This window comes from Rhinolophus hipposideros (assembly GCF_964194185.1).
Source record: "Rhinolophus hipposideros genome assembly, chromosome: 6".
In the NCBI taxonomy this organism is placed as follows: domain Eukaryota; kingdom Metazoa; phylum Chordata; class Mammalia; order Chiroptera; family Rhinolophidae; genus Rhinolophus; species Rhinolophus hipposideros.
The window spans coordinates 57,250,402-57,361,415 of record NC_138052.1 but is presented as its reverse complement, the minus strand read 5'-3'; the positions used below and the strand labels follow the sequence as shown (position 1 = coordinate 57,361,415).

Below are 111,014 nucleotides of genomic sequence, written 5' to 3'. Positions count from 1 at the left end.
TGTTGGTCACAAACTATTATTATTTAGAATCAGGTTTTGCTGTGAGTAATACAAAGAAAAACAAATAGAAGAAGAAGCTTAAGTAAAAGTTTCTCTTCCATACAAAATCCAGATCTAGACAGGCCAGGTTTAGGCATTTTTGCTCCAAGAAGCCCACACACCTTTCGTTTATGTGTTCTGCCTTTCTTAGTAATTGGCTACTGTCTGCATGGTCCAAGATAGTGGTCATTGCATTCTTGTTTCATGTAGCAGAATAGACTAAGTGGGGAAGAATTGACCAAAGGAAAGCAGCAGCAGTCTTTAAGGTTCTTGAAAGCTTACATCCTATCCTATTAGCCAGAACATTCGTCTATGGCTACACTAGGCTGCACGGGAGGCTGGGAGATGTAGTCTTTTTCTATTTCTAGGGGAAAAAGAAACAATAGATATAGAAGGATAATCCGTACTGTAATCCTTGTCACAGTCAGGAACTATTTCAAATTACCTTTATTATCCTCAAGTCCACCAAAGTCACACTTTGTTCTTCCCCCCCTTTTTTCCTAAAATCTCCATGGATCCCCCCCCCCCCCGTTTTAGTATTTATAAGCCTACATATTTTCTGTTCCACTTCTCTTTCTGGCTTTATTTCCCATTGTTTCTTTCACGTATGTAATAAACATTCCTATTATTTTCTTGCACTTTCCTACTATTTTGCAATTATTTAAGTTTACCTTCTGCCTAGAATGTCATTTTCTACAAGTTTGTAAGTCCAAGACTTCTCATTCAAAGCCCAAATGTAAGTTATTCCAAAAGGGCTCTTAGATATTTCAGGTTGATATTCCTTTTTAGGTCTTGTCTGACAGCCCTGTATCTCAGGCGGACTTACATAAGACTTCCTTGTTTCTATTCCCACCAGGACGTGAGTTCAAGGAGATCAAAACCTATGTCTTAAATAGCCTCATATCTCCTAGAACAACAGTACTTGGTGCATTTTAAGTATTTGATAGTTTAATGTATTATATAGAATTGAAAAATACTGTTTAAATCCCTCCAATATTGTTACTATAAATGGTTGAATGTTTTATAATACATATATCAAAAGCTGCATGAGTAGAATTTTATAACTGAATCACTGTAAACTATATTTGGTGGACACAATATGTATTCTACTATAAATTCTTCTATAAAGCCAACCACACTCCTCCTTTAGTTTAAGTATTTTCCAATTTGGATTTTCAAATGCTTACTTTCTTTACAGAGGTACCACCATAATTGTCTCAATAAAAAAATAATTATTCAGAAACAGATATGTAAATTTTGCTATATGTAAATTGTATCTCAATAAATCTGATTTTTAAAAAGTTATATATCTATGTTCACAATTATTTAGGCATACTAGTCTATTACTAGTTAATTTTCTAAGATTACTACAAATGTGAAGCTATTATCTACTTTCTACATCTCTCGGAAGTCTTATAATAATTTTAATAATCTCTGAATGTGTTCTGGAGACAAACTACTTAATGGAAGTGAAACTGTTTGAAAATCTTTAGTACCAAAGGAACTGTGAAGATTATGCTTTATATGATGAGGAAACTAAAATCTTCAATCATGCATTTTAAAATTTAGTTTCCTAATCATTTAAAAAATGTTATACTTTTCCAGAAAACTACAGCAGGTAAAAAAAATCCACAGTAGCAATTTTTAATAATAGCTTTGTAGGATGATTCACATGGTATGACATATTCAAAGACTGAAAAACTTTAAGGAAATATAAAATGACATATTAATTACAATTGTCACAAAATCATACATCCATGGCAAAGTATATGCTTATTACATATTATAAGGCACTCACACTATATACTACTCATACAGGAAAACTATGAAAAGGTTGTATCTTAGTAACAAAATGCTTTTGATGCAAAATGTAGAGAACTGCAAAAATTGTGACTACTTTATCTAGAGCTAGTCTCTTTTACTCAAATAGACAAATTCCATTCAGTCTAGGGCCAACATATCTAAAAATTAGTTATACTGAAAATTGAATAATGAGATCAGTATCTACAAAGTTCTCCCTCTATTGGGTACTCTCTGAGTGAGTGATAAGCAGCTAGAAGTGCTCAAGTTCATATGGAAACATGATGGTGGCTTTTCTTGAGGAGGAATAGCTGCGTTTAAATTATAATATGGTGCCATCTTCGTTCCTCTATATAGCACTTTTGAAAAACTAGAAAATGATATAACCTTTCATTGATGGGACTCTGTCATTTTGTCTCCAGTTAAACTTCTTTGCAGTCTCCTGAAAGAGCACATCTTTCTTCCAACATTCAACACTTCTCAGTTTTCTTGTCTGGTTGCCCCAAACCCTTATGCAGCCTGGCTTTTCCCAGGTCTGCTCTTATTACCTCAAGCTCCAAATGCTTGCTTCCTCTAAATTAAAAATTTAACTATCAGGTTGGAAAGTAACCAGATAAATTAAAACCACAATGTGCTATTGACTAATGATAGCTCAATAGGTGATCTCTTTGAAGTGTTTGCATTAAAAAAAGAGAACTCTTTAGGTACAAAGTAATGAAGTTCTACGTATAGAATTTCAAGCACAAGCACAAGGTCAGGTATGACTGACTTCCTGGTGGATGCAGGACCCTCATGCCTCTTAAATCAAATCCATTCAGTCCACTCCATTTCTCTTATTGGGATATTAAAATGAATATTTCTGTAGGAATAACACATACACCAGCTTTAAAAAAAGTTTAAAAAGCTATTTGTCACAATTTCCTTTTCATATTTTGATTAATCCGATGATAGCTTATTTTCTCTTAGAATGTCTTTTATTGAAGGTGGCCGAACATTTTGTCATTCACTTAAAAATTAATGAGTATAATAGGAAAGGTTAACACGCCGAAGGAAATTAAGCCAAAAATATCGAAGAGGCTTGAATCCTCTTGGCTGGAATTCCTAACCCCAGTCGATTACTTAAGTCCTTGATTTGTTCATTTTTGGAACGCTTTCTAATAGATTTGACCACAGGGAATAATAGCTTTGGCGTCTAACAGGAAAGAAACTCATGAGCTTGAAAAGTAGCAGAATGTTCCCAAGGAGGGGTGGGATTTAAGGTGGAGTCCAGGAAAAAAAAAAAAAAAGGGAGAGCTCCTTCGTTCATTGAACGAACATTTATTTTTTGCCTCGCCGATACTAGGCGCTCTATGTTCGCGTCTTCTCCGGATGGGTGCTGCCCGTCGACAAACTCCGGATTCTGATTATCTCAGAACTTGTGTTGCCCTCACTTCCGACCGCCTCCCTCACCAACCGCCCTGCTGCGGCGGAGTTAGGACGGGATGGGAGGCTGGGAGACGCGGAGCCCGCCCCGCAGAGCGCAACTGCCGCGTGCAGCGGGGAGCGTCTGTCAAGCAGAGGGAGGAAATAGAGCTCGGAGCCGCCAGCCCACTCTCCGGCGGAGCTCTCCTGAAACCCGCACCTCCTCCCTCCCGCCCCCTAGGCTTCTGCTGCTTTCTTTAGGGAGGTGGTGCGGAAAGGCAACTTTTGGAAACTTGAAGGAAAGGGGTGTGGGGCGAACTGGGACGAGCGTAGAAACGTGACCCTGCTCGATCCCGGCTTAGCACTCCCAGGTCCCGCGCAGCGGACGGCCCCGGCCGCTCGCAGACCCGCGCGCGGTCCCGAGCAGCGGCGCAGCGCAGCCAGGCGGGCGGGGCGGACGAGGGCCCCTCAGGATCAGTTCCCGGTCCGGCCTCGCGGGGGCGCCGGCGCGGCGATCAGGTGACCGAGCGCTCGTCCCGGGCTGCGGGAAGCGGCCTCGTTCTCAGCCGCCCGAGACGCAGCCGCCGCCGCCGCCGCCGCCGCCACACCTAGTGGAGGAGACAGGGAAGGCGGCTCGGTGGGGGCTGGGGCGGAGAGCGCCGGGGGTGGGGACGGAAGGGCGGCGGGCGGAAGGCAGGAGGCTGCCGGGGCGCGGGCTGCTGCGGGGAAGGGACCCCTAGGCGTCCGCCGCGGCTCGCTCTGTCACTGGAGCGGAATTGGGGCGCAAGGGCCATGGGCGCGCTCCCCTGAGGCTTAGGTCGCGGGTGGGAGGGGAGGAGGCCCGAGAGAGGTTGCGGCGGCCGCGGGCCGGTGACTGGGCGCGAGGAGGCCGGCGGCGGCGGCGGCACCACCAGCACCATCATGTCGCGCTCGGTGCTGCAGCCCAGTCAGCAGAAGCTGGCGGAGAAGCTCACCATCCTCAACGACCGGGGCATCGGCATGCTCACCCGCCTCTACAACATCAAGAAGGTGCGCACCGGCTGGCGAGGCCGCGGCGGGGGCGGCGGGGGCGGCGGGGGCGGCGGGCGGGGGCGGGGGCGGGAGGGACAGCGAGGGAGGCTCGGGGGTGGGGGCGGCGGGCGGCGCCCGGGGCCGAAATCTCGGCGTCGCGGCCTCGGGCCCGGCCCGGAGTCGGCGGGATGCGCCGCGGCCTACTGCGGGGCCCCGGGCGCCTCCCCGGTGGTTCGCGGGCCGGCCGGAGGCAGGGAGAAGCCATTTCCCGGCTCCCGGCGTCGGGATCCGGCCGCGCTTCGCACGGGGTGAGGGGCGCCGCTGCCCTCCCCCCGGAATGGGGTCATCAGGAAAGGGAGGCTGGTGGGTGGGCGAGGTTGGAGGGGGGCGCTGGGTGTTACCTGACTGAGGTAGAAAGGTGGCGATCTGGCGGAGACGGTGGCATTTCCCTCCCTCCCCCCCAATTTTTGGATGTCTAAGTGTGGGAATGTGGGAAGGGAATGGCTCATCGGGGTGAACTCCGTCCGCCTCGTCTTCCCTTCGCCGCTGTGTTGTAGGTGGCTAAGTAAAAGCCATGTGAGAGCGTGGTGAGGATTTGCTTGTTTCATTTTGAAGGTGGTTCATTTTGAAGGTGGAAAGCAGTGGGAAGTGAGGGTGGAACCAGTTTTCTTCCGAAATACTTGTGGGCTGTGAGTCACTAGAACAGGAATAACAACCTTCTCTCCCTTCCCTCTGTTCTTCTGCTCATCTTAATTTTCTCAACCCTGTCTCATCGTACCAAAACAGCACGTCTCCAAGTTCGGGGTCCGTACAAATGAAAACCTGTAACTATGTTGCCATTACCGCTGATTCATAGTATATTCTGAGAATTTGAATGGTTATAATGGACTAACAGGCCTATTGAAAGTCTTTCCATGGATTCAGCAGATTAAGGAATGGAAGGTTGAATTGGAGTTAAGAAAAACAGATGTAAAGATAGAACAACATATTAATTTATATTAGGAGGAAACAACCAAAACCTTTTTTCCTTTTTGTGTAGATAGTTTTAAAGAATTTGATAAAGTGAAAATTAAGGAGGTTTTTGGGTACAATAGACATCCTTAGTTTCCAGTATGTATTTGATGTCGTAGCTTCACAATTATTTTTGTTGGCTTTTTAATCTAGCATGACTATTTTCTTTTAGTTTAACCATAGCTGTAGAATTACTGTGTTTGTAAATTAGGGCTGCTGAAGTAAGAATATGTTTTTGAAATTTATATCATGGAGTTTAAGTATAAAACTGATTTATTTTAACAATTTGATGCAGACGTGGTAATTCTAAAGGAGAATACTGTCTTGGTTTAAGAGTAATAAATCCTATATAAGGATAGGTATGTTCAGGTGGCTCACCTGAATGCCAGATTTGAACCTAAATCCAGTGAATTCTGGAGAGTAACTGCAACGTGCCCCTTCAGTTTGTTACATTTTATGTGGCAGGAGCTCAGTGTCATTACAAAGAAGCCTTCTGCTTTTACCAAAGAGCCTTAGTTATAAATTTATGTTGGTTGGGAATAATTTCGTTTTGGATAGTGTTACTTATAGGTTGCATTGACCTGAACTTTTTTTGTGAGATTACCCTCTAACATTCGTGGAAATTCAAACATTACTAAAAGTTACTAGACCTGTGGTATTGTGGTTAAAGGAAATGGTTATGATGGTTTCTAGAAGAGGAAGTGAGAGTAACATCAAAAGTGATTTGAGTATTTGGGCAAGATATCTTTTTAAGCATTCATTAAACATTTTTATGGTATAAATACAATCAAACTTTACATATTCCACCTTCATAAATAAATAATACTAAACTAAATTGTAAGCATTTGAATTCTTATAATTCCAGTTCACTGCTTTTCTCAAAAGCGTATATATGTTCACTTCCTGTTTTGAGAAACTTCAAGCTCTTATATTGTTGAACTAGTAAAATTAAAATGAATATAACCATTATATCCAAGAGTCAAATATTTTGAGTTATTGAAATGTTATGTTTCAGCATTTAACACATATTTATAGTTTGTTGAGAAATATTTTGTCTATCTTGCCTGATTTTGAATGCCCTCTGGGCAGGGACAGTCATATGTTTTTGAATTTATAGTACTTTGGACCTTACCTGGTTCTCATGGCCTTCAGTTAGGCCTTGTTGAAACAGATACTATAGATGTGTGTGTGTGTGTGTGTATAGTTATAGTTATATATATAGTTATATACAATATATATTTAAACATATATAGCATAATATATATATTTACATATGTAGTTTTGTTTTGTTTTGTTTTAGTGTGTTTTTCCAGGACCCATCAGCTCCAAGTCAAGTAGTTTCAATCTAGTTGTGGAGGGCGCAGCTCACAGTAGCCCATGTGGGGATCAAACCGGCAACCTTGTTCAAAGCATCGCGCGCACGTGCTCTAACCAACTGGCCGCCCCAATATATACTATGTACTTTTAATAATAATAGTTTTTGGTTTGCTCTTTCTTGTGTAATTTTGCATACAAATACACCAGATTTGACTCTTTCAGCCTCTGTAGAGGTGTCTATAATACTGGCATATCTTCCCGACTGGCTAGGAATTGAAACATTTGTTCAAAAATCTTGCCCGAAAAAATGAGTAAGATCTGTTCACCATGTGTTTGTAAGGTTCATGCTGTCTGCATTTTTATGACAGTATAAACCACATAATCTTTTCAATCTTAGTCTCTTATAGTTAAAAAAACAAAGACCCTTCCACCATATAATACGTGTCTGCCAATCAGTTAACCACATTTTTATTAATGCATGTATATATTAGATTGTCTATCAGATCTGAATGCTCTATTTCAACTGGAAGTCGGTAATGGAAATATTTCAGTGAGCATACACAATGAAAAATATTTTACTGACCTCAGTTAATACTTGCATATTTTTCCTCTTGTTAAATTACTGCTTCAACAGAAGAGACCCACCCAAACTTTTTTTTAATGGAATATTTTTGCAGATTTCAATACACTTTTACCTTTTACTCTTTTTTTAAATTAGAGGAATATTTTCTCCTCTGCAGCCCCTTTTCCTATGATTTTGGATAAATTTACTTCATGAGGAAAACAATAGAATAGCATTGTAAAATTAAGTCTTCAGCTACTATCTGCTTATGGAATGGAGGGAAAATAAGATATATGTGAAGAGTGCAGTGCCAAGTGAAGGAAGAGGGGAGCCAACTTCAGTCCTCCCTTTCACTGTTCTGTGTCTCTTCATTGTGGATGTTAATTTCTCTATTGGTCAATCAGGAACAGAAGCATGTTCTAAAGATCGTATTGTGGCATGTTCTAGACTAATAAATTATTACATAAGGTTTTTTTTCTCCCACTGAGGTTTCATTATCGAGAGACTTAAACATGTTAAGAATAAAACATTACATCTCCATAAATCTGAATTTAAATAATACATAGTATTTTTTAAACAACAAACCTGTTTCTAACTATTTTTCAAGGAAGCTGCTTGTAAAAAGGATTTGGTAATTCTTGATTTGCTAGATGGTAGGCTAAGGAGATAAAGACCACTGAACAATACTTAGGAAAAAATTATGTTTTTTGAAGTGACAGTGGTGTATTATCCTATCCTTCTTGTATTTCCTTTGTGGAATTGTTAAATAACAAATACTAAAAATTTTTAATAATTACAAAAGGAATACATGTTTTCAAAAACTCAAACATAACAAAAAGTGTGTATGGCTTGCAAATTTCTCTGCCTGCTCATCTCTCACTTAAAAAAATAAGCTGTATATACTTATATCCATTTCTATACAAATGGTAACATACTCATATGTGCACGCATAGTTTCTATTATGATTAAATTAGTTTCTTTACAAAAATAAAATTGAAGCAGCATAGTACAGTTTACATATAAATGAAACTGGGGTCCTAATATTGCTTGTACACTTACATTTTAAGAAAATTAAAGGAATGGACATACTTAGCTAGCTGTATCCAATATGTTAAAAATGAGGCCCAAATGAAAAAGTTTGTCAGTGTTAAAAGTTGTCCTTGTCCTTATTGGGTAGTATGATTGACAATCTAATTCATATTCTTGTTTGATAATTTACCAGCAGTGTTAGTATTAAGTAAGATTACTACAATAATTTTGGGTCAGGTTTAGTAGAATGTACGTTTTATGTTACTAGAATTAAATAGTTTCATCTCACCTGAAACTAATATAAAATAATATTGAATGGCAACTATAATTAAAAAAAATAGAAAATAGTCACGAGATGTACAGCATAGGGAATAATAGTCGCTGGTATTGTAACAGCTATATCTGGAGTAAGATGCACAGTAGACTTATTGGGGTTATCACTTTGTGAGTTGTGTAAATGTCTAATCACTATGTTTTGTACACCTGAAACTAGTAATAAAAAAGAAAAAAAGTAGTTTCATCTCTTTATTGTCCAATAAAAATAACGTATAATAAAAGTAATGCCAGCTGCCATTTGAGACCTTAGTATATACTGTTTGGTATTTTTTTCATTTAATTGTCCTTAAATCTGATGTAGGTACCTATTTTATAGATGAAGAGGTTAAGTAATTTGCCCAATTCTTACTCTAGAAAAATAAGAATTTGGATTGGCACCTCTTTGTGGACCACTGAGTCTGGGCTCTTAATTTTCATTATTTTTGCCATTAGATTAATAGTCATTAGTGTAATATTTGTGGTAGATATAATTAGATTTTGAATACAATAACCTAAAGAAATATAATTATATTACAGATATAACTTTCCTCTTTACTGTAGACTATTTTTGTATGGATTTGTATAAAAGGACCATTAAGATCATACTATCAATATACCAGAGTAATTTTTAATGGAGAGTTCTATTAAGTCTCGTAATGTATTAAAATGAGAAATAGTTTAGAATTAGGAATTTTAAAATGTAATTAAAAAAAATTGGGGGAAATATATTTTGTATTTACTTTTCATGTTTATACATTTTTCCTGTTTTGATTATTCCTAAAATTTAGTCCCTGACATATTAAAATATACAAACTGAAAGGACTAACCATACAAGAAATACTAAAAATGATAAACAGGAAATTTTGCTCAAACTGGGGGAAGAGTACAGATGAAGCATAAAGGAAGGTGCATTCTAAAAGAAATAATGAAATAGCATTTATCTTCCTTAATTTTAAGGACACATGCAATCATTTCTTCACTTAAAGATACTTTGTTTTCAATTTTGAAATTTCAGATATACTTTTTCATTTTACATTTTGATTTCTAAAATCAAATGGTAACATTTTCACATTGAAAAACCCTGTAACATGAAATATAAGAAATACAATTAAGAAACATGCCCAGTAAGTTTGTTTCTTTCTGCCTTGGACCTTGCAAAATTAGTATACTCCTTTCTAGTCTTAGGATGTGTTTTTTTTTTTTTGTTGACTGTTTTTAATATTGCCTTTATTAGTAAATGCAGTAAGATGTTAATTTTGATCCTATTAGGAATCTGCAGTGGTATATTTAGATTTTGGTAAATTGTTTACTTAATTTGACAGTGGTGAGAAAATAATCATTTCTTCAAATAATAATTGTACTGAAATGTTTTAAATAAGTTAGCAAATTTCATAAGCTCTTGAATGTTAGTTTGTAAATAAGGTGTACATGTGCCAATTTCAAAGGAAGCTCTTGTATTAAGTAAAAGAGCCGTACCGGAAAATACTTTCTTATTGCATGGTTGATTATTGTAAATATTTAAGAGTAATAATTGTGTATCTTTAAATCTATTTTATAAGTTATATGAGCTGTTCTTGTAGTTAGTTCCAAAAATTGAGGGTTTCCTTTTCATTCATTCATTTATTCGTCATTTATTGAATGTCTTCCTGGAGATTGAGGAAACATAAATTAAGATGCAGTCTCCATTGCCAAGAAATCCGTATCTTGGTAGGTGAGAATGATGTATAGATATTTAACTAAAATACAATGAGTAAGTGTGATTGTGGTAGGCTTGAGAAGGGAGTTAAAGATTACAGTGTCAGGGAGATGAGAGGAAAAGATAATTGTGTTTGTGTTGGTTTTGAAATCTGAATAGAAAATTCAGCCAGGCAACAACAAGGAGTATTTAGGATTACTTGGGATTCTAAAACTTTTGTTCAGTAGCATGTATAAAGCTATGAAATACGTAAGGTTATCAGTTACCCAAGTAGTGTCTAATGTCCTCTTTGCTGGCATAAATCCTCTAAACTTATCATTTTCCATATATTCTTGGGTTGAGAAAGCTTAGATTCTAGATAAAGCTCTGTGGTTTTTTTGTTTGTTTTTTTGGAAAGTTATTTAATCTTTCTGGGTTATAGTTTCTTTATAAATTGAGACCAATCGTTTCTAGCCAGGGAAACAATGTAATTTTGGAAAGTTTTTAGAAATACATACATCTGGATCTTGACCCAAGCTTACTGAATAAGAAAAAGCCCCAGACGTAGTTCTGATGTTACGAATCATTAAGTAAAGTTCTTAATACTTCTGATTTCTTTCTCTGATAGTTGTTTACTGTAGTGATTTATTTTCTGTGGTGTAACTAAATTTCTGGAATGCTAGGCTGCACATAGGCTCTCTATTAGCAAAACCATCGTACAAGGTACTTGCTCTCCGCTTCTGTTGCTCCAAGTTGCATATATTTTTTTGGTTTTCTAAGCCATGTTACTAATTCTGCACTCTTAAATAGGTATTCCACATTTGTGGAATACTCTTGAATTAACCATGTGAGGTTGAGAATTAAATGAGTTAATTTATATGAAGTGCTAGTTCAGTGCCTGGCACAAGAGTAAGAAGTGAAGAAATATTAGCTAATGTTCCTAGGGCTTAAAACAGGACACTTTTTTTTTTTTAAAGATTTTATTGGGGAAGGGGAACAGGACTCTATTGGGGAACAGTGTGTGCTTCGAGGACTTTTTCCAAGTCAAGTTGTTGTCCTTTCAATCCCAGTTGTGGAAGGTGCCGTTCAGCTCCAGGTCCAGTTTCCTTTGTTAGTTGCAGGGGGCGCTGCCCACATCCCTTGCAGGAGTGGAGGTGTCCAACTGGCAACCTTGTGGTTGAAAGCCCACTAGCCCATGTGGGAATTTAACCGGCAGCCTTAGGCTTTAGCAGCACGGAGCTCCAACCGCCTGAGCCACCGGGCCGGCCTGAAACGGGACACTTTTAAGAAGTTCATTTTTTTCCTAGTAAATCTAGCTCCAGACCATCTGTAGGAAACATTTCTTAACTATTCCTTTTTATTACTTGATATCATAGTTTGATATCTACTTACTGCTAATGCAAAATAACTTTGTATTTCAGAAGTATATTCTTCAGTAGTTCTTCAAAGAGCAGCTTTTTTAGAACAGTAAAAATAGGACCCCATGTAACACTTTTTAGAAACTATTAACAGAACATTTGTTTTATAAACAGGTATTTCTGTATATCAGAAGCTGAAAGATGTTTGAGGGTGACAGGGACATTTTCTTGTGAATTGAATACTAATTAGTAACTCATTTGAATCATTAAAATTTTTAATGTATTTTGAAATATATAATGGGTTAGAATATTTCTTAAGTTCATGATTTTTCCCACAACTTGTGTTTAAAATACAATAACCTCAATTTATATATTTTTAAATCTGTTATTGGCTCTAATTAAGAGGTACATATTGATAAAATTACATACATTTTACTATACTTTCCGATCTAAACTGTAACCATGGATTACTGCTTTTCTTGTTTCTTTTTTATCACCTACCCAAGCTTGAGGGGGAAGAAGGGAAGTTCGAAGCAGATTGGTTGGCCAAAACGTAGGTAATACACATGAGAAAAAGAATTGGAAAATTAATCACTAATACCGGAATTCGAGGCTTGTTTTGCTCTTGATAGACTTTCCAATATTTATTGAAAATATTCACACTGTGTTTTCATTATTTTTAAAATTAGAAAATAAAAGAATGATAGGTAAGTTGCCTTTACAGTCCATGATCTTAAGTGATGTCCATTCTTACTCTAGGCATTAATTTCAGTTTGTTGAAGAGTCAGAATCTTAGTTCCTTTATGCCTTCAATTTTGCAAAGCCTGCTTAAAAATCTATGCTGTTTATTTATTGAGTAAAAATGAAATCCCTTTTTCTAGCCTAAATTAGTCACCGTTTGTATTTTTCTCCTCTTCCCTGATATGATTCAGATGAGGCTGTTTCTTTTCTGTACTCTTACAGACAGCATTCTCACTCTGATCCCTGGGATTTTGTTTTATGTTTTTTTCAATTAAGTTTTTGTTTTTAAAAATACCATTTTGTTCTACATAAAAATGTTTTCTACAAAATATCTGTTTTGGTAAAAGAATACGTATTACCGCTGAGTTAGAGTAGGACTTAAAAAATAAAACTGAATGAACTTATATTTTTCTCTTGATAGCAATTACCCTAAAGTTTCGAACAGCTGAGATACTGAAAGAATGGAGCATATTTTCATGCTTTTTTTTTTTTTTTTGAGCATATAATTTTAGTGCTTTGGAATCTTTGGGTACTCACCAATAGTAGTTGAAAAACCTTGAGCAAGTTGCTTAACTTCTCAAGCTCCTTTCCTTTGTTTAGTGAAGGTTTAGATAATTTCTAAAGCCTAGATGTTTTGCACACAGCAGATGCCCAGTAAATGCTCTTTTTATTCCCAATTCTTAGTCTCTATTACTTTTTTTCTTGATTGTAGCTTAATTTCTTAACAAGTGGATAGAGGACTATATATTTGATTTTTTAAAAAACATAATGGTAAGTTATTGAAAAAATATGTAACATTAACTGTGTAAACTCTGTTGTGACAGCCTGGGGAGAGGACTTAGGAAGGGGTTTTGGTAATAGGTTGGCAGATTTGTTTTAAAATCACATACAGACCGGTCTTGAGGTTTTTAGTCAAAGGCATTTATTTTGTGGCCTGAATAAAATATTATGTGGTTTTCTGAAATATCTTTGTTCATTATTTTTAGTAATAACATTATATTTGTATTTTGTGAAAAAATGGAGATGTTGCATTTACAATACTGGCCTAGAATTGGTTAGATGGAAATCTTATTTTTATAATTGGGAACTCGCTGTAGATATCCATGTGTTTTGAAAAGTTTTATTTTAAAAAATAGAAGATAATTATTTATAACTTATTTATTAAGAACTTACGTGCCAGGTACTGGAATAAGCACTTTATGTGCATTTTGTCTTTTAAAAATTGAACCAATCTACCTGATTAAGTAGGTAGTAGTAGTATCCTCGTTATGGATCAGAGAACTGAGGCTCATGCCTAAGGGCATACAGGTTGTCATCTACTTGAATCAGAGTCAGAGTTCTTATTACATTTAAGTATTTCCCTTAATACTAGTATAATTTTATCTGTCACATTAAATAGTCGTAACTATTGAATTTAAAGATGATTGGAATATTTTTTGAAAATAAAGTTTTTCCAATTCTGAGAACTGGAAATTTAAGTATATTTAAATTTGTTGTAGATCTTCTAGAATTTTAAATTACCCTATTTTATGTATTATGAAGTCATGCTGAGTCAAGATAAACTATATACAAGATTTTGGGGTAGAGGTATTTTTTTTTTTAATTTTGTGGTTTAGATGTAATTTCCTTTTTGTCTGGTGAAGTAGCCCTTTTAGCCAATTATGTGAAAAAAAATTTTTTAGTAGGGCTGTAAGATTCAAGTATTTAGGTGCAATTTCGTCCTGTACTCACCTTTTCTATTTTGGAGGAGGTGGGATAGGGAGGGTAGAAGTACTCAAGTTTTATTTATTAATAATTGGTAATTTGTTAAACCTTTTGATTCAGTCTTTGGAAAGCCTTTCTGAACCATACTGTCTTACTCTAAAATGCATTGACAGCTCAATATGGTAGTACATATCATTTTCTTAAATGTGGTACTTCACAGGGTGATATTTTTAAGAGTGAAAGATTAATTTTGTATAATATAGCTGTAACAGGATGAGGTAGGCTTTCAGGTGTACTAACTACAGGCTGTATTCTTAAATACAGGTTTATCTTAACGATTTCATTGTCCTCAGTGTCCTCAGAGTGAAATTTCTTGAGTTAAGGTGGGGAAGAAGAATAATCTGTATTAATCTATTTAGTGGGAATTTTGCTATATACTGGTTTCGTATAGTAGGAAATCCTTAACTGAATTTTTAAGTATGGCTCTTTGACAAGATATATTTACCTAGATGTTAGCTTTTAGTCAGGTCATTTTTTTCTTGTACTTTTTCTTTTTTGCCTCAGTATTCTGCACACAAGTGTCTCTTTTGTAATAAATCAAGTAGGTTGATTTCAGAAAACAAAAAATGGGGCTTACTACTTCTGTATAGTGTCTATGATCTGTGTATTTTTATTAGTATTTTTTGAGTGCTCATGGTATGCCAAAACTCCGTGTAAATTCTGCACACATGTGCGCACACACTCTTATGTAATGGGCCTAGAAACTTTTTAGGGTAGATTGTAATTATCAACTATTTAACAGATGAAGAAACTGAGGCACGGAGAAGTACAATCACTTGCTTATGGTTACACAGATAAGAAGTGATTGAGCCAGGATGTGAAAATGGACAACCTGTCTTAGAACTCATGTTCTCAACTACTAGGTACAACAAATTTGGAGTGTTTAAACTTAGGGTAAATGAAGGAAATATGTGATTGGGAGAGGGAATTGTTTGTTCTGTATACTATGATAAAGACTTCTGTGATTATTCTTCATATGAGACTTTTATTTGGGTAGTTATTGCTGTTATTAACAGCTACATTTTAAGGCACTTATGTGCCAGTCCTTTTGCCAAATCCTGTACGTTATTTATCTCTTTTCTAATCCTCATAATGATCCTATGAGGTAAGTACAAATTTCTCCATTTCCACATGAAGAAACTGAGACTAGATGTTATGTAATATATTTAAGATCCCATGGCTAATAGGTGGTGAAAATTGAAACCCAGTCTATCTTATTCCAGAGTCTGTTCCTAACCTTTATGGCATACTGCCTCCCAATGTAGTATATTTAGATATGGCTCACTGAGCAGTGTGGGAAAAGGTAAATCAATTACAAAGAGATTATACAGCCATTTATTTTTCCATTGAAATGAAATTCCATTTTTTGTTTTCAATATAAGAAGGAAGAGCTGCCCATATTTTATATATATGTATATAGTTACTCGATTAAATTCTTACACAGTAAAATTTGTGATCATGGGTATGATAGCCTAGCATATTTTTATTATTTGATAATCACTAATATTGTTAGACTGGATAGCTGAACTTTTTAATAATTATAATGTGAAAGATAATACATGTTAAAAAACTGAACATAATTTGGAATCACTTTAGGATTCTGCACTACCTCAGGTGTGTTTATGAAACTTGATTTTCATTATATTATTGATACAAAGAAATGCTAATGTGTAGCTATTTTTATTGGAACAAGTTCTTAGTTATGTGGTTGTTATTCTTAGTTTATAGTGTAATATTTTGGGGGAAGTAGATTAACTGGCAGATTAATTTATAAGAAATGATATATTAAACAATAATAGTCTATTCTGAGGAAAAGTCATAAATTTTAACATTTATGGTGTTGAAATGCAATTTACATAATAGCCTTGTATCAGTGTGATTAAAGATTCCGAAATTCTACATTTCTTAAAGTTAATTTTATTGTATCTACTTATGTGTGCGAATTAACAATAGTCTCATTGCATTCCTGTATCCATTTGGAAAATACAGGAATGTTTGCATTGATTTTTATACTTTGGCTTGGAAGGAAGTTAGGTGATACTTAAAAAATAGTTGCAATTTGAGCTGAAGTGCAAGTCTTCCAATAACGATTTATTCTTATTCTTGGCTACCGTTTCTTTTTAAGGTATGTAAAATTTCACTGATGGTTTTGCTCCTATTTTTATAGTTGCATGTAGTCTTTATTTTTCTTTCTAGTATTATTTTAAGTTTATTTAGAAAGAGCACCAAGAAACTGACATGGTTGTACACTTACACAATAGTATTTAAATATGAACAGTATAAACTCTATAATATTGTATACTACAACTCGCTACTTAGAATACCTTTACAATTGTAGCACCATGTAGTTCTAATCTTGTTTTGTTATTCATAGTCTGCAGTGCATAATTTCTCTACTGAAACGTATGTCATAGTTTGACAATCATTGTTGACACGTAATTTTCTCTCTTTTTATTACAATGCTTCCCCAGCAAGGACAAGTTTGGAAGGTTTGCAAAGCTTTTCACCTTCCCTCTGCCCGCTTGCCCGCTTTCAGATCAGTTTCATGTTTCATAACTTCTCTTTCTGCAATTCACAACATAGCCATAGTAAATAATGAAAAAACATTAAATTGCAGTACTGTATTTCCTCATACATAGTAGAGAAATAAAAATTTTCAGAGGATACAATCTTTTTAAATGCAATAAAAAGTTAAATAGGAATGTTACAATTTTAGTAATTCCCTAGCAAGCAGTTAATTAAATGTCACATAATGAAAGTGAGGAGTATTGAAGATTATATTCTGTATTGCTGATAGTTCAGATAAAAAGTTCTTTCTAATAATAATACCTTACATTTATGTAATGCTCTACAGTTTACTACAGGGAATGCTGTACTGCTGATATGGTCAAAATGGAAACATTTCCATTTGTTCTGCGCTAATGAGATATAGAACAGATGTAGATTCATTGTTTGAAGTGCTGCTGGTATGATGGAAGACACTGTTGTAACTCAGAGGTGCAAGAGGAACAGGCAACACACTTTAGTACCATAAAGACAATTTTAGCAGCTTCTGGTTCTTTTGAACTCTTGTATTAAAATGCTTAAGGTGAATGAGGAAAACATTTTGGAAAAGACATGTAAACATAAGCTTTTATTTTATAACACTAGAAAGAAACATTTCCAGTACTTTACTGAGAATTTAGTTTTGTAATGTTAGCTTCAGATGAATACAATCCTACCTCAAACCAAGAATTTTTTTTCTTTTCCTTTTTTTTTTCTTTTAGGTTTGAGCTTTTTCCTTCACTGCTGTTCTGCGCTAACTGCTTTGAAACTTTCCATGCATTTTTTTCAGTAGAAGAACATCTCTGTACTGTCTCCCATTGCATATTTCAGCTGTGACAACCCCTGCACTTTGCCTATTCATTTTATCACCTGCTCACCAAAAACAATAAATACCTCTCTAAATTCTGATTACAGATTTGCTGTTATTTCTGGTTTTAGAAGAAGGATGCATTTCACTTTTTTTTTATCACTATTGTTTTATAGGCATGTGGAGACCCCAAGGCAAAACCATCCTACCTTATTGACAAAAACCTGGAATCTGCTGTGAAATTCATAGTCAGAAAGTTCCCTGCTGTAGAAACCCGCAACAACAATGTAAGTCATCTAAATTTTTGTATTACTTGATTTTAGTCATCTGTAGGTAAAGTAATAGTATAATGCTTAAAAGTAGCTCTTATTTATCTAATTCTTTGTTTTTGATATGTAAGTTACATACATTGATTAAGGGCTTTCAAAGACGCTGTTCTTAACCTTTGACACTGGAAAAAATGACACTGAACTACATTGCCATTTTATTATATACAAAATAAGATCTTAATTTCTTATACACTTCTTTCCTTTCAAGTTGCAACAGAGAGTAAGGTACTAGATATGTAAATGTTCCAAATGTTTGTATGACTAGTTAGGGAATTTTTTTCATATAGTCATAAACTTAATTAACTATTTTGAAGTTAGTGTCTTCAGAGCTTCTATTGTTTTTAGTAATTAGGTTTAGTTTTAAAATATATTTGTTTCTTTAGTATTTTTATAATTGTGAAAAACATTTTTGAAAATTAAATGATAAAGGAAGGTGATGCTTTTAAGGTCTTTATTATCCCGTATTTTCTCAGATGGGAAAGTTTTTCTTAGTATGTTGAAATATAGTCATATTCAAAGTCTTCCTGATATGTTTACATCTTTCAATAGTTCTTTATTATAACTTCTATGAATAACTAATTTTAGAAAATTAGAGTTATTTTTCACCTACCATAGCTTTTTCACATAGATTTTATTGACTTGAAATTGTCCTGCATGTCTTTTTACTTTATTTTTTGATAGCTCATATTGTAATTCTTGCTATCTTTTTTTCTTTACGTAAAAAACTTAGTCTAGAAATTTCCTCTTATGTATGATTTCCCTACTTTTAAGAAGCTCTGTTTAAAAAATATTTTGTCATCTTTTGGTTTCCTCAGATCATGTATGTTCATTGAAGATTTATAGTTATACTGTTGATATCACTTTTACTTTAAAATATTTTAATACAGAGGGAAAATACCAGTCTGAATTAATAAAAGAAGTCTGGTAAAGTGCTTTTTACATTTTTTTGAGTATTGTATTTTTTTGTTTCAGTAAAGGTTAATAAAGGTGTCTCTTTGCTTCATAGAGCATTGTTTTATAATTAATATATTAAGGTATCTTAATTATTCCTGATTACAAATGGATGATTCAGAGCATATGCTTTTTAAGAACACCGTTATTTGTGTGGAGAACTCTTTTAGTTATTGACATTGATATAGCTAATTTATCTGAGAGATTATATTCTTAGTCTGAATGAGAGACTTTATAATGAAAATCTGTAGCACGCTTAATTACATATAGTACACCTTTTTTTCTCACAGCTCATAAAATGTCTGATATAAGCTCTTTGGAGAACCTTTTAAGATTAATTTATATATATGTATGTGTGTTAGTTTCCACGAGAGAATAATTCCTGAATACGAGGTCTTTTGTTAGAAAATTAACAAGATCTGATTAAATGTATAATCACTTTCATAACAGTAAAACTTTGTTTAAAGAGTAAATTAGGAATTTTTACTGTTCCTGAATTGCTGAGCAAATTGTTAATAATGCTGGTTGGTTTGTTTGCTTTTCAATAGTCTTACTTCTCCATTTTTGCTCTACAGAATTGATTTTTTTAAAATAACAGCTTTAGTGAGATACATATCATAACAGTTTACCCATTTAAAGTGTACATTTTAGTGGTTTTTAGTACAGCCTTAGAATTGTGCATGCAGTACCACACTCAATCAGTTTTAGAACATTTTCATCATCCCTGAAAGAAACCTTGGAATCATTAGCAGTCACTCCTGCCAACCCCCCAGTCCTAGGCATTTAAATACAAATCTACTTTCTGTCTGAAAGCCTATTCTGGAGCTTCATGTAAATAGAATCATAGTATAACATGGTAGTCTTTTGTGACTGTCTTCTTTCACTTAGCATGAAGTTTTCAGGGTTTATCCAAGTTGTAACATGTATCAGTACTTTATTTCTTTTTCGCCAAAAATATTCCATTGTGGGTATGTCACATTTTATTTATCCATTCATCGGTTGATGGATGTTTGAGTAGTTTCTACTTTTTTGTCAATTATGAATAATGCTGCTGTGAACATTTTTGTAAAAATTATGTGAACATGTTTTTGTTTGTCTTGGGTACACATACCTAGGAGTGGAACTGTTGGGTCATGTGGTGATTCTGTGTTTAACCTATAAAATCAATTGTACAATGTTGAATGTTATGACAACTTGTAGAATTTACTCTGGTTGTTTTGTTTGCAAAGTCTAAGTTACGTCCTTTGGCCTTTACAGTTATTCTGTATAATAAATGCCATTCTGTTGTTTTTTTATCTGCTGAAGTACTATGTACTAGGTGTTTGTGAAGTTTTGTGATTTCAGTTTTGATCTGGGCCTAACAAAATTCTTTTAGCCAGGTTGGATTAGGAAATGAGAAATAAGGAGTTCAGTTTTATTATTTTTTTAACTCCACAGAAGTAGTTAATGGAGATTTAAGGACTAGGACTGACAGTAGCATCTGAAATTGATAGCTTGCAGACTTCTGGCTAATATAATAGTACGCTGAAGAAATGCTACTGTTAACCACAGTAGGCTTTTTTTCCTTTTATTCCTAGTCTTGGGTTATTGTATAAATATCTGCCACAGAGCAAGCTTACTTTTACCTCAGGGATCAGGGAGAATAACTGGTTAGCACTGTTGATTCATGTCATACAAGCACCACTTGTCCCCAATTTCTGAAAAGGTATTCATAAAAAGATTGTTTCAGTGAAAATTTCAGCAAAAATTTTTTCTGAAGTTTCTAAAAATAGATCCTTAGAAAAAGGCTAATCTTACTTTGTAGCCAAAAAATTGTTAGTTCTTTATTGTTTCTTTGGTTACTGCTCCCACTCCCATACTTTTAAATCCCCTTAGAAGCTTGTGTGCACATAGGTATCTGGTATACAACAAAGGAGAGCATTACTGACAGTTAGTTAGCAAGCAGGATTGGTCCCTAACATGGCTTCAGTAGTGATGATTTTAGTCTTTGCTGAGTCACTTGTACTGTCTGTCTTAAATCTTTGTGACCAGTTATAAACTTTTGTATCCCTCAATTCTGGATTTAGGGAAAGTCTGGGCCATGGAATGGGTTTGTTTTTTGGGTCTTGATGTTGATCTCAATGCCCCGCATGCTTCAAAGCAGGCTAATTAAGTAAAATTCATATGAATTTATAGCTGACACTTATTGAATGTCTGTCTAGTCTGTGACAGGTGATGTATTTTAATAGACATTAGATTTTCTCATTTAATTTCAGGTTAAGGAAATCATTTCTGAGCTGAGAGATTGTCTAATTTATCTACGAGGTCTGACAATTAAGTTTGCGATCTTGTGGCAACAATGTTGCTAACCTTTTTTGATATCAGAGGGATTATTCATTATGAATTTGTACCAACTGGACAAATGTTAACCAAGTTTGCTACTTGGAAGTGCTGAAAAGGCTGTATGAAAAGTCAGACGACTTGAACTTTTCACCAACAATTCATGGCTCTTGCATCATGACAATGCTTAGCCAGTAAACAAATAACAGTATTGGAACACCCTCCCTACTCCCTGATCTAGTCCCCAATGACTTCTTTCTTAACCCAAAGATAAAGGGATTGTTGAAAGGAAAACATTTTGATGACATTCAGGACATCAAGAGTAATATGACGACAGCTCTGATGGCCATTCCAGAAAGAGTCCAAAATTGCTTTGAAGGGTAGACTAGACTCTGGTGTCAGTGCATAGCTTCCCCAGGGGAGTACTTCGAAGGTGACCGCAGTGATATTCAGCAAGGAGACATGTAGCGCTTTTTCACAAACTTAATTGTACTGCCTCATATAACATATATTCAATTTTTTTGAAAATGTAACTCAAATGATTTATAATTTGTTTCCCATAGGTTTCTTATGAGCATATATAGGAAATCTCTTATTTCACTGGACAGAGACAATAGTAGAAACTCATTATTTTATTAACAGTTAAAAATTGTTTTACCCAAGAAATCTGAAAAGGCATTTTAAGGAAATGTTTAGGTGTATGTTAAAACCTCTTTTATGAAACTTTTCCCCACATTTTAAAAAACTTTTCTCCCCTTTCTTCCTATGTTGTATTTACATCTAAATGCTAGTTTGTGTTTTTTAAAACAGTAAAAATATCTGACACAAAAGTATTTTTATTTAATTTGCATATTACATATTTTAGTATAAAATTTTGAATTTGAGTCCCAAATTAATAGGAAAATGATATAAATTACTGTCCTATATATGTTGAGTCAGATCTCAGCTTCCTAAGAATGAAGATGTTGTTAGTGAGTAGAGTGCCATTACAGTAATACAAGAATTCTGGATTGAGATACAGGCCATTATTGAATTAAGTTTTCAAATTTAGAGGAATATTCTGTGTTATAGATGTTATCTCCTTTCTCAAGGAGACCAGTGTTATAAGATACTATGTAATAAATTGTATTTTTTATTTAAATAGTTTACAGGGTCACTCAAGGAAAGAACATAAAGCAACTCTGAAAGTGTTATAATTGGCAGTAAAGTTGGCTTAAACACCATTTTATCACTAGTTCTTGGCACATAAAAGGCACTAAATAAATGTTTGATGAGTAAGTGAACTTAGCTAGCTTTCATTTATTGAGACTTTGCCTTAAATCTGTGTCAGGACCCAAGCTTATCAACACTTTATTTAAACTTTATTATGTTATTAGGTAAAAATAACTGTACTTTTAGTACGGCTACACAAACACATCTCTATCTTTACTAAAGTAATCTGGAAAAAGAATGAGTCCTAGCTCGTTAAAAACATAAATGGGTTTTGGGGATAGGGTGTTGATATTAGGGATGGCCCTGGACACATGCACTGTGGTTCAGTTAGGAGTTGGAAGAAAGGGATAAGGAAACAAACTCGTTCTAAGTTAGTGTCTAAGACGGCATTCTTTGTCTTGTCATGACTTCCATTATAATGGTAGTATGTTGGTTAAGAAGATGATCTTTGGAATCAATAAACCAGAATGTGATGATTCCACTTACTAGCTAAATGATTTGGGGCAAATCATTTAACATCTTAAGACCTCTTTGCTCTTATCTAAAATGGTGATAATACCAATCTCAAGAAGCAGTTTAGTATCTCCTAAAGCACTTAGCAGATTTGTGTGATAAATTACTTTTGAGAAATGGAAGCCGTTATTTATATCTCTGACTTTTTTGGTCTATCTCACTGGCTTTTCTTCTAGTTGCCCTTTAAATATGGGTGTTTTTAAGGAATCTTTCCCACTTCCCACAGTTTATATGTATGAAAATGTTTACTTCCATAGCTTCAACTAAGTAATATACTGTCTTCTGTCTTCTATGTTCTAGATCTGAATTCCAGCTACCCTTTTGACAGCTCCACAAATTGAATAGCAAACTCTGTATCCAATATTGGACATATGATTAGCCTTTTTTTGTTTCTCTTTGTGTTCTCTGCCTTGAGATACGTAAATTAGAACCTTCAGAAACCCCTTTGATTCTTTATCAAACATCAAGATGGTCATTTTGGGCTTGTCAGTTTTAATATTATAATGTTTCTTGAATTTAGCCCCTTCAGGTATGTATCTCCCGATGGGACAAACTGCTTTTCATGCCTCCCAATCTTTCCTTCTGTTCTCCATTACCCCAGCCTTCACTAGGGGAAGCAGAACAAAACCAAACTAATATCTTTCTCACTATTACCTCACTTCTCTTTTCCTGGACCATGCACTCATCTCTGATTCCTTATTGGTTTGGATGTAGTTGGTTAGCAGATAATACTTTGATTTTAAAAGGAAGAGTAAAATAATGTATCAGTTTTGGTGACGTACTTTGCCGTGGGTAAATATGTCGATAGAGAGAGAGACTAATGGAATCATGAAGTATTTGGTCTTGATCAATTAAATGTTGCCAAAATTCAAAGAATTTTAATACAACAAGAACTAACTTGTCAATATTATTTTAAAAAGGTGGTATCAACATTCAGTTAATATTTTTCACATGTAATAGTCTTTAATTCAAGCTTGAATAAACAGAATAAATAGAAGGATGAATCCCTCATTAGAAGATAGAAGTAAGCCTTATTCTGATATGTTTAAAAAGTATTTGAAATAGGTCAAGTGCTGGCAGAGATTGCATCAGCATTAATGACTTACCTAAACTGGTTTAAATTTTCCTTTATTTTTAATTTTTACCAGAATAACATGAATACATGGTAGTGAATCAAATAGTCCAAAAGAATTTAGGATGAAAAACGAGTATCTCCTACTTACTCTTTCCCACTCCAGTCATATCCTCAGAGGGAACTTCTGTTTTCAGTACTTCTAAAGGTTACCTCCAGAACTATAAGGAATATGCTTTTTAAAAAAATATATTGATTTACCAACTTTAGACAATGTCTATTCTTTACTAGAAAAGATGAGTAAGAGAAAAGTAAAGAGAAAAGATGAACTAGAAAAGATAGTTTCCTGCCCTTCTCATCCTCTAATGTTTGATAGTTTTTTTGTAAATACTTTTGGATCATTGGTTACTTCCTTTTGAAACTTTAAATAATATAGTTCTCTATTTTTATACCTTCATCCTTGGCCATTTATACTTTTATGTTATCAACCTTGTTAATGCTTTCTTTTGGTTCTATAATCATAAAGTGTTCTGAGATTGAATTATATGCTGATTCTGAAAATTAAAAACTAGTAAAGAACTGAGTACTCACTTTGCATTGGTTCACTCCATTGTCATACTTCTTATAAGTCCAAATATTATCTACTTAAATATATCGATAAATATTTATTTACATATTTATATTTATATATCATGTGCAAGGTGTGATCAAACAATATGGTGAATGTTTAAATTTAAAAAAATTTATTACAGTAAAAGACACATTATTATTAATCCCCTTCAAAATACAGCCCCTTGCTTCGAACACACTTTTCTGAAGCAGTTCTGGGAGTCCTGTTTCATGAGTGTCTTTAGTTGTGCTGTCGTATCTGCCTTGAAGTCTTGAATCATTTTGATTTTGGAGAAGAGCCACAAGTCACATGGTGCCAGATCTGGTGAATAAGGTGGGTAATGTTTTTATCTGATAGAAATTGCCGTATACCAGAAGCGGTATGTGACACGAAGCATTGTCATGATGGAGGATGATTTACAGCACACTTTAAAACATACCTGCTCTCAGCTGTAGCTCACACCTGACTGACTTCACCGAACAAGTTGAAACTTGTCACACACTGTTCCTAAGGTGCGACATGCCACTTCCTGTACTGAAGATCCCTCCCTTTCTGTTGGATGGCACTCAGCAGCAGCATTCACTGTATTTTTTTTTTTATCACAACGGTAAAGCCTTCGTGTGACACATTGTTTCTGGTACAGGGCAATTTCTGTCAAATAAAAACATTACGGTGTGTCCTCAGGCACCTCTTTCACTGAATCTGGCACCGTGCGACTTCTGGCTCTTCCCCAAAGTCAAAAGGATTCAGAATATTGAGGCAGCCATGACAGCGCAACTAAAGACACAAAAGAGGACTTCCAGAACTGCTTAAGAAAGTGGCTAGAATGATGGGGATAGTGTGTTTGAAGTGAGGGGAAGTATTTTGAGGGGGATTAATGGCAGTGTGTCTTAACTGTAATAAAATTTTTAAAATTTAAACATTCACCATGTCGTTTGATCACACCTCATTTAACATTAAAGTCAAATGGATTAAAACCAAATGGATTCTTTCTTCTAGAATTATTTCCCAGTTAAATTTGTTTCATAGGTATATCATGACTTTCTGGAATTACAGCAGGTCCTTTTATAACATCATTTCCTTTAATGTCATTTTATTAGAAGACTGATGAGATGCTGTAGGAACTTATAACTCTTGTTTATATCAATTAGCTTACGGTAAAATTGGTTTTGTTATGCGTTGTTTCACTTAAAGTCATAGAACCTATCGATGACATGGAGGACTTACTGTGCAGTTTTGTGCCTTTATAGAATTCTTAAATTTATCCAATTCTAATTATACCACCTTTGTATAAGATTTCCCTTTTTTCTGGAACCCATTCTCCTATAATCCTCTGTCTTCTAACCCCCCTATGGACAATTTGCGTAACACTGCTTCTTAGCTTTCATCCTGGGACATAGTTCTCAGGTTTTCACTTGAGTTTTCACACTGAGTTTGGAGTTTGAGAATCCACTGAAATTGTGCACATAGTTTATGTATGAACGTATTTTTCAGCTTTCATCATATTTTCAAGGGTGGTTTTGTGATCCTAAGACACATCTGTTTTAAAATCACATTATTTTGTGAATCTTGTGCACTACATACGTATTCTAATTATATTTAACTATCATCGTAACCTGTTTAGCTTAAGGATGCTTCCAGTTTTCCTGCAAACAATACTGTCAGTGATCATTATATGTACTGGAGTTCCGTAGCATATCCCTCAAGGAGATGCATTCCTGGCATTTACAATCATCTTTCCACTTTCTTCAAATTTGATGAAGTTGCATCTTGCCTCTAGTGCTAGTTTTTCAGAGATCTTTCAAACAGTTTGTTAACAAATGCCTTAGGCTGCAGTGGTGATTGTGGTGCCTTTTACAATAGCAACAGATTACCAATACATAATGACCTGTTGATACTTAGTTTTTATTTTCTTGGTCATTTCTTTGAAAAGTGACTTTAGCCTCTTTTAACCTGGTATCTTTGAGTACCTTTAGCATGGTATCTTAATCATTTTTCATGGGAGATGTGGTCTTACATTTTGTCATATCAAAGTCATTTGCCAAGATCCAAAATAAAAGCAAAATAATCTACAATGGAGTAAATAACAGGTGTTGCAGAAACATTTATTTTTCTTTATTCTTCTTCCTAGCACTCATTTTGACGAAAAATGTTTTAAATATGTACACCAGTGGTCTTTTGACAAGAATATATAGGATAGTATACTGTCCTATAATATACATATATGTGTATACTATGTATAGTATACACATATATAATATACATATATATGTGTGTGGAGAGAGAGAGAGAGAGAGAGAGAGAGAGAGAGAGAGTTGTTGTTTTTACTATCTGGAACAATCTTTAACTCCCATATTCTTTCACTAGGATAACTTCTACTTGTCTTTCAGGTCTATCCTTAGATGTCACGGTTTCAGCGAAGCTTTCTCTAATGCACAAGTTAGGTTAAGTGCTGCATGTATATGTTTCCATAGTCTCCTCAGCTTATCATTCATTTATTTATTTAAAATATTTATTGAGTGCCTTCTGTGAGTCCAGTCCTGTTCTGGGAGAGGGGAGCCAACAGTGAATAAACAAATCAAGTCACTACTCTTGTAGAGCTTGCCTTCTGCTGGACAGAGGTACACAAAAAAAGAATAGGAACATAATGACAGGTAGAGATGAGTTCTAAGAACAAAGCAGAGTAAATGAGTAAGAGTGGTAGTAGGGAGATGCTAATTTACTTAAAATGCCCAGGGAAGGCCTTACTGAAGAGGAGGCATTAGGGCAGAGATTTGGAGATAGAGGGAGTGAGGTGAGCTGGGGGAGAAGCATTCTGTTCTGAGGAAGCAGCAAAGGCTTCCCCAGGAAGCTATAAAGGCTCAGAGAGAAGCATGGCTCGTATGCTCAGGGAACAGGAGGTAGGCCGTTATGAGTGGAACAGAGTGATTTGTGGAGAGGGAGAGAGAGTGATAGAAGAGGACAGAGTGATTATAAGAAGTAGGCAGATCAATTGGGCTTTCTAGGCCATGGTAAGGAATTCGACTAATTACTCAGAGAGTTGAGATATCATTGGAGAGATAAAGCAGAGGAATGAAGTGATATACCTGTGATCACTGCTGAGTTGAAGACAGTCTACAGAGGAATACAACAGTGATCAAAATGGAAGCTAGTTACGAAATTGTAGTCATTGAGATGAGCTGATAGTGGCTTGGACTAGGGTGGTAGAGGTAAGAAATATTCAGATTCTGGATTATTTTCAAAACTTAGCCATGAAATATTCAGATTCTAGACGTATTTTGAAGGCAGAGCTTACAGTATTTGCTGATGCACTGGGTATGGGGTGTATGAGACAAGGAGAAATAAGACTCCAAGATTTTTGGCTTGAACAAATATTAAGATTTACTAGGGTGAGGAAGCGAAAAGAACAGGTTGAGTAGCTGATTGTATACAGATGGTCCCTGACCTACAATGGTTTGACTTAGGATTTTTCTACTTTACAGTGGTGCAAAAGCAATGTGCATTCAGTAGACACTATACTTCTAATTTTGAGTATTGATCGTTTACCTGGCTAGTGATAGGTGATAAGCCTTGTGCTGGACAGAAGCAGTGAGCCGCAGCTCCCAGTCAGGCTCATGACGGTAAATAACTGATACTCTACAGTGTACTTTGTTGCCAGCGTTTCTTTTGGATATTGTGTTTTGTGTTTTCACATCCCATCATGTCTAAAAAACACCCATCTGTGTCTCCTGTTTATGGTGAGAAGAAGAGAAAGATAATTGCTTTTGAGATGAAACTCAAGATAATTGCCCAACTGTAGGCTAATATAAGTGTTCTGAGCACAGTTAAGGTAGGCTAGGCTAAGCTGTGATGTGCAGTAGCTTAGCTATATATTATATGTGTTTTCGACTTAAGGTATTTTTAACTTGGTGTAGGTTTTTTAGGATTTAACCTCATCATACGTCAAGGAGCATGTATATGTCTAGAGCTCAGGCTAGCATTTTATGGTATGTAAAGTGTGCCTTCATAAAGCTGTAAAAAACAAATAATTTTGAGCAATTAGAAGTGGTATTTTAGAAAAAATTTATTCAAAAATCAAGTATTTGGTTCTCATTATGCCCAAGTTTATTGAGTTTACTTAGGCAGAATTGTAACAGGTATATTTTCTATCACATTGTACATTAAAAGGAACTCTAAACAAGAGCAAATGATAATTGACAGTAAGATAAAGACTTAAAAAATTAAAAAGTCAGGTGGTAAGGACTGTTTAATGTTGGCAGATTACCGTGCATGTATCAATAGCGCTCAAGTCCATCTTGACATAAATAGCTCAGTATGATTATCAATTATAATTATGACATCCAATCAGTAAGAAAAGCTTGATTTATTTCTATGAACCCAGGTTATGAAAGCAAAGTAATCACATATTCTAAAGATTTTTTTTTCTGAGTATCAAAATCTAGTGTAAAAGGACTAATGTAATTTCCATTTCCATTTGTAATGGAAATGGTGCCATTATATTAGTTTAATTGTATTTTCATTAAAGTGTGATACCTTTTATATAAAGATGTTATACCTGACCAATCACACCACACTAGGACATGTAATTAGTGATTTTCTAGTATTAATGATAAAATTAATTTCATCTGTTAGTGCTGATTTGCCTATCTTTTGACCAGAAATCTTAAACTTCCGAAATTTTTCCTGGTTCAAGTTACTGTGCTCAGGTGATGAAATGGAGGTTATTTTAATTTGTATTACTGAATTTTAGATTAATCTTTGTTTCAGTTACCTAGTGCTGCATAACAGACTGCCCCCAAATTTAGTGGGCTTAAAACAACTTATTTATTATTCTGTGGATTGACTGGGCAGTTCTTCTGCTGGTCTTACTAGCCTTAGGTCACAGCTGCATTTATTTAGCTGGTGAGTTGGCTGGTGATGGGCCCAGCTGGGCTAGCCAGATGCTGAGCTGCTCTGTCCCTGTGATATGATAATCTCAGGTTTCTTCACTCTTGGCACTTTAGGGCAGTGTCTCCAAAAAAGCATAACCTGAAGCTTAAGATCTCTTAAATTGGGTGTCACTTCTGCTGCTTTCTATTGGGCAAAGCAAGTCACAAGGCCAGCTGACATTGTAAGGATGGGAACCTACTTAACTCTTTTTTTAAAAATTAAATTTATTGGGGTGACAATGGATAGTAAAATTACGTAGGTTTCAAGTGTACAATTCTATAATACATCATGTGTGTATCACAGTGTATGCTCAGCACCCAGTCAGTTCTTAACTCTCGATGCGAGGAGCAGTACAGTCCTATTACAAAGAAGCATGGTACAACCTTTAATTTTTTTTGCCTTTCTGTTCTAAAAATTTTAAACTTTTCTGTTCTTTGCTTTTCAGAATTAATTTAAATGGAACTAGCAATATAAACTTAAAAAAACACTTTAATATATAAAACGAAGAGGTCGAATTAGAGGAGTACTTAAGAGCTTGAGTCTGTGAGATTGAGGAAGCTACAATTAAATACGAGTACTTTCTGAAAACAAAAGAGCTTTAGCTTTGCTTGTTCCTGTACTTCTTTTGTGTCGTTGTATGGCAACTTGAATGAAGTGTATTGAAGAGGTGTTTTGAGCTTTGAAATCTGATTGACCTGGATTGGCATTTTACTCTCTTCTAGTCTTTCTGTATCTGGAAAATGAGCATAAAAATATATCTTGATTGGGAAGATGAAAAAAGTTCTGGAGATAGATAGGGGTGATGCGCAACAATTTGAATGCATTTTTAAATGTTAACAATTGTTAAAATGGTAGGTTTTATGTTATGTATATTTTACCACAATAAAAAATGTACATTGAAATGTAGTTATGAGGATTAAATTTAGTAACAAATCTTAAACATTCAGTAATGCTTACTTGCTAGGGAAGTGTTAGGATAACTTTTCCTAAAATATATTATCCTTTGCTCAGAAAAATACTTTTCTGAAATATTGACTGCAAATAGAACCATTTGTATGGGATAAAAGGTAAGTCCTACAGAGTCCTTTGAACCTTTTTTAAAATGACTAATCTTTGTGTTATTTGGATTTTCAGGTAATCCTTGGTGATTTGCTTTTATCTGATATGAATATGTCATTTTCATTTTTTAAAAATTTTATTATTTAATTGGGGAATAGTGTGTTTCTCCAGGGCCCATCAGCCCCAAACCATTGTCCTTCAATCTAGTTGTGAAGGGCAAAGCTCAGCTCCAAGTCCAGTTGCCATTTTCAGTCTTTAGTTGCAGGGGCGCAGCCCACCACCATCCCCTGCGGAAATTGAACTGGCAACCTTATTGTTGAGAGCTCGTGCTCTAACCAACTGAGCCATCTGGCCGTCCCTCTGGAAGCTCAGAGGCAGCTTGTTGTCTTTAGTCTGTGGAGGGCGCAGCTCACTGGCCCATGTGGGAATCGAACTGGCAACCCTGTTGTTCAGAGCCCGCGTTCTAACCAACTGAGTCATCCGGCCACCCCTGTCCCTCTTTTTAGATGTTTCCCATTTTCTTCTTTCATGTTTTTCTTTCCTGGAAGGACATAATGAAATATTTTGCCCAACTTTGTAGATTTATTCAAGGGATTAAATCACTGCTTTATGTTAGGATATATAAATTCATTTTAAACATGAATTGATAACTGATACTGCATTCATTTATAATCAGCAGTGCAATTAAAAAATTGACTCCGTGAGTTATATGTTGAGAATCTTGAGGACCATTTGTTTATTTATTCATTTATATTGTGTCACTATGTGCCAGTATTCTAGATGCTGGAGGCACAGCAGGAAATAATACAAATAAAGAACTAACGTCACATTCTTTTGTGTTAAAAACCAGTGAGGTGGCTCTCTTGGGCATTTGTTCCTTGTTGTAATTTGCCAGTACTTTTTTTGAAAGAATGGAAATTAATAAATACTAAATTTCAATCAATTTTTTAGATACTTTGATATAGAAAATATTTTTTAATTGTACAACGATTAATTACCAAAATTTTCAGATCTTATTTTGTGATCTTCATGGCTAATGTTTATCTTATTTATTTTCAGTTTTTACACATTTTACTTAAATATTAAGAATAATGATTCATAGTTAGAAATTTTAATGAAAGCACTATACATATATTTTGCTAACAGTTAATGTATGTATTCATATGCTTTTAAAATGTTAGTGAATAGAATCAATTTTTCACAAAATTGTGTTTTCTAAAGTTCTGTAACATCAAACAATTTATTAGTAATCTTTGTTCTTAAACTATTTCCTGTGTTTTATTCACTATAAAACAATGAGATGATGAATTAAGAAAACCTTGTTACAGATGTTGAACCTAAAGTTAAGTACTTTTTCGTAGTTTTTACTCTCATTCACTAATATTGTAGAATATTTAGAACAGTGCCTGGTGAAGAGTGCATGCTCAGTTAATGTTAGCTTTTATTAGAAGTATTATAAGTAGTATTGGGATTGCTTAAAATAACTTTATTTTTGTTTATTTTGAAGAAGTGGTCTTTTTTGAGGAAGTGGTCTTTAAGCCCCAGTTGTTATTCACTTGATATTTTAATGAGCAGCTTCTGATATTTAAATATCTGCTTCACCTGATATTTCATGAACAGGAACTGTTAGATGTTTTCATGAACATTATCTTGACTGACTATACCTATCAGCTCCCATTTTGATGATGAGCGTATTAGGCTCTGAGAGGTTAAGTCATTTAGCTGTGGTAGCACAATAACAGGTAGGTTTTGTAGTATCAGCGACCAAAACATGTCATCTGACACTGACATATAAAGGTCTTTTAAATTTGTCATGATCACTCATCTGATTGATGTTTATATTGGATACGTCTTTATATAACAGAACTGTATGATGTAGGCTGTGGAGATTAAAAAATCGAGTTTTTTACACTGTCTTACAGTGTTGGAGATAGTTATGATACAACGTAGAAAGTGATACTATTATAAATTATACACATTTAGAGGAGGGAAATTTTCCTTACATTTGGGGAAGAAGTTCAATCAGGGTTGTTTTCTTGAAAATGGGGTTAACGGTTAAACTAAGTGGCTTAGGAGTAGTGGGGTGTGTGTGTGTGTGTATGTGTGTGTGTAGTGGAATTAGGACAAAAACATGAGATGTGTATAGAAAATAGTGAATAGTTTCGGCGGCTGTGTATAGTGTGTGAATAGGTGTAGAGGAAATTAGATTGAAGAGGTAAATTAGGGCCAAATTGTGAAGGGTCTTGAAAATTTGACTAATTATTTTGAATTCATACATAATTTATTCAGTAAAGCTTTTAGCCACTGTAGAGGCTAATTACATATGGTTTGGGGGGAAATAAAGTTGAATGAGAAATTTAGACCATAGTGAAATTTTGTTATTAAATAAAGGGAGATGGTGGGCATGTAGAAAGAGCACTTTGTGTTTTTTTTTTTTTTTGTTTGTTTGTTTTTAAAGTTGGCTTCAATGCAATTAGCACTTTGTGTTAGGAGTTAATGAGGTGAGATTTCCAGTCCTGGCCCTATAATTAAGTAGTTCTATAACTTTGGGAAGGTTTTTTGAAGTTCTGTGGGCATTGAATTCTTAACATGTAAAATGAAGGTTTGTATAAAATATCATTAAGGTCCGTAATAGGTAAGATGGTGACTCATGTTTTTTTTTTTTGGTCCAAAGTAGGACACTGAAATTAAAAGGAGGCACCATTAACAATTAAGCCCCGTAGCAACCGAATTCTACTCTTGCTTCTGATACTATTATTATGAGTCTACTTTCACCTATTATATTTCAAAACTCAAATTTAAAGTGCTAAAAAAAGGTGGAAAAAGGACTAAGACATCAACAGTAAATGTTTAATGTTGAACAAGGTAAAGGTAGTATAATCTGATGAAATTAATCATTTTTAAATAAGTATCTTTTTTGATGTGAGTGGTAATGATTCAAAATGTACTCATAAAAATAGAACTGTTTTGAAACATTCAAAATAAAGTCAACTACTCTCATAGATAAAGCTAAAAACAGTTACACATCACTATAAGTACATATCTTAATTTGTTTGACATTTAGAGGAAGAAAGATAAACTTCATTTACTCATGTTTTCCAGACATAATTCCTCTTTGTCTTCAGGGACTGCAGTATTTAGGGTGCTTTAACCTATAATAAATAGTTCGGTCTACCAGACTGTTGTGCTTGCCGTTTTAAGTAGTATTTTTATAGTTTGTTTGTTTGTTTGTTTGGTGTTGCTGTTATTTATGCTCACTGCTGTAAATTTCCTGGCTTATATAATGGTTTAATGCAGTTATGTAGAGGGAGGCATCTCTCCCGCAACCCCCATGGGTAGGTATAAGTAAGAACTTATGAAGGCCTCAAAATTGTGTGGGCTTTAATAGCAAGTTTGATATTTTGAACTACTTTCTCATATTTTCTCGTTTTTTCATGTTCCAGATAAGTGATTCTCAGACATTTAATGTGCTTTCAGATTACCTGGGTATCTTGTTAAAAAGGTAGATTCTTGTTCAGGTTGTCTCAGGTGGACCTGAGATTTTTTCTTTTTCAGCAAGCTCCCAAATGATGTGGAAATTGATATTCTGTAGATTATATTCAGCATCAAGTTTCTAAATGTTTTATTGGAATTCTGGCATCTTTATGAGTTAGAGCATTAAATATGGTTGGATTATTTCAGAAATTATATTAATAGTTTTAAAAAGAAAGAAAACTTAGGACTTACAAATTTAATAATGCAATTGCTTGAAATATTTGTCTTTTGTATTCACATTTCCCTCTTTCATATGTTTACCAGTGTCTTAACTCTAGTTTTGCTTCTTTCTCATTTCTTTTTTGTTGTTGTGGTTTTTACTTTTGTTTAATGTATTATTGTGTTTTGTGGATCTGGTCAGGGAACCGTTACTGTATTTTATGTTTGTATCTACATTTTATTTTGCATGCGTAACGTGGCTTTGCCTGGATGTTCTTTTTGGTAAGTTACAAATTTATGAAAAGCATATTGCTTTTTTGTAGTATAAATTATAATGTTTTTCATTTTCTTTTCTCCCACTTCTAGTAGTGTGATCATGCTCATGAGTTGTTTTTTAATTTTTTTAAAGAGCTCATTTGATGATTTTTTTCCTAACATGTTCCAGTTTTCCTTAATAGTAGTAGTTTGGTACTAATCTGCTTTGATTCGTTTTATAGCCTCACACTGTCAGTTGCTGATCACTATTAGCAGTTGCTGTGTTAAGTATTTGGTTTTTAAAAAAGCCTTAATCATCTAGAAATATTGTTCTAAAAGCTTGTGCTTTCATATAGCAATCATAAAAGAAGATAGTTTGTAGTAAAATTAAATGTTTTTGTTCTCAGTGAATAGTACATTCTAATTTTGTTTTTACAGCAACAGCTTGCACAACTACAGAAAGAAAAATCAGAGATTTTGAAAAATCTGGCATTGTATTACTTCACATTTGTAGATGTTATGGAATTTAAGGTATGTATTTTAATATGTAAAATTTAAGATTTCAGAGGTAGATTTGCTATTGTACAAATTGCTTTCTTACTTGTAGATAATAAAATTAGAATTATTTTAGAACGAAAGTTTAAGATAACATTTTATTTGTGTGTGTTTTCTGAATTCAATATTATTTGTATAGGTAAACCATTAAAGTAAACTTTTATTTTCAGGACCATGTTTGTGAATTGCTGAATACTATTGATGTTTGCCAAGTCTTCTTTGATATTGTAAGTATTACTTTCAGAAAAATTTTCAGTTCTCCTGTTTCTAGTAGAATGCTTTTCTTTAGAGAAAATTTATATGACTAGTATATAAAGTTTTAGCATTGTTAATTTGGTTTGTTTTGTAGTTATTTTTTTAAGGTAAAATATATTCTCAATTTTTACTTTGTTTATTTGACTGTTAATATAAATTTTGTACACATTGGAAAATAGTGTTAATTTTAGTATTATAGTAGGCCCAATTAAGAAAAGTTAAGTGGATAATATCTTTCTCTGTGAAAGGCATACTTGATAGAGTCTTTCTAAGACCATTTGTACATATAGGAAGTCAAAGTGAAAAAATGTCTCCATTGACTTAGTGGTGAAGCTTTTTATTTACTTATTTAACATTTCTTTTTCTTGCTTAGTGAGATTGGCTCCAGTGATTCTTGTTATTCTGGGTTTGGGTGTTCTTTTAAACTGTTAATGACTTTGTATAGGGCAGTCACAAACTCTTTTTCACCCAGAAAAATTGTGTCATAAACACAAAACTGTGTTTGTAACTCCCAAACTTTAGACATGTTTTTAGTGAAAGGAATTAGAGTTTCGGAAATGAGGATAAAATAAATAACTATAGAAAATTATTAGCTTTCAGTAGTAGCTGCCTTGAAGATGTGTGTGTGTGTGTGTGTGTGTGTGTGTGTGTGTGTGTGTTTAAAAGTTTGTGAATTAAGAAGGAATTAAGCTTGATTTTTTTTTCTAGACTGTAAACTTTGATTTAACAAAGAACTACTTAGATTTGATCATAACCTATACAACTCTAATGATACTGCTGTCTCGAATTGAAGAGAGGAAGGCAATTATTGGATTGTACAACTACGCTCATGAGATGACCCATGGAGCAAGGTAGACCTGTGTTATAAAAATCTTTCTGAAATGCGCAATTTGATGGCATACAACTCAGTGAAATTTGGTATGTCTTTTTAAGTGACCGGGAATATCCACGCCTTGGTCAGATGATTGTGGATTATGAAAACCCTTTAAAGAAGATGATGGAAGAATTTGTACCCCATAGCAAGGTAAGAGCTGGTTTTTACATGTGCTATAAAAGTCATGTGAGCTAGCTTAAGTGTGGATAGTTAGAGTGATAAACTTCTTTTAGGAAAAAAATTACAGGATATGAATAATAGGTATTTATGGTTTTATCTAATTGTGAACCAGAGAACTAATTAGTTATTTCTAAATAATGTATAGAGACTCAGGAATATGTTGATTCATGATCATTTTTAGATTCAATATAGAGTGTAGAGGTAGTGAAATTAGGTATCTGAGAATGTCTCCTATTGTACCAGACTACCTGGGTGCCAATCCCAACTCTCCAGTTATTAACAGTGTAATACTGGGCAAGTTATTTAACCAACTTCACTATACCAGGAATGATCAAAAAGTACGCTGAATGTTTAAAAAAAATTTTACAGTAAAAGACACATTGCCATTAATAACCCTCAGGATACTCCCCTTTGTTTCGAACACACTTAACCCCATTGTTCTTGCCACTTTCTGAAGCAGTTCTGGAAGTCCTCTTTTGTGAATGTCTTTAGTTGCGCTGTCGTGGCTGCCTCGATGTCCTGAATCGATTCCAAACATTTACCTTTCATGGTCATTTTGACTTTGGGGAAGAGCCAGAAGTCACACGGTGCCAGATCCAGTGAATAAGGTAGATGAGGACACACCGTAATGTTTTTATTTGACAGAAATTGCCATACCAGAAGTGATGTGTGACATGGAGCCTTTACCGTTGTGATAAAAAAAATATGGTGAATGCTGTTGCCGAGTGCCATCCAACAGAAAGTCAGGGATCTTCAATATGGGAAATGGCGCATTGAACCTTAGTAACAGTGTATGTGACAAGCTTCACCTTGTTTGGTGCAGTCAGTTGGGTGTGAGCTACAATTGAGAGAAGGTGTGTTTTAAAGTGTGCTATAAATCATACTTCATCGTGACAACACTCCATGTTGTCACATGGAGTGACAACATTACTTCTGGTATATGGCAATTTCTGTCAAATAAAACATTACAGTGTGTTCTCATCCACCTTATTCACTGGATCTGGCACTGCAACTTCTGGCTCTTCCCCAAAGTCAGAATGATTCTGGACATCGAGGCAGCCACGACAGTGCAATTAAAGGCACTCACAAAAGAAGACTCCCATTCTTGCTTCAGAAAGTGGCAAGAATGATGGGATGAGTCTGTTTGAAGCGAGAGGGAGTATTTTAAGGGGGACTAATGGCAATGTGTCTTTTACTGTAATAAATTTTTAAAAATTTAAACCATATTGTTTGATCACACCTCGTACATCAGTTATCTATAAAAATGGAGTAATGATAGTACCTACCTCATACGATATTATGAGGATTAAATGAGTTACTTCATTAATGTATTTAGGTACATAGTATTTGATACATTTTAGTTATATTATTATAATACAGCCTGTTAATGAGAAAGAAAATTACAGAAGTTTTGTGGAAATAATTTGGAATGTCTTTTATGATACATTAAAAAAGTAGTTCTTAATGAAATAATTTTGGTTCTAAGGAGTCTTGCCATTATGGCTTCTCTGCAGTAAGGCTAATTCAAAGAACCATAGTTCTTAAGCACATCGAGGAAATTTATAGGTATCTTAATATGTCCTTATTATTTATAGATAAGGAAATTGAGGGCTGGAGAAGTGACATGACATACCATTTGGTAGCCTTAGTGGCAAAACCAGAACTGAAGCCCAGAATATTAGTGTCTTGGTCCATTGTTCTCTTTGAATGATGACAATTTTTAATAATATGGTAATTTATATGAATCTATGCTGTTTGATATACAATTAACACCAAGAATTTTCCTTCAATCTTCTTACTCCCGTGAAGATTCTGAAGATGCTTTTCCAGTGTATTTTCTTTGCGTCGCTGTATTACACCCATAAATTTATATAGGCTTAATGTCTTGAAATTAGTCGAACCGTTAGTTTAAAAGAGGCTAGTGGATGACATCAGTTTTGAAGTAAATATCAGCACCATAGATGGAAGTGTCAGTATTTCATAAACGACTGAGTATATATCTTAGTCACGTGTCTGATGTGGGTTGTGCTTTTTCTTCACCTAAAACTGTCTCCCATACTTCTCTCTGAATTAGTTTTTGACTTTTTGCCAATTATATATGGCCTTGTTTTTGTTTAGCCACTTCAGATTTGGTTCTTTTCCCCCTTAGGTGTTGGAAATTTCCTTTAAGTCTGTTGGATCTCTCTCTCTCTTTTTTTTTTTTTTCAGTTCTCCATAGTCGTTAACATATACTAGACAATCAATAATTACTTGAGAAGAATTGACAATTTGGATTAGACCAATTGTTTCCTAATCTTGATTTTTCTAATGCTTCATGATATCTCAGCGTTATCATGTATTTGCTAGGATTTGTTAAAAATACATTAATTTCAATTTGATTAATTTTAAAAACATATTGAACCATTTGGTAGAATATAGTAAAAATACAGATTTCTAAGTTTCCTCCCAGAGGTTCTGGTTCACTAAATTTCAGGTAGAGCCCTATGTTTTGTATTCTGAACAAACTCCCCTGGCAATTTTTTTGTGGCCAGATTGAAAATTTGGTGTAGAATTTTTTGGAAGCAGAACTGAATAGCAAAGGACGGTTAAAAGCAAGGAAGAAGCAGATGAGATGAAACATTAAATACCTCAATGATAAATCTATAATTAACAGACCAAATGGCAAATGGAAGTTAAGTAATTTATTAAGATAGACTACAGTGGATTATTTTTATAAGGCATTCTTGGAGTAATATGAAACATTGAGCTCATTAACACTTAGTCATATAACCATAATGTTTTTTTCTTTCAGTGAGAACTGTCAGAGTAGAAAATGATGCATAAAAGAATTGAATTAGGCTCTCTACTCCTTTTGAAATAAAGATCCTGGGATTGCCAAACATTTTAACCTTTAAGAAAGTAACATGAAATACAAATTTCATGTAATGCCATATTTTCATGTCAATAAATATATTCCCATACAATTTTAATGATGGCATAGTATTCTATTATGTGGATATGTTCTAATTTATTTAACCCATCCACCGGTTAAACATTTAGGTTGGTACCCACATATACTATGAAAACAGTATAGTAATAAGCATTTTTTATTGGTAAATATTTTCCCTTAACTGATTATCTCTACAACAGTCTTAGAGAAGTGGGTCAGTAAGCTGTGAATTTTAGGACTTTTCTTAAAGACTTTCTAACTTATTTTTTAGAAAAGTATATCAATTTGTACTCCCGTATTCACTAAGTAAGCGAGTATTTATCCACAGTCTAGGAAAATAGGATATTTTCATTTTTGCTAGTGTTAAGCCATTTTAAATTGCATTTTCTGACTTACTAAAGAGACTCAACAACAACAACAAAGAAAATAACATGATTTCCTGAGCTAAGTTCTTGCCCAGGAATGTAGAATCTATGTAGCTTTCATGAAATTAAAAAAAAAAAAAATCTAGAGGAGGATTCCTGGGACCCACCTCAGACATTATATGGAGTATAGTTGTAATTAGTCTCTATTTCAGGGTGGTACAGTTAAAAATGCATAGTAGTTGTAACTGGAATTTAAATGGAAGAGGAGAGGCTGAACCTTAAGGGAGCCAGCAACCAGCAGCAGGTGGCAGGAGGCCCTGGTGTAGCCTGGTTTTTTGCGGAGCTACCCCAGGTCTGGTACTGGCAGCCGTCCTCAGTTCCCATTGTGGTCTCTTCCCACACCTCTCCAGGTCTAACACAGGCAGCGAACAGTTGTGGATTACTTTGTGGCTCCTACCAGGTAGTTCCCAGCTGGTCACAGGCAGTGGCTGACTTGGGCATGCACTAGAACCCCTCCCAAGAAGCCCCAGAACCAATATACTTGGAGTTTGGCTTCAGACCACAGCAGAGCACCACCCAATTAGCCCCATAAGTGACACACACAAAGGGCAGTCTCAACAGGCAACAGAGCCCACTGGGGGGCGAATCCTGCTTTCTTGGTTAAACCCCTCAGCACAGCAGCCTGTAAGCTGTGGACATGGCCAAATCCCACAGCCAATCAGCCTGGGGTCAGTCACACCCACTGACATGCTAATAGCAATCAAGTCTCAAATGTAACAGGAGGGCACACACAACGGACACTCCTCGAGCACCCAGAGCAGGTGAACAGGGAGACTGTGCCAGGGCCCCACAGGGCACATACTACATAAGGTCACCTGGCAAGTGATCCACCTAATGCATAGAAACAAAGAGGCAGCCAAAATGAGGAAATTTGTCCCAAATGAAGAAACAGGAAAAAACTCCAGAAAAATAACTAAACGAAATGGAGGCAAGCAGCCTACCAGAGACAGAGTTCAAAACAATGGTTATAAGGATGATCAAGTAACTTAGTGAGAACTTCAGCAAAGAGATAGCAAGCATTAAAAGACTTAGAAACCATAACAAAGAACCAGTCAGAAGTGAAGAATACAATAACTGAAGTGTTAAATTCACTAGAAGGAATCACCAGCAGACTAGATGAAGGAGAGGATTGAATCGACGATTTGGAAGACAAGGTAGCAGAAACCACCCAATTAGAACAGCAAAAGGAACAAAGAATTAAAAAATAATAATGAAGATAATGGTATAACGGGCCTCTGGGACAACACCAAGTATAACAACATTCGCATCATAGGAGTACCAGAAGGAAAAGAGAAAGCAAAGGATTGAAAACCTATTTGAAAGAATAATGACTGAAAACTTTCCTAACCTGACAAAGAAAATAGACATACAAGCCCAGGAAGTGCAGTCCCAAACAAGAAGAACCCAAACAAGCTAACAGCAAGACATCATAATTAAAATGGCAAAGGTTATAGACAGAGAGAATCCTAAAAGCAGCAAGAGAAAGGCAACTACGTAGTAACATATTAGGGTGGTCCCATAAGATTGTCAGCTTTGCAAGCCAGGAAGTATTGGCAGGAAATATTCAAAGTGATGAGAAGCAAAGATCTACAGCCAGGATAACTACCCAACAGGGCTATCAATTAAAATTGGAGGACAGATAAAGAGCTCCCCAGACAACAAAGAGCTAAAGGAATTCACCACCAAACCAGTATTACAAGGAATGTTAAAGGGCCTTCTTTAAGATGAAAAAAAAAAATCAAAAATACAAATAATACAATGGCAATAACTACATATCTATCAACAATTACTTTCAGTGTGAATGGATTAAATACTTTGATCGAAAGCATAGGTTAGCTGAATAGGTAAGAAAACAAAACCCATACATACGCTGCTTATATGAGACTTACTTCAGATTGAAAGACACACACAGACTGAAAGCAAAGGGATGGAAAAAGATATTTCGTGAAAATGGAAATTAAAAAAAAACACAATAAAGCTGGGGTAGCAATACTTATACCAGACAAAATAGACTTTAAAACAAAGGCTATAACAAGAGACAAAGAAGAACCTAGTAATCCTACTTCTGGGTATTTATCTGAAGAAACCCAAAACACTACTTTGAAGGGACATGTGCATCTGTATGTTCACTGCAGCATTATTTACAATGGCCAAAATGTGGAGGCAGCCTGGGTGTCCATCGGTGAAAGAATGGATAAAGAGGAGGTGGTGCATATATACAATGGAATATTGCTTGACCAGGGAAGGGGATGGGCTCTTGCCATCTGTGGCAGCATGGATGGACCTGGAGGGTATTGTGCTGAGTGGAGTATGTAATATAAAGACAGATGCAATGTGATTTCACTTGTGTGGAATTTAAAGAACAAAATAAACAAAACAAACATACTCATAGATACAAAGAACATCTTGATGGTTGCCAGATGGGAGGGATATTGAGGGGGTTGGGTGAAAAACTGGAAGGGATTAAGAAGTACAAATTGGTAGTTAGAAAATAGTCATGGGGATGTATAGTACAGCATAGGAAATATAGTCAATATGGTAATAACTATGTATGGTGTCAGGGGGTCCTAGACTAGTCAGGGGGATCACTTCTTAAATCATACAAATGTCTAACCACTATGCTGTACATCTGAAATTAATACAAAATGGTATCAAATGTTAACTGTAATTGAAAAATTAAAAAGGGCAGTGGGGAGGTGAAGAAGACTAAGAGGTTTAGATTTCCAGGTATAAGATGAATAAACCATAGTGATACAAGGTACAGCATGGGGAATAACAGAAAAAAAAGGTGGGGAAGGTAAAAAGTGTTTTTATTCCTCAATTTTCTTTTTTCCTATTTTAATTAGTCTCTTTCAGATGCACTAATTTCTCTTCAGATGGTATATCCTCGAAGGAATCTTTCAGCTGACCAGTGGAGAAACGCCCAATTGTTGAGTCTCATCAGTGCACCCAGTACAATGCTTAATCCTGCACAGTCTGACACCGTATGATTCTCTTTTTCCCTTTTTGAATGAAAATAGTAAAATTGTTTTTTTTTAAAAGTATAAGTTAAGCAGTACTGTTGCAGTACTTCTTCTACTTAGTAGTAGCCTATCAGTGTAGTTTATTGTAAAATGCTCAGTAGAAGAAAACAAAAATCACCCCAAATATTACCGAGAGAAAATCATTATTATATGCTGTTATATTTTCTCTGTGTTTATGAACACAGATGTTATGCATATGGAGAATACACACACACATAATTACTGATTTGGATGAGACAGCGAGTATCCATGTATAGAAATCTTTTTTAACTTGACTGAAATTTTATCTGTTGGAATACTGCAAACTCTGAAATAGACAGGAAATTTGGAAGTTGTTATTTATCAGATTGACATGCTTTAGCAACAGTATTTTTTAAAGAGAGGTTTTAAAGTGCGTAAATATGAAAGGAACATGGTTCTCATTGTCCTTTATGGACTACAAGTTTATAGGTTATAAAACTTTTATCCAGCTTTCTAAATTTGTTGTGGTGGATTTCAGCAATGAATTGAGTAGTAAGAATTCTCAGGAGTCAGAGGAGAGTAAAAGAATTTCTTTTAACCACAAATTTATATTTTCTTTTTTTAAGATGCCTTGTGAATATCTCTCTTTGGATGCAATGGAAAAATGGATTATCTGTAAGTAAAATTGGTTAGTTTTGTCATTAACCCTCATTTTAAGTTTTAGAGAAAAATAACAGGTAACATGTATTAGTTCTGTGCCAAGCACAGCCTTCTGTGTGCTTTACTTCATTCATTATTTTTTCTAATTAGTATTAGCCTATCAGTGAAGTTTATTGTAAAATGCTCAGTAGAAGAAAAGGAAAATCACCTTAAATCTTACCAACTGTCCTCATACTTAACTTGTCAGGGTAGATGGTCTGTTTCCAGATGAGGAATCTAAAGCTTAGTCTATACATCTAGTAAGTAACAAAGACAAAGTAAGAACGCAGGCTAACTCCAAGGCTCATGGTCTCTATTATGTTGCCTCTCGACATGGCTGTCAAAACTAAATTTTTGTTTTGTTTTTAATGATTTTGTAAAATACTACATTTATTCAGTTAAGGTTTTAGGTGTTAATTTACTTGAATGTGTATAATAAATGACTCATATTTGGCAGTTTGTTAGATGCAGGGGGATGAAATTACTATTGGTTTCTGTCATTAAGAAGTTCACAAACTGGGGGGAAAATAGACACAGAGACACACAAATATAATATAAAATGATTCCTTCTACCACCCCCCACGTCTATGGCAGAGGGGAATAATTTTGAACAATTTGTTTTTTAGTACTTAACAGTTCTATTTCTTGATTGGTTATCCTTAAGATTCTCTATGTTGACTTTTTATTAGGGTTTCTCAAACTATAGTGAAAGACCAGTTTTGGTTTTTCATGTTTTTTGGATACTTTTATAAAATACAATGAGAATGAATTACTAGAATTATCAGAAATAAGTTAATAAGCAAAAGCAAAAAAAACCCACATTTTTAATTATTAGATTTAATTTGATCTAACAATTAGATTATTATTAGGTTTCTATTTATAAATCACTGTCAAATTTTTACAAAAGTTTCTAAATATTCTCAATTTCTCTTCTTAATCTTATGCACTGGCACTTTGAGAGGCACTGTTAATGGTATTAACAAGGTGGAATTTAGCACATGCTCCCTTAGCCATTTTTATTATAATTTTTTACTTTGATCAGGTTTGTGATATTAATATTTTCTTCTATAATGATAGTTAAGATTTTCATGCTTTGTCTTTTAGTTGATTCAGAAAGACAGCCTTTGAAATATTGACTTTGTTTAAATGTGTAATAATCCTTGGTGGTTTTATGTTTATGGATGTAGGTCTGAAGAACTGAGTGATTGGTAGTTAGGTGGCATGGGTGACCTCTAGAGTTAAAGAGCACTATTTACCCCCAGTCTTTGCCTTAAATGGAAATGCCTGTTTATGGCTTCATATAATGAGCAGGGACGTGGGTCAGAAGTCAGGCTACCCTAATAGAGGGTATGTGGTCATGGAGAAGGCAGACAAATTTGGGATAGCCATAGTTGCCATGGTGAGGAGGTTTACTGTAAGTTTTGCTGATTTCATGTATTTGAAGCTTGTGTAGAGTTAATATAAGGGTAAAAGTTACCTCAAAGTCTGTACCTTTTTTGACCCCAATTCCCACACTAGGACTTCTCTATAGAAGATGGTCTACTGTCTTAGAGCTTTGCTCTAGATTAGTTCAAAGTGTGGTGCCTGGACCATAGGAACTTCTTAGATATACAGAATCTTGAGCAGCACCTTAGACTACTGAATCAGGAACTCGGGTTACATCCCAACCATCTGATTAAATAAACCTTCCTGGTGATTTTGATGCAAGCTAAAGTTCAAGTATCACTGGTCTAGATTACAGCTTGGGGCCAAGAGTTATTGAGGGTCTGGAATGTTGAGGACCCAGATATTTAGAATGCAATTATAAGACAACTATCCTGATGTTCTTTTCAGGGTTTATTCTTGCGCTACTGGTTGGAAGAGGACTCACTGAGAAAGAGCTCTTTTTGTCTCTGGAGTTTTAGATTACTAATTCCTGTCTCTCTTTAAAATGATAGTCAAGTTTTATCTATTTTCTATATTGAAAGATTTTCTCTTAACTTTCTAATCTAGTATTGGTTTTCTATCTTGTTCTCCAACATTTTTATGGTTAAAAATTTTTTTTTAAAATGAAAGGTATCCTTTCATTGGTACCTTGGTAGGGAAAGGAAGTTAATTTGTGATTTAATTAATAAACCATTCTCCTAATCTTGGGGAGTCTATTTTAAATTACTTTGTCTTTTTTTATTCTACCACAAACAAATGAATATGCTTTTCATAATGTAACCTGTATCTTAAAATACACGGTAATGCGTAACATAACTGATAATGTTTTCAGAGAAATCTTTTATCAACAGCAGTTTTGTTAACCTAAGTACACAACAAGGTATATATGAGACAATAAGTGAAACCTTATTTTACTAGCGATTAAACTAAGAAATCAGTACATAATGGCAACAATCTTTTATAAAAAAAATTTCTCCTGAGGATTCTTTAAATTTTCATACCCGTATTCTATTTCTTTTGTTGAGTACCAGATTAAATAATTGGCTTACATTTAGGAGCCGTGTTGTATGAAAAATATTTTTATATATTTCAGGAAGTTAAATATACCTACGTATGTATGACTCCACAATGTATGCCTACTTAAAGAGTTAGCTTACTTCCTTTTTTAAAGGAAGGTTGAGCTAAGAATAAAAAGATAAATGGCAAGTTATATGTTAATGATTCAGGAGTTTAGAGATGGCAGTGACTATTGAGAATCACAGGGAAATCTCACTGGAAATAGGATTGGTTTGTAACTGGCCCAGCATTACTTTGAATACTTGTATAGTAAGCATTGAGTAAGATTTGACTGAATGAAAGTGAGGTTTCATGGCCTCGTATAGAAAACTAGAGAAGACATCAACGAACGTGTATAAGATTATACATTTGTGTAGGATTTCCAAAGTAGATAACAAAAGGTAAAAGAGATATTTGAATTCATAAAATGGATAGCAGCATAATATATTGAAAAATATTGGACTGCAAGGGTAAATACTTGAAGCTAAGTCTAGCTCTAATACTTCATAATATTGTAACTTTAGGCAAGTCATTGAACCTTCAGTTTTTTCAGCTATAAAAGAAGGATACCACCCTCTTCAACCTATTCCACAGGATCATGTGAGATAATACGTGAAAAGACTTAGTAAACTCTAAATTGCTATGAAATTTCAAGATGCTCTTTTATTTCTTGTCATTTAGATTAGCTTTATTTTTCACTTGCAACAACTATAATAATTATTATGCATCAATTAGTAACTTCTGATCTCTGGCTTAAAATATTTTGTAGATGTTTCTGAAAAATACCTTTTACTCGTCTGTTAAAATGACTTGCTTCACAATCCAGAAATGAGTTTTTTCTTTGTGTCAGTGTAGATTCAAAGGACTGATTTTGTAGAATACATAAAATTATACAGTATTGTTGCCATCTTGTATATATATGAATTATTACTTGTCACTTAAAAGCCTCAATTTAGTCAATGTGTTTACGTTTCTGTAGTTTTGAAAAGCCACCTTGTAACTGAAAGAACTTCACTTTGGAATACTTTTATATTTGTATTTACTTTTCTTTTTATTTTAAGTTGGCTTTATTTTGTGCCATGGGATCCTAAATACTGATGCAACAGCACTGAACCTTTGGAAGCTAGCTCTTCAAAGTAGCTCTTGCCTCTCTCTCTTTCGGGATGAAGTTTTCCACATTCACAAAGCTGCAGAAGACTTATTTGTAAACATACGAGGGTATGTTTTCAATTTTCATTTCCTTTGTCTTTTGAGAAGGGTAGTGAGTGGATTGTTTTTGTTGAAGTTTTGGGAATAGAGAAGGGTCATATCATGCAGGAGGATATTGCTTGCGCCATCCTCCCGGGTGGTTTTTAACAATCATGCTGATATGGTAGTCTTCCTGTTTTTTACAGGTAACTTCACAGATTAAAATATCTAGTGTTCCCTTTCAAAACTTGTATTCTAGGAAAGAAGATACGTTCTCTTGCAAATCATAGTATGGTTTTAGTCATAAATATTACTAAAAGCCCTATGTACATTTTAGAGTTTGGAACTTTTTAGAGGTGCTGTTTTAGAATACAGTGTATTTGTAAAAGTATATGAATCAATCAAAAATATTTCATTAAATTAATTATAACAATTACAGAAGTAAGACCTCTGCATATAGGAAATCATGTCTCCTTTTAATAGGAAGGTATTTCAAGTGACTCATTTACATTAATTTCTGTAAAGGAGATAATTCTCATAAATTTGTTCCTTGAAATTTTTAAAACCTGCATTTCTTTCCACATGAGGTTCTGGAGCCGATGTATAAATAAAAGCCAAGTTGAGCTCAGACTTGGGGGTAATTATGAAATCTTTTGAAATTAGGAACATCTAAAATATCCTGGGATCCCTTATACCTGAGAGTATTAAATAATTGTGTTGGGCTATTAGCTTCAGATAGGAATTAAGTTTACCTACATTTATTTCATATCCAATTTAATAATGTCCTAATGAAATCAAGATAAAGCACCTGTTAGTTATTAAAAAAATAAAGATATATTTAACACTAACAGTTTAAGCCAGTGTGTCTCAAATTTAGTGTTCATCAAAATTATTTGGGATGTGAATTAAAATCCAGGTTTCTGGGCATCGTCTCTACTCTCCTATATCTCCTATATCTGTATCTTGGAGAGGTTAAAGGAATTTCCCCTTCTCCGCCCTACCTCCCAGTAATTTATTGAAGTAAAATTTACAAACAGAAAAATGCACAAATTTTATATGCGAAGCTCAATGATTTTTCATATGAATACGCTAGGTGACCACCTAGATAAAGATCTACAGCATTTCCATTATACCCAGAAAATCCTCTTGTGTCTTTTCTTTCTGTTTTCCCCTCTCCTCAGCCCCTTTTTCAAGAGACAACTGTTCTGATTTCTGTCACCATAGGTGACTGACATTCTCATGCAGGTAGTTTCTCAGTCATACGAGAAACAGTAACCTGTGAACTTTTCAGCTCTCACTTGCTTTTATTTTAGGTGGTAGAGTAACCAGAAATATTCAGTCATAGGGGCTTTGTCATTTTCTAATTGATTCAGATTGAAAGATCATAAAACTTGTATGATATCTCAGCTGTTGAAAACCTCTCTGTGGAGTTACTTAAATATATGTAAACATTTAGAACCAGGTAGTCTGTCTATATTAGGTGAGCTTATGTTTTTTTTAATGATAAATTTACCATCTAAGTATCCATATTTGAAGTCGAGAAGTTTTAATTTTTTATTAAATAGTGATGAATCCAATTTAAAATACAAATTATCATAGTAATTACAAGTCACACCATAAGTATAAAAGCTTATTAATTACAAAAGACAGTGATTACAGAATTACTGTATTTTGGACATTTGCTCAAAGAACATATAAATCTTAATTTAGAAGTTGGAGTTTTTGGTGTTAAGTAGTTTTAGCCAGGTTGTCAGGAAGGTAGTTTTTAACATTTTAAGACTTCTGAGTTTTTGTATCTAGTGTTCATGAAATTAACATATTTATTGGCATTGATGTTGGTGTTCTATTTCTTTTAATTTAAAGTAGTCAAATGCTTTCATGCCCCAATTTTCTCCAACACAAAGTTTTTATCCCCATACATTTGCTAGAGCTGATCACTAGTATATGTCCTTTCAGAGTTTTTTAATGTTTAGGAGATAGCAGAAGAGTCAGAAGTGATAAAAAGTCAAAATAGCTTTGTCAGCACTTTAAATTTTTGGAAATCACTGTTAATTATGTTGCAAGTTTAACTTTAATGTCTCTAGTGGGGCTTAAGGAAGTATAGTTAATAAAATTAAAGTGTACATTGTGAAGGGTCTTTTTGTTTGTTTGTTTTTTGTTTTCCCCCTTTTTTTGCCCCCCCCCCTCCGGTTCAAGCCGTTGTTTCTCAGTCTCATTGTTTAGGACACAGCTCCCTAGCCTATGCTGGTATGAGCCTTGTGCTCCCCCCTTTTGAGGCAGTTGGTCACCAGTCGTCAGTGGGCTACTCACAGCAGCTCTTGCGGGCTGCCGGCCGCTCACAATGGCTTGCTGGCCACTTAGTCTGGCTGCCGGCCATTCACGCTGGCTGCTGGCTTCTCATGCTGGCCACCGGCCGCTCATGGCGGCACACAGTAGCCCACGGCAGCACTCAGCAGTGCACAGCAGCTCACACCAACCTCCGACTGTTCACGGCAGCCCAGCTCCAGGGAGAGCTGTTGTTCACAATCTTAGCTGTAGAGGACACAGCTCACTGGCTCAAGTGAGAATTGAACCGGTGACCTTGACGTTAGGAGCGCGGCGCTCCAACCACCGGAGCTACTAGGCCAGCCTACATTTGAAGTTTGATTTTATTGTTCGGTTAATATGAGATTTATTTTTCTAGGGAGACTTGATTGGCTACTTAAGGTGCTAGGAAAGGATGTTAGATTGACCTTTTCATGCTTTTACAGTTTGAGAGCCAGATTTTCTTGTTGATAATGTTATTTTTAATTGAGTTTTAGAATTTGACTAACTTATTTTGACTGTTGTTGATCAAATTAAGGTTAACATGGTTCCAATTTTTTTTGCACATAGCTATAATAAACGTATTAATGACATAAGAGAATGCAAAGAAGCAGCTGTGTCACATGCGTAAGTAGTTCTGTCTTATCTGTGGTACTTGAATCAAGAAGAATTCCTTTCTTAAAGCATTATTTTGTTGAAGTGAATGCAGATTAACGGTGTGTAAAGTATGGTAGTAGAAGTGGGGGACTTTTAATCAATAAGAAATAAGTATATAACCTCAGTATCTAGTAACCTTGAAGTTAGTGCAGACAGATTTTAAATATTTTTGAAGTGTTGATTAAAATGCTCTAAGGAAGTAGTATACAAAAGACTTAGGGTTTATTCAAGTCTATTACTGTCACTATGCTCCCTTGCTAATACTTTGCAAGTTGTGATGATTTTTGTACTTCATGAAAATTGACCTATCTTCATAGTCTTCCAAATAGTATTTACTTTTCAAAGTATGTTAACCCCTCACCTTTTCCAAATTTTAATAAATATGTTTATATTAATAAATATATAGATAAAATTAGAAATTAGTGTATTTAACATCTTTGAACAACTTTTCAATTTTCTCATAAAGTAACTAATTAGATTGTTCATCTTAATTGTTAATTATATGATATACTTATGTAGAATATTTTCTCCACTGAGCCTAGGTAATGTAGAGATAACGTGATCCATCAGTATTTCTATAAGGCAGAAAGAAGATAAGCACTATTGCATAGATGGAAAATATAAAACCACAAGAAGTTTTATAATGTAGGATTAAGCGATAGGATGGATATTGGGAATTTAAACCATCTTTATTCATTGCTATCTGTGCTACATGATTTCCTTATGCATATTTTTTTCACTCAAATGAAGTACTTATATTATTAAAAAATCATTCTCTAGTATAAATAACATACTTTGGAGTGTGTTAGAATTTCTTTCCTGACCTACAGAAATGCACATGATTATCACTTTATGGGATGAACCTTATTTTAGGCAGGTATATGGTGTCATAGCTATCTTTTATAAAGATCTTTTAAAAGGCATTTTTATTTCCCTTATTTATTATATAAAATAATCATAAATATTAAGCAGTAATAATTTCTATCATTCATTACCATGTGCCAGGCATAGTACTTCATAGATACTTTCTCTTGATGTTAATACCGTGTTTCCCGAAAATAAGACCTAGTCGGACCATCAGCTCTAATGCGTCTTTTGGAGCAAAAGGTAATATAAGACACGGAATTATATATTATATTAAGATCCAGTCTTTTATTATAGTAAAATAAGACCGGGTCCTACATTGATTTTTGCTCCAAAAGATGCATTAGAGCTGATGGTCCAGCTAGGTCCTATTTTCGGGGAAACATGGTAATACCACAGACTCCTTGCAACAACCCTGCGTAGTAAAATAGTCAAAATAATATTTGCATACTTTTTCCTTAGAAATTATACCAGATGACTTTATTATTGTCAAACAAAAAAAGCTTGCCATTGGAATTAATATTGTAGAAGTACTATATATGAGCCTTATGAAAGGTGTGTCATCTAAGGCAGATGTCATCATCCTGTTTTATAGATGAGAGACTGAAACTTAGTGAGGTCGTACTCTACTAAGGTCACATAGGCAGAAATTGGATTTTAATCTGTCTTCTAAAACTAATCTGTTTCACAGCTAAATTTCTAGTATTGTATATTCTTTATACTCGTTTTTTTGACATATACAGTTGTACAGGTGTGTGGCCATTTTTTTCTTGCACCTATATAAATTTTAAAATTTAATTGGAGTAATGTATATTTTGCATAGTGTGAGGAATTGGAATACTTAGAACATTCTATGATTTATTTTTTTAATTTTATTGGGGAAAAGTGTGTTTCTCTAGGGCCCATCAGCTCCAAGTCGTTATCCTTCAGTCTAGTTTGTGGAGGGCACAGCTCAGCTCCAAATCCAGTCGCCGTTTTCAATCTTTAGTTGTAGGGGACACAGCCCACCATCGTGGGAATTGAACCCAGCAACCTTGTTGAGAACTCGTGTTCTAATCAACGGAGCCATTTGGCCAGCCAAACATTCTGTGATTTCCGCCCCCCCCATGTTAATATGTGAAAATAATTTTTTTTCTATTTTGTATTTTATTTTTAAAATACCTAGTATCTGAATATTTATGATTAGACGTTTCTTTCCTTGCCTTTCTATTTTTGAACAGTAGTATTAAATAGATCTCATCCTAATACATTTTTTGAATATGGCTCTTGTTTTGTCAATTTTATATACTTAATGGGAATATGGGTCATCATATATTTATTGATTTCTATGTGAAGGTGACAAAAATGTATACACTAGAACAGTGATTGCTTTCAAGGATTTCACAGTCTAGTTTATAAAAGGCTATATGGTACTAAAATTGCAGAAATTATTCAGAAGTAGACATCAGGATAATGGGAAATGTTTCTTGTAGGATTGATCTTGAAGTTTGGGTAGGATTTTGATAGGTGGAGAAATAACAGAATAAACGATTACAAAAGCAGCTGAAGAAAGCAAAGGATTAACATAAAACTGGAAGTCATTTAATGACAAACATAGAAGACGATATTTGTAGTGGCTTCTGCTTCATAAAACAAACTTTGGAGGTTGATCCTAAAGTGATAAGTTATTTAATTGCCAGTAATTATTTTAGTAGAAACAAACTAATAGTGTCTTTCCCTATAGTGGTTCAATGCACAGAGAAAGACGCAAGTTTTTAAGGTCTGCGCTGAAAGAATTGGCTACGGTCCTTTCTGATCAACCTGGCTTGCTAGGTCCCAAGGTAATTGATTTCATTTTTTAACTATGATTGTGCCATATTAAAATTTTAAAAATTCCTCTCTCTCTGGGATTTATCTAAATTTTGAGTCAAGGACTACATGAAGGGATTTTATATTTAGCTAGGAACGCATTTGCTGATTTGATACTTGTACATCACATCTTCCTGCATTTTTCTCACCTCTTCCTTACATGTATGTTCTCCCTGATACTTCCAGGTTCACTTCCGTCTTCTCATTTCTGTCTTTGAACTTGATTTTATCAGTTCTTGCCAATGACTTTTCACTTAAAGATTATGAATAAGTTTTGTTTTTAATCTTTACATGAGAGTAAGCACTTTTTTTTTTTTAATTAGGCACTTTTTGTTTTTATGGCATTATCCTTTGCCCGTGATGAAATTATCTGGCTACTTCGTCATGCAGATAACATGCCAAAGAAGAGTGCAGATGACTTTATAGATAAGTAAGTTATCAACATTTAAAAAATTATTTTTTTGTATATTTTCATTTATGGGCTATGGAATTTGGGGACTTTTTGAAGTAAAATTATTTTGAAAAACATTTTATATTTGTCGTAATTTGTCATAGTACAGGAATATTTGTAATATATCCTTAGATGATATTAATTAGAATGCAAAGTCAACTCGAGTTTAAAATTAAGAATATTAATGTTTCCTTTCTCGTATAATAGGTGGTCATAAAGTTCTTGTTTGCTTTCTTGCTATACCCAGTAACATTTCCTGTGGAATTCATTTTTACTACACAAAAATTTAAGAATCTTTATGGGTTGCAACCAATGTGTTGAGAGAGTCATTTGAAATGTCTCTCTCATTTTTGTTCAGTTCCTCAACAGGAGTTAAATAAATGAAGCAGAGAAATAAGAGCATACAGAAGAATATTATTTCTTCCCAGTTCTCTTTTATTTGTGACTTTTCAATTATTATTTATGCCATGTCCTAATTTATTTTCATTTTGGATTTTCCTCTATCACTGTTTTAGTCTTAGTTTTATTTTGCTTTTTATGACTTCCTTATTTATATGAAATAATTTTAAGAATAGTTATTGAGTGTTTTAACAATGCTTTTTCTAAGAAAAATCTTATAATATCAAAGGCATTTCATATTTTTCTTAATAACAATTTATTTTTTGAAATATTTTTCTTGAATTTTTTAAAAAGGCACATTGCTGAATTAATATTTTACATGGAAGAGCTTAGAGCGCATGTAAGGAAATACGGACCTGTAATGCAGAGGTATTATGTGCAGTACCTTTCTGGCTTTGATGCTGTTGTCCTCAATGAACTTGTGCAGGTAAAAACTATCCCATATTATTCTCCCTGTTGTTCCTTCCCTTTTTCTAGTAATTGATTTGTTTGCAAGCATTTGTAAAATATCATCTTGTGCCATGTGGTGGAGATACAAATGTAAATAAATCATGGTCATATTTTGTCAAGGGGAGAATCATCAAGAGGGGAGAAAACATTTAGTTGTAGTCCAGTGTGATAGGCATTATCGTGAGTGTGTACAAAGCTTGGAATGAACAGAGTGCAGGGAATGATTCTGTACCCTGTGGGTGGAGATATACAGCAACTAAATTATAGAGGGCCTTGCAAAAGAGCAAGTTAGTCATAAATCAGATTTACTATTTACGAAGATCACCCTGGCTCAGTGTGGTTGATGAGTTGCTGGGGGCAAGGACAGAAGCAGAGAGATTAGGAGGAAATTTATTCCAGTAGGCAGGTGAGAGCTGATGAGAGCCTGAACTTGGAACATTCCTATGGAGATAGAGATGATGGAGACACATAATTGGTAACTAAGTATTAGAAGAAAAGAAGGTAAATCTTTTTGCATAGTGTGTTAGAGGATGGCCAGTAAAAAGAAAAAAAAAATCATCTAGGACATTTAATTAAATGTCCTAGTTTTATTTTCAATTTGAGTTTTACACTGTTGATTTTTAGTCTTACTGTTTTGTGTGTGTGTGTGTGTGTGTGTGTGTGTGTGTGTGTGTGTGTGTTTGCGCACATGCTTTTATTAATTATTTGGTCTTTTTCATTTTAATATAAATTTCTTTTATTTTTATTCCCAATAACCTGTAGCATTTTACTTTATTTTATAAAATCAAAGGCATCTAAAAACTACTATAAGCTAACATACTATAAAGAACATCATGAATTCTTTTTGTATTAAGACTAATATTATTAGGACTATATTAAGACTCTAAAATTACTTATTTCCCAGAGAAATAACCATACTTTGAAATCCTAATTTTTTTCAAAACTACCTAAAAATGCTAATTAGAAAAATGTCACATAATTATTTACCTTGAATTACCTACAGCTTCTAAGTTACTATCCTAAACCAGTGTATTTCTTTTTTTATCCACTAGATGGAGTTCAGGTGCTTCCTTTGTAGAACACCCATTAAAAAGGGAATAGAAAAGCTGATTTTATCCCTAGAGTATTGTTGCTTTGCTGCAATTTTATTTGAACACTTATTATCAGATAAACCAGAGGTAGTCATGCTATCACTGTCCAAAAAGTAAATCAGACTCCTGGTTTCATGTCATTTTGAAACTTGCTGTGGCTAGTTAGATACTTATTCATAAATTTTACAGATTTATATTGTACTTATAAAATTTCTAAGTCATTCAGTATCTTCTGCTGTCTTGTATGTAAACTGTATATTAACAGTACTGGGAAAAGGAACTTATTTTTTCTGGAATTGTAGTAGTAGTAGCTATTGCTAATATTAATAATTGTCAAATTATTGATAGTTTATTTTATTACATTTGTACAACTCTGTGAGGGTAGGTATAGTTATCATTTGTTGAAGAAAACAGATGTTAATGTAACTTGCTCAGTGTTGCGCAGTTCATAAGTAATAGAGCCAGTGTTTTGAAGTCAGGTTTTAACTTGATACCTGAGCTTTTTACCACCTCTTCTGTTGTAAAGTACATGCATGATGTTTTTAATGGTTTGCTAGTATTTAAATTTAGAACTAAGATTAGCTTGTTAATATAGTTCATTGTAATAGATGTTACATTATTTTTTGTTGTGGTAAAAATATACGTAACAAAATTTACCATTTTAACTAGTTTCAAGTGTACAGTATAGTCCCATTATGTACATTTACATTGTTCTTTCTGTAGGTCTTAACGTTTTGAAAATTATGCTGCTTGTGACCTAAATCCACTTAAAAAGTACTATTTAATATCCATTTCAGATGCAGTTTATCAAATTTCAACTTTTTAGCCAGTTAGAGAGGAATTTTTTTGGTCCTAGTTTTGTTGTGATATAATCTACATTTACTAAAAATCAATTTTTCGTGTATAGTTTGAATTTTGGCAACTATACACATTCATGTAACAACCATAACAGTCAAGATGTAGAACATTTCCAACACTTAAAAGTTTTCTTGTGCACCTTTGTAGCTGATTCCCTTTTAGATCTCCCAACAACCACTCATCTGCTTTTTTGTCCCTTTTTGCCTTTAAAAAAAAAATCGTATAAATGGAATCATATACTATGTGTGTAATCTTTTGTTTTTTCTTTCAATTACTATAATATTTTTGAGATTCATCCATGTGATTGTGTCTGTCAACATATTCCTGTTTACTGCTAAAATATATTTCACAGTATGGATTTACCAGTTTACCTGTCCGCCAGTTGATGGACCTGTGAATTTTTTCCCAACTAAATAATTTTAATATTATTTTTTATTTCTTTTCAGAATCTTTCTGTTTGTCCTGAGGATGAATCGATCATCATGTCCTCTTTTGTTAACACTATGACTTCCCTAAGTGTAAAGCAAGGTAATAAGTCTTAAATAAAAGCGTATCTTCTAATTAGGTTTTCAAATTTGAGTATTAAGGAAAGGATCTGACAGTTAATTTTTAAAGCATCACTTAGTTTTTGGACATACAGTAGCTCACGCCTTATCTGCAGGGGATATGTTCCAAGATCTCGAGTGGATGCCTGAAACATTGAATAGTACTGAAGCCAATATATGCAATTGACCCTTGAAAAATGTGGGTGTCAGGAAGGCTGAAACATCCTCCACCCATTCACCCGCGCAGCTTGCACAGTTGAAAATCTGCGTATAACTTTTGACTCCCCCCAAATTTAACTGCTAGGAGTCTACTGTTGACAGGAAGCCTTACCAGTAACATAAACAGTTGATTAAGTAAGCTATAGACAAGAAAGTTACTAAAATCATAAGGGAAAATACATTTATAGTACTGTAAGGATGGTCTAGCACAGTTGAAACCTATGTTGTTCAAGGATCAACCATAAATTTTTCTTATGCATACATGCCTATGATAAAGTTTTATTTATAAATTAGGCACAGTAAGAAATTAACAACAATAACTAATAATGATACAACAATTATAACAATATACTGTAATAAAAGTTATATGAATGCGGTCTCTCTCAAAATACCTTTTTGTACTATACTCACCTTTTCACTTAAAGGAAGCACTTCACAGCTTTTCTTTGGCATATCCAAATTGCCAGTGTTACTACTCTTGAGCTTTGGGGCCATTACTAAGTAAAATAAGTATTACTTGAACTCAAGCACTGCAAAACTGCCAGAGTTGATCTGATAACGGAGACAGCTGATAAGTGACTGACTGGCTGGTACCACGTGTAATGTGGTTACGCTGAACAAAGGCATGATTCATGTCTAATATGGGACCGAGTTGAACAGTGTGAAATTTCTTCACGCTACTCAGAGCATCATGCATTTTAAAACTTAATGAATTGTTTGTTTCTGGAATTTTCCACTTAGTATTTTCAGGCTGCAGTTGACTGCGCGTATCTGAAACTACAGAGTGTGAAACTTTGGATAAGGGGGGATTATTGTACTTAATCTGTTCTCTTTTGTCTTAACTTCCTTTTCTCTGAAGCGTTTCCAAAATGGGTGTGAGATTATGTTTATAAAAATCGTAAGAATTATAGCTTGAATTTTCTTATTTAGTGGGAAAAAGGCATTTTGTAATTTAAAAAATGTAAAAATAGAAAACAAGAGTTCCCCATATCATAACAAAGTTTGTATTTGGTAAAAACAAACAAACAACAAAAAAAAAAACAAGGGATGGCTGTTTAGCTCAGTTGGTTAGAGTGAGGTGCTAATAACACCAAGGGTGCTGGTTCGATCACTGGATGGGCCAGTGAGCTGCGCCCTCCTTAGGAAAAAAAAAAAGAGTAGCCTTTATTGTAACAGTGTACATTTCATCCTAGCATTACCTGTGACAGTAATGGATATCATCGATAAAATGTTTACTCTATGGTAGACATATATATTCCATTATACTTTATGCATCAGTTTTAAAAAGCTGTTATTATGTTTATGTGACAGATTAAGAGCTTTGAGAGTTAACCTCTCAATTATTTAACATTATTTGCCCGAGCTCTAACAGGAATTAAGTACTAGAATTGGAATTTTAAGTTCAGACCTATCAATCTTGAAAGCTGAGGTCATATACTAGACTGCCTCTCCATTATTTGAATACTTTATTACAGTAGATTGGTATGTTTTAATTTTGTAATCGTTAAGTAAAAGGTATCAGAAATCTTGATATATTCTGAGTAATAAATTTATTTTATCACATATATGTAATGAAACTATTGTAAACTTGTCTGGTGATATTTGGTTTATGTATATTTATTTTGTGAAACTTCAGCTTACTGCTCAAAGTTTCTATTCACTGGATTCCTCAAGGTCTATTCTAGCACTTCCAACTGACATGCAAGCGCCATTGAGAGTCACAGAGTTTAGGAGAAAAATCTATACTTTTCTCTTAGCATAACTGCCTCTTTTAACATCATCTTTATAGGACTTGAGAATTATTTCACTGTCATAGCTATTAAATTGTTTGTGTGTCTTTTTTTAAAGATTTTATTGGAGAAGGGGAACAGGACTTTATTGGGGAACAGTGTGTACTTCCAGGACTTTTTTTTTCCCAAGTCAAGTCATTGTCCTTTAAATCTTAGTTGTGGAGGGTGCCTTCAAGTTGTCCTTTCAGTCTTAGTTGTGGAGAGCAGAGCTCAGCTCCAAGTCCAGTTGCTATTGCTAGTTGCAGGGGGCACAGCCCACCATCTCTTGTGGGAGTCGAACCGGCAACCTTGTGGTTGAGAGGAAGCACTCCAACCAACTGAGCCATATGGGAGGCAGCTCAGCTTAAGGTGCCGTGTTCAATCTTAGTTGCAGGGGGCGCTGCCCACCATCCCTTGCGGGACTCGAGGAATTGAACTGGCAACCTTGTGGTTGAGAGCCCACTGGCCCATGTGGGAATCGAACCGGCAGCCTTTGGAGTTAGGAGCATGGAGCTCTAACTGCCTGAACCACGGGGCTGGCCCCTGTTTTTATTTTTTTAATCGTGGTAAAATAAACATAACATAACTATTGTTAAGTGTAAAGTTTAGTAGTGTTAAGTATATTCACATGGTTGTGCAAACAATCTCCAGAACTTTTTCATCTTATAAAACTGAAACTATAGTAATTAAATAAGAACGCCCCTTTTTCCGTTTCTCCAGCTCCTGGTATTGTACTTCTGCTTCTATGAGTTCAACTATTCTATATACCTCATATAAGTGGAGTCATACAGTATTTGTCTTTTGTCACTGAGTTATTTCACTAGCATAATGTTTTAAGATTTAGCCATGTTGTAGCATGTGTCAGTCAGAATTTCCTTCCCTGTTAAGGCTTAGTAATATACCCCATTTTGTTTATCCGTTTATCTGTTGATGGATATTGCTTCCACCTTTTGACTATTGTGAATAATAATGCTGTGAACATGGGTGTACAGACATATCTTGGAGACTCTGCTTTTAATTATTATGTATATGCCCAGAATTGAAATTGTTTTAGCTCCTAAAATTTGAAATGTGATTATAGATTTATGAAAAATTAATTTGTTTTATAATATTTTTTTCTGTTATTGTAGTTGAAGATGGAGAAGTGTTTGATTTCAGAGGAATGAGATTAGATTGGTTCAGATTACAGGTAAGAATTGCTTAATTTTCATCATTCTGTTGGTATTGAATATCTTAGTTAACATGAAAACATTACTTAACATGAAAAAAATATTCATTGTTGTATGTCTATTGAAAAGACTTCTTTTGTATAACTAACCATAGCACTTACCTCACAGAAGAAACTTAAAAAATTGAGATATAATTGACATATAACACTACCTGTTTCAGGTGTACAACATGATTCAGTATATGTATATATTGCTAAGTGATCACCACAATAGGTCTAGTTAACATCTGTCACCACACATAGTTACAAATTTATTTTTCTTGTAATGAGAACTTTCAAGATCTACTCTCTTAGCAACTTTTCAACTTTTCAATATACAATACAATAGTCGCCCCTTACCTTCTGGGATATGTTCCAGGACTCCCAGTGGATGCTTGAAACTACGGATGGTATTGAACTATGTTTTTCATAGTTCATAGTTTCATATACTATGTTTTTCATATACAAAAACATAGTTCATATACTATGTTTTTTCTAAAGATACATACCTATGATATAGTTTAATTTGTAAATTAGGCACAGTAAGAGATTAACTACAATAATAAAATAGAAGTTATAACGATATACTGTAATAAAAGTTATGTAACTGTGGTCTCTTAAAATATTGTACTGCACTCACCCTTCTTGTGATGATGAGAGATGATACATTGCCTGTTTGATGAGATGAAGTGAAATGAATGACGTAGGCATTGTGCCGTAGTATTAAGCTACTATAAGGCTTTCTTGAACATCAGCACTGTGATGCCGCAACAATCGATCTGATATCCAAGATGGCTACTCATTGACTAATGAGGGGGTAGTGTTTTATGCAGCATGGATACAGTGGACAAAAAGATGATTCATATCCCAAATGGGATAGGGTGAGATTTAATTATGCTACTCAGAATGGTGTGCAATTTAAAACTTACGAATTGTTCAATTCTGGAATTTTTCATCTAATATTTTCAGCCCATGTTTGACTGTGGGTAACTGAAACCATGGATAAGGGGGGACTACGATACAGTATTAATTATGGTCACCATGCTATCCATTACATCTGAGGATTTATTTCACTGGAAGTTTGTACCATTTGACCACCTTTACCCATTTCATCCAATCCCAACTCCCTGCCTTTGGCAACCACCAATTCATTCTTTATGAGTTTGTTTGTTTTTAGTTTTGTTTTGTTACTTTTTTTTTAAGACTCCACATATAAGTGACGTCATATTGTCTTTGTCTTTCTGTCTCACTTATGTCACTTTGTTAGCATAATGCCTTCAAGATCCATCCATGTTGTTGCAAATAGCAGTTTTTTTTAATGCCGAATAATATTTCTGTGTGTGTGTGTGTGTGTGTGTGTGTGTGTGTTTATGATACATATCGTGGTACACACATACATATATACATGCCACAACTTCTTTATCCATTCATCCATCAGTGGACATATAAGTTGTTTCCAGGCCTTGGCTACTATAAATAATGCTGCATTGAACGTGGGATAGCAGGTATATTTTGAGCTAGTGTTTTCATTTCCTTCATATAAATATGTAGAAGTGGAATTGCTGAATCATATGGTAGTTCTATTTTTAATGTCTTGAGGAACCTCTATACTGTTTTCCATATTGGCTCCACCAATTTACATTCCCATCAGTAATGCACAATGGTTTCCTTTTCTCCACATACTTGTTAACTTGTTTTCTCTTGTGTTTTGAATAATAGCCATTTTAATAGGTGTGATGTGATCGATTACATCTCATTGTGGTTTTGATTTGCGTTTCCTTGATGAATAGTAATGTTGAGCACTTTTTTGTTCCTGTTGACTATCTGTATGTCTTTGGGAAAATGTCTATTCAGATTTTTGCCCATTTTTTAAATAGGATTGTTCTTTACCTTGAGTTGTATATAGAAGAAACGTTTTTATGCTAGTTGTTTAAACTCGGATAAATACATTTCTAACTTATGCCAATATAAAAGATTTTTTTGAATAAAATAGATTATAATTTTAAACTGTCCAGAAATTTAAATCTTTAATATCTCTCTTGATTATCCCGATTCAAATATTTAATTCTAAAGTGAAAGCACAGAATTTTTTTGAAAAGATATTTATAATCTAGAACCAATTGATAAAAACTTTAGGCTTTCGGGCCATATAGTCGCTGTCATTAATACCCATCTCTGCCGTTGTAGTGTGCGAGCAGCTGTAGATAATAACAAATGAGCTTAGCTGTGTTCCAGCAAAACTTTATAAAAATAAGCAGCCTGCTCACAGGCCATAGTTTATCATTTCCTGATCTAATGCCCAAAGTTTCATTTTTCTGAAGTGCATAAATAAATACTAATTAAATATTGGACTTAAAAATTTTTCATTTAATACATAACGCTCACATAAATAGTTTTTAAGGGCTTTTAAAATTAAAGCCTAAATTTTTGTATGCACATAAATTTAATGATAGTATTTAATTGCCCCTTAATTATTTCTACTAATCATGGGAAAACTTTGGCCCAGTATTTCTAATAACTTCATGTTTAAAAAATATGTGTATTTTAAATATGTATGTTCTCACTATAAAAAGTCAGAGTATCCAGAGGTAAAGTAGAAAATGAAAGTTTGCACTTTTCCCAGTCTCATTCCCCAGAAATACTCACTTTTAATAACTGGTCTATATCCTTTATGTGTTCAAACATGTAAGTGAGATTATGCTATATGCTGTTCTGCAACTTAAACAAAATAAAATGTTTATTTGTTTAACTAAAATGTGAAAATATAAGCAGTACATGTTTGCCGAAGAGATTTTTTTAGATGAATATAGTCTCAGGAAGGACTTTTAGGAAGAGCATATTTTTCCAGCAATCTGCTTCGTTCCCTGACGTGCTTTTGCTTTTCTCAGATTATTTCCTTCTGACCTCAAAATATATGCACTTTTCTGTCTCTTGTTCAGTCTGTGTTCTACAGCATCATATTTTGAGAGCTGATCTTATAAGTGAGTCCATAAGTATTCTCTGCCTGAGGTTAGAGAGTTGGTTAATGAGAGATCAGGGAAGAACAGTTGAAATACCACCTGTTAATTGTGTATATGTTGTAATTTTCTTCCTATTAAAAACAAAGTTTAGAAATTAACATTTCGTGGTTTTTAACAAAGCTGTGAAACAGTATAGAAGTATAACTTGTAAAGTGAAAATAGAGGTAGAATTGCTCAGCTAAGGGATATATACATTTAAAATTCTGAAAGTCATTGTCATAAACTTGAACTGTCTCACTCTTGCTCTCAGTTTGTGGGAGTGCCTAAACCATTTGAGTTCAGAAAATTTTAGAGATTTAAATGCATTTCAAATTTACCTTTATTAAATGCTTCCAGGATTATTAAACTTACTCATTTGAAGGATTCACTTGAGAATTTTAGCTTTATTCAGTCAGTTGGGCAGAATATAAAGCATTTGAGTGAGCATTACGAATGTAGAACTGATGTATCCCTGTGTGAGGCTTTTTTACTTTTATAAGATATTTGTAAGAACATCACTCATTGTTTATCTGATTCTTTCATGAATTCTACAGTTGGATGAGTTGGTTTGCTTGGGCTACTATAACACAGTACCGCAAACTGGGAGGCTTAAACAACATAAATTTATTGTCTTACAGTTGTGGGGGGCAGAAGTCCAAAATCAAAGTGTCAGCAGGGTTGCTTCCTTCTGAGGGCTGTGAGGGAGAATCTGTTCCATGCCGTTTTCCTAGCTTCTGGTGATTTTCTGGCAATCTTTGTTGTCCTTGATTTGAATATGCGTCTCTCTAATGGCATTCTTCCTGTTTCTCTTCACATGGTATTCCTTATATGCATATCTCTGTGTCCATATTTCTTTTATAAGGACACCAGTCAGATTGGATTAAGGCCTTCTCTAATGACTTCATTTTAACTTGATTACCTCTGTAAGGACCCTGTTTCCAAATAAGGTAACATTCTGAAGTGCTTGGGACTTAGGAGTTCAACACATCTTTTGGGGGGATACATTTCAACTCATAACATTGCTCTTAACCATGATTGGGACATACAGTCACTCATTCCTTTTCTACTGCATAATAGACTTATTTTTTAGTGACAATAGGACAAAGCATACCAAGGAAGAAAAGAATGGGACATACAACTAAGCCAGAGAAGTCTTGACTAGAGAAGGAGGGTAAAAGTACAAGGTAGGAGGCAGTGTTCAGAATCCAGGAGGTTCGTAGAGATGATTAAGAAGAGGTCAACAGTGAGGGTTCCAAGCCTACAGACTAAACCTTAGGATTCAAGAGATAAAATATTGAGCGGTATTCTTCTTTAGAAGAATATAGATGCTCTTTTGAGGATTTTATAAATCTCACTATGGAGGGAGACAAGGCATAAAATATAATGAAAAATTAAATAACTTGAAAATCTAAAAAATTCAGTTAAAAGATATCCCTGACAGTATAATTATCAATTAAGTACAGTTTTCTCAGAAGGGAGAAAGCTTTTATCAAGCTGGAATTGATAGTGATAGCTTTATAGAGAAACCAACATTTTGCCTGGACGTTGAAAGATGGGTAGAATTTGAATAGGAAACTAACTTAGCTAGGAAAAGGGCAAACAATGAGGAACGGGCAAGTCAGGAGACTTTTTAGTGTAAAGTATTACTATAAGAAGGAGCAGATGTTAATGAGATATGAATTATGTAACTTTGATCAGTGATCAGGTAGAAAGACAAGAGTTACTAGGTGCAAGGACATGGCCACAGAGAGGTATAGGTAGTCTATAGGTATCAGTAGTTTTTCAGTAAAGCGAGGTCAAGACGATAAGCCTTTGGGAGAATGTTACGTAGTATGCTTTGTGCCTCCACTGGAGTGCTATCCAATTGTGATCCTAAGGTCAGTGGTCATTTACAGGTCACTTTGAACTTTTTCTGTCTCTTTTATAGTCTTAAAAGAAGAGTTCTTCCTGTTTATATGTATTCTTTGTCATTTTTTTCTACTTCCTAAGGTATCTCATTCGTCTGTGTATTCCATTAATCCCTTAAGCATCTTCAGTCACTCTTTCATTTATCTTGCCTTCTGTCTTCTAATTTACTTGGGTTGTTTATATCTTACACATTTATTTAAACCTATTTTTCTTTTTTAGTAATATGTTTCTACTTCCATTGTTGTCAAGCATTTTAAATGAGTGTTTAAATTAAATTATCGCATTTTGTCACCATCTGTTTCATCTAAACTTATTTTCACAGTGATACACATTAATTTAGAATTTTAAAAATGAGGGCAGTTAACGGAAGTCTTTATTGAACTCATGCCCACAATTGGTTCCTCTTCATACTCTAAAGCTGATTAAAGGTATATTTAACTTCAGTTGGATTTAGTTCGTGACAAATGTCCAAAGTATGTCTTGCCATCAGAAGATTACCATCATTATTCCTGATTGTCTCCCATTTGCTGGCAGACAAAAACAACAAAATATAAAACTGCTTTCTTTGGATGTCTCTTAATGAATCCGTATAGTAGCCCCTTGCCACTGTAGAAACAGAATTGATTTTTATCCTACTTATAAGGTCATAATTATTTAATCTTTTGCTGTTTCCTGGGTCCTGGCAGAAGACATGAGTTTCCTGGATCAGAGACATAACTATTCAAGCACAGGAAGCAGCCTGAGCAAGCATATATATACATTATTATCCCCATGCTTCCATGTCCTATGGGGGCAGTGCAGAGGGATCCAGGTGAATGCTAGGTATATAGTTGGTTTGTGATGTGGTAAGGAACACTGAGTTTGAAGAACCCTCCATTTTATCATCAGTAAGCTTACTTGCTCTGTGTTCCAGAGGGAGATGTTACCCCATTCTTCAAGTTTGGTAGCTGCAAATACAACCCTGAGAAATGGCCTAGATGATGAGTATTGTGCATTCTTGGCATAGCCTGCGAGATGTGTAGGTGCACATGAGATCCATGAAGGATTGTCTCCCCAGAGCTGAAACCCTGACCATCCATAATTTTTCTGTTGCCCACTATAGTTGTTTCCCAGATTAAGTTTTTGTAAACAACCACCACACTAAACCACACCATCATAATCCTGTCTGGATTATTGTCACCACTGCCTCCTAACATCTCTGTTTCCTGTTCCCTTTCTAGCCACCCTTCCTTTTCTAAAACAACAATCTTTCTAAAACCACTTGGCCATCACACAGAACCTTCAGTGGTTCACCACTGAAAGTTTATAAATTCTTTAACATGGTATATGTATACAGGGCCTGCATGATCTGATTCAATCTCTTCTTCCACCCTTCCCCTTCTCTTCTTTGCACTCAAACTAGCCATAGTGAACAGTATTTATTCTGTAGGCACCTCCTCCTGTATTCTTGCTCTTTGCCCTTCTTGAATGCCCACTATCCGTGGACATGATTTTGCTCTCTGAGTTGGTATCCCTATAGTGATATTTCTTTCCTACAGCTTATCCTGATGTTTTTAGTTAAATCCTGTCTTTTTTTTTTTGGCCAACGTACACTAATTTTTACCATCTTCATTGCTTTTCTAGAATCCATCAATCAGTATAATCTAAAACCTCACTAAATGTGCAATAACAACTTATTTTCATCTGATTGTTTTCTATGTATGTTTTCTCTCAAATTAGATTGAAGATTTCTTTTGGTTGGGTTAAGCTGACAGTTAATTGGTTTATACTTTTGATATTGTAATTTCAGTTCCTTTTGGGTTCAAGATAAATTACCCATATATTAGATTCTGTTTTATGGGCAGTAGTATTTTAGTTTATTTATTTAAAGAAATTCTTGATAGGAATTTCAAGTTTGGGTCACTATAGAGAACTTACAAGGTGATGTTACTGATACAATGTCACAATAAACTGTTTTTTATTCCCTGTAGAATGACAAGGCTAAGTTCATTGGTTTGTACTTAAATTACTTTTGTTTTTTGCTGTACTTGTACAGGCATATACTAGTGTCTCGAAGGCTTCACTTAGTCTTGCAGATCACAGAGAACTTGGAAAAATGATGAATACGATAATTTTTCATACAAAAATGGTGGATTCCTTGGTGGAAATGTTGGTGGAAACATCAGATCTCTCCATATTTTGGTATGCTGTAATTTTCTTTAAATCAGAATTTGAAATTTTTAGTATCCAAAGGTATCTTTCTTCATTTATTTTTTAATATTAGTATAGTCCTTAAGACAGGTAAGTAATAATGAACTCTCAAGAATAAAGGGAGTAGCGGACAACTTGTTAACAAAAAAAAGTTTACCAAGTTGGGATTTTATGTCTTATTTTTAATTCTCGATTAAGAGCAACTTTTTCTGGTGTGAATTTATTGACTACACTTTTTTTGAGGAGGTGAAAAAGAATCACTTTAAATTCTCTTAAGGCCGTCTTGCATCATTAGAGTAAGGGGGGAAACTTGGATCAGGGTTAAATAGAGCAAATGTTGGAAATAAAATACCAAGTAATTCACTGTACAGTATTAAATTAGACATTAATATTATGGTGATGCGATAACTACTCCATCCGTTGTGCTCCGCTTTTCTTTGCTTCTATCGTAGCCTCTTTGGTTATACTTAGTAGTTTACAAGTTTTTGCCCCTTTCTTTCTCCCCACATAATGTGGTCCTTGAAGAAGGTCATGTTTTCATTTTCTTATTGTTTAATATAATAGGTACTTAATAAATGTTTGAATGAATAAGTGAACTTGATTGTGATTATACCAATAAGCAGTGGTGTCCAGATTCAAACTCAAGTATTCTGGCTCCAAAGCTATACAATATCAACTGTATTTCTGGTTATTGGCCTTTTTTCTTTCAGGGAAGCTGAGTGGAATAACCTGTTATATCCCTTTATTTCTCAAATGCTGGCATAGCCTCAGTGGATAGTGATAGTAGTTTCTACGTACTGATAGCTGTCATTATGATAAGCCTCTTATTGCTTTAATTTTGGAAAATGACCCAACCCATACTGATTTTAATAGTTTGTTAGGGTTTAATTAGCAGTATTGCAGAAAAAATCCAAATTGCCAGGCAGGGAAGGCATTAGGGTTCTCTTAAAGTAACTCATAAAACACAATACATCGTATATCAAATTTACAAGAATTTTTAATACTATTTGGAACCCTAGACTATTGTCTTATCCAAAGGCTTCCTTAGAAATAAATTGAAATATTTTATGTTTACATATTTTTGAGCTACAGAAAGGTTCCTATTGTTAAAGTAGGGCACAGCAATAAGAAAGTCCTCTTCGTTTCTTGGAAATGAAAGCAATTTGAGTAATGTTTAAAATTTTAATTTTCAGTCATTTAATTTTTATGTATCTTCTCATAATGATATTTTGTCACATCTAAAATAAAGATGTTTATTATTTCTGTTTATCTTATTATTCTGAGATGTACTGTATTTTATCGATTCATGTTCTTTTACATTTAACATCTCTTAAATCTGTAAATAACTTAAAATTGGTGATGTTTTATTGTTTGACAATGCTTTTCTTTCTTAGTGGTACATAAAATAATGGTGTTACAGTTGACATAGCTTTGTTGAAATTGATGATGTGAGATATGAGTGTCATATTTATATGCCATAGATATGGTTTATTTTCTGTTTGTTTTTATTTTAAAATTTTTACTGTTTATGTAAATAATTTTATTACTCTGGAATGATTATTGGAAAAATAACTATTCCCTTCTTAAGGGAGTAAATACTGCCAGTTGGTAATTTTCATTCACTTGAATCAAATTGACTATAAGGTACTATATCATGAAAATTTTATTTTAACTATAAAAATTGTGATGCTAATTTTTAATTTGTTTTCTTATGTAGTTTTTATAGTCGTGCTTTTGAGAAGATGTTTCAGCAGTGTTTGGAGTTACCCTCTCAGTCAAGATACTCAATTGCATTTCCACTACTTTGCACTCATTTTATGAGTTGCACACATGAACTGTGTCCAGAAGAGGTAATTTCAGAGTAGTACTGTGATTTATATGATACGCAGAATAAGCTAAACCCAACAGGTAGTCAACCAAATGTTCACGAAGTCATGATTACCGAATGTATCTTCCCACCTAATACATCTCTATACAGACTCAGAAGAATGCTTGAATAGATACATGGTATAGATATAATAGATACAATGTATATTTGGATGGATAAATATACGTACATGTTTAGAAGAACATATGAAGTCATTTGGAATTACCTTTATTAAAGTAAATTGTGGGTCAGATATTAATACTAATGGTAAAGTTATATATAGTAATTGATTTTGTATGCTTGCTTTTCCACTTAAAATCATTGAAAAGACTTGAAAATTTAATATAAATTAGTGACTAAACATAAACATGTCGAAGAGAAATTTCACAGACTTGTTAATACAATAGATATAGTAAGTTAAAATCTAGATTTGCTGGTATTTATAAGATATACACAGGCATGCAGGGACAGGTACTAGATAATTGAACTCAGTAATTTTGATACAGAGTATCAAAAATGTACTCAATACTTCTTCTAATCTTTAAGGATGAAACACCACTTTTAAATGAATAAGAATATATATCAAAATTAAATGGTATAATTTAACTTAATGTTGAGTTTCTACTTGGAACTATAGAACTTACAAAGAAACTTACAGGTAGCAATAGTATTAATATCTTTAAGCATTGGGTAACACCTCTTGCAGATTGTATTGTAGTATTCCATTGGAAGCAGACTCTGAGAAAGAGATTAACCTGCAGGAGGTTTATTAGAAAACACTTTTAAGATTAATACCTGTGAGGTCATTAACACCCAATTTTAATAGATTTATAGAGTTTTTGGATTATATAGATTTTTTTCCCAAGCTTTATATCTAAGATATGCTATTTATTTTTCTTCACAGTTGTCCTTCCCATTAAATTACCCATCAAATCCTCTTAATTTTATTTGTGTGGTATCATTTCTTGAATCCATTCTCTACTTTCTATTGCTTTTGTCGCTAATGTAGCTCAGATTTCAATATTCTTTATATGTCCTCTTGAATAGTTTTCCTGCCTTCAATAGTTTTCCTGCACTATCTAATACAATGCTACCAGAGTGCCTTTTTTCCTTCTTAAAGAATCATCAGTGGTTTTCCATTGCATATGGAGGAAATAAAAATTTCTCAACCAGGCATTTAAAAACCTCAACAATTTGATCTCTACCCCATACCTTTTTATTGTGTTTAAAAAAGTATTGTGATTAAAGAAAAATATATGTGTGTGTATATATATATATAAACAAAAATGTGTCATTTTAATTATTTTTAAATGTACAGTTCATGGCATTAATTACATTCACGGTGTTATACAACCATCAACACAATCCATTTCCAAAACCTTTGCCCAAGAAGAAACTAACCATTAGGCAGTAATTCCCCATCCCTTTTTCCATTGGCATTGCCTAATCTATTTTCTGTCTCTGAGTTTGCCTATTCTAGATAGGTCATATAAGTCAAATCATACGATTATTTGTCCTTTTGTGTCGGGCTTATTTTTATTTCACTTAGCATAATGTTTCAAGGTTCATCCATGCTACAGCATGTATCAGAACTTCCTTTTGATGGGTAAATAATCCATTGTGTGTATATACCACATTTTCTTTATCCACTCATCTGTTGATGGACTCTACCCTCATTCTTATCTTCAACTTTCCGCTCTATAGTAACTACAACTAGCCTACCTTATGTAAACCATACTGATTTACTTGTCCATTTTTTGGCCTCTGAAAGGCTTTTCTTCATACAGAAAATTTGTTTCACTGCATTTCTTCCTCTTGTACTCTTACCTTTTCTTCACTGGTCAGCTAAAATCCTACCTCCAAAAAAAGATTTTCATCATTCCTCCAGTTAGAATTTGTCCTTCTTTTACCATATTTTAATAGCACATTATGTCCTTGTTGGATCTATCATTATATACCTTATATTAATGTTTCTTCCTCATTTAACTGGTAAAGTTATGGTTTCTGAATAGGGTAATGCTCAATTCTTATTAAACAGTTACAATAGGTAATTAATTATGTGTTTACATTTATATAGAACAATAAAATTTATACATCATTCTATCTTATTTTGCATTTGATTATTATAACAAAGTGACAACATAGTACTGCTGATCATTCTTAGTTTAGTGATGAAGAAAAGTCTCTAGTGGGCTAATTTTTTTTTCCTCCTTATAGTCATGTGGCTAGTAAGTGGCACTGTTCTGTTTTTCATTTAGCTAATTTGTTAAAGACTTGTTTTCCAGCTTTCTTGTTAAATCCTGTGATAAAAAGATGCAAAGAATGGGTGGCCATTTAGTTCAGTTGGTTAGAGTGTGGTGTTAATAACACTAAGGTTGCCGGTTTGATCCCCGCATGGGCCACTGTGAGCTCTCCTTAAAAAAACAAAACAAAACAAAAAGGATGTAAAGACACAATCTGTAGCTTTGACAAATCTATGATCTGATAATCTGTGCTGTGGTAGGAATATACATGGGGTACTCTGGGAGCGTTGAAGGAATTCACCAAAGGTAAGGACAGAGTAAATTGGTGTGTGTAGTTCTCAGTGCAGTCTGGCTTTATAATTATAGTTGTAGCCATTCAGCTTATTTAGATCAGAGGCATTATAGAAAAAGCCTCCAGAACAACTTATTGATTCTGAGGCCTTATTTTTGAGCTGGAGTACTTAAAGTAAATTTGCATAAGGACAGTACCTTTTGATTCGAAATATACACCTTCCTGGGTCACAGGATCCCTGGATAATTGCAGCCAGTACTAATGGGAAACTAGTGATTGTGCTGCTTTTTCTGTACCATCCATTATAATAGTTGACTCATCTTTTCCAGTTCTCATTGTTTAAAAATTTTCCATATGCTGATGCCTCCAGCCAGACCTTTCCCTTCAATTGAAGATTTTCTTTATATCCTGCTACAACTTAGGTATTTTTAGCCATCCTAAATGTAACATTTCCAGAATATAACTATTGATCTTCTACTTGTTACCCCATCACCAGAGCATTTTCTGTCTTGGCTCTACTTTTAGATACATATCCAGACTCCTATCTCTTCTCTCTCTGTCCAAACACATCATCTTTTGTCTGAATTATTGTTATACTCTCCTAACAGGTCCCTCTGCTTTTGCCATTGTCTTAAGGCCTGTTCTCAGCATTGCAGCTGGAGGAAGAAGGCAGAACATGCACAGAGACTTGTGACATGTTAAGAAACCTTACTTGTTTTGTTTTCCAGTCTCAGCATTTCTGAGCCATTGAAGGGAAGTAGTAAAATCAGATATGTATTTTGAATAAGTTAGTCTAGTAAATTTGCTAGTTCAGTGTGTTTTGTTTTTTTTTTTTCAGGAATAAGTGATAGTAAGAGATATGTTTTATCTTCCAGGAGTAAGAATTAAGTTAAACAAAACCCTAAATGTTTATAATTTGAAATCTTCCCTTAAGTAAAGTGAACCCATCTTTAATTGTATCTAGCCTATAGATCCCTTTTAAAGTTTTAAAGGACATTTTAAATAAAATACATTGTAAGGTATGATAGACCTAGGAACAGTTATTTTGTATATTTAAGTATTTTTATATTTTATATTATCTTACATTTCAGCAGCATAAAAATTATGTGTCATCTCTATGTATGTTTTTTATAATTAGGGAAGGCCAGGGAAGGAGAACTTTTTAAAACATCTCATTGTCAAGTTTTACAAATGTATAGTGCAGCATTTTACAGTGTTATATACTCAACACTACAGTTAACCACTGACAAGGAAAACCTATGAAACTATTGTAAAACCCACCAAAACTGAAAATATACAGAATCCAGTAAATAGAGGAGGATGGATTTGAATATGTGTCTACATATACAGATAGAATTTTCTAAAAATTTAATGTTCTTTTTTCCCCTATAATGTTCAGAAAATTCATGGTTAGTTTCTTTTCTCTTCCAGAATGGGGAGTTGGGGACAGTTTAATTTTAGGGCATTGAGTACCTTGTGAATTTCCTTGTTTTACTGACTGATTTCTAACAATTTTATTTAAATAGCTTTTCTTTTCTGTTTACACACTACAAAGTTGTTTGTTGTATCAAGATTTATATGTGTGTGTGTATGTAAATCAGGTAAGAGTAGAAAACATATAAATGTATTCTTTCACATCTTATGTTTTATAAGGACCTTATGGAATTTGAAAATTAAATTAATAGTTTCCCATGTTAAAGAGAATACTTGCCTTTAAGAGTTCCTTTCAGTTACAGCGTTACTTGTATAATCACCACGTACTTATGTCAACTCTGTGCCAATATAGTATGTAGGTTAGTTGATAGAAGCGGGTAAAAAAAGATCTGTAACACCTTTCATTCCCACTCCTATTATTATAGAAGAGATATTTTCCGTGTTATATTTTCCGTGTTATAGAAGAGATATTATAGAAGAGATATTTTCCGTGTTTTTTTAAAAAATGTTTTAATTTAAACTCCTTTCTTGTAACTTTTATTATTATTCTGCTTTAACAGCGACATCATATTGGAGATCGTAGTCTTTCCTTGTGTAATATGTTCCTTGATGAAATGGCCAAACAAGCTCGAAATCTCATCACTGATATTTGTACAGAACAGTGTACTCTTAGTGACCAGGTAACAATTTATATATTGCCTTGCGTTTGATAAATTTGTGTAGGGAGGCAAAAAAAAGTATCTGTTAGCCAGTTTTTTTATTTTTCATTACTTTATTCTCAAACTCAGTAAATCTTATTACCTGTCGTTGTAAAGCTCCACTATTAGGTTTTCTGAAATTTGCCATTCTTTAGCATTACTTAAGAATTCAAAACCCACCTCCATCTTGGCATTGAAGTCCCTTCCTGATAGCTCAAACCTCTCTATTTTACATGCTCTTTATGGTCCATCACCTAGTAATTCTCACTAGATTCGGAACACATCATGTCCTAACGTAGTTTTGTGCCCCATACGCCATTTTCTTTCCAGTAACATGTTCTTTCTCATTCTTTGTTTGCCTATTCTGTTTTTACTTATCCTTTAAACTGCAGTCTTGATATAACTTCATTTATGAAATATTTTCTTCACATAAGATTAACCTATTTCTGTTTTCCACCAAGCTGTATGGGTCCCTAAGCTAGCTAGTTAGGTAAACTCTGCTTATTACATGCCTCCGTTCTTAGTGCTAGCATGATATTTTCTACATAGTCTGGATTCAGCTAAGGTTTATTTCACTAGTTGATGTGTTTTCAAAGTAATCGGTATAATGTAAGATTTTATTCTTTTTAAATTTAGTTGCTGCCCAAGCATTGTGCCAAAACCATTAGTCAAGCAGTGAATAAGAAGTCAAAAAAACAAACTGGTAAGAAAGGAGAACCTGAAAGGGAAAAACCAGGAGTTGAGAGCATGAGGAAAAACAGGCTGGTAGTGACCAAGTAAGCCATCCACTTTTATTACATCTTTTTGTTACAGGTTTTTTCATTTTTCGTGTGGCATTAGTACTGAGGACATGCTAGGTATTTATTGTAAATTCTTCATATCCCGGTCATTAATTTTTTTTTAACCTTTGTGAACTTGATTAGCCAGTTAAGTGATTATTTCATCCCAAAATACAGATTTTGGATTTTTTAAGAAAATAAATGTATTAAGTGATACTATCTTTTTATACAGAATACTGAAGGCCGAGAATCTGTCTAAAACTTTAGGTGGTTCACTGTAAGCAATCGTTTATTTTCAGTGTATTTAAAATCAGATACCTGAGACTTTATTTTGGCATGTTGTCATGTATTAGGACATACCTGATTATCATTATTTTAAAATGGATGTTTTCCAATTAGGTAGCATTCAGAGCTTTTTTTTTTTTTTTTTTGGAGGCAGGACATAGATGGACGATAATAGGTAAACATTATTTTGTTTAAAGTAAATTTCCTACTTCCTTGTTTTCTACATTGAGCAAGATATTTATTTGCCATTTTGGCAGGGGACAACCCTGCTGCCGCACTACTGGGGGAGCACTTATTTGCCATTTTGTAGACAACTTTCTTCCTTCACAATAGCCAGTACAGTTGGCTTTAGAAATTATTGTTTCAATGAGTGTGAAATAAGCTCTTTCCTGTATATTAAGTAAATATAGTCATCATTTAATGTAGAAACATGTGAATCATGCTATCTTTAGAAAATTTCTCTCATATGTTAGAGATATCCTTAAAGATTTTGAACTTTGTCAGTTTAGGAAAGAAATTGAAGTCTCTAATTATTATCCCCAAATAAGATCTGGTGTCTTTATAAAATTAATTTTGTATTAATTCTAAAGAAATGTTGAACATTTTGTTTACTGTTTATTAATATTTTTTCAGCCTTGATAAATTGCACACTGCACTTTCTGAGTTGTGTTTCTCTATAAATTATGTACCGAACATGGTGGTTTGGGAACATACCTTTACCCCACGAGAATATTTGACTTCTCATCTGGAAATCCGCTTTACTAAGTAAGAAAAAAATAAAAACTGTTTTTGCTGGTGTAGTTAATGGGTTTGTTATATTTATTCTTCATGTCTATACAATGTTTCCTTTTTTGAGAAAAAGCATTAGAACTGGTGTAGTATAAAAACTAATGAACTTGGAAGTGTAAAGAATAGTGAACTGGGGGCCGGGCCGGTTGCTCAGGTGGTTGGAGCTCTGTGCTCCTAACTCCGAAGGCTGCCAGTTCGATTCCCACATGGGCCAGTGGGCTCTCAACCACAAGGTTGCCGATTCAACTCCCACAAGGGATGGTGGGTTGCGCCCCCTGCAACTAAGAATGGCAACTGGACTGGAGCTGAGCTGCGCCCTCCACAACTAAGACTGAAAGGACAACACGTGACTTGGAAGAAGTCTTGGAATTACATACTGTTCCCCAATGAAGTCCGGTTCCTCTTCCCCAATAAAAAAATCTTTTGGGAAAAAAAAAAAGAATAGTGAACTGGAAATTACTTAAATTACCCATATTCTTATTCCATACTTGTTATTAACTAGTTGTAACACTGGACAAGCTGGTTAATCTCTGTGGACCTTAGCTTCCTTATAAGCAAAATGAGACGATGGGAACAAATCAGTGTACTTTAAATGACAGGTGGCAATTCAGTAGGATCACAAAATCAATTTAGAAGGTTGTAGTAAGCATTTAAAGAAAGAAAGAAGAGGGAGGGAAGGAAAGAAAGAAGAAATAGGAAAAATCAATGCATTAAATGTAGTATGAATATTGCTTCATGAAATTGCAATTATGAATATGTATGTGTGTACTGAGTTGTGATACTGGATACGTATCTTACAGGGGACCACATTCAAATGTTTGAAAATGTCAGGACTAGATGACCTCTTAAGTATACAAGTTTAAGTGTACAAGTTATTTTTGGATTCAGATGTATGCTCTCATGCCAGTAGAATTCTAGACTCTTGAGGCACTCAATTCTGATTAAATATATACATACATACATATATACCTATATGTGTGTGTGTCTGTATATATATATCTTCTTGAAATAATATTACATGTGATAAGTCAGAAACCTTTCAACTTTGCAAATGTTTCTTAATTCTTTTTCTAAACGTGTACACTTATTAAGAAAATATTGATTGATTTGACAAATTTATCTTGAAGGTCTTAAAGCAATTTATAAAATAAAATTTTGCCAAAGATTTTTCAAAGTTTTGTAGTTATTAACAAGTAGTATTTCTACCATATGCATAACATTGTGTTGAGTAATAACGAAATGATATAAAGCTTAGAGCTATAGTTGGTGAAAAGAGTATAATTAGAGAATAAAATAGGAGACTGTAAATGGGCACTAAATTGAGTGGTAAGTCATCAGTTGACTGGAGAAGAGCTGAGAGTTGAACGTCTTTTGATCTCCTTTATTAATGCAAGCATCCTGATAGCAAAACCCAGAATGCTCTAGTATTTAGACTAAAGAGACATTATGCCCTCTGATATGTATTATTCTCAACGAGGTGGGGTTACTAGATTGTTAGGAGGAAGGTAGAGTTCTATTTACAGCTCCCTTGTTTTCTTTCTGTAAATATTGTAGTCTGGTCCATTTAATCTATGGAGAAGCAGACAGAGTTTTTATCAAACATCTACTTAGTAATCAGGATCAAGGCAAGGCTCTAAACTTGTTTACCTGGAAAGGATATTTATGCCAGGACAAATAATTTGAGTATTGGTTGATTTTAGTTGATCATTTGAGCCCAATCTTAGGACTTACGGCCATATATATGGATAGCATTTTCGTTATGAGTTGGTCTTGTTGGATTATTTGTAGTGATGAAGTCTGTCTATTGTCTTTAAGAATTCTTCCTTTCAAATATAAGTCGTAAGAGCTTTTACAAATCCAATGCTCAGGAAGTTTTAAAGAAAATGAAAAAGGGATGGCCAATGTAGGAAAAGATCATGTAGGAAAGTATTTTCAAAATTGTTGTTTCTTTTTAAGGTTATACAGGTTCTTGGGGTATAAACCAAAAAGAACTGTGTTTTATGTGCTGTGAGTGAATAAATAACAAAGTTTTCTGTTTGTTACCATGTTTTGAGTGTAGTGCCTTTTGCTAAGTCATGCAGATGTGGGGTCAAACCTTAGACCCACCAATTCCAAAGTAATCTTGATTAGTTTACTTGAAGTTCTGACCCTTAATTTCTTTCACCTGTGACATGGTGTTAATAATTACTACATAGTAGGGTTATTAGATATGAAAATTACAGGTAATATGCGTAAAACATAAAAAAACTAGCATGTAACAGTGCCAAATGAATTCAAGCTGTGGTCTAAATAGTCATTGTACTTGGTTGGTACAGACAACATTATCATGTTAAAGGAATTTTTCCTTAAATCATGATGTCTAGAATGTTTTTAATCACTTGGCATTCCTATCTCATTGTAGCTTTTAGGTATTCTTTCTTTTTTTAGTTTGTTTCTTTGGAAGATAATGATATTAATGTCCTGGCTTTGTAGCAAATTGTACTTGAAATTAGTTTTATTGTTTATTTAATATTAGAGAAGAGTAGGTTGAATGGCCTGTTTACATGCATGCAAAAGTCAGAGCTATTTTCTTATTCTTTTTTCCCCCAGGTCAATTGTTGGAATGACTATGTATAATCAAGCTACACAGGAAATTGCAAAACCATCAGAGCTTCTAACAAGTGTAAGAGCATACATGACTGTACTCCAGTCGATAGAAAACTATGTGCAAATTGATATTACAAGAGTATTTAATAATGTTCTTCTTCAACAAACACAACATTTAGACAGTCATGGAGAGCCAACCATTACAAGTCTATACACAAATTGGTAAGGAATACATTTAGAAATTTGGAATGATATAAAGTTTGTAGTGAACTACTTGGGAAAGTTATTTTTTGTGTGGGTATGTACATGCTCATGTTATCAATCAATTTGAAATTATATACAGGAATGTATACTGTAATAAATTTTGAATTAAACAATTTCTCCTGCTTATAAATTTACTTTTCTCCTTAGGTATTTGGAAACTTTGTTAAGACAAGTCAGCAATGGTCATATAGCTTATTTCCCTGCAATGAAAGCATTTGTGAATTTACCTACAGAAAATGAATTAACATTCAATGCAGAGGAATATTCTGACATATCAGGTGAATAATACTATATGACATGTTTTAGAAAATGAAAATGAAATATTCTTTTGGCTTTCAATTCTATTATACTTACTTTCATTCAATTATATGCAAAATCATACATTATATCTTATCTTTGCATTTGTGTTATTTTTTTTTTTTACTCGAGACTTTTCTCAGGATTTTTGCATTAATAATTTGCTTCTATAATGAAACAAACAGTTCAGTGTTAATATTCAGTTTCTTAAAGTATTTGCTCTTTCAAAGTATAACATTAATTACATTTCCTTTCAGAAATGAGGTCATTATCAGAACTGCTAGGCCCATATGGTATGAAGTTCCTAAGTGAAAGCCTTATGTGGCATATTTCATCTCAAGTTGCTGAACTTAAGGTAATGCAGTTTATCACTTTTAACTTATAAACAGTAATCCCTAGAAAACATTTCAAGAAAATGAACAGCAAAGCTAAAATGTTAATTACTTTAACCTGGCATGAAAATTCTCCTATGTAAATGATATTGTAGAGCTAGTGTGGTCTTTCAATTATGTCTTTGTTTTGTTCTCTCTGTTTTACCAATGAAAAACTAAGAGCCTAGAGAGGTGAATTGACTTGCTAAAGGGGACTGAAACTCAAGTTTCTTGCCTTTGGTCAAGTCTTCATTCTATTGTACCATGATGCTTTTCTTTGAGTGACTATGTTCAAAATTACAGCTAAAGTCATTTGTTTAAGTGTGTAGTTTGAATGTATTACTTTCCACAGATTATAATATAAACATTATTAGGCTTAATGTTTTTCTTATTATTAAGCAATCTTTTTAAATTATCTTATGCCCTTTTAAACTGGATGAAAAATGTCTTTTAGAATGCTTAGTACTTTAATAAAGATGTAAAAGAGCTAAAGTAACAGCATTTTAAGTAACTTTATAAAGCCCTTTAAAAATAAATATTCCAGTGTTAACAGTGATTTATATCGGATGAGTCTGTGTGTATAATACCTATCTAGTTTTTGAAAAACTTTTGCATTTGGGTCGCTAAAACTTTTGAGCTTATGAACAGAATAGAAAAAACATGTTTTAAAATATACCTTTTTCTTGGTAAAGTTTTTTGGTGGTTATTTATGCCTAGCATTTTTTATTACTTAAGAATATGGTATGTAACACTGATAAGTACCTTGCATTTTAAATGTAACACTTAGAGATCTAAATGTCGTAATCTGATTTACTGAAAATTGAGTAAACATATAGGATAGGTCAGTTCCTGCAAGGTTACAAATATTTTGTTGAGTGAATAAAATAGATAGCAAGCGTCTTTGTGACTAAAGGAGAGGCTGTATAACCCAATGGTGAAGAACTCAAGCTTCCAAGTCAGGTTGTCCTGAAATTCAGTCCTGTCACTTAGGAGCTTTGAGCAAAGTTTAAACTCACTAAGCTTTTATTGTGAGAGAATTATATGAGCTAATTAATACATGTCAACTGTATAGATACTCAGCGTCGTGCCTGACACAGTAAGTACTGAGTAAATATTATTTTGATATTCACTGTGTCGTTTTCCTCTCATTGTTCTCTTTTTTCCTCTCATTGTTCTTTTTTTAAAAGAATGTTTTGTAATTCTTATACCGAAGTCAACTTTTAGATAGTTTATAATGTAGGTTTTTAATACATAAACTTTATACCTAATATGGTTTTAAATACATAAACAGTGCAATCCTAGTTTTGGTTCTGTACAAGCAATATCATTATTATTTATTAAACTCATTCACCTGTTACCTCTTTTCTGTCCTACTGTTCTCAGGTAGCAAATTTCTATCTTCAGTTTACTTTGCGTTTCTTTCGGTGTGAGATAATAGAATAATTATGACCCAATAATTTTACTTTTGCCATTTATTTCTTATTTCAACTGAATAAATAGGTACTTCTAGAATTGTTAGCATTTTTAATGCTTCTTTATTGTTTCATGTGGTGGAATGAGTATGTGATGTAGTAATAAATATCAGACTCTTTGGATCTCTCTATATTCATATCTTTGAGAGTTCAAAGGCATCTGATGTCCTTAATAGTACTGGTAGGATCTGGTGTTTCACTTTTCCTCACCGCCTTTACTGCTGCAGCCTGGTGGACCTTCTTGTTGTGTCACCTCAAAATACTCTTTACTGAGATACTGTCTTAGCTTGCCTTGTTATAACATTCATGTATTTTTCAAATGTCATCATATCAGAATATCCTTCGTTGACCACACTTTTTAAAAAATAGCAAGCATCACTTACTTTATTCTCTTTATCCAGCTTTCTGTGTATCTTACTGTGACCTCGCATATCATGTATCTGTTTATGCCACAGTCACTGAAGACTTAATTACAAACTCTCTTAAAACCTTGGTGCTAAGTTAGTTTTCTACACATAGTAAATGCTTGGTAAATATCTGTTGGATGCAAAAATTAAAATAGCTTTCTTGGCTCTTTATTCCAGGACTTTTCTAAACTTTCTTACATATATGTTATTAATTCCTTTATTTCCTTAAAACTGGAATTGTCCCTGTTTTACAAATTAGGAAAGATTACTTGTTTAGGCTCACATGCTTAATAAGTGGTGAAACTAAAGTTTGAACCTATATAGTCTATCTAGCTCCAGAGTTTATGGTAGTACCATGCTATTCTGTCTCTAACCCACCGTTATCTGATGCAGGGATGTGTATATTTTTCTAGGTGGATGATCTGGTCTTTTTGAAAATGAGCTGGTCTCGTCAATTATGGCATATCTCTAGTTCTGTTTGAGTCAGTATCTAAATAGTAAGTTTTGATTGGTCCTTATTCTTATATCAAGAGTCAAAGACTCAGTTGGTTAGAGCGTGGTGCTGATAACACCAGTGTTGCCAGTTCGATCCCCGCATAGACCACTGTGAGCTGTGCCCTCCTTAAAAAAATAAAAACTGAAAAAATAAAGTAGAAGGTTCTCTAAAGAAAGGAAGGCAGGGAGGAAGGAAGGAAGGAAGGAAGGAAGGAAGGAGGGAGGGAGGGAGGGAGGGAGGGAGGGAGGGAGGGAGGGAGGGAGGGAGAAAGGGAAGGAAGGAAGGAAAGAAAAATTGTCAGAGACTGCCTTTGACAAGATCACCCTTCACATGTTTAAAAACTTGCTGTTTCCCATGTGAAATATATTCATACTCAGTATTACTCTCTTCTGTACAAACTCTGTATTATTAGTGTCACAGAGAATAGTGCCATGAACTGAGAATAAATGTCAGCTAGATAGAGATCTGATTAGTGAGGGGGCCCTGACATACTCTGGATACGGTACTTACTAATACATTTTAAGGTAACGTTAATACTTTTGGTAGCTGTACCATAACTTTTTTCATATTAACTTGCAATCACATAAGTTGTTTTTGCCACACATACTGACCTTAAACCACAGCTCTCCACATTTTATGTTTTGTACAATTTATTTTCAGACCTAAATGCTGTTTTATTGTTGTTCTTTTAAAAATGTATATTGTTAGATACTATCCATTATTTCCGGTTCTTTTTTGAGTTCAGACTTTGTCATCTTAGTAATTCTTTTATAAATTTACATGTCTTAGTTGTGTCCTTAAGTATTAATTTCATCAAATATATTTTTATTCTTGAAAAGAAATGGAAGAAGTTTATGTTTTAACATTTCTCTCATGTTTTGGAGGGACTTTTGTTTTTTCTTGAATAATATTAAAATTTAAACTTGATGTGATAATAATATAAATTATGTCGACTTTTTAAAATGCTATTTAATTTTCTGATTTAAGGGTTTTTTGTTTGTTTGTTTGTGGGTTTTTTTTGGCTGGATTCCAAATTGGCTGGATTCCAGATATTTGGCTATTTCCAAATATCTGGTAATTTAAACCTGAGTCTAAAACCTAGACGAAAGAAACTTGTGTAAGAGCTTACATTCATTATCTTTGAAATACATGGTTGTAAATTAGCTTGGGTTTCTCATTAAATGTAATATGCTCCAAAACCAAGATTATTTAGATACTGAAGCATTTTTTTCCTCTAAAACATTTGATTTTAGCAACCTTCTATGTGATTATCCTTACTTAACCTGGCTTTTCATTTTACCTTGATAAAAACTTACATTTTATTAATCGTAATGTTAGTTATAGAAAACCTTTTTAAAAAACCATACAATTATTTTTTTGGTGTATAGGGGCTTTTATTTTTACTTCTCAAGTACTAAACCTTGATGATTATTAAGTATTTTTCAAAAGGCTTCTTCATATGGTCAACCATAAAGTTTACATTTCTAGCTTTGTGGCTTTATCATTTATGTTTCTTCAAAACAAAGCTAGTCCTGAAATTCAGTTTTCTGGAATTGCACAGTGCTTTACAGTGATTTTCTTAGGGATCCCTCTTTAACAACCCCAAGAAGTAATCCTTATTTCCCTGGATTCAACTACGGGTGTATTAGTAAGAACTGGAGACGTTATTCATGACTTTGTAATCTCAGCCTCTGTGTACTAAGGAGTACACTTCCATGGATATTTTTGTATTTTATTACGTAAGAAATGTTATGATGATAATATGTTTTATATAGGCAGGCAAGTTCAATATGTTATATACTATTTTATCTCATTGAGATAAATCTCCAGAAGTACTCAAGTCTATCAGTGATGGTTCTAATTGTTTCACATTTTTCACATTCCTATAAAATTACTTGCTTTAGAATAACCTAATATATCAAGTTCCAGAAACAAAATAATGTATAGAGGTTTGCTTCCAATATTGGCATGTTAGGCTACTTAGACCACCTTTTCTCCTAAGAACTTTAAAAATCTGAGAGACATATAAAGAAAAAGAATCATCTTTTAAAGAACTAAGGTAGTGAGGTATTTCTATGCTAAAATCAAGGAGAATGTGGTAACTCAGAGACAGAAGCCTAGCGCTGGCAGCCACTTTTGACCTGAGGACATTTTCTGATCCAGAAGTAACGTTTATAAAATTAAGCAGTAGTTTTGGTGGTCTTGTGAGGTAAGAGGGTTTGTATACAAAACCCAAAACCTGCCCAAAGTGGGGAGTGGGAAGTCTGCTTATATTCCTCTCCACCCTCTTTACATAAACACGCCAGGGTTACCAGTAACTGGAAATCATTCTTCCCTCCTCAGGATTTGCAGCCTCATTTTCTTGCTCTTTGTCCAATGAATCTCGCATCTTGAATCTGGAATTAAGGTGGTCCTAGATTAGCATCCCAAGGTGCTTGGCAGAAGCTAACAAAATTTCTCTCTGGAGAAAGGTATCTTCATCCTAGGCTTCAAATGGTTCCTACAAATAGTTTTTCAAACAGCGACCTCCAGCTGGAGATTGGAAGTCTGTCAGAGATCAGTAGAGGGTGGAGGTAGGTTCAGTACATCTGGCTGGCTGCCATGATTATGATTCTTAAGTCATTCTCTCTCTCCTGCATCCTTCTGTTCCTAGTGTTCCTGAATTGAGTCCTCCTTGTTTGCGTCGCTTCCTGAGATGATGAGAAGTTGGCTGTATAACAGCCTCTTACACAGACATGTAATAACCCTCCTATTTTTAGCCTCCAGCCTTCCTTTCTATGCCACTGCCTGTAGTTTCTGAGCCCTGCCTGGGTTCCAAGACGTGCATTAACTTGCCTTCTACATTGTATCTCCCTTAGAGGAACTTGCTAATCAAATTTCTCACCTCTTCTTATTCGTTGCTCTTTGTTGATGTCTTTCATTTGGCCTTTTATTCTTTTCCACTCACACTTCATTGGATTTCTGGAGAAATCAGTTTTTTATATATATATTTATATATATATATATATATATATATATATATATAAATATATATAAAATTCTCTACATTTATAATTATATATATAATATATATTATATATATATATAAAATTCTCTACATTTAAACAGTACTTCCACATAGTTTACAAACTTATTTGAGCATATTTATAGGAAAATTTGCTGAAAGTGGATCAAAGGATATAAACATTAAAATTTTTTTCTTCTATTGTAAAATAACCCTCTGAAGAGATTGTAGCCCACACTCTCTGCCTTAGAGCATGCTGATGCCTCTGATGGCATTTTAATCTTATTTAAATTAGTGCCTAAAATGTTTTGGAGGGAGTTACAATGTTTTTAAGATCATCCTGTAACTTCTTAGCTCTTATTTTCTAAACTGACATAAACTAAATATCTTAAAGATGGCCTTAATTGTTTTAGTTCCTGTTTTAGCTGAGGACTTTTTTTGTTTCAAGGAGTAAATTTGCCAATAAAAAGAGGAGAGCTTTATATTAATGGTTGTGAATAAATCATGTGTCAGACATAGTCAACACTATGCATGTGTACTTGTGGTAAAACATGTTTATTACTTTCTGGAGAAAAAAACAACCAATCTTCTTTCCTTGGCTAAAATTCTTGTGGTGTTTCATTTGGAGTTGTGCCTGTTGAGTCAGTTTATTCTCCAGTCCTGCCAAAAGTATTCTTTTGGCATTTTACAGATCAGTTCTTTTTACTCTTCAGAGTCCTAGAAGATTTTCTTTTCAAATGAAGAGGAAATTGAAATAATGACTGGCATCAAGAATTTAACACTTTATTTTTAACAGAAAACCAATTTTATTTTTAGTACTCTTGATTTGTTTCACTTGATTTGCCTCACTTTGTTCCAAATCATTGCATTGGTAATTCTTAATATTACTTCTAGCTTTCAGTCCATTCATCAGTGACATTAATCAATGGCTTTGAACATAGAGCTTTGTTTCAGGATGCAATTGGGAAAAAAATTAAATATATAAACTATAAAGAGAAGGCGTCATTAACTTTTTTTTTTAAGATTACTGTGTAAACAAATGCTTAAACAAAACAAATGCTTACTGTGTAAACAAAAGTAATAGTTCTTAAAGTGTGGTCTTCAGATCATCAGCAGCAGCATTACCATGGAACTAGTTAAAAATGTATGATTTTTGGTTCTACCTCAGACCTGCTATGCTAATTCAGAACATGTGGAGCTGATACTCAGCAATGTGTGTTTTAATTAATAAGTTATCCAGATCATTCTGATGCATGGTAAAGATTTCCTTAGGGATTAAGGGGATGGATTTTTAAATCAAATATCTGAATTCAAATTCCAAATTTTACTATTTAATTTAATTTGTTTAACTTTGGGCAAGTTATCTAACTTCTCTGAGTCTTAGTTTCCTTAGTTGTAAAATTGCAATATCACTTCCCTCCTTTGGATTAGAGTAAATGGGATTGTTTGTGAACAGTCTACTGTGTTTCCCAGAAAATAAGACCTAGCCGGGCAGTCAGTTTTAAGGCGTCTTTTGGAACAAAAATTAATGTAGTAAAATATAGTAAAATAAGACCGGGTCTAATATAATTATAATATAATATAGTATAGTATAATACAACATAATATGATATATACCGAATTTTATATAAGATTGGGTATAATCTAATCTAATCTAAAATACCGGGTCTTATTAATTTTTGCTACAAAAGACGAATTAGAGCTGATTGTCCAGCTAGGTCTTATTTTCAAGAAAACAAGGTACTAGTACAGGAGCTTAAAAATAATTACAGTATCCTTGCTATTAAATATATACGATAATTTAATTGATTCTATACTGTATACTATATACTATAATTTACTGATTCTAGAATACAGTTAGCCTCTATCATTATTTCTGAAATTGTGTCTTACAGTCAGATGATTAGAAAATGTCAGTTTAGCTGGTAGAGGTTTTTTTAAATTGCATAAAGTAATGGTGCATTTAAAATTCAGTGATGTCTAATTCACTGACATGTGATATATTCAAGTACATGAGCACTGTCAGGTTGGGCATGTAGTTTCAGTGTGTATTGACTGAATCCAGTTTTAGGATGGGACAAGTGTTGAATTGGCCCTGGAGAGAGCAGGCAGTCTAATCCGAGACTTTAGAAGTTGAATTTAACAAATAAATGTGAGTGGAGCTGAATATTTGATTGGGAGCATAAAGAGAAATAATCGGAAGTAATATCAAGTAACCTAAACTAAATTCATACTTTGAAAAATGATTTTTATCGATTTTCTGTATAGTTTTTCATGCTCCCCTTAAATCTGTTGTCATTAGCCTCTGGCTCACAACAAAACCACTATGGCACTTTAACAATATTCTTGCTATATCTTTGCACCCAGACATGCATGCTGAATTGAAATATGCAGGGATGAAGCCCGAGTATATGTATTTAGAATTACATATGTCCAAATCCAGGCTTTATCCCTGCATATTTCAAATAACATTTATCCAGGCTTTCCAAATACATATATTTATTATCTCTGCCAGAATCAAATTAATTACATTTGCTTTAGTTATAATTTTTAAATTAAATTACATTTCCAATGCACCTTTTAAGAAAAACATTCTTTATCAGTTACACTTTTCTTAAATAGTTATACTTCACTCCCTGCATTTATTTATATCCCTTTCTTCTTTCTGTTCTCTTCCCTTTTCTCAGTGGTCCCTGAAAGAGAGGGTAGATAGTTGACACTTCCATTTGATAATTTATATTGGGAAACATTGCTCTATTATAATCCCCATGAAGCAATACTATATACCCCAGTAAGTTATTCTTCCTGTGATTGAATGTATCCAGTAGTGAACTCTAGGCTATCTTTGGTCAGCTTTGACTTCAGCAAATTCTTTTGTTTTGGTTGGAATTTATTATTCTTTATCCACTTCCGTGTCTGCTTTTTATTATTGATGCTCTTCTGTGTCTAAGCATAAGATAATTCTTTATCCTACTACTTATCTTTATTGTTTTTTCCTGAACTCCTCTCCCTGAATTTGCAAACTAAAGAAAACATTAAGCCTATGTAAATAATTTTAAAATTCTTTTATTACAGCAAAAAAAATATATCACATAGAGCATCTGGATTTCATGAATTGTATTTCCTACTTGCCAGACTAATTTCCAAAGCGTGCTCTTATCTCATTACCACCAGGGGGTCTATGCCTGACCGAGGATCTTTTTCTTTTTTCTTTCTTTTTTTTTTTTTAGAAACTAGTGGTGGAGAATGTTGATGTGCTGACACAAATGAGGACCAGCTTTGACAAACCAGACCAGATGGCTGCACTCTTTAAAAGATTATCATGTGGGTAACTCATGATACTTTTTATAAGCCTTAAGAAGACCTTGACACTCAATATTTAGTTTTTGCTCACAATTTATAAATACAAATATAAGTAGTAAATGATGAATAGTACTCTTTAGCTTATGAAAAGAACTAGAAAAATTTTATAGTCAAAGGCTCTTTTAAGTATCTGTTTCACAAATTTCCTTACCATACTCTTAGTATCATGTGTCAGGTATTTAGTGAATATTATCAGTTAATGAACACATTAAATTTAATATAGTAAATCTGTATTAATTTAGACTAAAGGAGAATTAACTTGTGAGTCTGTAACTTTCTAAAAATCAACTTGATTGAGGTATAATTTACATATAATAAAATGCACACATTTAAGTGAACTGTGTGGTGGATTTTCACAAATGTATATATCAATGTAACCATTACCACAGTGGAGATCCAGAGCAGTTCCGTCACCTCGGAAAGTTTCCTCATATCCCTTTATGGTCAGTCTCACTCTGGGCCCCCAAACCCATACAATGACTCACGTGATTTCTGTCATTAAAAATTAAATTTACTGTTCTACAACTAAATATAAATGGAATCACACAGTATATAACAGTATATACTCTTTTGTGTCTGATTTCTTTTATTTAGCATGTTTTTGAGATTCACCCATCTGTGTTAAGTGAATCAGTACTTTTTTCCTTTTTATTGCTAACTAGTATTCATTGCATGAACCTGAGCCTACAACTCTAAAAATACTTCTTTTTCATGTCTTGTTGACATTGATTCTTTGTGGGAGATATACTGTGAAATAATAGTGAATCTTAAATATTTATTAAAGTTTGTTTAGCCAGGTAAGTATTTTAGATGCACTTGAATTAATTTTATTTTCATTTGCTTTTTGTACTTGAACTCAGTTATAATTAAAAACTATTTTAAAGTCATACTTCTTAGTGGTTCATTTAAAAGCCTTCCCAATATTAAAAAATTAATGAAATCCCAAATTAAAGATTGTATTTGAGAAAACCAGAGAAAGAGTTTATTTTCCCAAATAAAAAACAATCCTTAAGAAAATTAAAGCCATTCATGTTTTACATTCCTCTCCTTTGGTATTTTTCTTTTAAATATTTTGCAACTATATCCAATTTTATAAAGCTATAAAATGATTTTGAGGATCACTTACTAGGCTATCTTATCCTGCTTTAAAAAATATAAACTTATTTAATACAAATTGGTATAAAATTATACTACAGGTTGTGTTGTAGAACAGATCAGTGTTTGCCAGAAATATAATGGGAATGCAGTGATGGAATTTTTGGGGGTGATGAAAGTGTTCATCGCAGTGGTGATGGTAGTAACACAAATCTACACATGTTAAAAAATTTTTCCTAGAGCTATACACCAGAAAGGTGAAAAAAGATCAGGTTTACTGTATGGTACTTTAAAAATGAAATTTAAAAAATGAAGAAAAGATTGACTTGGTAGCATAGAGGAAGGAGGAGTGTGAGTAAATACTTAGTGGAAATTACTAAATATCTACCTGATCACTTTTGTTCATTGTTTTACTATACACTTGTATTTTCTAGTCTTTTTTTTCTTTATTCTTAACCTTTTTTTTCATGTTTCTCACATTTTTTAATACTCATTTGACCACCCAACTAGCCTTAACCCTAGTTAACTTTCTAATAAACAACATTTGACAATATCATCTGGTTAGAAACAACTAATCCACTGACTGTTTACTCTTAGTTTAACTCTCCTATTTCTGGAATTGAAATAAAATTCCAAGAATTTGCAGGTTTTCAAAGTAAAATCCATACTCCTTTATCTAGATTCTGTTTACTTGAATTTTGTGTGTAATAGTGGTGATTCATGACTCGTGGAATAGGCCAAAATCAAAATCTGAATTGTTGAGTCTTCATGACCTATGTATATCAAATTTATCTTCTAGTGGAATTTATTAAGTCTTTTTTTTGTGATATGGAAAAAAGATTACTCGATAGTGGCTTATTTAGGGAAACAGAGAGCTACTTTCAGTTGAACTGTTTTTTAGAATGCCCTCTTATTTAGTTACCTTTCTTATATTTAGTTACCTTTCTGCTTCCTTCACCTCATATCTAGAAGTTGAAGTACTTTTGTAACTGATTTTCACAGTCAATACACACGTTCTTTTAAATACCTTTAAAAAGAAAAAGCAGTGTAATTTGTTGAAAGTATTTCTGAATTGGGAGGCAATCTGAAATTAATTTTCTGTTTTAGGCTTTCTAAATATGTGACTTGAGCAAATTTAATAATGTCCCTATTCCTTACATTCTAGTCTCTGACACTATGTTTCTGGAGGTTAGGTTCATCACTTTACTGGCTCCCATATCGCAGACCTTTATTTTCGTGTTTTCTTTCAGTAGTAATTCCTTTTACAAACTCATTCCACTCACTTTTGCCCTGACCTTGCCACCATCTACAAACCTACCAGTTGACTCTAAACACCTTTGAGCTTTGGATGTTATCACCTGAATTTGTTGCAATGGTAAAGTCTCGAATTTGAAACTCCACTCTTAGACCATAGTCATGTCTTCCAGTTCTCCCATCCTTTACTCCTTATTAAATTTTTTTTCTAGCTCATTGAAACTTTGCTATCTTTCAAGTTTTCCAATCAGCCCCTTCCTGGCTTACTTATCCAGTCTGGATTATAAATTTTGATAGTGATTTTAATTGCTTCCTCCTCTGTACTATCATACCCTTGACTGTCTGCTACATTCATCATCCCAAGCAATTTCACTGATTCGAAAGTCTTCTGCTCCCTGCAAGCCCAGGTACTGCTTGTGAAATGACACTTTTAAGTCTGTAGTTAAATCTGCCTCTTACTCATCCTATCACTCTTCATATTGCCAAATTTTTTAATGTTTAACTACCTTGTATTCACTGTTTCGTCTCCCCAATTCTCTATTCTCAGTATATTAATGCTATAATATGGCTACTTTACCTTTCTTCCTCACTTATTCTACTTGATTTTTCTGTAGTGTTTATCTCTTTTATACTCCTTTTTATTTATGTTTTTCTCTTCATATGTCAATAATTTTACCTCTATTTTCTTTTTCTTTTTTAAGTCATTGTTCTATAATCTTACTAGGGAAATATATCTAGTCTTATTTATCTGTATGTCTTAAATATTCATCCCCAGCCTTGACTCTCTCTGTTGAGCTCCAGATGTTTAACACCCAAGTGCTAGGTTTGACCAGGGGATCTCAAAGTGTGGTTGGTGGACCAGAAACAACAAGCAACTGAATCACCTAGAAACTTGTTAAGAATGTAAATTATTCTGTCCCACCCCAGCCAGACCTACTGAATCACATTGCTGAAGCCCAGTAGGTGATTCTGATTTGCACTAAAGTTTGAGAAACATTGTTAGACGTCTTCATGTATGTGGCCCATCGATACTTCACAACATGTCTGCAACAGGAAGGATCTTCCCCTCGTGAGAGGTGTAACTAGGTGGGGAGAAAAAGCCTGATCTTCTTTCTCATTATTTCCTTGCCAGTGACTCACCCAAGAAAACTTGGGTGTTCTCCCTTACTCTTCCTGTTGTATTCTACATCTAATAGCTATATCTTGCAGATCAGAGTTTGCAAATTGGTGGGTCACATTTGGCCCCAAAATGTGCTTTGTGTGGCCCTATGCTGCATTAAGTTTAAAAAAAAAAAATGGGGTCATTATATTTAAAATGGGATATTTTGCATGAAAATCTAAACGTCTGGTTTCCCTCCACCAAAAAACGAAAACAGAAACCTGGGCAGTATTTCCCCACGTGGCTGCACCTGAGTTGCAGTTGCCCCCTTTAGAAATTTTTTTCTCTAGTTTTCCCACTTAACTGCCCTGTCTTTCACTTTGTCTACTTCACTGTTACCTGCTGTAGGTGTTTGAACTTGTAACTCCTACTTCATCCAACCTCTTAAATCCCAAATCTCTTCCTGTGGCTCTCCTAAGGCATTATCAGCGTTGGTGAATTACAGTCATGGCTTCCTAACATACACTAGTAAGTCCTCTTTTTCTAACCTGTCTCCCACATTCAGAGTCAAAATTTTAAATACTTTTTTTCATAGGGTGGCATTCAAAAGACATTTGGATTAAGTTCACATCTAGCCATTCTTTCCGCTTCTTTTCCCCCCCACTGTCTTTTCTTTGCCTGGCCCAGGCCCATGTAGCCACTGTTCTAGTATCATTAGTTTTTTGGGATGTGTCTTAGTCCATTTGGGCTCTTAACAACAAAGTGTCACAGACAAGGTAGTTTGTAAACAACAGAAATTTATTTCTCACAGTTTTGGAAGTCCAAGACCATATGATGGAAGGGGCTAAGGAGCACTCTGGAGCCTCTTTTACGGCCTTAATCGAATTCTTGAGGGCTCCACCCCCCATGGCTTAAGCACCTTCTAAAGGCCCACCTCCTAATACCATCTACTTTGGGGGTTAGAATTTTAATGAATTTTATGGTGACACAGACATTCAGACCATAGTAGGATGTTAATGGAAATTATGCGGGATGAGGAGAGGTGCCCATGGTCAAATAAGTTTGGCAAATAACCAATTGAACAATAAGTTAAAAAATGTTTCTTACTGTGAAGTTTCTCAGAATTTGTAATTTGTCATTGTTGTACGTATTCAAGAGGAGGTTGTGAAATGCAGTTTTTGCATATTTATTTGATTAAATTCTGGGTAACAAATTCTTGGAAAGTATATGATATCACAGTATTTATTTTCTGATTATTCACCTTATTCTCTGCCATTCCTTTTTCTGGGTTTGCTATTTTGTTTGCTCGCTTGGAATGCCCTTCTCTTACTCCTTTATGCCCAACGTAGATGACCTTTTCTCAGAGATCTCTTTCCTTTCACCCTCATTTTTTCTTTCCTTTTCTTGACAATAATTTCCGAGTCTCATTTCTTGAATAATCATTGAATGTCTTCTCATATTTTGGGTCTCAGGTACTCTGGTGAGTGCAAGAGACTGATATAAAGAGTAGTAAGAGTGGCTCCTGCTATATGGAATTTATAACATGTGTCCTAAATCATTTTTTAGCACTACTATTTTAAGTCTTATCACATTTTGGCTTATGTTAGGCCTATTCATGTGTTTTAATAAAAGGTACTCATAAAGCTTTAAAGAAAATATACAGGAGGTAGAAATTACTTTCTAACAAAACATTTCTCTGCAGTCCTACTCTTCAAAGGTAACTACACTGAACAGTTTTCTATACACCTTTCTAGAAATGTATTACGTGTATTCAAATACATCTTTTTCTCTCACATAAACGGGATCATATTTTGTTAGTTTTCTTGGTAGTTCACTGAGACTGTTCCTTAAGGTCTAGATTATTATTCTGTTTATTTGTATTCTTACATTGTCAATGCCTTGTATATGGGGAGTAATTCAATAAATGTTTGTTGGCTTTTTAAAATATGAAGGTGTTGATCCTTTTGATCCTAATCTCCCTTGATTTCATTAAGCAAGTAATAATTTCCAGAGTAATGCCCTGTAATCAAAATGTAAGTGATCAAATCCATTCATAATTGTTAGCAACCTGCTCTTGCCAAAACTGCTTGAGATCTCAGTAGTGATGTTTTGTTTCTGGACTGGACCTCAACAACTTAAGAATTCAGCATCTTCAGGTTCAGGGTCATTTGAGCATTAAACTCATATCCACTCTGATCAGCTTCCTCTCTTCTCCCCTTAATCTCTCTCTCTTTCCTCCTACCTCTACCATTTCTGAGATAGGATTATACAGGTGGCTACCTATGTGATTTTTTTTTTCAAGATTCTGGTGAACCATCTAAACCATTTTAAAGAATAGAGTATACTGCATTTGAAGTAAACTATAATTTTCTTAATTTTAATCAGACTTCAATATATTTGCCTCTTTAATCATTTGTTATAATCAAATTGCTATTAGTTGTGCCTTTTATCATGGGAATTTTATGACTAAGTGTTTTCTCCAAGGTTAAGAAAGAATCCAGTTCACACTCTTTTTTTCTCCCCTTTCTTCAAATTTAGCTGTTGACAGTGTCTTGAAGAGGATGACAATAATTGGTGTAATTTTATCCTTCCGCTCATTGGCTCAAGAAGCACTTAGAGATGTAAGAAACTATTATAAGTACATACACTATATCCAAATAATCTATTTTAATTTCCCAGAAATTAAAAGTTATTCTATATTTATAGTTGGCAGTGATATAATTAAAATTCCAATTTTCATAGTTATCTAAAGTACAGAGAAATTAAAGTTATTTAAACTTATTTTTGTTTTGGTATCTGAAATTCGGGGAGTATAACTTGCCTAAATATTGTACTATTTTTTCAGTTTTACTCTTCATTAAAGCACTTTTCATTTTTGACTCAGTTTAGCATTTACTCTTCATTAAAGCACTTTTCATTTTGACTCAGTTTAGCATTGAATACATATCATTTCTATGTATGTACTTTAGAAAATCACATGAAAATAAAGTAAAATAATTTTTATGAAAACTTGAAGTAATTGAGTGGTAATATTTCATGAATTTGGAGGTTGCCATTTAAAAATAATTCTACTTTTCTTATTTGTTGTCCTGCCTAGGTCTTGTCCTATCACATTCCTTTTCTTGTAAGTTCAATTGAAGATTTCAAGGATCACATTCCAAGGGAAACTGATATGAAGGTAATAAAACTTCTATTTGGACTTTACAATTTCTCAAATGAAATATTTACGTTAAATATAAAGTAAAATTTAATAAGTCCTATACTGTAAAGTTTTGATTTTAGAGTGATCAGTTGGCATGCTTCCCTTTGAAAATGCATCTGTGAGAGCTCAGCACCAAAATACCACGAAGGCATTTTGAAAGCCAGTCTTCCTTAGTCACCTATAGTAACATAAAATGGGTTGATACCAGTGTTTTTTTTCCTTAAACTGATAGTTGTTTATACATGGTCATAAGCAGAATGAGAAAGATAAGCCAGTGACATAAGAGTTGTGTTTTTTTTTTAAACAAAGCTAAATTCAGGTTTTTAAATTGATGTTTAAAAAATCTTATCAAAGGATGTTATATAATTTTTAAATTTTTTTAATATTGTTTATAATAAATGAAAGGTAGAAGGTTGGTAGCTTTACGTGAGTCCACAGTTTTTGTTTTGAAAATTTATTGATCATGAAATCCAACCACTAATCTAATGCCAGCAATGATTTACCATATCAGGGCTCAAATTTGTTTTACAAGCTTTCGTGTCTCTTGGAGTGATGATTTTATGTTTCACAAATTTCTAAAAGCACTTACTGAAAAAGGTTATTTCTTTATTCTTTTGTACGACACTCAGGTCTCTTCTCAAATTAATGCCACTCAAACATTTTAAGACTTACCTTCCATTGCTTTTTCCATCCTCTACTCTCTCCCCTTTCTTACTCGACCCGTCTCTTCATGTACCTCTATGAGATAACTACATCTTTCTGTGTGCATTCTCACATGTGTTTTGTCCTCTTAATTAATTCTACCTGAAAATCCTGCTGCTTTCTATTTCTTGCCTTTTAAATTCCTCCTTATCTTTCTCAGCCTGATTCAGTGCCACCTAAAAAACATTCCTTAATCCCTCAGTGACGATAACGATTATTTTCTTAGTGTTATCAGAAAACTTTTTTATTTGTTGTATAATTAAATGCATTCTGCCTTGTGTTATACTTGTGTTTTTCCCCTTAAATTTATTCTTGTGAATACCAAGACCTAGTTTTCTTTATTTTTGTTTCTCCCATAGTGCTTTGCACAGAATAAATATTTGAGATCAGTGATTGTCCTATGATTTTATGATTGAAAACTGTGAATAGTGGAAAATTATTTCTTAAGGAAAAACTGTAGAAAAAAAAAAGTTGTAAGAGACGTTAGACGAATCAGTCCTTGAGAAGACTCTGGTGTACAGATTATAAGAATAAAAATTAATATTCTGAGCAACCATCCAGTTCTCTTAGCACCAGACATAATTGTATTTCATTCCAGCAAACTTTAAGCAGAAGTTACTACTTTAAAAAAAAAAAATTTGTTAATAGTTTTACTGAGATATAATTCACCTATAATAAAATCGACTCATTTAAACTATACAATTCAGTGGATCTTAATATAGTCACAGAGTTGTCCAACTATCACCAATTTTAGAACATTTCCATCACCCTAAAAAGAAACCTTGTACTTATTAGCAGTCATTCCCCATTTCTTCCCATTTCCCAGCCCTAGGCAATCACTAATTTACTTTTATCTCTATCGGTTTGCCTATTCTTGTCACTTCATATAAATCATACAATATCTAGTCTTCTGGAACTGGTTTCTTCCACTTAGCATATGTTTTCTGGTTTATTCATGTGTAGTGTGTATTATTATTTCATTTTTTATTGCCAAATAATATTACATTGTATGGCTATAGCCCACATTTTATTTTTCATTCATTAATTGATAGGTCGTTTGGGTTATTTTTACTTTTTGGCTATTATAAATAATGTGAATATCCATGTACCTCTTTTTCTGTGGATACATGCTTTCATTTCTCTTGGGTATATCTCAAGAGTGGAATTGCTGGGTCAGGTGGAAATTTTGTGATTACCCTTTTGAGAAACAATCAGATTGTTTTTGAAGTAGCTGTACCATTTTGCATTCCCACCAACATTGTCTTATGGTTTCAATTTCTGTATATCCTCATCAATATTTGTTAAAATCTGTGTTCTTAATTATAGCTATTCTAGTGTGTATGAAATGGCATACACTATGTGTGTGAAATCTCATTGTTTTGGTTTGTCTTTTCCTGAGGGCAAATGATGTTGAAAATTCATGTGCTTATTGGCTGTTTGTATGTTTTCTTTGGAGAAATGTCTATTCCGATATTTTGCTCATTTTTCATATGGGTTGTTCGCCTTTTGAATTTTGAGATAAAAGAATTCTTTATATATTCTAGGTACAAGTCCATTAATAAATAAATGCTTAATTTGCAGATCATTTCTCCCATTCTGTGGGTTGTTTTTCCATTTTCTTCACAGTGTCTTCTGAAGCAAAAAAAATTTTAATTTCAAGAAGTCCAGTTTGTCTGTGTTTTTCTCTCATTGCCTCTAATTAACCATTGGCTATCAAAGACAAAGATTTATGCCTATATTTTCTTCTAGGGATTTTATAGTTTTAGCACCTATGTTTAGATCTATGATCCATTTTGAGTTAATTATTGTGCTTAGAGTGAGTAATGGATCACAAACAAATGATAATCTAGAACTTAATCCATGGCAATTATTACTTTAGTCATTAGAAATTCCTTTATCAGATTTAATCAGTACTCTCTAAAAAATTGATTATTATAAGTAATTTACCATATTTATAAATACGATTAGGCCACTATACTTTTTCGTTAAACAAGTATGAACATAAGTATAAGTCCAGTAATTTTGATTCACTTTTGTTCATTTATTTATCTCTTTTGGCTTGATGTTTTGCGTTCATGCTTCCAAGAAAAATAATAACTTTAAAATGATTCTGTTGGGATTTGCCACAGAAAGTATACAAGTTTTATTTGGCCTAACATCAGGAAGTTATAAGCAGCACAACACAAAGTACTAAATCATGTATTGAAGGTAGGTTAGTTGTGCAGTAGTCCTTGCTTCAGGCAGGTTTCCAAAATTCTCTAGTTTTTTTGTAAGCAGACTTTAAGATAAACAGTGTATCTTTTTCTTATTAAAGTGAGAGTTCTCAGAAATTTGTTAGTATATTTCTTGCTTTTTAATTCTTGTATTTTTTTATCAGGTTGCAATGAATGTGTATGAATTATCATCAGCTGCTGGATTACCTTGCGAGATTGATCCTGCCTTGGTCGTAGCTCTTTCCTCACAAAAATCAGGTAACATGCATTAGTAAATATGTAGTAATCTTAGTTAAAATTACCAGGGCAACACAGATATACATGTGATGCGTACCTATTTTTTCAAATTCCCACTTTATGTCAAGCTTTTTCTTTTTTTGGTAGGTAGAATATATCAGTGAGAAAAGACAAAGATTCCTGTCTTTGGAGCTGATGTTACAGCATAGTTATCATACAGATTAGATCATTTAAGCCATAAGACTGGCTGAGATTACTAAATCCTTTTGGTGTAGATGCAGAAGTGAAGAGAATCAGGGTCTGAGTCCTGGGACATTCACAACTTGAAGAGCTCAGGGAGAAGAGGAAGAACTACCAAAAAAGAAACTGAGAAGGAAGAACCAGGGAAGGAGAAGAAAAACCAGGAAAGAGTAGCTTCCAGGAAAGGGGGAAAAGAATGATCAGCTATGTAGAGTTAATGGGTGATGCTGATAAGAGCAGTATCAGTGGAGTTTCCAGGACAAAGGCTGATTAGAGAGGACTTAAAAGAGAATGATTACAATCCTTAAAAGGATGATTGTACAGAGAGAAAAGGAATTAGAGATAATAAGTATAAAACAACTCTCTCAATGAGTTTTACTGTAAAGTGGAGCAAAGAAATAAAATTATAGTAGCCTGAGGCATGAGTAAAATCAAGAGAAAGATTTTTTCCAGGTGGGGAAATAAAGCCTATTTTTAATTGGACTAGAGCTGCTTGCCATAAAAAGTGTACATTATTATATAATATTAAAGGTTTAAAAGACTTTAGTCCAGCCCACTGAAATGTAATATCCAGAATGCTCTATAGCTATTTCTAGGTTTGTCTACAAAGTAAATAAGATTTCATGTGTTTCTGGTAGTAAAATGCCTTTCCCTAGCCCTTTGCTGTAGCATGGTGTTCGAGGTCATCAGTTCTTTTTTGATTTAACATTACTTTTTATTTTATCATTCATGTAGTATGTTAATTATAGCCACAAGGATAATTATTACTGTTACTAATTTGTTACAGCTACATTTTCATAATAAACCAAATTTTAAAAACATATTCTGACCCTTACATTAATTTCTTACTTATATTTGGTAGTGAATAGTGGGGTAAATAGAAGTTCCCAGGTACTAGGTAACCCACAGTTTTAGTATACAGTACAGTAAATATTTTAGAAAGGATCATATCTTTAAAAAATTAGGACAATGGTAGTTATTTTCATATATATTCGTATATATTTCATATATATATTTTCATATATATCTGGTTTCTTCTGTCTTCTAAAATGGAGAGGTTGGAAATCCAGTCCACTTTACACATTTATATATTTTAAATAGTATATTTAAAATTATATTCAGATCTATTTTAGAAAAATTTAAGGATTTTTTGGATGATTGTACAGAGTAATTTGTGAGATAATAAATTTTCTAATCTGTAATATTAATAAACAGAATTTTCTTGTAAAATAATTTTATCAGTGTTCAATTAGGAAATTTTAGGATTCCAGTTATTTTAATTATATTTTCTTGCCCTATAACCTTGCAATTAAAAATAGAAAATAAAGAAAAATACTAGTGGTCCTTGAAATATGCTGATAATAGTCAAGAGTAATATATATTATTTCCATTTATTTTATGTTTCTTTTGACAAAATTGTGATTAGCTCTGTAGAGGCTCGGTAAAATATCTTATACAAAAATTAAAATTTGCCTTTTCTGGTTTTGATTATCAACTCTTAACTAATCTTAAAGAAATACCTTGGTCTTATTTTTCATTTTTCTTCCTTAGAAAACATAAGTCCAGAAGAAGAATATAAAATCGCCTGCCTCCTCATGGTCTTTGTGGCAGTGTCTCTGCCCACACTGGCCAGTAACGTGATGTCCCAGTACAGCCCTGCTATAGAAGGTAACGGCAGTTTAGAGTTGTTTGGCAATGGGAACAGTCAGGTTTTGATATGGTAGATACTTTTCAAGGAGTTGATGTTCTTTAATAATAAAATGTGGGTTAAGCTCTGCCACTTGCCAGCTGTATTACTACTTACTATCTGTGTAACCTTGATTTTTCTTTTTCTAAGCCCCAGTTTCCTGATACATATATGAAATGTATATGTGAACCTGAATGTATAGGTCAGGTGTGGCGAAGGATTGTCCAACTCTTAGGACTGTTTTAAGGATTGGATGAGAAAATGTTTGTAAAGCAGCTAAGCACTTCTTTTTTAAGTATCCAAGACAATACAAAACTGATCTAAAATTTCTTTTAGAGGTTTTTGAACGTTTGCTTGTTCAATACAGACGTAATCATTTGTTGCTCTCTCGCTACCTTTCGAAAGCACTAGTCTTCATAAAAGTGAAAGGAGAGCAAGGCAGGTTATGCCCCCAACCCTGCTTTTAATCATGCTGCTATATATGTAGATTGTGAGGTTATTAATGATTTTATGTCTTTTTTGATATTTGAGGGTCACACAGAAACCACAAACCCTATTTGCGCTTTTTCAGGGCACTGCAACAACATACATTGCTTGGCCAAAGCCATCAACCAGATCGCTGCAGCTTTGTTTACAATTCACAAAGGAAGCATTGAAGACCGTCTTAAAGAATTTTTGGCGGTATGTATAAATCAGTAGCAATCTTCATGACATTTTATAAAGAAAATGTAAAATAGCTGTGAGATGCAACAGAATAAATTCTCTTGATTAAAATAATTTAAGAAGTGTTTGGAAGGAGAAACAGATGAGGGCAGGGCATTAAGATCAAGGAATTTGGCATTTGTTTCCCCTTCGACTTAGATGTCTCTCATTTTTAGAGCTCTGCAATATGACCTTTTTTTCCTAAGCTGATATATATAGTATCCTAGAATTTTACCTAGGGTTTGAAAGAGGAAAAAACAAACCAAAGGGAAATGGAGGCAGAGAGATTGTTCCCTCTAAAAGAATGTTACTTTTTTCCATTTATTTGGAGAAAGACCTTTGTTAATGATGACAAATTCAAAAATAATAATAATACTCACTACAAAAAGAGGGTAGTTGTGCTAACTCTATACTCTCATGAAGTATGTGGCTCTTTGTTTCTATATTAGTATAGCTCTTTGTCAATGTGCTTTTTCCATATTTTACTATAAGGAGAGATGCATCATAATATAATGAACACTAGAATATTGGCTTCTTTTCAAGTTATAAATCTTGTTAACATTTTTAGAAATTTTTATTTTTTAATTTATAAAGCAAATACAGTATTAACTTGAGAAAATAACTTCTATTTCAAAGCAAACAGTATTAAGATTTAAAATTTATTCTTTCAATTTATTTCCTTTATTCAAGACTTAGTATCCTAATTTCAGTGTTCCCATTGTGAAATTTCCTTATTTGGGAACTAACAAATACAGTTACTACAGATATTGATTGAAATCATTTTTTTTAAGGACTGGTCCTGGAAAAAAAAGTCAGCTTAAAGACCAGTAAGAATATTTGATTGCATTTATTATTTTTGTGTTTATACCTAAACAGTTCTCTAAATCATTGCTTGAATGTAAAGAATCGAAGCTTATTTATTTAATTGCTCGTTATCTATATAGCCGCTGAATGATTGAAATCTGTTGCAAGTTGAAGCATACTGAAAATAAGTAACTGGTGAACGTTTCATTTAAAAAACGTATTTAAAATGTATGTGTACTTTTAAGCTTGCATCCTCCAGTCTACTGAAAATTGGCCAGGAGACAGATAAAACAACAACAAGAAATAGAGAATCTGTTTATTTACTGCTAGACATGGTAAGTCTCCTTTTAATTTTTATTAGTAAAGAAGTTTTAGTTATTAGAGATGGTCTTTTCTTGGCATTTAAGTGATTAAATAGCATAAAGAGCTGAGGTACTTTTTTGATCCCTTGTGTTCACTTCACCCAAGCCACACACCTTCTAAAAATTGCTTACATCACTTGTATTTTACCACATGGTAATCATATCAAGAAACAACAAAATAAAAGATTAGTATTACCTACAAGATATTCTTTATGAATAGTTTTTTCAACCTATTGGAAAACACTTGGACCTTACAGTTTCCCAGTGTATCAGTTTCAACTCTTCCAGTTTTCTGTATTCTGACTCCATTCTGCCCAAATCTAATAAAATAAAATCTAATAAAATACTCCAAATCTAATAAAATTTTCTGTAATTCTCTATCCTTAGTTCCTTTTTTCACTGTCTATGAATCAGCCATGCTTGTTTGTACCATGTGGCTCTTTTCTCACTTAAAATAATTTCTTTTACCTGCAGAGATTTGTGTCTTTTACCTGCAGAGATTTGTGTCTATCCTAATGATTCACCATGCTCTATAGCTCAAATGTTTTTCCAAATAGACTTTTCTGATTACTCTGGACTATGTTAGTCTTTCTTCCCTTTTGAGCTCCTCTAGAACTTAACAGCTTTCCTCTTAATTGTGGTTGATTTTATGTTTGATTTGGCTTTCTAGCTTAATCTTGGGTCTCCAGTTAGACTTGAAGATATGTTCCACATTTTAAATTTGTTTATATTGTCTTTTATAATAAATTGTTGAGGGCATTGAAAATGCACAATTGATTAATTGGTTTAATTGAAAAGTAGTGATTTTTAAGCATTTTGATAGCGTATACTATGTAACACAATTCCATTTCAGATTTTAAAGTAAAAGGAAATAATTTGTGTATTTCTAATAAAAACAATATAAAATTATGTTTTATTGTTAGTAAATGTTAGCATTATAAATAACTTGAATTCTGACACATTTTTTATAATTTTTCAGATTGTTCAGGAATCCCCATTCCTGACAATGGATCTTTTGGAATCTTGTTTTCCTTATGTCTTGCTGAGAAATGCATACCATGCTGTCTACAAGCAAAGTGTTACATCTTCTGCATAAAATATCTACTTACTGAAGAGAAGCACGCATTTTTGTTGCCTCGGTTTTACCTGTAAACTGTGGAGCTATTTTACCTTAAGGCCTGAAAAACAGTTTTGTGGATTATAAATTTCTTTCATATGGTTGTATTTTCTGATCATTGGTTTCTTAACATGGTTGTACTGCAATATACTTGGTTGATTTAGGTTGCACATTCACTGAATTCACAGAAATTATTCCTATACTTTTAGGCTATCATTTGTTTGAAAAACATACATTACCTATATGTTTTTGATATTTGATAATGAAAAAGAAAAACCTCTGCTTGTTTATTTCTGAAAAAGAATTGTATTTAGTGATTATTTTAGATAGTGATATAGCATTCATCCGTGTGTAAATTATTTCATATAGGGAAGAGTTCTGATCAGTACCTATGGTTCTTATTGAAAACAAAACTGGATGTGCATTTCTGTGATGTTATGAATACATTTCTACTTTATTTTGAAACACTTGCCAAACTAAATACTATAACACTGTATAACATTAGAAATGTTAAAGGACTGCTTAGCATTAGAAGCAGACAATGTCCCGAAATTGTAAAACAGCAGCATATGTTGTTGCTTGTATAAAGCCTAGTGATAATTTTTAGACTAACTTCCATGGTGCCCTATTGGCATTAGCACTACGATTGTACCCTGCTGTATAATAAACAATCTTAGACATTTATCACCTGTTGATACAAATGTTAGTCCCTAACCACTTTTTATATGTTTTAAATTTTTGAAATTCAAGTGTACCTGCCATAACATAAAATAAACACTAGACTGTATCACATTTTGAATGATTTCTTTAATTTGGGATCCTCAGAAATTTATTCAATAATATGAAAGTTTTAGTTTAAACTTAGTTTAAAGTAAACTTTAGTTCAGGAATGTTTAAGTATAGCCTTTGATACCAGGTTAGATATTACAAGGATTGTTTAAATGTTTTGAAAAACATTCCACTGGTAAAAATATTAAAATTAGAAAATAAAATTATGTAACATTTTTTTAAAATCAAGAACTAAAAGGAAACTTGTGTGCCATCAGCTTGCTAATTATGTCTGTGGCCAGAAGGACAGTTACTTGAAAGAAAGAGTAAGAAAATGGAATGATAGTGGAACTAGTGGAAATGTTGAGAACTACATCAGTAATGAATGGGAAAGACATAAGGGCCTGTTGTTTGGTGGTTGGCATGGTGGGCAGAGCAGGTCAGTTAGTTTAAAAACTACCGTGTTTCCCGGAAAATAAGACTGGATCTTATATTAATCTTTCCTCCAAAAGACACATTAGAGGTTAAGTTCAGGGGATGTCATCCTGAAAAATCATGTAAGGGCTTATTTTCCCGTTAGGTTTTATTTTGGGGGAAACAGTAGATGTTTTGCTCTTTGGCATTGTAAAGACTGTTTCTCAACAGGCTTGTATCTGGTATAGAACTTGTGTTCACAACTTATGAATACACTGGTAACTTGTGTTAAGATTTTTAAAAAGGTGCTGTGAACTCAGTTATAATGTTTTTCTTTGTTGAGATACAGAGAGTGAAATGAAATTGAGGTGCCACAAGATTATAATGCTATCTTGTGTATAATTTCTCCAGTCTGTATTTAAAGCAGGAAAGAGTTGTTGGTTTTTGTTAAAATTTTTCAGTGGTTCTGTGAGGATTTTTTTTAAAGGGAAGGAATTTTTACATGTAATAGTTTTAGACTTGAAATAGCCCAATTACACAGTGAACAGTTGAAACAAAGATTAAATGCTGTTTGTTTTGAAATATTAGGCTCCTAGAATAGTAATAATTTGTTGGTAATGATATGCTGAGAGGTAAAATAGGCATTTGAGTATGTGCACTTTGATTGGGATAACGTGTGGGAGGGCATAAAGATGTACATAGACATTACTTACCTCCGTTCAGGCCAAGAAAAGATCACCTTTCATAGTCATGTGAGTTGTCCCAGTTTCTTTCTCAAATACCCAAACTGACTGGTGTTCTGTTTATACTTTACACAGTCTTTCTGCCCCTCCCCCCTAAAAATTAAAAAATAAAATTAATTTGGAAAATTAAAGTTAAAAGTCAATTGACAACTATTTTTAACATCTTGTCTTAACTTTTCTTATTTTCTTCTAAACTTATGCAGGACTATACTGGTTTTGTTGTTTTCTCTACAATGATGTGGTCGTACTATGTATGGGTGTCTGTAATTTGCTTGTTACACTCAGTGGTAGAGAAAGATCTTTTGATACTCTTTTTATTGCCTCCACATATACCATCAATAATTTAACAATTTCATTTGGATGTGTTTTTTTTTCATTATAAATATCTTGTATCTATATCTTGGTGAACTTGGTCTATTATCTCCTTAGGAAATTTTCTCACAAGATAAGATTGCTTAGTGGAAGGATGTACACACTTCAAACTTTGATATATATTATTAGATTTCCCTCCCATAAGATTTTATCAGTTTTACTCCTGCCATTGTTTGTGTGTTTTCTCCACTGTTGCCAGTGCATCTTTGCCTCTTTAAAAGTGAAACATAAATTGTTTCAACTTGCATATCTTTGCTTATTAGTGAGGTGGAATATCTTTTTTGTAGATTTATTTTGTAGGTTTATTTTTACATTTATAAATTATATAAATACATATTTTATAGGTTAATTGGTTTTTTTAATGAATCACTCATTTCATTTTTTTATTATTTTTAAGTGGAATGTTCAAAGGATTTTTTCTAAAATATTAATTTAACATTATTTGCGTATATAAAATTTTTTACTACATGTATAATAGGACTGAAAATAACCCTGTACAATCTTGAATATAGTGATATGACTTAAAATATGCTAATATTGCATAGTAATTAATATTAGATGACAGCTACTTTGCTCACTGAATTTTACTTGACTTTAAAGAGGACATTGCAAATCCAAGTTTCACATTGATACAAGAACAGTATTGATATAAAAAGGATATACACCTGTTAAGAATGAAAAGATATCCAACTTAAATAGGAACCTCACAATAGATTGAAATTACACGAAGATTCTAATTCCTTTATTCTAAATTTATACTGGCTAAATAGGTGTATTATAAATTATATACGAGGTCGGACAATTAATTCGTGAGCACATCCTAGAAAAAGTGCTATATACCTCATTGCTGAATATCACTACGGTCACCTTTGAAGTACTCCCCTTGGGTAGCTATGCACAGACACTAGCACCTAGCCCACCCTTCAAAACAATTTTGGAACTCTTTCTGAAATGGCCATCAGAACTGTCGTATTACCCTTAATGTCCTGTATGTCATTAAAATGTCTTCCTTTCACTATTTCCTTTATCTTCAGGTAAAGAAAGAAGTCACTAGGGGCCAGGTCATGTGAATAGGAAGGGTATTCCAATACAGTTATTTGTTCACTGGCTAAAAACTCCCTCACAGACAGTGCTGTGTGAGCTGGTGCATTGTCCTGATGCAAGAGCCACGAATTTCTGGCAGAAATTTCAGGTTGTCTAACTTTTTCACGAAGCCTTTTCAGCACTTCCAAATAGTAAACTTGGTTAACTGTTTGTCCAGTTGGTACAAATTCATAATGACTAATCCCTCTGATATCAAAAAAGGGTAGTAAAATCGTTGCAACAAGTTCACAAACTTATTGTCGCACCTATTAAGCTAATTCAGAAAGATGCTGTTTGTGTTTAGATAATTTATGTAGGAGATTATATACCAATTTTAACTTCATTTTTCAGAGCTGTCTGAAAACTTGACCTTTTCAAGTAAAAACATCTGCCAGTCAGAAGGCAAAATATTGTAAGACTTTCCTTGCCTTTCATATTAATAGCCTGGTATACATAATTTTCAAAAAAAGAAAAGAGACCAAAAAGAAATAAGCACTTGCCTCCTGAGTTGATGTTTTCAATTAAATTACATTCTTTTATATTTTAAAGTTCCTGCTAATATTAAGTTATTGTCGTTCATTCCACTTCAGCCTTCATTTTATGGAGTTTTCCCATTTTACAAAATGCTTTGGAACCTAGGTAAAATGTCCTTTTGTTATTAAATGTACAGAGGAAATAGAAATCACGGTTTTTGAAACATAATTAAGATTGTTTCTTAAGAGGAAATGATTGCCCTACTTGTCATTAATTTGTTTTTATTTACTGTAATATTTACCTTTATAGATTGAGCTATTGCAGGATCTTTGGTCACAGAATGTCCTCTATTTAGTCAGTTTGAGAACATAAGTCTGTACTGTTGGGGATGAAAAGATTGTAAGATTTGGCCCTGCTTTCCAGGAGCTTAGAATGAACTTTGTGCTATTTTAAGTTACATTTTAGGCAGATGATTATCATGTTGTGCTAATGTTAACAGCTTCTTAACTCAAAGAATGGAACATTTTCCAAAGTTCAGTGCCATAGGGCTAGGGCTCTGGTATTTATTTATTCAGGAAGAAAGACTGCTGGGAGCTTAAGGCAAGAGGTTGCGTCCAGAAAAAAGAGCTTCGCCTTGTGGCTCCTACTTGGCCTAGTGCTGTGGTGATAGTTGTGAGGGAGTGATGCGGTTGAGCATGTAAGTATCAGCTGGATGAGAACTTGTTTAAGCCAGCAACACCCGTACCTATGTACTGTTCATGTGTCCGCAGCTAGTAAAACGGTGCCTCGCAGTTAACATGAGAACTTCCTTTTCCGCCGGACTCTATTTATTTTTTCCCCACTTTCTTCAATCCAACATATCTCTTAGTTTTCCCCGCCTTCTTTTTCCAGAGGTAATCATGGAACTTGCCACGTGCTTCCCATGGCTTCCCAATCCAGATCTTCCTGTTGGTCACTGGCATGCTCCTAATCAGTTTCTACCACTTTTCCATTCAGTCATTCAGCAAGTATTTCAAGATGCCTGGATATAATGGTGAGCAAAACTGAGAAGTTCCCCTTCTATCGTTAAGTGTGCATTTGAATGGTAGTAGACAGTAAAGGTGCAAACTTCTGCAATGATAGCAGGATATACAGGATGATGGGCTGGGGAGAGGGTCACTCAGGGCACTACTATAGCAAGTGGCATCACGGAAGGCCTCTATAACAGAAACATTTGGGCTGATACAGGAAGGATGAGACGGAACCAGAAATGGGCATAGGGAATAGTGAAGGTAAAGGCCCAGAAGGCAAGAACAAACCCTGCATGTATGAGAAGTAGAAAGAAGTATACCAATTAGTGTTTCAGTCCCAAGGAGCATGGGGAACCTCATTCAGTTAGCCCACTCTTTCCTTTTTCTGGTCTGCCTGTCTTTCTTTGTCGTTTGATTATAAATTCAAAGTTCAAAAATCCAATCTAAGATGGGTTGGTTATAAAAAAGGAAATGAACTGAATTTACTGATAATGCTGTGCCATTAATCTGAGAACGGTAAAGTCTATTATACATCCTCAGGCCTTCTAAACCAAGCCAAGTTCTATCAGGCAATATACTGTAATACAGTTAATTTTCATAAAATCATACCCACCCTTCTATAATGACTTGCTTTTAGGAGATTTCAGATGTGTCATTCTTAGAGATGTCTATGAATGAATAATCCTTACAGTACGATAGCTTCTTAAATCTGTCCTTCATCTTTATAACCACTGAGCATGTGCCATCATTTCATTTGATGGCCTTGGCCTGAATTTCCATACAGACAGATGCCCCCAGAATTTTAAAGATTGCTATGACATCTGTCTATGGAAAACAGGATTTGTTTTAAATTTTAAATATTTTAAACTTTAGTAAAAAATGCGTTTTGAGTTATTTGGTCCTGTTGAATTAACAGGAAAATTGAGTAAATTTATTGACTGGTGTTATTTTCAAAGTGGAAAGTGGCTTTACATTAAAATTTCATTCTTTCTTGTATGACCAAACTTTCAATGCACATTGCTGTCATTCACATTACAGATCAAACATGCCTAACCCTGGAATGTTTCATTTCCAAGAAAAGTTTTCAGGCCTGTCATTCTGAGCAAAAAATAATGTAGGATAAATTAGCAATTCAGTCAGGAACCTAGCCATAAAAGGCCATTTCTTATTGCTGATTGAGTGCACCCACTTTGACCTTAACCTTACTAGTTTCTCAATTTTTGGAGAGATATACATGGACAAGTTCTTGGTACGTGAGCATTCTGATCAACCTCTTACCTGAGGGCCACAAACCTGGGAAATGGGTGACCTGCAGATGGGGCTGTTCTGCATAAGCAGCCTTGGTGTTTGCAATGTCTTAACTGGCATATGCCTGAGTCACATTCATAGTGTACTGTTGACCAAATGCTCAATGGTTGAGTCTCGAAATTAATTTTTGGCCAAGGCCAATATTGAAGATTACCATTACAGGACATAAGCTTCTAAAATATGTGAACAAATTTTATTCAAAAATCATAATTTTATTACTACCTCAGTTGTATTTAAAAATCTTAATGTAGTTCAGAATCATTAATTTCTACCAGGCAGTGAACTATAATTTCATTAATTTTCAGCTTTGTCAACTACTAAATGGATCATTACTTTGAAGTATAGAGCAGAGAGCCACTCATGATGAAGTTGCTATCGAATTATTAAGATTCACTTTTTTCTCCATCAGCAACTAAGTTGAAGGCATTTTTCTCTTTAACTCCTGGATTTGAAATTTTGGGGGGGGTCAGTGGCAATGATAAAATTTCATTCTCACAAACTGAAATGTCACTATTGGATGATGTTTTCAGAAACCGAAGGTATGTTGCCCGTGTTTATTTTTTCGCGAATTTTTTGGATGCACATACTGCATCACATAATTAAGGAGAAAAACATTTCCCTAAACCTTGGTTCTGGAAATGTGGTGACGGAGCAAAATATAACTGGCTCTGAAGATGAAAATACTGCCTCTGAATTTCCTTTTGCATATTATGTTTAATTGCATGCACACCGATTTTAGCATCTATCCTGCAGTAGAAAATCTTTACAGCAAATATCATGTAAGAAATAATTGCATTCTCAAGGCACATTTACACTTAAACTGATACAATTCAACATATAAAGCTCATAGGGAGATTTTTCACTCCAAGTTACATCAAAAATGTTTATTTGAAAGTGAATATTCAATACTCATAAATCAGGATGCCATACTAATTAGGTATGACTGTTACCTATGTAATCACATGGTCATTGATTATGTACAAGCTTTGGATGCCAGAAAGAACGATGAAGCAGGCAGTCAACTGTCAGACTTTACAAAGGCTGAAACTGAAGCTGAGGAGCAAATAAGGTACAACTTCCCAGGCTGAAGGGGAACTCTCAGTTGATTCCTAATTCTTACCTATAGCCAAAGTGTTCAAGGGTCGTTACATGCAGCCTGATGCAAGGTCTAGCTGGCAGAACTTGAGAGCTCAACATCACCTCCCTTTTCCTTAGAACATTATTCTCTGTTTCTTCTGAACCTTACAGATGCCTTTCTTATACTACTTACTGAATCATAATGGAATTGTTACATATCTGTGTCTTGTTTGATTCTGGGAATGCCTTGAGGTCATGTTTATTTCCCTTCTGTTTAATCAAACCTCCAGCCTGCACAGCTCTCAAAAAATACGTTGTGAGGTGGAAAAGGCTGATAGCTAGACAGATGTTACAGAACTTCTTTGGTAAAGATACCCTTTGCTTCATGTTGGAAGTAAGTGGTTATTTTTCTCTTTGTTCTTGTGTGGCAGCAGGGCATTATGAGGTACAGGTAGATGGGGATTTCCAGCATCTGGCATGGAGGTAATTCAGTGGTGACAGAGAAGTGGATTCTGTGATTTCTCCCAGTCAGGTGATTCACATTGTCTGGAATATTTGGGGTAGAAGATGCAGACTGAGCTTGCATAAATAGGCATAAAGGTGGGAGCATTAGCAAGAGATCAAAAAGATGTTCCATGTTACAGAAAAATGATTTTTTTTTCTGGAAATGTATCTAAATGAAATGCCAAGAGCAATGAAGAGAAATTAGACCTTACAAAGAGACTGTTCAGATCATTGTCCTGAAATAGGGAAATGATCCTTTCAATCTGGTTACTCACCTCTAACTAGAGTCAGTATTGCATTCAAAAAAAACAGGAGCTTGGAGACACTTAACTGTAATCTTATCCCTTTGTAGAAGTTCCTCCCCTACCCAAGCTGGTCTGATGATCTTCTCGTGTCACCAGGCACAGGGATTAGTAAGCCTTGAAATGTTATCCTATCAGTATAACTTCTCATCTCTTCTCAAGATTGCACTGGCAATTTCCTTTGGCAGCTGATGACACGATGAGGACCGACAAGGCTTTTAGGCTTTCAAGACAACAGAACACCCTAGAGAATAAATGAATGCCTCTGCTGCGGGGGATCACAGCACCCCGAAAGTGATTAGAGGAAGCAGCTGATAACCTCTAGTGTGTTCTGCTCTCGTATCCAAGCCCAAGTGCAAGGTTTGCTGGCAAGTGGACTAAAACCGAGACTCCAGTCTGAAGGATAGATCACACAGGTCAACCCTGCGCTCTTCAGCTATAAGCCATACAACCTTCTAGAAAAGCAGTCTGAACATTTGCAATCTGCACACAATATTACAGTTGGAAGACAAGTGTGGTGTTTCAAGAATAGCTTCTGAATCCCTCAGGCCACCCCATGTAAAACCTACTGTAGGAATTCTGCTTTGCTTCATATATTAACCTCTTTGTACCTTTTGAAGTAGAGGTTGCTAAAAGTATGTACAGAGGCTGAGCCGACAGAAGGAGTTGAACTGTCTCTCTGAGAGGGAAGTCCCCTTGAAAGTATGTGCTGTGTGCTACCTGTATTCTTGGGGGGACACCCAGGTAGAGGTGCCCACAACATACACTGACAACTGGCATGGTTAGATTCCAAGCTCACAAGATCACATGTGGTCTTTGTTCTATTGCGCTTTTACAGAATTGATTTACTTGAAGGGAAGGGTGGGGAAAGGCTAATGCTCCCATGGGCACTGTGGGGCCCCTCCACAAGAACAAAGAGAAAAAGAATTACTTGCTCTCAACATGAAGCAAA

The 111,014-nt window shown here is 34.0% G+C and overlaps 1 protein-coding gene across 11 annotated transcripts; it reads left to right on the top strand.

Moving 5' to 3' along the window:
* The first annotated feature begins 3,776 nt into the window (after positions 1-3,776).
* On the top strand, positions 3,777-102,799 carry NCKAP1 (NCK associated protein 1). 11 transcript variants are annotated; one of them, XM_081051634.1, is made up of 33 exons: positions 4,389-4,559; positions 16,495-16,512; positions 17,552-17,662; positions 34,265-34,344; positions 34,756-34,848; positions 35,043-35,099; positions 35,836-35,978; positions 36,061-36,151; positions 42,382-42,519; positions 43,146-43,194; positions 46,761-46,917; positions 49,762-49,818; positions 52,436-52,532; positions 52,884-52,990; positions 53,705-53,837; positions 56,256-56,337; positions 59,473-59,531; positions 66,492-66,637; positions 68,364-68,496; positions 73,043-73,162; positions 73,817-73,956; positions 74,878-75,009; positions 77,623-77,841; positions 78,031-78,161; positions 78,438-78,535; positions 87,161-87,254; positions 93,280-93,362; positions 93,839-93,919; positions 97,023-97,116; positions 98,887-99,003; positions 99,594-99,703; positions 100,774-100,863; positions 101,870-102,799. In XM_081051634.1, the coding sequence occupies exons 4-33, from the start codon at positions 34,333-34,335 to the stop codon at positions 101,984-101,986; spliced, it is 3,180 nt and encodes a 1,059-aa protein (XP_080907760.1). In that variant the 5' UTR covers positions 4,389-4,559; positions 16,495-16,512; positions 17,552-17,662; positions 34,265-34,332; the 3' UTR covers positions 101,987-102,799. The 11 variants fall into 11 exon arrangements, with proteins under 11 accessions (XP_080907756.1, XP_080907757.1, XP_080907755.1 ...); XM_081051629.1 differs by lacking the exons at positions 4,389-4,559; positions 34,265-34,344 and adding an exon at positions 3,908-4,269 and having other exon boundaries at positions 34,762-34,848; XM_081051633.1 differs by lacking the exons at positions 4,389-4,559; positions 16,495-16,512 and adding an exon at positions 3,910-4,269.
* The last annotated feature ends 8,215 nt before the right edge of the window (positions 102,800-111,014 follow it).

Excerpts from the sequence above, each read along its gene's own strand:
- NCKAP1 (XM_081051624.1), top strand. The coding sequence starts at position 4,440 with ATGCGCCGCGGCCTACTGCGGGGCCCCGGGCGCCTCCCCGGTGGTTCG. Across the intron at positions 52,991-53,704 it reads GCAGATGACTTTATAGATAA|GCACATTGCTGAATTAATAT; the intron begins GTAAGTTATCAA and ends TTTTTTAAAAAG. Across the intron at positions 100,864-101,869 it reads TTTATTTACTGCTAGACATG|ATTGTTCAGGAATCCCCATT; the intron begins GTAAGTCTCCTT and ends ATAATTTTTCAG.